Source organism: Antedon bifida, chromosome 6 (assembly GCF_963402885.1).
Source record: "Antedon bifida chromosome 6, ecAntBifi1.1, whole genome shotgun sequence".
NCBI lineage: Eukaryota > Metazoa > Echinodermata > Crinoidea > Comatulida > Antedonidae > Antedon > Antedon bifida.
This window is the reverse complement of record NC_136231.1, coordinates 2160328-2304506: the sequence shown is the minus strand read 5'-3', so window position 1 is coordinate 2304506 and position 144179 is coordinate 2160328. Positions and strand designations below refer to the sequence as shown.

General features: G+C 33.7%; 9 protein-coding genes and 5 non-coding genes across 18 annotated transcripts in view; 7 read left to right on the top strand and 7 right to left on the bottom strand.

Annotated features, from left to right (window-relative positions):
* Positions 1-1618: 1618 nt before the first annotated feature.
* Positions 1619-2966, top strand: LOC144845352 (peptidyl-prolyl cis-trans isomerase B-like). The gene is made up of 4 exons (XM_078702621.1): positions 1619-1669; positions 1801-1894; positions 2036-2220; positions 2739-2966. The coding sequence occupies exons 2-4, from the start codon at positions 1807-1809 to the stop codon at positions 2910-2912; spliced, it is 447 nt and encodes a 148-aa protein (XP_078558747.1). The 5' UTR covers positions 1619-1669; positions 1801-1806; the 3' UTR covers positions 2913-2966.
* A 1640-nt stretch (positions 2967-4606) lies between these two features.
* LOC144845351 (peptidyl-prolyl cis-trans isomerase B-like) lies at positions 4607-10726 on the top strand. 3 transcript variants are annotated; one of them, XM_078702619.1, is made up of 6 exons: positions 4607-4905; positions 7477-7598; positions 8135-8410; positions 8875-8968; positions 9256-9440; positions 9853-10726. In XM_078702619.1, exons 3-6 carry the CDS (start codon positions 8138-8140, stop codon positions 10015-10017), a joined length of 717 nt encoding a protein of 238 aa, XP_078558745.1. In that variant the 5' UTR covers positions 4607-4905; positions 7477-7598; positions 8135-8137; the 3' UTR covers positions 10018-10726. The 3 variants fall into 3 exon arrangements, with proteins under 3 accessions (XP_078558745.1, XP_078558744.1, XP_078558746.1); XM_078702618.1 differs by lacking the exon at positions 4607-4905 and having other exon boundaries at positions 7216-7598; XM_078702620.1 differs by lacking the exons at positions 4607-4905; positions 7477-7598 and having other exon boundaries at positions 8129-8410.
* Positions 10727-23914: 13188 nt separating this feature from the next.
* On the top strand, positions 23915-48941 carry LOC144845973 (A disintegrin and metalloproteinase with thrombospondin motifs 6-like). The gene is made up of 22 exons (XM_078703506.1): positions 23915-24107; positions 24799-25163; positions 33674-33854; positions 35286-35434; positions 36935-37018; positions 37379-37503; positions 38200-38349; positions 38741-38887; positions 39207-39345; positions 39812-39904; positions 40099-40244; positions 40744-40807; positions 40910-41018; positions 41348-41487; positions 41781-41898; positions 42888-43129; positions 43263-43401; positions 43574-43700; positions 44187-44409; positions 44896-45423; positions 45697-45853; positions 46558-48941. The coding sequence occupies exons 1-22, from the start codon at positions 24014-24016 to the stop codon at positions 46680-46682; spliced, it is 3645 nt and encodes a 1214-aa protein (XP_078559632.1). The 5' UTR covers positions 23915-24013; the 3' UTR covers positions 46683-48941.
* A 53-nt stretch (positions 48942-48994) lies between these two features.
* Trnan-guu (transfer RNA asparagine (anticodon GUU)) lies at positions 48995-49068 on the bottom strand. The gene has a single exon. It is a non-coding gene; the product is annotated as a tRNA-Asn (tRNA).
* A 79-nt stretch (positions 49069-49147) lies between these two features.
* On the bottom strand, positions 49148-49221 carry Trnan-guu (transfer RNA asparagine (anticodon GUU)). The gene has a single exon. It is a non-coding gene; the product is annotated as a tRNA-Asn (tRNA).
* Positions 49222-49299: 78 nt separating this feature from the next.
* Positions 49300-49373, bottom strand: Trnan-guu (transfer RNA asparagine (anticodon GUU)). The gene has a single exon. It is a non-coding gene; the product is annotated as a tRNA-Asn (tRNA).
* Positions 49374-49452: 79 nt separating this feature from the next.
* Positions 49453-49526, bottom strand: Trnan-guu (transfer RNA asparagine (anticodon GUU)). Its single transcript has one exon. It is a non-coding gene; the product is annotated as a tRNA-Asn (tRNA).
* Positions 49527-49605: 79 nt separating this feature from the next.
* Positions 49606-49679, bottom strand: Trnan-guu (transfer RNA asparagine (anticodon GUU)). The gene has a single exon. It is a non-coding gene; the product is annotated as a tRNA-Asn (tRNA).
* Positions 49680-52768: 3089 nt separating this feature from the next.
* On the top strand, positions 52769-54892 carry LOC144844546 (neuromedin-U receptor 2-like). The gene has a single exon (XM_078701501.1). It carries the CDS (start codon positions 53110-53112, stop codon positions 54259-54261), a length of 1152 nt encoding a protein of 383 aa, XP_078557627.1. The 5' UTR covers positions 52769-53109; the 3' UTR covers positions 54262-54892.
* Positions 54893-56493: 1601 nt separating this feature from the next.
* On the top strand, positions 56494-94030 carry LOC144844517 (transient receptor potential cation channel subfamily M member 3-like). The gene is made up of 24 exons (XM_078701457.1): positions 56494-56658; positions 57828-57907; positions 58310-58463; positions 62961-63174; positions 65944-66068; positions 66239-66410; positions 66891-67056; positions 67160-67283; positions 67634-67804; positions 72128-72262; positions 73094-73144; positions 74198-74329; positions 74705-74967; positions 75491-75719; positions 76218-76406; positions 76813-76962; positions 77497-77625; positions 78468-78716; positions 79140-79314; positions 79829-79952; positions 80398-80591; positions 81020-81152; positions 81747-83344; positions 93859-94030. The coding sequence occupies exons 1-23, from the start codon at positions 56656-56658 to the stop codon at positions 82918-82920; spliced, it is 4536 nt and encodes a 1511-aa protein (XP_078557583.1). The 5' UTR covers positions 56494-56655; the 3' UTR covers positions 82921-83344; positions 93859-94030.
* A 1837-nt stretch (positions 94031-95867) lies between these two features.
* On the top strand, positions 95868-96967 carry LOC144844399 (uncharacterized). The gene is made up of 3 exons (XM_078701293.1): positions 95868-95930; positions 96349-96490; positions 96810-96967. The coding sequence occupies exons 1-3, from the start codon at positions 95877-95879 to the stop codon at positions 96935-96937; spliced, it is 324 nt and encodes a 107-aa protein (XP_078557419.1). The 5' UTR covers positions 95868-95876; the 3' UTR covers positions 96938-96967.
* A 2497-nt stretch (positions 96968-99464) lies between these two features.
* LOC144844518 (DNA polymerase kappa-like) lies at positions 99465-108386 on the bottom strand. The gene is made up of 12 exons (XM_078701458.1): positions 108216-108386; positions 107534-107768; positions 107059-107170; positions 106591-106743; positions 105800-106280; positions 105167-105291; positions 104380-104546; positions 103505-103634; positions 102784-102955; positions 101283-101741; positions 101051-101099; positions 99465-99874 (listed from the first exon to the last, which is right to left on the bottom strand). The coding sequence occupies exons 1-12, from the start codon at positions 108301-108303 to the stop codon at positions 99763-99765; spliced, it is 2283 nt and encodes a 760-aa protein (XP_078557584.1). The 5' UTR covers positions 108304-108386; the 3' UTR covers positions 99465-99762.
* Positions 108387-108513: 127 nt separating this feature from the next.
* LOC144844352 (ceramide transfer protein-like) lies at positions 108514-120231 on the top strand. The gene is made up of 14 exons (XM_078701221.1): positions 108514-108877; positions 109436-109552; positions 110263-110352; positions 110710-110869; positions 111706-111804; positions 112207-112358; positions 112669-112761; positions 112950-113039; positions 113558-113635; positions 114071-114160; positions 114989-115121; positions 115640-115839; positions 116185-116317; positions 117010-120231. Exons 1-14 carry the CDS (start codon positions 108611-108613, stop codon positions 117135-117137), a joined length of 1830 nt encoding a protein of 609 aa, XP_078557347.1. The 5' UTR covers positions 108514-108610; the 3' UTR covers positions 117138-120231.
* Positions 120232-137159: 16928 nt separating this feature from the next.
* LOC144844124 (dual oxidase maturation factor 1-like) overlaps positions 137160-144179 on the bottom strand; it is an 8562-nt gene continuing 1542 nt past the window's right edge. The window contains exons 2-11 of one of the 3 annotated variants that reach the window (XM_078700861.1): positions 143243-143300; positions 142072-142212; positions 141679-141798; positions 140858-141011; positions 140173-140402; positions 139779-139948; positions 139359-139406; positions 138907-138953; positions 137962-138107; positions 137160-137691 (exon numbers count right to left, since the gene is read on the bottom strand). In XM_078700861.1, the coding sequence (XP_078556987.1) occupies positions 138005-138107; positions 138907-138953; positions 139359-139406; positions 139779-139948; positions 140173-140402; positions 140858-141011; positions 141679-141798; positions 142072-142212; positions 143243-143300 (1071 nt within the window). In that variant the 3' untranslated portion in view covers positions 137160-137691; positions 137962-138004. The remainder of the gene's footprint in view (positions 137692-137961; positions 138108-138906; positions 138954-139358; positions 139407-139778; positions 139949-140172; positions 140403-140857; positions 141012-141678; positions 141799-142071; positions 142213-143242; positions 143301-144179) is intronic. The other 2 variants (XM_078700859.1, XM_078700860.1) reach the window with 2 other exon arrangements.

Here is a 144179-nt window from a genome sequence, read left to right as displayed (position 1 = left end):
CATATTCATAATTGTATTCATGAGGAAACGTAAAAAGTAACGGTAGACGGAATTAGGAGACGGTAATTGATACAAACGATTTAATCTGTTTCATCCATCCGTTAATTCGAGACTGTATTTGGCCGATTTAACGTTCGTCATTACCTTCCCTAAACGAAATCCAACAATCATTATTGCAAGAAGGCATTCACGTTTTGCTGTATTAAGAAAAAATAAATGTCCACTTTAGGCCTCTTCAATAAAAGAAAATGGTAAATTCATGTAATATAATGAATATTAAATTTAACTACTCTAAACAACTACTTTTCTTATTGTGGTTTTCGCAACAAAAATACACATTTCGTCATGGTACATACGTTTTTCGAGCAACAGATCTGTATCTGTTCTGTTCAAATTATTAAATTATTTTTTATTCGTTATTAAGAAGTGCTGAAGAAGGTTTGTTTCTCAAAACATATAAAGAAAATAAAGTGTGTTTTTTAGTCTATCGTACAATTACGAAATTTACAACTACGAATTCATTACTATACATTTTTCATATACATAAATATATCTTCTTAAATGAAAAGAAGTAATATGACTAGGTCTAGTTACAACGTTCAATCTACAATTTCACCTTCAAACAATAACCTTTAAGTATAACAAAAGGGATTCATTATCCCGTTTGTAATTATAGAATTTGTTACAAAGGTTTGCTTATACATGACACAAATCCCCACGGTGTGTACACATCTAGGCCTTACACTACGTGTAGTGTGTCGTGTTGGCAAATGCGACAGCTTTTAGAGCCGTCGTTGGACGGCATGTCACGATCTCCTACATAAATACCGGCTATGAAATGGTATTGGCATCACATTTTGAATCAGAACTGATTGAAGTAACATTTCGTAAGTATACTAAAGCGAATTTATTTCTTGTTGTTATGTAGACTAACCATTATTTTCAGATACTACATTTCAGTTTGGAATAAACTTCTTTTGCAGTCTTTATACTATAGGCCTAGTTTTACTATTATTTGGCCTAGCGCCGTAGTTGTAATTTGTATAAACACTTCTAGTTTGGTCAGATTTCTTGTCCTACACTGTAAAACTTTCTCGGATGGAACTCGAACCCACGAGCTAGCCTAACGTCCATACCTCTAGACCCCCGCGCTTGCATTGATGGCTAGGGTTAGATTCGAGCCCAAGGAAGCAGTGAGTAGGCTACTACTGCACCAACAGGATGAAAATTGTGGATAAGCTTGCGTCAGGAAGCTTCTTGCTACTTCTTTAAATTATTATTTCTAGTTTGCATAACTTTTCGACACTAAATGTTAGAATGTTTAAAACATGTTTGCAATTAAAACCACAAAGTCGAAGACCATGTTGACATCGTTAACATTATTTTTCCATAGATCATGAAGTTAACACTTTACATTTGCGTAATTCTCTGCCTGGTGGCATCATTCCTTTCTGTGGATGCTAAGAAACGTAAAGCAAGAAAACCAAAACCATGGGAAGATACGGACCGTGACAGAACCAACGATTTACTTGTAACCAAGAAAGTGTTCTTTGATATTGAGATTGATGACGAGCCAATTGGCCGATTCGTTATTGCACTGTTCGGTGAGACATGCCCAGTTACAGTACATAACTTTGCTGCCCTGGCAAGAGGAGGATGGAGAAATGATGTGAGTATTAATTTCAGCTGCTGTCTTACTAAAGCCTTGATCGCTTGTAATCTTCGATGTCTTTGACTCGATTCTACCACGTTAATTTATATACATCTTGGTAATTAAATTTATAAAATTTTTAATTTCAGAAAAGTATGAGCTACAAAAACACAATCATCCACCGTGTCGTACCGGACTTCGTACTCCAGATGGGTGACATCACAAGCGGAGACGGCACAGGAGGTAATTTTTATTTGTTCAACTATGACTTAATGTTAATCCAATACGCTCATCAGAAAGATGTCTTTAATCACATGGTCGCATGATATTTTAAACTTAATGATCAATATATTGAATATAATCATTTGAATCTATTATTTACAGGACGAAGCATCTATGGAGAATATTTCTCCGACGAGAACTTCAACTTGAGGCATTGGGGACCAGGATGGGTATCAATGGCTAACGCTGGAACAGACACAAACAACTCACAATTCTTCATCTTATTGAACAGTGCTAAATGGCTTGATGGCAAACACGTTGTATTTGGAAAAGTTATTGAAGGAATGGTATGTTTGAGTTTTCATAATTGTTTTGATGTGCCTACAATTTACTTCAATTGATTCCTACATGCTATTATACAGTTTATTTAAACGTTGAGAAAAATTAAGAGTTTAACATTGGATTTGAAAGTCCACCGTAAACGAACGTAAACATAGAACCAATTAAATAATGTAAGTAAATATCTTTGCAAGATCTGTGATGAATACTCTTTTGTTTAAAAAAACACATTTTTTTAATAACTTTGTATTGCTCATATTGTAAGAAAATTGGTAATAAAGTAGAAATAAATAGTTACACATAATAACAACAATAAATAATCAATAAAATAGATTAAGATTGGGTTAATATCAGCTTTCAAACCGGTAAGCTTAACCCATATATTCATATTTTCAAGTTTCCCGGATCCGTCAATGTTGCATCTAATACCTGTTACTTGGAAATCTTGTACAGTTTCTAAACTTGGAATTCATAATTTCATGTTAGCCATGTTGTTAATTATTGTTTCTTTAATTGTTCTCCCCAGGATGTTATTGATGAGATCGTTGATGAAGAAACTAATGAATATGCCTACCCAGATAGAATCATCCGAGTTTCAGATTGCGGTGTCATCTCCGTTAAGGAACCATACCACTTGCCTCACCCAGAAGGCCTAGACTTGACCAACAACTCAACCATGGAGAATACAGAAAGCCCTTAGATTAATACTATTATTTCTTTTCACACATTGTTAATTCATCTTCATATTGATTGATGCCGCGTATTTTATTCTAAAGGCTCGTTTATACAAGGCGATCAACGGTAAACAGATAGATATATATTTTGCCTACAGAAAACATAATAGAAACGTTTTCATCCTAGAACTTAGGAAAACCATTTATACTTTCTTCGATGAAAATAATAGTTTCACTTTTCTGATTTTCGGTTTTTCTGTGGGAAAAATCTGTGTATGTATTTATTTATCGTCGTTTGTTATTGTCCTAAACAGGTCCTATATAGGCTGAGGAGTTTGATGCATATATTTCTATTGTCATTTCTTTTGATGTTTCGTGTGTATAGACATTTGTGTTCCGTGTGTATAGACCAGGGAGTTGTTAATAACACCTCCCTGTATAGACCATTGATGTTTCGTGTGAATAGATAATGTATGTGTAATTTAAAATATTTATTATGTAAACTGATGTATTTTATTAACCTCAACAGGGTTCATCAGTATTTTTTTAAATGTATTTATTGATAATTACATATTTTTAATTTGTGTCGTAAGGTTCTTTTGGATTGAGGTAAACGTGCTTTATTGTCCCGTTGTATTGATATTAAGCTCTGTCTACACTATCAAACTTTATGTGACAACAAAAATGTGATGTGCCCACATATGGACATGATGATGTCATATCACTACCATATTTGGGCACTTTTTTTGTGTCAAACTAGTTTGATAGTGTAAACAGAGCTTTAGTGTATTAGTAGATGTCGTATGTATGGTAGAAATAGGTTGTCTCGTTTTGGTTTGGTGAAATTTAGCCCGTCAATAATTTCGTTTGATTTTTTTTTAAATGGGCCGTAAAGTTTGTTTTGCTTTAGAATCGAAGTTGATTTCTCTAATTTCAACTTTATATTATTTATCATTTTGAATATCTTAATGTTAGTAGAATTAGATTGAAGTATGTTTTGTGAAATATGTGTATATTGTGATTGTTAATTATAATAGTTGTTTTTGGAAATAAATGAATAAATACAAATGTACACGAATATTAAAACAAATTGTCTTCGTTTTATAGTTGGTTTGGTCATAGTACGCTTACAGATCTTTCTAAAAAAATATTGGTTGGTACCGTATGCCTGCCTCTCTCTGTACTAAATATGCATATTTAACGTGACCCGCTTAGTGGAGAAGCATGTATACGATCGACATTGTGGAATGTGGTATACAATATTAACATTTATTAATAATAGTCTATCTTTACTATTTCAATTGGTTCAAAGAAATCTTTCTTCTTACAAGTTGAATAGTTGCTTGATCTTTATGTTATAAATAAGAATATTATATAGGAGCAACAAACAATCTTAAAAGCATTATAAAACATTCCCTCTTTTCGATGGTGGCTGGTAAAGATTGGCATTACTAGAATGTGACTATCTTTCCTTTCAGTGATGGAGAATTATAATATGGTACTCGAAGCTCACTCGACAACAACAATATAAAATGTTCTATCAAATATTCTTTCAAGAAGTATGTGAGGAAACATTGCAGTTGTATTGTATAGATAATAGTTAAGTTAACGTGCATTCAAGTCGAGCGCGCGTGAGGCACCCTTTCTCTATAATATGCAAATTATGTAGACTAAGACAGTGTACACTGTATGCAGCAATATAGTCGTGGACTGACTGAACGAACTGTGTTGGTATGCTCCATCCACCACTTGTGTTGTTGCAAAAGGGGACATATTTGCCTTTATTATTGCATTTTCAGTGCTTGCACTGTGAATTTCATTTTGGGTTTCTTGTTAAAATGATATGATACACTGTATATTAAGCCGTCGTACGCTCAAAATTACTCACTGTGTTGTTACAACATTAAGTCGCTTGATATGGCTGGTAGAAGCGCGAATTTCAAAGCAATTCTGGGCCAGCTGAACTCTCTGTTGAAGAACCAACAATTCATACTTGTAAGGATATATTAGCAGAAACAGGTAAATGGTAAACATTTTACTTAAACGATTTACATACTGAAATATAAGATTGATAATAATTCAATGTGTACTGTATTTAAATTTATTATTAGGTGAATTATTTGAATTTTTCTTGTCATAAGATATTCATTATCAACCTAATGATGTATGCTCTTCCTATGCCTACCGTATATACTAGCGCACATCGTTGACCACCGTTCACGGCAGCCTTCATTCAAAATAGAACCTGTTCAGGCTTAGTTATTTACCCGGTTATTGGCTTAATGGAGCCGATTATCGCTAAAACTCGGTTCCCACTTGATTGGACGCAACGTGACGACGTAGTCGTAAAGTAACGGCGTAGGTAGGCGCAACGTAACGACGTAGGCGTAAATAAAATTATGAGTTGACCAATCAGCGTCGTTGATTAGTAAGATTGCTTGCTTGTAACTCACCCGTATATATATATCAAAGCCTGAACGGATCCATAGGATCGAATTGAATAACCTAAAATGGTCCCCAGTAGTAGGCTGTATGCATAATGGAAAAATTAAGTATCAAACAAATGAATGCTTGTGTATAAACGTATTTAATTTCTTGAAATAATTTTATATATAATATTATAGGAGAGAATTTTTCTTTTTTTGCTGATCCAATAGATCGTCGTTGTAAGTACCATTTTTAATACTTTTCGATCTGTTGGATCAACAAAAAGGAAATATTCTCTCGTATAATATTAATTTTATTTCGTAAAGAAAGGAGCAAGTTTGGAAACTCTCAAGAACTACCTTAATTAGCGAATAACTACAAAAGTAGATGCTTTTAAATATGCGCCACCAAAAATCGACTTTCTTTGATAATCATACAGCTGTTGTCATGTATTATTCGTTTTGGCTTAGACACGTGTGAAATTCAACTTTCAACATGTTATATACATTCAATTTCATAATCACCATCAAATCAAATCCCATTTATTTATCTTCTATTTTTTAATTTAAAGATACTGGGATACTGCACGTTTTAAATTGTTGCAATATTGTTGTTTTTAATCTACCAAGCAAAGTGAATTTCCATTTTTATGGACAAATAAAATTTCTTGAATCTTGAATCTTGAATCTTGAATCTTGTATGTGGAATCCCTTACTTATAAAATAAAATGTATCTATATTTTGGATTGTTTTTACTGATATTTTGGATTGAGGAACACATTACTCTCGATAAATTAATGAGTAATGATTGTTATATTCTATGTATTTCTACAAAAAGACATGAAACAACACTGTCTTTCAATATAATATTATAGGCCTTAATGCAATATAGAAAAAAAGCCCCAAAAAAGCCCAATAAAACCAATAAATAATGGCCCCTCAAAACTGGATTAGAAGAAAATGTTCGTACTGATGTTTTTACTTTCGTATACTTGTTTTTCCATTTTCATATTGAAGATAATGTCCCCTGAAAAAAAAATCTTTTATACAATTGTTTGTTGAATTTGCCATTTTAATGTCATATAAAACATTAAATAAAAAAAAAGATAGCCTGATGGCCGATTTGCTTTTGGTTAACCTTTATTTTGTCTATTTATAAGTAGGCCTAAAGTCATTTTTTATTCAGTTTTCTGCGGAAGTGAATAACTTATATAATATTATTATACGATTATTATGGCATGCAATATATCTTTAAACATGTGATAAAAAATGTTGATACGGCTGTGATCTGAAATGTGTTACCTGCCACGTTATGGGGATTTGAAAACAATCGTTTGGTAGACAATAGGTATGAAAGTCAGGGATACCCCTTGTTGAAAACAAAGACGAGTGGGAAATGAGTCTGTTGTCGCCGAATATAGTAAGAATCAAATTCTGTACTGTACATAGAGGCCTACACTGTATATGCTTATTTTTAAAGCATTACATAATTCGTTATTATGGAATATATATTTCGAAATTATGGATTATATAATTCGAGATTATGTATTATAATTATAATTTGAGATTATGGAGTATATAAGTAGAAATGATAGAATAAGATGACATTACGAATTATGAAAATGGATAAAAAAATGTTTTTTATTCAGTTTATTTGAAATTTTGTAATTGTATTCAAATAATGATAATAAAATTAATATTCACTTAAATAAGAAATATAAGTCGAGAATCTAATTAGGTCTAACTCATTAACTCAGTCATTGGGAGAAAAAAGTAAATTAAAAACTGGTTATATAGTATTATAAACGTTAAAAACATTATAGTTATAAGCATTTTCCAAATATTTCTCAGGAAATTTAGAACTAATTATGTTTACGTCATCCAAAAAGTATGAGACATAAGATGAAAAAATATCGTATACAAACAAACAGAAAGGAGGAGGGTAGACAACCTAACAAATCTTGGCTGCACTTTGATATGACATAATTATAATAAGATTATGAATATGGCAAAATATATATTTTGATCAACACTAATACACAATGTGAACAAAGAAGCGACTCATTATCTCACTACTAATTATATCTTTTGTTACAAATGTAAATACAAAATCTTCACAAAAATCCGTACACGTCTACGTGTGTCGTGTTGGCAAATGCAACAGCTTTTAGACCCCTCGTTGGCCGAGTAAGCTCCGATCTCCTACATAAATACCGGCTATGAAATGGTATTGGCATCACATGTTAATTCAGACGATTGAAGAAGCAAGACATCGGAAAAAATATTGTAAGTATGCCTGGAGTTTCGTTATTTTCTTGTTGTTTGTAAGCTAACTGTACTTATTTTTCAGTCAAATGTGTGGAACACTGATATAGTACGGTATGTTTAAAAAAATACACCAGAAAATCTGTGTATAGGCCTAAAATAGTATTAACCTCTCTCGATTAAATAAGTGTTCTAAAACATTTTGCATCTAGATTATACATTCACCTTAGGCCTAACTTTTTTTAATTTAGGCCTACACTAAATTCATTAGAAAGATGTATCAACTCCACAGTGTAGGCGAACCTTTATCTAGCTATTAGACCAGTTATTTACTAATACTATTTGCTTGCCTAATACTTTCTTGGTGTTAATGGGTCGGTTAAAAAGCCAGATAGCTTATATGACCCTTCTTTTTCTTTCTATGATACAAAACTATAATTAGGCCTACTGTTAGACATAGACGTTTGAGGAATCCGGATACAACTTACAACTTAACATTTACAGTTGAACCGATCAAAAGTAGAATTGCTAGAATTTGTATAATTCTTTTTCCTCAGATCATGAAGTTAACACTTTACATTTGCGTAATTCTCTGCCTGGTGGCATCATTCCTTTCTGTGGATGCTAAGAAACGTAAAGCAAGAAAACCAAAACCATGGGAAGATACGGACCGTGACAGAACCAACGATTTACTTGTAACCAAGAAAGTGTTCTTTGATATTGAGATTGATGACGAGCCAGCTGGCCGATTCGTTATTGGACTTTTCGGTGAGACATGCCCAGTTACAGTACAGAACTTTGCTGCCCTGGCAAGAGGAGGATGGAGAAAAGATGTAAGTAGTAACAGAATAATAATCGCTCTTGTATGATTACTGAATTTCTTTGTAAATGTTTTTATTTCAAATGTATCTTTCATACTGTCATTGTATGTGTTTCGTTAATAGTCTGGTTTCGTTGTCCAACAAATGTTAATATGATCTTTGTTGTATGGCAGAAATTACAAACTGAGAAAATGCAGTTCGTTGCAGTATATATTTAGTTAACAGTCCACGTACTTTCATCACTATAGGATCATAAGATTATAGGATATACTTCAATTTGAAAAATTTAAAGCTTCTAGTTTATGAAAAAAAAAAATTACGGTCTTCACATTTTACTTTACAACTGAATTGCTCTTCTGATCTTTGTGTATAAAATGTATAGTTCCTGTCTGTTACTTCAACATGAATTTATAAATGTATAATTCTTTAAAAATCATTTTTTTTACTTTTGTTGCTTTTTGTTGTTTTCCTTTTAGAAAAATATGAGCTACAACAACACAATTGTCCACCGTGTGGTACCCGATTTCGTAATCCAAATGGGTGACATCTCAAACGGAGATGGTACAGGAGGTAATAAGTTCTTTCATTTGTTTGTTGAATCTAATCCCATACAACTGCCTTATTCTACAATAAAGGAAGCCATAATTAATCAACTTGTACGCATGCGTGTAGGCCTAATTGTCTGTAAGTCAAGATTCGATTTAATTGGGTCTTAAAATAATACGAAACTTATTGAATAGCAAAACGATTGCTCTCGATGGTAATGAGAATTAACGAAGGAGGACTGCTAGGTCGAGGGATAAATCAATCATGTTTTGAATATGATGAGCTAAGCGCTTAATTTCTACATTTTACAGGACGAAGCATCTATGGAGAATATTTCGCCGACGAGAACTTCAACTTGAGGCATTGGGGACCAGGATGGGTATCAATGGCTAACGCTGGAACAGACACAAACAACTCACAATTCTTCATCTTATTGAACAGTGCTAAATGGCTTGATGGCAAACACGTTGTATTTGGAAAAGTTATTGAAGGAATGGTAGGTTTGCCATATTATTAATTTAATTGATTTATTTAATGCCCTTTTGCAGTATTAATTATTTTTCTTCTACCACCCCCATTGACGGTTGCTTAATAAAGTGCTTTGACTTACCATTTATCAATAACATCCTGTCTACCGCCATCGCGATGCATAGTCTGATCCAAGCAAGATTTTAGACCAACTATAGGTGGCTCTTCATATTAATGAATAACATATAGCTTTAAGCTTTCGAGATTAATGAATAACATATAGCTTTAAGCTTTCGAGATTATGTCATTTATGTGGTTGCAATACTTGGTTTGACCACATTCCAAAATTATTCTCTTGAGATACATTTCGTTAATATTAATACGCACAATCATTAATATCTTAATAATTTACTAATAATACCCATCAATTTATTCTACAGGATATTATTGATCTGATCGTTGATGAAGATACCAATGATTATGCTTTCCCAGATAGAATCATCCGAGTTTCAGATTGCGGTGTCATCCCCGTTAAAGAGCCTTACCACTTGCCTCACCCAGAAGGCCTAGACTTGACCAACAACTCAGACACCGAAACCCCTTAAACTAGTTATTCCATTTATGCTTACCGACAATTTTCCATTCTTTTAGATTGAATGATGCCGAATAATTTAACGGCAGTCTTTCTCAGGCAAACTTCAGTTACATTCCAATGTGATTCAGGCATAATAGACTGAAACGTTCTAGGCCTATACATTTGTTCACATTAACATTATTACTAGGCGGCTTACTGTTAAATGTTGATAGGATTTTTTTTAGACATACAGTAATTGATTACAATTATATCTAGATAGCCGATTGATGTATTTTATTAATCTTAACTGATTTATCAAAAGGCCTACTACTTAATTTTAAGTCTTCCAAAATGTTTACACATATATATCTTTGTTTAAATTAAGATATTTTAAAACTAAAACCGCGACTTGACATCTTTGTTTAGTATGTGTTTGGTTTTTTTTTGTTGAAGAAGTTTCCTTTTATGGCTAATGGATGATTCATTGGTACTAAAAACCAAAAATTTGATTTTCATGCTCGTTCTTGTAAACATTTCTTTAAAATCTCGATTGTTTGATAATCTTTCAATGAGCCATAATTGTGTAAACATTCAACTAATATGCTTTATGACCTTGTTTTTCACATGTTTTTCAATAGAAATTATATAAAGTAAGTTATGAATATAGCCTAAGCCTTATACAATTTAATTGATTTAATTTGATGACATTTTTCATTGAGTTGGAAGAGTATAATTGAATTATAGTTTGAATTGTTTATAATGTACTTGATTATAATTGTTTTGGAAATAAAAATTGTTGACTATAAAAACAAATTTATATTGCGTTTTGTGTTAGAGTAGCATATTACGTGAAAGCAATGGAACGAAATATGAAAACATACGAACAGTGTATGCGAAATATGAAATTGGAAAAGTAATTACAAGATGTGAGTGAGTACCAGAAAAAGAGACAACTTTCCACGGTATCCAAAGACGACACTAGATAAAGTTAGTTCCTCAATTTAAAGACTTAAAAAAAAATATTGTTATAACGATGACCAATACAAACCTTGGCAGGCGTTTTGAAGAATAAGACGTTATAGCCTACAGATTAAGGGGAAAAATTAAATTTCGGCAAAATCATTCATATGCAGTGAATGGGGGTAGAGAAAATATCCCTTTAGGCTTATTAAAAGGGTCACCAATTAGAATGACGACATAGATTACGTATGACTGATAGATTTGCCAAAATTCTATCAGTAGTAGTTGGAATTATACACTGAATTATTGAGTTGAAGTAATATTTGTATGATGACGTAATAATGCTGTGTGAAGAAACCATCCCTACCATTGTATGGTACAGGAGGAGAGTTGTATAAGGGGAGAGAGATTATTATTTATGTATTCGAGTTGATATCTTAGTTTATTAATATAGGCTTAAACATCATACGAAGATTTCATTATGTCCACGGTCATTAAGTAGGTCAATATTTAGTAAGCCACACTTGTATTTAAGATTAAGTATTTATTTAGTATTTCGTCATAAACTGGTATTTGCTGATGTCCATGTTTTAAAGTATTTTATTTGGTATTTCATCATTGATTGCAATACAAGTTGCCAAAGATGAGTAATAGTCGAGTCGATGCGGGGTGCAAAACATCTCTAGTCTTGTATATTATATTCGAGAGTTTGTTTATTTTACTTTTGAAGGATGCATCACACAAGCATAACTAGTAGATAACAGAATTGTCGTGTCATAATGCAGGCATTGCAGGTACTCCTGGGTCATACCTGTAGGGTGAATATACACATGAGTATGGTTTCTTTGGATAAGCCGATAACGTTTAGGTGTAGGCAATACTTTACACGTTTGTCACGTAAGGTATTACGAAATCGTCTACTACATCATTGTCAGCCAAGTCTAACCTGTATTTGTCCATAAGTATTTCCGTTAACACATAATTTGTTTAGTAAATTGCTTATCTGTCAAATTGTTTGATAAAATACTAACAATGCTGCTTTTTAATAGAGGTGAAATAAAAACATCAAATGACAGTAGGTGTGCTTCATCAATTTTGAGAGTCAATAATTGATAACAGTATCTAAATTCTTCTGAAAGCAAAATCGAAAGACACCGTAAAAAGTATGTTATACGTTAAATGAAAGTGGAATTGTCTATAAGTGTTGTTACCCCCATTTCCTTTCATTGTTTTCATGTATCTTATTGGTACAGACGAAGTTGTGTTGTGTTGTGAGTAAGTTGTGTGTGCAATCCATCGGGAAACAAGAAAACCAATGACTAAAGTTCCCGACTCTACAGACACGGACCGGGTTCTCTCAGAGTCAAATTACTCCCATTCCAGTCTGCAGCTAACAGCTAACTTTTTAGATATAAATGTGATTAATTGGCCTGATATTTTTCCAAAAGTATTCTCGAAATACTCGATGAAAGTGGGACGATTTCTCTGTTTGTCATAATGTTTTGTAGTATCATTGTCTGTTTGCCTGTAGCAAAAAAACACCAGTCGATTTATGTTTCAAACGTTTTAGACTCAACAACATTGCTTCTATAGTATGGGGCCTACGACGATGAAATAAATAAATAAAATATTAAATAGCTGCAGTCGCGTGCGCAAATTTGAGTTAGTGTTTACCGAGCGACCGAGCGACCAACCGACCGACATAGTGAGCTATAGAGTCGAGTTGCACGCGACTAAAAATAATAACCTTTTTATTGTTATTTACATGTAAGTTTAAATTATATCTTTAACTAAATTTCTAATTTCAATGTTAATTTCTCTGTCCTTCTATGTTTTATTCTTTTTTTTTCTTGTTTTATAAAACGTTAAAACGTTTGTAAACCCTGTTTACACTATCAAACTTTGTCATATCACTACCATATTTGAGCATATCACTACCATATTTGAGCATATCACTACCATATTTGAGCATATCACTACTATATTTGGGCACAAAAACGGTGTCTTTTGTAGAATTTCTTTCGTTTATAACAACTATGTCAATAATTTTTCAGTTTTTGTACATTCGTAACGTACAAAACGTGTGCATATTTAAAATCATGTTCTATTCTATGTATAAATTTATATTTGATGGTGTATACACTTTGCATATAAATGAAAACAAGTAATTTACTCTGTAGGTTCACATCATAATTTAGCAATGCATCAGAGATATTTGATTCGACTTTTTCTACTGACAGTAGATAAAGCAGATAAAGTGAGTCGACAGCTGCCTAATTCTCCTCATCAATATATGTTTTTCAGGTCCACAAATAACATCAGCAAAGTAGGCCTACAGGAATTTCCAAACAATGTATGCTGCACTGGTCTCAGTAAGCATACTTTTAAATTATGTTGTGTTTAGTCTCAATGGTAGCTTTTTTTAAAACTTGCCACTTGCAATAAATGAAATATTTTATTAGAAGGTGATAAAAGCAACCGGGTTAATTAAAGACCGATATTAATTAAGGTAAAAGGAATCAATATTTAACTACGTCATGCTGACGCAAAGATGGCCATTTTAGAAGCTTTAATCACGAATGCAGTGAAGTTCTCGTTAATTGATTGAATTATTTTTAGTCCATTTTATGTAATATGCAATACTGTTAATTAAATGAGTGAATAAACGAAAGAACGATTGAATGAATGAACGAACGAATGAATGAACGAAGGAACGAATGAATGAATGAACGAAGGAACGAATGAACGGACGGACGGACGAACGAAGGAACGAACGAACGAAGGAGCGAACGAACGAACGAAGGAAAGAACAAAGGAACGAACGAACCAAGGAACGAAGGAACTGACGAAGGAAAGAACGAAGGAACGAACGAATGAACGAACGAAGGAACGAACGAAGGAAGGATGGAGTGTGAGAGTGAGTAAACGAACGAACAAAGGGTGGAGTGAGTGAGTGAATGAATAAATGAAAGCAAGAGAGAAGAATTTTTAAAATTATTTTTAAAATATAAAGCAAATCCATCCAGTTTCCTGGGTATAGGTATACAACCTGTGAGAATAGATGATGAACACGATCTGTCCAGGTGCTCAAACGTAAACACAAAATGTTACCGTATAAGGTATGTGAACAGAAATATCGATGTCCGTGGGTGGATTTAAGTAATTGGAAATGTATTAATAATGTCTATAACAAGAGGCCATATTCTGGTCATCTAATATATTTAACAACCAATTTGAATATCAAATATGGGTCTATTATACCAACCTGTTTGCTTACACCAAGAGGACTGTCATTCCAGCCTACGGCGCATTCGTTTACGTGTGCTACCGGTAGTTTAGTTTTGTTTTAACCTGTCTAACGAGATTTGACACTAGATACCATGTTGTTTTATTTGTTTCATGTACGTCGTTTCCTATTGAGTTTTGTTTGCATTGTGATTCTGTGGTTTGAATTTACAAAATGGAATTATGAAAGCATGCAGTAACATGACTTCCTGTCATTGCATACAAAAAAGAGACTGGTCATCATTTTCGTCACTTTCATCATCTTTAACCTATTACGTCATCACATCAGCCAGTACCGGTAGTATAGAGAAGGAATAGTAACGAGTTCGTGCTCGGCAATCAGCTGGTACATAGGCCTACCGTAATAAGGCGGCCTAACCAGTGAACCTACGTGTACTTTATTCACAATGTACATTTTACCGTAGGCCCCTAATGCATATATTTTTTGCAACATATACAAGAAATGTAATATAGTCTTTCTTTTTATAGATAAAGTTTTAAACCCCTTAAAATGGAAATAGAAACAGGCAAGATCAGTGTGCGTGTCACATCACCTTACTACACCTTTGAATATTGTTTGAAATTGGCGCGTTCTAAATTTTAATTATTGTCTCAGGAGTACTGTGTAGTACTGTAATTAAATAAATTTTAATTTAAGTGTACAATAATCGATGGATGAGTTGAACTTCATGTACGTTGTACTATTTAGCTTACGGTGAACGATTGATAGACAACCATTATTCACTGCATATTATGTGTGAGAAAGTGTGATAATGTGGTAAAAACATTAAAATGTGCTGACTGGTTTTACAGCAACATCCCCGGGCTACTGTGTCAATCATGTAACCAGCACAATTTCCTTATACGTACTTGACCTTTCGATAGTATGACCCGGTTTCAGCGTACCTATAACACCCTGTCCCCTTCGACTTTCTAGGCCCCCTCATGAACACGCCTAATGCTTCGGATTCGGTATTTGCCGGGAGATTCATGGCTTTCGCAAAGAGGGTTAGTGGTGGTTGTTAGCTTCCGCACGTTTCTAACACTGTCTTCGTTCAGACTAAACCATTATAATCACTTGGGAATTAAAAGAGGGTAAGTGTAATTACTAGCATGGTCCTAATTTGGCGGGCAATTTAATCTACATACGCTTATGACGTTGCATGACGTTAACATACCTAAGATACAATTAGATCGAACTATTTATCTAACAAAATATTAATTCACTTAAATACTCAGCTTAAATATAAACATGAATGCTCAAGAGAAAATGAATTTTGTTGTACTTTCCACGATACTATTTTGGTACTCCACCTTATTTTGACACTTGGATCGATTGACCTGATTTTCACAGACAACATACTGGATCTTGCAAAGTGACAACATCAATTCAATTATTGCTTTTTTTTTTGCAAATAAGGATTCGTTTCTGAACAAATATAAAATGTGAATGTAAAAAAGGGGGAAATTCGGATTAGATCCCTTACGGTAGCGCCTACCATTATCAGTATAGTCTGACCATGCACATTATTATATATGTACACAGGACCAACAACATTGCGTCCCATCTGAAGGCGAGGCAATACAAGTAAGACATCTTGCTTAAGGGTGAGTACCATATGTTATAGCCAATAGGCTGCATCGGGGAGCAGGTTTACCGTGATCCTGGGATCCTTTTACCATGAAAGTAGAAAATACTCCTCGTCCACGGTTTTACAGAGTGTTTCCAATAGATTTAACTCATGAACTATCACCTCAGAAACGTCGCCTCGGAGACAGATTTACCACAAGTGTGAGATCAATTCAATAAGATCGTAATAAATTCCAATTTAGAAATGAATGTATATTTAAGTTAGTAGCTCAAAATATTTGGTACATAAGTGAGACGAATTCGCTTCCCATTGTCTGATGTACGGTCGTATATTGTGCGAGGTTAGGACTGGTGTAATTTATTAAGCCGATGGCGGTGTGAATAGTTCAAACTAACGGAATAAAGGTTTAATGTTAACTACACATTCATTAATCAATTTGACATTATTTGATAATAAAACAATAATTAACATCATTTATTCTGATGCATATCAGTCGATTCTCAGATCTACAATTATCCCGGTATTCGCAAAAATATATGATACAGAATAACATAACGCCTATATCATTGACTCATTTTTTGGATGGTAAAGTTTTGCTCTTCTTATAAGCATAACTTTACAACACTGCATCTGCAAGGAATACATTTATTAACACCATCGTCAGGACGACATGTGCCTGAAGAGGTGGCGGCAAATATTGTATCTCCATTGCGCTCACTATAGTCAGCGATGGCTGACAATATTATAATTAACTTTTATTTAGTTGTTGTCATTTATAAATCTATATATTTCGTGTCATTGTCTGCAACAGCTGTCAAAACCTTACTAACTTTGGATGCAGCATGCATCATCTCTGTTCATATAACAAGGCCATATAGATGGCTGCAGTCGTGTGCTCAAGTTAGTGTTTACCGACCGACCGACCGACCAACCGACCGACATAGTGAGCTGTAGACTTTTTTCATCTTCGTGATAGTGATTTTTTATGTCATCAAGAATCTTATTTGCAACTGCGATGGTAGACTTGCTCCAAGTCTGTATTTATTGTCTTTTTTATGTCATTCCACACGTCGTCGTTTTGATTTTTGTCTGAAAACTCAAGTAATACACGTATGAAACGCCATATGTGCAAAAATACTTATCTTTTTACCAATATTAAGACAAAACTCCGTCTGGAGCCCAGACTACTGCGACGGCTGCTTTTAATTCTTATCATTGATTTTAAATAAACGTAAAACAAAGCCAAACAAGAAAAGTTCAAATAAATAAGGTGTGTAGTAAACATAATCCTGCCCTGGGTAGACTGAGTAGACCCACTTTAGACTTTGCTATGCTACATGTCAATTAAATTCGAATGAACCACAAAAATGTGTACGTATACATAGGTAAATTATTGTAGTTGTCACAAGAGAATTGCGTATGTGGTTTTCAATCACGAACAGAACATGTTGGGAGCCTCGTTATAAAAAAGTGTGGTTGATCTACGTAAATAAGCCTAGAACCACTAAACAAAACCACCCGAATCAATATTTCACGCTAAATTTAGAAACGTAAGAGTTGTGTAATAAAATTCAGCAGAATATCTTGTAATCCGTATTTTTTCGAACAGTATTTTTAAAGATGTATTGTCCCCCAAAAACATGAAAAAAAGATTAATTAAATCAGACTTTGAATATGTTATTTTGCAGTTTTAATAAAGTTAATCACTTCCATAGAAAAAAAAGAAAAAAAAGAATGTTTTCTTTTATAAAATGACAAAATAAATGGTTAAATTCAACCAAAAATCCATTGGCTGGCTGCCAATTTGACTATTTTTTGCTTTTTTAAATTACATTTTTTCAGGTAAATACATTTTTTTCGATCCAATTTTTGGTCAAGTGAATAACTATTATGTTACATTAAAATGGAATATTCAACATAAAAATGAATTATTTTTTTTCAGGGGGACAATACATCTTTAAATAGTTTTATCTTAACAAATAACAACATTGCCATAGTAGAACATAGCTTTGAAACAAATAACGTTGTGTAATTTAAACAGAATATTCATTGGTACGACAGGGGATTTTAAAAATTAGAATATCAATAACATTCAACATACATAAATAGCGTTTTACTGGATTAATTTTCAGCTAGAGAAGTGTTTGTGAGAAAGCAATTGGGTCCGGATGGGACAAAAATATTAAACAGTAGGCCTAGGTTTAGAGGTGACAGCATTTGTGAGTGCTGTGTTATGATTACTGGATTATTTTTCAGCTATAGAGAAGTGTTTGTTAGAAAGCAAGAGTCCGGATGGGACAAAAATATGAAACAGTACGTTTAGAGGTGACAACATTTGTGAATGTTGTGTTGTAATTAGATGGATGTCTTTAAAATACGTTTTATGCTGGGCAGAATTCTTTAAAGGTGGTGTTCCTGCTCACATCTCCTCATCGCATTCCTATTTTTATTTGTATTAATTTGTGTAGCATTTTGCTACCCTGGAATAACAAGAAATGTTTCCCCTACGTATGAACGAAATATATTTTAGAATAGAAAAAAGGATCATCGTTGATGATGTTCAACTGTTAAAGATTGATTGTTAAAGAAGGCAGAGTAACTCCTTATGTTATCATACCTAACGGAATTCGTTGATGTTTCAATCCTTACCTCTTAATAAAATAAACCAGAAGATAATGTCGGTTAAATTGTCTTTCAAATACATGATTTAAAACACCTTCTTAATGCATTTCTTTTAAACTTTTGTGATTTATAGCGAGATATCTTTTGGGCAGAGTTCCAGAGTGAGTGAGTGTGTATATCTAATATAAGAGACATCAGACATACCTAAACAGTACCTGGAACACCTGTCATACAGGTAAATTGCTCCACAGAAACAATCAAACAAGCTAAAATAAGAAATAAGATGTATGTATTGTTCTGACATTTCTCCTGCACGCCATAAATCAAATCAATAATTATTTAACATCATATATAGTCTGCTGTAAATGACAAATATATGGTAATTGATTTGTTTATGTTGTGAAGTAACATAAAAATTGAACTTGACCAAAGAAATAAGTTTATTTAAGATAATCGCTAGTCACTCATTGCCAACAAAACCAAGCACGCAACAATTCTTGTGTTCACTTATCGCAATACATTTGCCTGTATTTCGAACATACATTAATTAATTATTATATTGCATCGTATGTTATTATTAAACAATTTTCATCGGCTTTTTTTGGTAGTATAACTTAACTGATAACACTTGATTTGTTTAATCCGAACCTGTGTCTTTGCACTTTCTCATCCTTTCAGTATGTAAAGAGGAATACCAGGGAAGATTGAAAATACAAATTGTACTTTAAATGTAATTTCACTCTTCCCTGGAAATACCATTATCGGTTATCCTCGGATAACCTTTATTATTGTCAAGAATCTTTGTTATACGTTTAAATTGATGATAGAATGGATAATTAAAGATGTGACTCACCCACTAAATAGTATTGTAATTTTTAATAGATCTGGTAGAATTCGGCAATGCAAAGTTAAAATCAACCGTTTTAGAGACTCTTTTTCCCATAAGCTTGTCATCTATATAATGTACATTTTGCAAGAGATAATTAGTTAAGGTGTTATGTTTTTATATTGTGTATTAAATTGTATTGTATCTATGTTTCTAAGCTCAAGAAAACAAATTTCATGTATGTAATATTATGTGACAATAAATTGAATCTTGAATAGATAAGCCCTTCTTTGTTACACCCTTCAGGGACATCTTTATAAGGTGAAACGGGGAGATATGTTTTAACCCCAATTCAGAGACACACCTGTTAAAGAGAAACTTTGATGGGTCCCGAAGGAGTAAATTTAATAGGGATTTTAGGGGTATTTAGCATTACTTAGAATATGTTTACGAAATTTTAATTTATGAATAACTAACAATTACGGAGAAACATTTTGTTACATACCCCAGTTTCTCTAAGGTAATGTAAGAGTGTTCAGGAACATGTATGCTATCACATCATTCGAGACCGCTATCAGACACAATTCCCTAATCTGATATTACAAGAAATGTTTGTTTTGGTTCAAATACTAAATTCTTTTCTCTGGTGAATTAAACTGTAAAATAACACGAACAAAGTGTAAGGTGATTTATAGGTAATAGTTGAACCCACCGAAAACAATTTTAGGAGTGACCATCGGGGAGTGGCTCATTGAATCAAGATTCTAAGAAATTGTTCTTAACTGAGACAGTTTTTAAATTAGTTTAGTTGATCTTTTGACAAATGTCGGCGTTTTATGACTCTGTTGTAGAGCGTATAAAAGTTCGCTAGCCTAAATACAAAGTTCATTTGCCCAATTACCTTTTTCGATTAAGGATTTTACTGTTTATTGCCAGCAGACGAAATAACGGATGAGTGGTACGAACGATGTTGGCATGTTCACAGCTCGATCATACTTCACAACCGTTCACCCAAAGTGACCACGACCCGTATTCTCAAAAGAGAACTGATTTTGTCTATTGATAGTTATAATCCCTCTTTGAGAACTGTACTAAATTAGTCTAGACTATTTTATGTTTAGTAATTGCGAATTGGCAATAGCCCTAATCTTTAGTAGCCTACCTGTTGAACCTACATACCAACGGGTTGTAGTTACCTGGGCGAGAAAGACGTGCCATGCAATTTGACCAATCACAACGCGATGGACCGTCCGAATTGTCGCTCGTGATTGGTCAACTCACTTCCTCTGTGTTAATGTAGTTGCGTTGCATCAAAGTGGAACGCAGCAGAAAGACGTAGATGTCTACGTATAACGCATTAAGTTAACCAATCACAAGCGTCAGTTCGGATGATGATGGCAAATTTGATAGAGCAATAACTAAGAGCTGATTCATTTTACTGAAAATCATTACAAGCCTATAAGACAACACAAACTCGGTGTTATGCCGTTAAATATAGGTAACTGTGTGAGGTAAATAACACGGTGTTTTTTTTCTATCAGGTGTGTGTCGCTTTCTGATGTTGTGGTCGTTACCGATTTAATATGTATATTCTTGTTACGAGAAAATGATCAATAAAACGTTTACGGTATGACATATAATGCCTTGTTACATGCTTTTGGTTGGTAAGCATTGTCACAACGACTTTCACCTTAAATAACTTTCACCTCATTCGAAGTACAAGACGCAACAAAATAGAGATAACAACTAATATAGTTATAAGAATTTTTCAAATCGCCAAGGATGTCGAATACATTATGTGTAGGGTAAAGCAGGCGTATTTATGAACAAAACACTGTATTTTCTGTATCTTCTTTAAATCTTCTCCAAACTGACGTCACTATCTCCATAAAAAATGATCTAAAATAAAAGCTTTATAGCTTTCATTATCAGCATGCAAACATAAATGTCGTTATTATACATTTACATTAATTAAATTGGAGCCACTCTTTAGGACTTCACCATTCAATAGAAATCTCTATTAGGGGAAACTCTCTCGTGAGAAACTAATGAGGAAAATAATTATATATTTTAACACTTTCATCATCATCATCATCATCAAGCGGACGCCGCTCCGAGATGAATTTCACAATGCCAGAATTATATAGTCTAGTCTATTGCTTAGCACTCAACCCCTATCCAGTGGACCCCATCTTAATTGAACACTCTTTCTTTTTAATAATAGGTTCTACTGTATTACAAATTACTGAAATATAATGACATTTCAATTTATGAACAGGCCTAATACGTTAAAAAATTTTCAGATACAACCCTCTCTAAAGTATTGTAGGTCTGTTCAAGAACTTGTATGTTGTTGAAGAACTATGGGCGTACCTTAAAAAATGAATTAAGAATCAATATAGATAATGACAGAAACATTGGACACAAACTGTTTCCACTATGAAGACATAAAGTTGTAATAAAACACACTATTGCTCAGTAAAGTAACCTTTTTTCTTACCTGACAATTTATAACGACAATTATATATATCAATTCATAATGTAAGTCAGATGATAGAAGAAAAGAAAGAAACATTGAGCACAAAATGTTCCCACCCAACTGAAAATGGAGCTGAAACAGAACAATATTGCTCAATACCCAAACATTTTTCCGTTCCCAAAAATTTATAACCACAATTACTCACTAATGTGTCATACTGTAAATGTTCATTTGAGGTGTAAAATATTATCAGTACCATATGGTTTCTAATAGGATTTTTAGGGAAGATTTCAAAATCGTTGAAGATTACAATTTCAACTTGAGTCAAGAGAGGTCAAGTGAATCCTGTAATAAAATGTCTTGCGAATTATGACTCACTTATACAGTATGGGACTATCCCTATGTTTACCAAATTCGATGGATTTCATTTTAGATAAGGTTTTGTTGACTAACCGATGTTGCAAGTAGTTGGCAATAATTCCACTCTCCCATGGTTGTTTCATCATGTTTGTAACCCTATTAACTTTGCAGATAACTGAAATAAAAAACCGGACATCAATCGATCAATCAATATAAGATTGTATTTTTTTAGATTGGATAAAACCCACGTATAACGTGCATTGCGTCATACCAGCAATTTGAGGTGATCTGATCACCAACCAACACCGATCGTCATCTTAATCTCAGTGTCAACATGTCCATCGTTAGTGTCGCTATCCGTACCGTAATCATCATAATTACATCAAAGTTATCGTCAAATAGCTTTTCTTTTGAAGTATCCGTAATTTTCGTCGGCATTATCCGGAAAATTGTGACAATAACATTTTTTAATACTGCCACCTATTGACAGTATGACATTCCTTTATTTGTTTTTTTATTATCAAGCAATGATCTAGGCTATAATTGTGTCATATGATTTAAATGGTCAATAAAACAATAGCTCGAAAGGGAGCTCGAACTAACAAAATTAGATAAAGTTAAATGTCGTTTTAGTGGGCCACTTTACCTAAATCCTTTAATAATAATTAGGGAAGACTGTTTTGCAATTGGGATTGATAGTCTATTAAATGTTTAAGTATTATCGTATGCAGTCTTTTATTTCCTAAACAGAGATCTGTAAGTAGTTTCATTAATATCAGAATTGTTTCCATATGCTACACTTACACAAGGTGTGTAAACGACATCAACTTGTTACGATAACCGTATCTACAATTTTGCTTATGTTACCGTGCTACAGGCGAAAAGTCAAGAAAAACAATATGTATATAAAGGTAGAAAATGTTTAGAAATTATGTAATGAAACATTGAATGAATAAAGGTGGTGGTGAACCACAAAAGATTAAAGAAAAGAATATAAAATTGTGAGCATCATACAATCTACCTTCTAAGTAAATTGTATGAATTCGCCCAGCAAATGCTATAGTAAACACTACGAAACATGTCATGTCGACCGTTCGATTCGCAATAAAAATCAATCGGTCTATCTGTAAAGAAAGGAAATACGTATATGGATCCAGCCTGTTCTGTGTCCGAAGCTCCGGCATAACCAGGTGGTAAAATTTGCGCTAACGTTTTTTACGCACAAAATTTGCTCATGTTCAGGCTGATCGGTGCCGCTGATAGTTAACAAAATCGAATGTCATGATAATGAATACCAACAATTTGGCCTAAAACGCACCTTTGTACCACTCTCTGATTTACAACTGATTGAGGTTTAGGCATAGGCCTACTTAAAATTTGATTTTAAGATAAAGACCGGAACTAATTATGTACATTTACGGTATGTAATCATTTGTGTGGTTACACGTAGGCCTAGGCTATCATTTATTTATGCGATGTTATTATAAACAGCTAAAATACAAATCATGCCTGAGACGCTTTCTTTTACTACCATACTTCTTCCTTAAATAGTGCACCTGTAATGTATAAAATGTAATGTTATCTATAATAATGCCAGCTCCAGAGTTTACTTTGGAATATCTAACACGCATGAATGGCCACGCCCCACCCTACTGTCTGGAATATCGTCTTATTTAACCAATCGTCGTCGTCGTCTTAAACAAACATCTACCTCCCGAAGAATCACGGTAGGCACTGAACGTCTGCAAAAGGAAGTCTACCAAACGATATAAAGAGCTTGAACTTATTCAGCTGCTAACTTTTAACAATTATCTGTCACCGAGTGAGACGGGTTATAAACACTCTACAAGACTGCAACCACGATTAGATATAACAATCGAATTTACAACAGATTGTAATAACTATGTTGAGATATACAGTAATAATAATGTGTGTTGTAGTAGTTGGGTCGCGCTTTGTAAAGGAGCCCAGACCAAGTTTCACCGATTCAAAGCAAGGTAAATTATTTTATTCATTATTATTAATGGGAGCAATACTCCACGGTAATATACATAAAATTATAAATAATTGTTGATATACATGGTGGTATAAAGTGGGTTATTCACGGTTGAGATGGATTTTATAAATTGTTGATTTACCGGTAGATAATTAAGTTCTCGTTTGTAAACGATCTGCTAAACAAAATCGTATTATAAGTTAGTTTTTGAATTATATTATTAAAATATTATATTACCTTTAAAAGCCATTCGTAATATTTGTTCTCTTTAAGAAAGAACGTTCCTTTTTACTAACTTATTCACGTGCACAACAGATTTTGAATGTCAAAATGAATGGTTAATTTCTCCTACTCTTCATCATTGTCTGCGTCACCATAATTTGGCCTACTTTAGAAGTGCGCGGGAGGATGCAAATTCACCTTTTACGGTGCAAGGTTCAAATAGTGAACCATGTTGCCATCAGGCCAATTCCCATTCGTTTGACGTTAAGTCGTCTTTTGCACTATTATCTGGAAAGATTCTTGTGTAACTGTTGTAATGTGCTGTCTTATCGTGTGAAAGCATATGATACATTTTCAGTGTCGATGTTGCGTTTCGGTACAGTAAAAAAATACTATATCCATATTGCCAGTTTCTGTCGAAATCAGAATATTTAAATGGTTATTTGATACACATTTCTGATTATTTCCAGCTTCTTTCGTTCAAGAGCTAGATTCGTATGACGTCATAGTCCCAAGAGTCACGGACGAAGATGGGCAGTTTGTGTCACATGATTTAAAAGATGGTCATCACCACAGAGTTCGTAAAAGTAACAGTCCCAATATTGAAAACCTTTACTTTAAAGTTCAAATAAACAATACCGACGTGCATCTGAATGTCACTCGTAATGACAAGTTTCTTTCCCCTGGGCTTGTTTTCGAGACAAGGGGAAATTCGAGTGACGTTCGAACACACACGTTTGATCAAAGAAGAAGGGACCATCATCACTGTCACTACCTCGGAAGTATAGTGTCACAGCCGGGTTCTCACGTTGCAATCAGTAATTGTAACGGACTTGTAAGTTATCAATTCTTATTTTCATTTTTAACAAATCATTGTAATGTAATATCATTTGTTTTTATTTATAAAAATGGAATGATGTTAGTGGCGCTATGAGAAACACTAAAATAGCGTTTCGTGAAACGTAGAGATCTTCACAAAGCACGTTGATGATTATACATTGTAACGTGAAGATGCATGTTCAATATAGTGCATATTTCTTGTAAATCTTGCTATTATATATTAACAGTTGTAGTATAATTGTAATCTTGTAAATTAATCAACAGTAAAATAAAGCTACATTCAACATAATAGTGTTCCACTGACGATATTTAAAGACACATTTTTCAGCCTACTTCGATAATCATGATCATGATTATAACGAATTTAGTTAATGTTATAAACTGTATGTACTGCAATATAATGTAAAAAGATTCAGTGTTCGTCGAACCTTCTGCCCATGCTCAAACTGATAACTTTGATTTGTTGGTCTACTTCGTTCTTACAACCTGGATATTCTTGGTAGCAGTGGATGTGTAAACATAAAACCCAATATCTATTATATATCAGTAGTTGTATGTGTGGTTTCATTTTAAAACCGATAACATTCCAGCATTAATGTTTTACTGCCTTTTGTTTGACTTTTAATCTCTTTATTACTGACCCTGTAGCATTATATTCAACCCTAAAATCATTATTTCTGTGCATTGCAGTGATAAGCTGACAGGATAGTTTTATTCTGTAAACGTTTATAAACATTGAGATACCGTACAATTCATATGGAGCAAAATAATTGGTAAAATTACAGGTACTTGGAACATTAGTAGAAGTGTTTAAGATAGTGGGTGGGCTTTTTATGGAGCTGTTATTTATATCAATAGATAGAACTGTGGTTTATAATATTATTGTGGGTTCCACGGGCGCGGTTTCATTATTACTCAATCAAACCTCAAGTCATTCGATATGATCGGATGATCAGATCATCTTCTTTTGAATGATCATTAAACATTATGATGACAGGTCGATGTCGGTCATGACAGAAATGCTTTTTTATAATCCTTTTTGACATCACGAACATACAACAGTAAATATCCCCTAAAACTATTATTACTATTATTAGCAGCTTCATGAGTGAACAAAATGCTGGTAATCAACTTTGTTTAAATTTGGTCTGTCTGTTTTGAATGTATTTTTCGTTTTGCGCAAACCATTTGACATTGGCAATTTGGCATACTGTTTTAGACCAATAAAATAGAGTAAAAGTTTAGTTGTAAAGTAGTTCACAGACTTCGTTTTAGTGATATTTTGAACAACGTTGACAGCTTGGACAAACAGAAAATATATAGGCCTACATTTAGACTAATTATATGCTAAAAATAGAATGGTTCCATCCAGAATGATAATGATGAAATTCCAGATTGTCAGACGGCTAAGCTTGCTGGAACTTATTAAAGATGTTTAAAAGATGTAGGTCTGAGTTCTAGAAAAGTGATGTGAAGATTGTTCACTACCACGTAGGTCTATCCGAATAGGGCCAAGGTTATATAGGGCGGTCTAATGAGATACTAAGTCGAATCATTCGTCGTACATGGCTAGGCTAAGTGGGACCCAAGTTTAAGTTATGTGGAGGTACTTTGATTGGTCTATTTTGCATTCTCATAATGAATTGTATACGTCACATACAGCATTCACACATTTTTCAGTTTTATTAGCTTTAAAAAAAAAACACAACCTAGTCTCACATAAATCCAAAAGAAGTAATTAGATCTGTATTAAAGAAAAACATAAGTTCAAATATTTCAACAAAAACCAGAGCAAAGGATAAAAAAAAACTATTAATACAAATTCTTAGGATGACTGCATGCAAGCATGCATATATGTGGCGGATTCTGGGTTGTCTGCTCCCACCAAATAAGGCGGGAGCAGGTCCTAAACAATGATAAAAGTTCTGATCTTCACCAAAAGTGTCTATATTTTGCATTTCCTCACCTCTTCTCCGCAATCACCACTTGATTCTGCCTATGACATCATTGATTGGCAACGATTTATCTGATCGACATTTTATTTTCTTACGTAACATGTGCGTATTTAGGTTAACATAATATTTCTAAAACGTTTGTGCCCTGTATCGCTTGTCTTGGGATGTAAAGAAGACTGTTAATGTGTGTTTAATAATTATTTTAAATATTAATTGTATTTGCAAAACTTTCGTATCGGTATCGTAAGAGTTTCTGTTCAACTGTTTCTGTTTGATTTTATTTATTTAGATACCATACAAGTACAAATACAAATAAAAACGAACACAAAACGCAATAATTTGTATGGTATCTTAGATCCACCCCTCTAAATCCCCAAAAGGGATATACATCCCGAGGGGTCCCTAAATGTAACGGTAAGTCACCGCATCGTCCTCAATTGTGTATACTGAAAGGTGTTAATTGACATATAGAGTAAATATATAATTAATAATGGGTTCACACAATTCATCTCTCATCATAATGTCATAAAATGGTCGTTAGTAATACGACTAGCTGGATGGCACGACACCGTACACCTGCGGCACGTGACCTATTAGTGGCATTTTAGTCCAATTTGTTCTCAACAAGGGGTCAAATTATATGCAATGACGACAAACATTCCATATGCAAACACGTTATGGGATCTCATCCAATACCGAATCAAATAATTAGTGTATTCTTACTTAGTTTAAATAGGACTTGAAGAGAGTGTTAACCATATACAATACAAAACAAACTTCCGAATACGCTTAACCAAACATTCACCAAACTGTACGTATCAAGTTTTCATCACAAATCCTTCTAGAATAACCAGGCGATCCACTGTCAAGTGCTCCGGATTCTAGGAATGTAGACTAGGCCATAATCTTCACAGAGTAGACCTAACCACTACTACACATTGACTATAGTTAATTTCTTCACCTTCCATCTCCTCCCTCCTCAGTAATTTTCACCTTTTATTATAGGCCTATGTCCCAAAACCGTAAATTATATAAGCCTTTGCCTGCGTCAAATTGGCAATTTCTAAAATACCTTGATCGATTTAATGAAATCTTTAAGTGGTCAGTTGAACTCTACTTAGCCTACGTTTGTGATCTATATGGTTTTGACACAGTGTGGCTTACATTAGACCAAATTACAAATCAAATTGTGCATGTAGTGTTAACACTTTGATACTCATAACTTGAACACATTGAGAGATAACATCATACTGAGGTTTTATTAGACACATTGTGTGATTGAAATTAGGAAGATAAATGGTGTGACGCTAAACCAACATCCACGAACATAGAACGATAGGAGATGTTTCTCTTGCTGTACTTAGGCTATATACTATAAACTTATTATATTGTATTGTTTAATTTATACTAAAGTTCCGATATATTTTAGTACATGCGCCTAATAAATATTGAGATAAGATTGGTAAAATATGCTTAGGAAAAAAATAATCTTAAGTTTTTAAATAAATGATGTTGCTGATGTTTTAAAAATAACCCAAGCAAATTGTACGTATTTTTGTTTTCTTAAATTTTAGTTGTCTATGTCTATTACATAAAAAAAACTATTTAAAAAAACTGGTTTGATGAAAACAGTTTTTATTTAAGCCTTTAACCTTTGATCAATCAGCTTTAAGTATCTCTCCAATTTATTGTATTTTAAAGTTTATGTCTAGGTCTAAATTTAGCTCTAAGAAGAAATTAAACAGAGGGTTTCACTAGATTTCACCCAACGGCTCAAATCCACATTAGGTGACTTTCTTAGAGTCGTGATAGCGAGTCTCATTAAGAGTACAAAGGAAATAATTGTTATGATAATTAGAGATTAATCGTTTGTCTCGCCATCGTTAAGATGTGTACTTTACATGTCTATTTGTCAGTACATCAACAGTCTCACAAGTTCACTGACATTTTATACTTTCTACATTATGTACTAAAGGTCACAATGAGGTCATGCCTTAGGCAAAAAAATACAACCCTGACAAATGGTAACCCTTATGGTACTGATGTTTTATTGGCTGATCTTAAATATGAAAAATTAACACAGTATTAGTGTGTTAGTTTAGTAGATTGGTATATCTAATTTAGATTAATATTATGAAGTAAACTTAAAGAACCATGTCAAAATTATTCTTTTTACTGCAGTTACTGCAGCAACTAAATTTTCAAATCTTCCTATAGAACCATTGTAATTTAATGAATCATTATATCAATGATGGTTTTTAAAACCATCAATAGAATATATACATTTTATGTCATTTTTAGACCTAAAAACAGAAAAAAGAAAAACTACAGCACTATATTTAATATTGAATTATATATAGCACGGAAAAAAATACCATGGTTTCCCCATTCCATCTGGTATTTGAAACGTCGTTCGAACGAAGATTGTATCAAATTTAATAATGTGATAAATTATTATATAGTAGTAGTATTTTGTAAAATATGACTTATTTTCGATCAAAATATTTAATTGAGATGTGTAAACATAATAATATATTATTTCTCCAGCGTTCAAACAACAACCCAGTGTAAAATATCTTTCCAGTGATTTTCATTAGATTCTTCGGGGTATAAATTTCATTGATTTAAAATCTAGACAATATCAAATAAATTCCTTCACGTTCTACATACATTTTATTGGATAAAATTAGGTCACGAAATCTTAGGTATAGACTGGATTGTAAATTTTTCTTATGAGAACAAATCAAATGTCGCAAGGTGCTAAAGGAAGTACTGTTTTATTTGTTACAAATTTCTAATTATGAAATGTGATAGCGCCCGAGTGTTCCGTAAACAGAATCTAAATTTGTAATTAATTCATTTACAGTTTTCTACATTTTATATAGGTAAGTTACAAGTATGTTGGTTACGTCATATAAGCAGGTGATATAGCATTATGCAACGTCTGAAGACATTTTAGTAAGCAATCGAAAAATCGTTGAAAAAAAAAAACTCGGACAGCTTAAGGTCTGGGAAACAATATTTTATTTATTAATTTAAATAAACTGTTTCTTATATAATTAATATTACCAAATGAAGATATGGATTTGTGAGGTGCAAGCCGACAGGGGAGTAGAATAACATCGCGTACCTGGTGTGATTGTGGCCTTCACTCTTTGACTTAAACAACTCATGAGTACACATTATTGTAACTGGAGTCAGTAGACTAAAAACGAATGTCAATTGCACCGCAATTCATGATCATGACCCGTCAAATGACATAAGTACAAGTGTACCGTATCCTGTTAACGTAAATATTGCCTTAGGTCATTTTAAATAAATCTACAATTACTTTAGTATTTATCAAATATTGTTGTTAGTTGTTATCAACTTGTATCTAGGTGTGGTGTATTACGTCTGACATTCACCAAATAGGCCTACTGAGTATCAGCAGCGTCGATCTACGCCCGTGGTTATGTCATTGGTGACGTATACGTGAGGACGTGAGTGCGCAGCCCAGGTATTTTGACCAATGGTGACGCGATGTACCTTCTAACGGATCTGTGATTCTAGTCTAACCGTTCGTATAGAGTAATGCGCCAGGATTTGGTTGGCTTTATCCAATCTATTTCTGTCATCCATTTGTCGGAACCTAATACTAATAGCTTCAAACCCCTTACTTTATAGTGGCCTTCCTACCTTGTTTGGGGGTGTTTGATATTAATAGTCTAGACAGTTTATACCTGATCTGTTTTGAACAGAATCTTAATCGCCCTTTACTCAAGACATCGCAGCAACTTTTCAAGCAGAAATAATCTCTGAATGTATATTGTTAACATATGATATTCATATCATCACTTGTTTATCACGAACGACTGTCTGATGTAGTTTGGAATATAGCAATTGTAACCTTCTTGGTACTATGACGTAAAACTGGTTTTCCACTAGGCGAATTTATTCGCACGAATCGATAGCGTCAGCTAAAAACGCATGCGTATTCATGTTTGCATCTTCCAAATACCTCTCTACGCATGCGTGTAAGCTGACGTTTTCGATTCGCGCGAACAAATTCGCCTATTGAAAAATCGGCTTAACGCAAAATGTACACGCAGTATAACAGTATAACCCATGTTTTGTGGTATTCTGGTCTGATGTTTGATGATATTCCACGTCGAACGCTTATCACCTTTGACCTCAAAGTATGTCTGAACTGGGGACATCATGTACTTTGCAGATGCTTTATTGAAAAGATAAATGTGTTTCATGAATCCCATCAATAATGTTTGTTATGGGCTTCTTTTTTTACCAGACACCTGTTGGTTATTGTGGTCTCACTTCTAAATTGTCTACACCTGTATACGTTTCGTTATATTTTAAAGGTGTTTGAGTTTCCAAGAAAGTATTTTTTTTTAACCTGAAAATAATATAATTTAATCTTGAAGACGTTTAGTGGTATAAACATCTTTAAAAGTCACAGTAACACATTTTCAATCTCTACTCAGAAAGGTACAAAGCGCGTGCGCAAACATCTATTGAATAATGATTCTAGTCTGCCAATGTTTGATTGATAATTTATTGAACCTTAAAAATATGATATATTTGGATCGTGAAGATGAAGAAACATGCTCATGGCTAGAGGTTATGATAGGCGGCGCCTAATATAACTCTGGATTAGTATTAAGGTCTTTCCATGTGGATGATCCTGTCTCTGTAATGATGTATAGCTCCCGATATAGCACCGGGACGTGTAATAGACAGTGTTGTTTAAAATCGACACGGTTTTAATTTAAAAGATGATTTACATGGCATAAATAACTTTCATATGTAATTGTGGTCTAGGCCGACAGATTTGAAATCTCTGGATTTTAATTACGTGGAAGTAATGCTCAAATACCAATCGTTCTTTTAGACGCTAAGTTAATAATAATAAACGCACATTAAATTATTGAATTATATTATATAATAATAATAATTTTGTTTTATGCTTATCAATCCTTATTTATAGCCCCGGCTTAGCCAATTGAACGACCAGTCAGTCAGTCAGTCAGTCGATGGCACCAATAGCCTATTTGTCAAATTAGGAATAAGATGACCAGTGCATGAATTATCATAGTGCATTTATTATTTTTTATATCCAGTAATTTGTTAAATATAATTGATACATGATCTTGCATAAGAAAATTAACTCTTGATAAGCCATTGGAATCTAATTACGTGCTTTTAAAGATCGTTGCAATTTAAATGACGTCATAGTTTCTCGCCTGCCCGTCAAGAAGTTATTTGGTTTGCTTACTTTGGCAGACCATCAGTATATTTTACGAGGAATTATAGTTTATTGTCCATCAATAGAGTGATCTATTCTATCGGTTGTCAATCATTGATGCGATTTTATAAATGGACTGGTGGTTAAATTTAATGATGAAATTCCTTCTATGTAGTAATTTTTAGATTAATATACAGTAGATGTACTAGTTTGTGTACCTTTGTTGTTGTTGTTCATTATGCATTCTTCAGTGTTCTTCTTTCACGTTCCAAACACATCGGTGTGCATGCGGATCCTCCAAGTAGAATAGGAGGTGGGGTGGTTGTTAATTAGGAACCCGGATAACAACCTTAACCCTACCGCCACAATGCTAAAGATAGAACACACTTTATTTCACATGTTTAGGCCCGGATGGTTGCGTATTGATTTTAAATATCAGCATGAATGGCCGGAAATAAGGCCTAAATAGTTTTAGAAAATGATGACTGATATATTTTTCACTTATTCAGTCATAAAACACACGTAAATCATAACAACCCCATCTTGTTTTACTTTAAGTGATGCCAGGTCGAAAAATAGATAAACACGACTTAGGTTGAAGCCTACGGATATTTAGCAACTGGAAGTGTCTGCGTTTTGATGTCTTTATTATCATCTATCATGGTTTAATTTAAAGAAATGTTTATGGAAGCAGAAATGATAGGTGTTTACATTTATATTTTTTTTATGTTAACAGTAGATAACCTTGATGATTAAATAGTACATAGCATGTTAGGCAATATTAAGATTTGGTTGAGAGAGAAATAGAAAACTTGTAGGAGATTAACCCGCGTTTCTTAGCTTTGAGGCTCAATTTCACGTGGTGGTGAACATTTTCATTAAACATTGTCTTCTGTCCTAAGGGTTCTCTCGTGTGGAACACCCGGACCAATGTCTGTTAATTTGTTTACAGGGAAAGTGCACTTGAACAAGGATGGACTCTCGTCTATATGTAAGATGTTTTGACTGAAGAATTGTGGAGTAGGCCTAATGTTCAATTTCAATTTTATTTTATTTCCAAAATATAATAACATACATACAGGATAATAAATGCAATGAAGTAATCATGTGGGGAGAATCATATAAGTCAGAAAGACTTTAAGTTTGACCCACTCCAAGATATAACATTAAAAACGAATGTATATTCAAAATATTTAATGTTTTTCACGGTAGACTCTCGTGAATCAATATTCACTGCGTCTCTAAATGGTTAGTTAAAAACACATTTTTTGGCTTGGATATTTATATATTAATAATTTATATTTGTAGAGGGGTTATATTAATACCCCTAATGGACAATATCTCATCGAACCGGTCTATGGTCATGACGTCACAGCTGATGCTCGCCATCCTCACATCGTATACAAGCGGCCTATGCAACAGGGTGAGATTGACGAAAGTCATCACCCTATGTCGACACGAGCTGAACAGATTTACCGTCAAATTAAAGGTATGGAGATCCAAATTTAGCTACAAATTATTCTTTTTTAATATGTAATATTTTGTTTACATAAACTATCGTCATCATTTCTTAAACCCAAAGGTACAAACAATGAATCTTTTAAGATCCATTGGCCACCAGTTGGGATGATGAAGTGATGACAGAAATGTTAACTGAATGTTTACAGGGAAGACCTAATTGGTGTAATAAAGTGTTCCCTGGATCTATCATTAAATCAATAACAGTCGGGTAGCACACTGGTATATGCCAGCCACACATTAAGGGGCATGATTATTTATCAACAGGATTCTGCACACATTGTTGACGAGGGGCTTCAAGGGATTCGCATGAAACGTCAGTGTTTATTTTGACTTTCCCGATCTAACTGACAACCGGTGGATAGCCAGCTTTATTCTAACAATCGTATAGAATCATTAACCCTGGGTCGTGCTACTGAAAAATAGAATAAACATATAGAATTTGAACGATATAAATCGTTTGTCACTCACTTTCGAGTTAAGGACCTGTAGAATCCTATATAAACACTCTGCCACTTAACAGAACACACAATAACATCTAGGAAAACATCTTTAATCAGTTGCTGTCTTGTTTGTAGTTCATCTTTATTAACAGTAAATATGGATTATTATGTAAGGATGCCATTTTGTTTATGTACCTAATTCTGTTGTCATGACTACCATACGCCTTATGTTTAAAGAATTTGACCTTAAGCAGACTGTCACCCGATTTCAAAAACTATTTTTATTTCACTTTTCAAATTTAACATTCTCGCGTTTGTTATTATTGTAAGTATTCCCTGTATAATTTAACCCATTGTAGTAACCATTCTTCTTTATGTTTGTACAAGTCAGGGGAATCTAACAATGTAGATATATTTACACATTCTCCTGGTCAATATTTTTCTACAACTGTTTAAATTATTGTTGGGAATAAAAAATATATAACTGCTAGCTATTTTACCTGCTAATCCATGACGAGAACTATATCCAATACCACTAAATTTAGGCATTTATGTATTTTGTACTATAATATCTCCTGAAATGAAAACAAAATAAAGAATCTAATTAAAGCCAGCAAATCAATACATATGTGTTGAGGTAACTTCCACACCAACATTAAATTTCACAGATAATTTTAGATGCACAATTTGTTTTCATACACTACATAATGTTCTTAGGCCAAATCAAATCATTTTTTACGTCTCAGCCTCATTCATCAAATTTTGAAGCATTTTCTTCTATACAAATTTAAAAAAAAATGGTTGTGTAGTAAAAAAAAGTAGCTAATACTAGTAAAGCAGCTCATCAAAATAATTTTTTAATTCTAGACGTGAAACTAAGAATTACATGGCTATAACTTTACTTTAGTTAATACTTCAGAAAGAACTGTTATCCTAACAGTTGAAAACGATATTTTCAGGTAGCCCGAATGACTCTCGTAAGCGTCATAAGCGTTCAACCAGCTTGGAGAGGAATATCGAAGTATTGGTGGTTGCTGATCCATTGATGGTAACATATTACCACGACAGGGGCGACATTGAGCTCTACATTCTTACTGTTATGAACATGGTAGGCTTATTTTGATGTAATTGTATAAGAATAGTTCGTATGTCCTTATTTTACTTAACTGCATTTATGGACACAATTTCGCGCCACTCCTTTAGACAGTTATATTCAAGAGAACGGAACGATTAGAAAACAGTTACCATGCGGTAGCTTATAGTTTTACTACGGCTGAAAAAAAAGAGTATTTGGAAACTCGGACTGGGCATGCGCACACCCAAAGCACGTCTGGGAAAAGAGAGTTTATGAAAACATTTGTTGATAAATATTGAGATGCATGTAAACGGTAGATATCGTCAAATGAGTGGAGTTTTTTGTAAGAAATATTTCTTGTTAATCTTACTACCAATCCTAAATCACAGTAACCATTACAACATCACCCTATGGAAAATGTTACTTATGAATTCCATCACTCGTTTAAATTAAATTTAGTACATGAAACATTAATGTTTTGTTTAATATGTACGAGTATTCATGTTATTTTAAATGTTTGTAGCATCGTGAGACATTTTGTCGCCGTTAGCAATTATTATAGCGTTAGATTCACATCGGGATAGGTCAAATAACCTACAAAGAGGCTAATCATATGTCTACTCATACACAGCCTATAAAAGACGGCTAATCACCATGGCTTACTCGGTTTTACACCTGACCCACATTTAACTTTTCTGTAATCTTCAATTTAGAGGGTATTCAAGATATTCCATATTATTTACATATCTTCAAACCTTTTGGCATTAGATGTCTCGAGCCATAAGTGATTAATTTCTGGAATTTTATACCATTTTTTGTTAATTGTTCCATTTTCCAGCCATTTATACAGTTTGGTTCGCACTAGAGAAACAACCCTTCCGTACGCAACGTGCTAAATACTCTTCTGTCAATTTCACATCCTCCTCTTATGAGAAGTTGACTCATCACTGTAGGCCTTCGTAACAGAAAACGTTGTTTTATTACGCGACACCGTGCTTACTCGACTCCGATTGGTGCCTACCCAAAGTCTTGTGTAGAACTTTGCGTCGATACGTGCGTCTCCACCCGCGTATTCTACTAGTGGGATCCAAGCTAAACGTTTCAATTGCCATTAGGCTTACAATAATTTCCCAAAATTTCCGAAATAAGTTCATGCATTTAAAAAGTCATTACACTAACAAAAGGCCCTGAACCTCACCTACATAATCTTTAGATCCGCTACATAAATACGAGTTAAGATTTTGTTCAGAGAACAAGTGTACTACTTCTGAAAATTACAGTACTGTAGATGTAATTTCTTAAAACTTAAAAATTCTTAATTATATATTAAAAATGAGCCTATTTAATGTAATACAGCTTCACTGAACAAACGCTTACATTTTTACTTGATCTTAGCCTTTATAAGGAGCCTAAATCGCCAAGCTTCAGAAACTATAAGTAAAAGATATTTATTGTACTTGTAAAAAAACATGGAAATTTGGGCAACACAGAAAAGAAACCCACCATAACTGAAGTATCTAATGTATTTTATAGGTAACTGGAATGTATCGAGACGCTAGCATAGGAAATGATATAAATATAATACTTGTTCGAGTGATTCTTCTTAAGAGTGATCAGGTATTGTATTCTTTTATATTCTTTTATAAGTCTCTGTTTAGTATTAGTTATCTAGTGAAAACAAGCATATAAACCAGGCTTGTTGTAGGCCTATAGTTCGCTAACCCACAACCCCGATTTAGTGGATTAACACTGTGACGGATTTTTCTCACTGAATCTTGGAAAGTTGTCAAGCAGGACCTTCATATGCACACGTTCACAAAGCAACATCTCCTGGCTATAGCATTTTCTTCTTGAGGGCAGTAGGACAGATTTCGCCTAGTTACTATAAGCAATTACTATTTCATCCTCTCCTAAAACCCCCAAATAACTAAATAGTGAATGCATACATCTATTAACCAGTGTACACTCTTCTTCTAGGAAAATTTAACGATTCAGCATAACGCTATACCTACATTGAGAAGCTTTTCAAATTGGCAACAAAGTATCAATATGAAAGGTGATGAACACCCCAACCATCATGACGTTGCTGTTTTAATTACAAGGTACGTATAGAAACCTTCTCTTCCAGCCCCATATTACGTCATGGAATACTCTAGTCTATGTTCTGACGGCGTTTTGGCTTAATATTGGTAACACGATTAATATTTGTGCACGCATGGCGTGTCATACGTATACCAAACAAAATATCGAAACGTCGACGTGTGGCTCTCTTATAAAAGCAATACAACAGCATAACAAGGCCAACAGCCATAAGTCGCGTGCTCTCAGAAAAAAATGAACTTTCAAAAAGTAATGTACTTTAAAACGTTTCTGTACATCAAAACAGTTCAAAAAGTACAGAATATGCATTTAAAATGGGGCGCCCTCTTTTGTATTTGGTAAAAATGTTTACTACTCAGCCGCCAATTTCAAACCCAGTAAGCGACATACAAAGCAAACGATGTGCATTTCGGCTACATAGATGGCTCTATTAAAACAAATTCTTACGTGTCATGCATATTCAGTTGAGAAATATAAATAATAAATCATTATTTTCTTCAGTAGGCCTACCTAAAATTCTACCCGGCTCAGGCCACACCAACCGGACTTCCTTAGTCTAATTATAGGCAGCAGCCAAATTATCACCTACAGTAAGCCTACCTAACATTCTACCCGGCCCAGGCCACACACTTCCTTAGTCTAATTTGGGAAATAGGCTACAGTAGATCTAAAGTTCTAATGCTATTTGTGTTTTACAGAAAGGATATTTGTGCAGGGAGCAATCGGCCATGTTTAACTTTAGGTCTGGCCAACATTGCTGCTATGTGCGATCCGAACAAAAGCAGTAACATAAATGACGATACAGGGTTGAATGTGGCCTTTACAATCGCTCATGAAATTGGACATAAGTGAGTATACAGACGCCCACCATTTATGATTAATATTTATTGATCATGTTTTTTTTTATAGAATATTGTTTCAAATTATTATTTCAAATTTATGATAGACACATATAAACAAATACAACACAATATATTCAGGCAGGACGACACAATGTAAAATGTGATTGGTGTAACTTGTCTAAGGTGGTGCCCTTCTGATGGTGAATTGGTCAGTAGACCGGAAGTGTTTCTATTTTAAATCTACAGTAGATCCCCTATTAAAGGGTCACTTTCCGGACCCAAAACAGTAATAGTGACGTTCCCTGAATAGTGGTCGTGTCACAAAGAAGGGGTTCTATTGTAGATAAATGTCAGTTCTTTAATGTATTACTAAATGATTTTTTTCTCTACGACGTAGTCTCGGAATGAAACATGATGGTGATAACAATGATTGCACACAATCTCCAACGAACGCCCTCTATATAATGAGTGGTACTATGCCAAGTTCGGTGGCTCCTTTGATTTGGTCTCCGTGTAGTCGAGAATACATCACATTTTTTCTTGAGTGAGTTTTTTATACAGTTATTTTACTTTTTAAGTAACAAATCCGTTTAATGTCATTAGCTAAGGCCTATATGTGTTCTCGAAATCTGCATTTTTTTTTTACATCACATTTTTTCTTGAGTGAGTTTTTTATACAGTTAGTTTACTTTTTAAGTAACAAATCCGTTTAATGTCATTAGCTAAGGCTTATATGTGTTCTCGAAATCTGCATTTAAATACCACTTTTGAATCTGATAATATGGCATGTGCAGAGAATAAAACGACGGTTATCCAAGGCTAATGATGTTATAACCCTAATATTCATTTGTGATGTTGTTTAGTCGAGGCTGGGGCAATTGTTTGCTAGATACACCAAGCAAGCACGACTTTGACTACCCAGACGTACCGCCAGGCGTCATGTACGATGCTGAACATCAGTGCAGACTAAGATACGGATCATCGGTGTCCGTTTGTTTTCCGGTAGGTAGACACCACTACTAACTCAATAGTTGATCATTTGTTAGCATAACGTCCAAAATTTTTATAACAATATTAGGTCTAAATTAATAGTGTGATGCGTATAGCTTGGTTTTCATGGCAACGACTAAGCGCGCCGAAAGTTTAATTTGACCAATCACGAACTGTCACTTGTGATTGGTCAACTCACTTCCGTTGTGCCTACGTCGTTGCGTCCACGTGGGAACCAAGCTCAATACTGTACGAACAATATATCTGTCCAACAGTGAGTGAAATGATCACTGACTGACTAATCGAGTTATTGGCGTTGATTGATCAATTGACTGATGATAAGTTTGATTGACCGATCGATCATTATTCAGTCGATTTATTAATCTAACCGCTCAACTACGCTTCGTTGGGGGTATGGAGGTATTATGTCATGCTTTACTATAGATATAAAAAACGAAAGAAAATATTGATCTTTTAGGAGGACTTATGCAGAACCCTATGGTGTTTTAATGGTACCTGTCATACAAAGATGGGAGGTGCAGCGCCTGGAACAAAATGTGGTAAAAACAAGGTATTGTACAGTAGGCCTATATATTTTCTACCCGGACTACAGTAACCTCTACACTAGTCAAATTAAAACTAGTTATTGAGAAACTATTTAGAAAAACAAATCGCAAGACATTTAATGAAACTAGTAGAAAGACGTCATGCCATTTCTTTAAACTATGATATAAATATAGGATTATTGTTATGCTAAATTTACAGTGGTGTATGAACGGCGCATGTGTGCCTATGACAGAGAGGGCAGTAGCTATCGATGGTGACTGGGGCACTTGGTCAGAATGGTCAAGTTGCTCTCGGACTTGTGGTGGTGGGGTATCAGTTATGAGCAGAGAATGCGACAACCCAAGGTATGATTAAATCAGATTTACCTTTACCTGTTAGTATGGCATTCAGTATTCTGACGTACCAGCCACAAAGTATCGACAAGAAGTTCATTCATACTTTAACAACGATTTCATGTTACAAGGGCATCACACACTGATTTTGTATGAATAATACATAATGGATACATGCTTACACCGTATACCGTTATGTGTATTACGTAATAATTTCTATACATCATTCATGTATAACAAATAGTCGAATCAGCGCCACAACAGTTATACGATTCATTTCATTTCATTTCTTTATTCGACAACAAGCGGTCCAGGGGTTGCGACAGCAACAGAGCGCCATAACACATTTGTGTCCGCAACCCCTGTAACATACAACATAATACAAGGTAAAAATGTAAACAACAGAATATTTAAAACATTTAATTAATTTGTATTACTGTGTTACATTCCATGATCGAGAATTGTTTTAGTATGTATCGTTTGAACTAATACATTTGTTTATTATTTTCAGACCAGCAAATGGTGGTGAATACTGTTTAGGTAAACGAGAAAAGTATGCTTTGTGCAATACACAGGTATGACAATTTTATTCATCAGTTTTGGTTTTATATAAAGTTGTATCGTATCGTATAATTAGCTCCACCATCAAATATTCATTATATCGTTTTCACTATCAGCCCTGTCGACCAGGATCCAAAGATTTCCGTGAATTGCAGTGCAGTTCGTTCAACAGTAAACAGTTTCGTGGCAATTATTACCAATGGGTACCGTACCGCGAACTAAAAGGTATGTTTTTGCTCCTTTTTTAGCTATGTTTTGTTTTTTTTAGAATTTGCTTTTCCCTAAAGTAGGTTCATTGTCTTCATAACATGAATGCTTTCCTTATGTAAATGTAAATAGGGGAATAACCTGCGACTTGCAGCCTACTGGAACAGGTGTTTACGACACATTTCACAACTTGTTCTCCCCTAAGAGTCCCTTCTTGTCGAGTGCTGTCACCAAACGACAGGAGCTACATTGACCAGTAAACTGGGGTAACCCTCCTACTCTTTCGAAAGATACCGAGTTCTTTATTCAACTATTGACTATCAAAAATATAACTTTGAATATTGCAGGTAAAGAATGTTCGTTGGTATGTAGACGAAAGAAGAGACAGAGGCACATAGAAACACTAAAAGATAAAGTAATTGATGGAACATCTTGTGAGGTTTTAGAGATGAATATGAATGGCATATGTATCAGTGGAATTTGTCAGGTAAGTAATAATAACAAGCCTAATATTTGTGAAAACCGTATGCAATCGTATTATCACTAAGCACATTATAAAGATCTGCAACACAAATTAAGTACATTTTGCTTACGAGTGCACATGTATGCGTTCAGACCAGGTAAAGGTATCACGGGCTATTTAGGCTACTGTTACTAAAACGTTTATGTCTTTCACTCTATAAACCCGTACAGGTCATACAGTAGCAGTATAGTAGTTGTTATTATATTATAAATTATAATAAAATCTAATTTTTCGTAATTTCTCATTGCATGTTTTAGAAAGTAGGATGCGATAACAAAATAGATTCCACTGCAATTGAGGACCAATGTGGAGTATGTCATGGTGATGGATCCACGTGCGAGACTATCAAAAGTAACATCACACAACATGGTGTCGGTAAGTTATGTTTTGTTTAATTCGTTATTGTTTCTAACATTCACTTGGATGTCTTTAATGTCGGGTTAAGTAAAACCCCGTTTCTCACGATAGTGCCCTTCCATTTTCTCAATACAACGGCGTTCAAACGACGACAAGTTACCTTCACACAGAATGTAATCACAACACTGCTAAAATGACATAACATATATTGATCCACTGGTACCAATAATGAACAATCTGTCTCAACCCTTGTCGTTGTGGCCACTGTAATAGGAACAGTTGAGGACATGCAGTTATGAACGACTTTATGTATCTGTCTTATGTCTGAACAGTCGAGACCCTGTCGGTGTGGACAGAGTCGTCGAGTCCATTTTGTTGTGGACAGACTCGAATCCATGTCGTTGTAAAAAGTCGAGACCATGTGGTTGTGAACAGTCGAAACCCTGTCGGTGTGGACAGAGTCGTCGAGTCCATTTCGTTGTGGACAGAGTCGAATCCATGTCGTTGTAGACAGTCGAGTCCATTTCGCTGTGGGAGAGTCGAGTACCTGTCGTTGTAAAAAGTCGAGACCATGTGGTTGTGAACAGTCGAGACCCTGTCGTTGTGGAGAGTCGAGACAGTCGAGTCCATTTTGTTGTGGAGAGCCGAGTCCCTGTCGTTGTGGAGAGTCGAGACAGTCGAGTCCATTTTGTTGTGGAGAGCCGAGTCCCTGTCGTTGTGGAGAGTCGAGACAATGTCGTTGTAAATAGTCGAGACTTTGTTGATGTGGACAATCGAGTCCCTGTCGTTCGTTGTGGACAGTCGAGTCCAGTCGTTGTGGACAGTCGAGTCCATGTCGTTGTGGACAGTCGAGTTCGTGTCGTTGTGAACAGTCGAGTCCTTGTCGTAGTGGACAGTCAGACCCTGTCGTGCCATCGTATAAAGCATATAGGTTGTGGGTTGTCCCTGCTCATGGATAGGTATGTTTGGGTAAATTACACAATTATTCATTGTTTCGTTGTTATTAGGATACAGAGAAGTGGTAGTGATTCCAATAGGAGCAAGAAACATTCGTGTGTACGAAGTTGCAGCGTCCGTCAACTTTCTGGCATTACGAGGGGAAAATGGCGATTATTACTTGAATGGAAATTGGTTTATTAGACATGCCGGTGAATACCAAGCAGCTGGTACGACTATAGTTTATAAAAGACGAAATAACCTGGAAAAGGTCGCGGCAGCAGGACCACTAACAGAACCCCTCACAATTGAGGTACGGTATGCTAATGTTGGTTGAAAATCAGTGAGCTTTGATTGTATCTTGTGAACTCTGTGTTCCAAAAAGTTTAAATTCATAATCATTTGTGTAAATATTGTCTGCTAAATCTGTCTGTCATATATTGTAGGTGCTGATGCAACAGAAAAATGCAGATCTTTCAGTCGAATACACAATACCGAAGAACAGCAACGAGAGCCTAGAAAAAACATCACAGTTTAGCTGGATACACGAAGACTGGTCTCCATGCTCAGCAACATGTGGAGGCGGTAAGTCTATGGAATTGCGATAAAGATGTGGTTCGCTAACTAAGATTGACAATGATCTATTATTCATTTATATTTACCAAATTTTGCCAAATACATTCTCTGTATTCACTTTAGCACTGACCTCCCTGTATAGTGGACAAAGTGATTAATTATAACATTGTATACCTCTTAGGAGAGCAAATTGCGGAAGTTTTGTGTGAAGAGAAGTCGAGTGGAATAGTGGAAAACTTTTACTGTAATCAAACAACAAAACCCAACAGAAAACAGCGGGAGTGTAACACAGATAATTGTCCAGCAATGTGAGTAAAACGTTACAATTTATATTCTTAAGTCGAATAGTAATAAGTAGTGAACCTGGTAGCATCAGCAGATTTCGTTTCGAAAACTATTTTCTGTACCTTGTAAAATAATTTATATAATTATGTGGTAGGATGGCCACTTCCTTTCTATGTCGCCTTATCCTCTCTAGTATTTTCAACCAGGTCATTTTACAGCTGAGGAGCCGGGTCTCTCTATATGACAGTCAAGTGTCCTAACTACTCGGCTACCCAACTCCATACCACTAGGCCACCCAACTACACGTGTTGAATTATCAGAACTCCAAATGGATCTCTTAGAAAATAACTGATCACACTTTCACCCTCTGAAATACCTGAATTAACCTTACAAAAGACAGCAAAATGTTCCTGTCTGTATACACAAAAGAGAAAACGTATATACAGTACAGGGATGTGTAAAGTATAAATAACAATTTTTAAATAATCGTGTTATCACCATTACTTTAGGTGGTGGATTGGAAATTGGCAATCATGTAGTGCTACATGTGGTAAAAACGGCAAGCGGATAAGATCGGTTTTCTGCATTCGAAGTTTTGGATACGATGAACAAATGGTCATAGAAGATGAGGAGTGCATAAAACGGGGAATTTTCAAGCCAAGATATATTGAACCATGTAATTTGGTGGAGTGTCCAATTGAACCCGTGTGGATCACTGGTAACTGGTCTGAGGTAAATACAATTTTGTGTTGGTCTTACCAAGTATGCACTAGCAAACTTTACTTTGCAAGTTGCAAACTTGATTGTTTAGTTTGGTAAGAACAATTTTCGAAAGTTTGCGTGTGCAAACTCAGCAGAAAAATAGTTTGCTGAAGTTAGGCATTTTGTAATGAGAAATAAAACTTTCAGTTGTTTGTAGTCATGAGAGTCTACATGAGGAAACAAAGACTGCAGTTTTGACGAACTTTTTCAATGGGTGGTAATGTTAGTGTGTCTAGGTATTTACAATTGCGAGCTTTTCCTTTCAAGATAGTAGACGAAAACCAAACGTTAACAATTTGCCTGATAACGAACGGAAGTTAACGGTGTAATGGGTTATTCGCATGCGCATGTTGTATTAAATGCCGTCTTCTTTGTCTACCGTCCTGAAGTGAAAGCTTAATACCGTAAACTTCAGGATAAAACTAACGTATATTTTTTTAAAATTCGTATGCACAGTGTTCTGTAGATTGCGGAGTAGGAACTGAAACTCGAATTGTCATCTGCAATACCAGAAGGTTCTGTGACGACACAGAGCAACCAGACAGTATCCGCAAATGCCAGGTTGACTGTGATAGGGCATCAGATTCTAGTGATACCAATGGTTTTTATAATGACGAAATCATAGAAGACGAAAGCGAATTGGAATTTTCTAATCAACAGCAATCGGACATACCTGTGACGTTTGGAGAATGGGAGAAACTTGACAGAAAGTCAGGTAAAAGACAACAACAGTATTTACATACATTAGTAGAACGCAACGAGAAACATCCAGAGCGAAAAACTGAGGAAGACATTGTGCTGGTTATTGATAACGCTGCTTTAAAAGCTCCGGTTGATTCAGATCAAAGAATGGAAAAACATATGCTATCAAGCAGAAAAGAAGAAGTGGAAAAAATGTTTAAGGTAGTTGAGCATGATAAACACACTAAACAGCAAAATGGTAGCCACGCGGAAGCTGTATGGCGGATGGGTGAGTGGAAACAGGTACGTGCAAAGTTTACAATTTTGTCAAATCATTAGTCACTTTGTGTGCATAACTCCCGCACACACGATGTTAATGCAAGAACTATTCAGAATATCTATAGGTAACAATGTTAAACTATTCAGAATATCTAGGCATAAGGTAACAATGTTAACAATAAATGAATGAATATGCTATATGTCTTAATTTTCACGAAAATTGACTGTGATATTATGATGTGAAATGTAGACATGAATTTCCATTTAGTATATTTTTAAAATTATATAATTTTTCAGTGCTCTGTTTCCTGCGGTGAAGGCATGATAGAAAGAACGGTAGTATGCGTTAACTTTGCAACGAACGAAACAGATGATAGTTGTTCAGAACACGACAAACCAGAATTAACTAAAACATGTACAGGTCCGCCATGCCCAACAGCATCCGAGCCAACAGGTAATTTAACATGTATTATTCTTTTACTACATGGCGCCGCAAAGTATAATACTTGCTTGTTTGTTAGCACGAAAGCGCCTACCATTTTCAAAGTTAACATTCTGAATTTTTGATGTACATAGATATACCCTTACAGAACATGACTATTGAAATTCAAGAAAATCGGTTTATCAATAACTTCATAAACTAGAACGCTTGGCGGAGGAAAATAAAAAGAAATAAAAAAGTGTATTCTTTTAACATGGGCCATGCCAAAAACTCAATATGCGCCCTCTGAGGCAATATTTTGCCAAGTACTTCACTCAGTTTCTGAGTGCTTTCTTTTAATATGTTTGTTAAACGCTCTGCTCTCACGGCCGAAATCCATCGAGATCATCTACTGTATCATGTCAACATTTTGTATACATTATTAATGTTTTCATGTATTAAAGGTGAAATGAAAAACACAATATATATATATATTTGTGTTGAGTATGCGACGACCTAACTAGGTCAGGTTGGTCGTCGCCTTGACATAGAAACCATCAAACCTGTGTCGAGGTGGAGCGCGAGGAAAAAATCCCCACATGCGCACAATGAATTAACATAACGTAGTTTGATCGTCAATCGTCGAAAATCGAAAGCTCCCTAATGATGTATTCAGTGTCCCGTATGTAGGAAATGTTCTCTACATACGTCATCGTTCTTTTAATTTTACTCATTAGATCCTCTGGAAACATGCACAGAAGATAAATTGCCACCGACACAATGCAAGTTATTGAAATCGAGAGGAAATTGTCATTACTTACAATATCAATCAAAATGTTGCGTTACGTGTGGACAAAGATGATGCAAAGAGAAGATTCAAAATACTGCTTCAACCCGTCTGAACACGTCGTTCATCTAATTATTTGTAACAATGGTTACCTTATATGGAACTGTACCATAAAAGCTTTCAAAATGTATGATAACATTATGTACAAATACTAATTCACGACCAATTGTTGATTTATGGTTTTTATTTATTATAACATTATATCCAGTGACATTTGGAAAATCGATATGATACAACGAATTATTGTTAGATTTGAAAACAATGTATCTAAAAGCTACTAAAATATTTATTTACGAATTTGATTCTTTTCATTGTTGTATTATGATATGTCTTTGACGATTGCGCAAATGCGATACTTGATAAATGCATTACCTTCTAATTTAAAACTGTAATTTAATTAAAGACGAAATACAATCATTCGTAGGCATTGTGGTTTAGGCTGTATTAGTAAAATGAAGCGTGCCAGGTACCTTGTCAACGCACCCGATATTCGTATGGTACCGGTATTATGTCTAGAGACAGTAAACAGACGTGCAGTTGTCTGCTTCAACCTTGTTTAGGTATCGTAATGTTTTCATCAGTATTCGACAGCCATTGTGTTCTTATAGAATGATGAATTCAATAACTAGTCACTTTATATAATAATTAATATTTCTTGTTACCACAATATATGCGCAACATATAAACTCGCTGTAAACAAAATAATTATTTAATTAAATAATAATATTATACGAAATGTAAATAAATATAGTAAAATCCAATTGTAACTAGAGAGATTTAGACGACTCAGAACAATCTTACTGCATCTCTCGTTAAGGCTGCTCCAGATATATTACTAATGTATATAATAATGGTTATTATTGCTATAAACTATTTCGATGATGATATATTGATAAATTAAACGAAGTTGAGTATCAAATCAATAAGGTCGTGGCGTATAGGTAGGACGTGACTAAATTGACAATTTAGTTCCCGTTTTCTTTATTAAAAGGCATAGGCCTATATTTTTATTTTAAGGGTTTTTTTGTGTTGAGGATGTTATGAATTTATCCATATTCGTGATTCTTTCCTTTTAACTTTGAATATATTATTTTAAAAAGAACCGCAAAAGGAAATTCGAAGCAACGGAAGAACAGCCGTCGCTGTCGTCCACTTGTATTCCATTCGAGGAATGTATTTGCCCTCGCCTCCGCGGTCGAGTCTATTTTTCCGCGGTTGCGTCTTATTTCCTCTCCGCGATTGCCTCTATTTCCTGTGATAGCGTCTGGCATAAAATAACTGCAGCTAAAAATCTGGTATGAATGTACCTTTTTATAATGTATTTTAAGAGTGGCTTCCATTTCTGTGACTCTAACGGCGCTAAATTTGAAACATCGATAGCTATGCAGCTAACTGCATTGCTCTGACGGCGCTAAATTTGAATCATTTGATGTACACGTGACTCAATCTTACCGTTAGAACTAACTAGTCTATAAATAACAACAATTGTTCTGGTGATATAATTAACGACAAGAGCTTTATCTATGTAAATATTATGAATGTATAGATAGTGTTATAATTACGGAACAGTGAAACTGTTGATCAAAATGATAGTATTTAGGTAGAAGGTCATATCAATGTGGCATAGGATCACAACAAAAACAGGTATGAAGTAGGTGAGGTTTTTATCCTAAATTTTATGTAAATCGTTTTTAGGTTCAATGGAACATAACAAAGGGTTATTTTAGAATGAATTGTAAATATCAATCGCCTGTTTAAAATTAAGCAGATTTTCTATCATTAAAATAATATGTTTATAGTGACAGAAAGTTAGTACACCGTTATTGTATTCCACGAAACATCGATACAATATCAAGAAGTTATTTAAGGTATAAAGTAATCTTGATTTTGCTTCTAAGTAATATACTCAGATGCTGTAATAAACTATTACACACATATCACCTGATTTAGCTATAGCTGTCACTAGGTAAATCTTAATTGACTATTGACAGTCATCTAAATTCGCGTCTAGGTTTCTTAAGTACTTTAAATTATTCCTGTCATGTTTTTTTTAGATTATTTCCGATTAAAGTATTATATCATAAATTGCTGTTTAAATAAAGACCCTGGTGTCAAAGATTGTAATAATATAATGGGCATTTAGTGGATATTTTAAAGTTTTATAAATGCGAAATATTTAAAATGTATACATGTTAGTGTTAGATGAAGTATTTAAGGAAAGATTAAACATTTATAAATAAATTGGTCGTCTGCACTAAATGCTTAACTATTTTAGATATTCTATTGTTTTTTAAAAGTATATTTCGTTAGTGAACTAAACAAAAAAACGTCCCTGGGTGGGCTTGAACCACCAACCTTTCGGTTAACAGCCGAACGCGCTAACCGATTGCGCCACAGAGACATATTGGTTAGAATGTTTTATTGTTTGAAATTTGTGAAATTTATATAAAAAATAAAATAGAAATTGAGTAAAACAATATCGTCCCTAGGTGGGCTTGGACCACCAACCTTTCGATTAACAGCCGAACGCGCTAACCGATTGCGCCACAGAGACATATTGGATAGAATGTTTTATTGTTTGGAATTTGTGAATTTATATAAAAAATAAAATAGAAATTGAGTAAAACAATATCGTCCCTGGGTGGGCTTGAACCACCAACCTTTCGGTTAACAGCCGAACGCGCTAACCGATTGCGCCACAGAGACATATTGGATAGAATGTTTTATTGTTTGGAATTTGTGAAATTTATATAAAAAATAAAATAGAAATTGAGTAAAACAATATCGTCCCTGGGTGGGCTTGAACCACCAACCTTTCGGTTAACAGCCGAACGCGCTAACCGATTGCGCCACAGAGACATATTGGTTAGAATGTTTTATTGTTTGGAATTTGTGAAATTTATATAAAAAATAAAATAGAAATTGAGTAAAACAATATCGTCCCTGGGTGGGCTTGAACCACCAACCTTTCGGTTAACAGCCGAACGGGCTAACCGATTGCGCCACAGAGACACGTCTATTCATGGAAACGTAAATATATATATATCCAATGATTGGTATAATGAGAGTGGCGACAACCAATGAAGCGGGAATGATCCAAGTACCACTTTCTTCCAGATGTGATTGAAAAAATGAAGACGGATTCTATCTTAAAGTAGTCGAATATTCTACCTAAGAATCATCACAAAATAACAAAAACTAAGTACTAAGTAAGTATAATGTAATTTTAATATAAACTAGACATTAACGTGTGCAGCCGTATAAAGTGTGTACACTTATACACTTGACCGCATTCAACGACACTTACATACGTAGGATTTGTGTTATGACAACCGGCACAAAATTGAAAGCAATGATGGAGTTTCAAGATTGAAGTTGTTCATTACAATGATCACCATCTCATGTAATTAAACACAGACATAATTTACAGCTGTAACTAGACGTTCACGTCACGTAGGAAGTCGTAAACAATAACGTTGTAAATAAAGAAAATTCAGAGAAGTGAAGAGATAAATGATTTTAAAATAAACGTTAACACAGATTAAAAGTCTGCACTGTTGAAAATGTCATTATCCCTTTCTCCCGACATGTTAAGGCAGACATCAAGATTAATGCATGAACATTGCCCTACTCATTTTATATTACAAGACAGCTTACCTACATAAACATATTACCGCTCATATAATATTGAACACTGTTGTACCGAATATTACAAATAACTATAACCTATATATTATGTAAGCCCAATTGGTTTCAGTATGTTTGTGTACGGTATAGTAACTAACTCCCAATTATAGAAATTTAACCAATAACTTGAATCTGGACTGAATGTTATTAATCTTGAATGTTTACCGGTAACTATAAAACGTGATTGATCTCATATGCAGATACAATGCCTTCTTCATAAAATGTATACTTCGATCCCAATGTGTATGTTTCAACCCCAAATCCGTATGGTAGGCTATAATCATGGAGTACTTGATAATTGATCATTACTGATCGATTGATCCACGTATCGATCAGAGGCTGTATGTTTCCAAATATTTTTATTTTGTTACATTTTTGTGTGAAGTTCCATTTACTATTTTATATATGTAGAATGTTGTTGATACTGCCCACTGTCTTTTAAATATTTACGTTAGTTTATTTTTCTTTCCATTTGTATCAGTTCAGTTTATCTTCTGTTGATTTTGGTAAAGTAGTACTTGAGTTAAGTGCTAATATGGAAGGCATGTGGGCGCTTTCTGTAGGTGCTAATTCTTGATAAACTTTATTTAATTCATTTAATTAGTCAATTAGCAAATGATACAGTAGAATTTGATTAATCTATGATATGATAACGATACGGTTTATAGACGTATTAGTTCTATCAGTACCGCGACGAAGATAAAACCTTTTTACACGTACAATATTCTATGGCGTTCCATACACATCTAATTGATCGATAAATGAATCATTGAGTGAGGTATACCGTACCTGATCTATTCTACAATGTCAATATTGTCACAGAATATAGGGCAATGACTGCGATCTTTGGAATACTATAAAAGTTTTACCGGTTTGTCTCACAGTCACCAAAATGGACAAACAAAACAAAGTACAGCGTAGTTTATTAAATAATCATGTTCTCAGTTCGGCTCCGAGATTTGTTTGCAGTTCTCAATTGAATCAAAGTGCGTGATGTTGCCGTGAGCGTTATACATGTATTTCCCATCATGCAAACTATTCTACAATCAAAGTTACTGTGGTAAGAGAATAAAGTACTTTGTTAGTAAAAAATTTGAACTGAAGCTGACTTAGCTACTGGCAATGTTAGCCATTTGAGCCAGGTGTGTACAAATTAACTATTGTTTACATATATGAGTTAATTATTAATTACCAGTTCGTTCAAAGTGGACACTTAAAGCTCCTAATACAAACAAATTTGACAAAAAAATATTGTTTTTTCTCTATCTAATATTTGTGTCTAGCGTTGACCCGAAACCCAACAGGACTATATTTTTTATTGTTGCATTGTTGTAAACATTGTAACTTTCTGAATTGTTAAAAATAAATATAAGTAATATAATTATACATCATTTAAAGACGGTTTTTAAGATTCTGTATTTCTGAGAAAAGTCAAAAGTCATCAAACTGACAAATGGTGGAAAATGAGATATGAATTAAGGAGAAAGAAGGAAACGAATTAGAAAATATTTAGATAAATAAAAGAAGTGAACAAATAATACGCATCATCCTTTTATGTTACCATCCTAGAGCATCTTCCAGTTCTTCTTCTCTGAAACTATTGGTGAGTTCGAAGTTCTCAGATATCTCTTGATGTCATCTCCTCATCTTATCTTTTTTGTCGTCCTCGCCTTCTTCTTCCAGGTTATTTTACCATTCTTGTTTGTTGCCCATCTCAGTTCATTGTTTTTAACTTTAAAGTGTTGGTATGTTGGATGCGCATGAGTAATTAAGAAAACAGAATAGATCCAATAACATTATTGGTAGGCAAATTTAGGTTGGTACAAATTTATTAAGATATAGAAAAGACGTAAAGACCAACAAAGGGAGAAAGGAATTTTTAGAAGATGGGTTATGTATGAAAGAAAAAGGTAGATTAATTGACAAATTATAACATTTTCGAATTTATAATTTATCATCTTGTTTGACGCTTTTGTATATATCTATTTCGCACTGTGTTGGAAGGTGTTTCTTTATTGGAGATGGAATTGCAATAACAAAAAACAACAAAATAAAATATATAACGTTTATTATTTTTCTTTTGTTATGCATTATTAGACCGACAATAAAAAGTAATGTTGACCTAAACACACAGTTAATATCTATAATTAGAATTAAGCATTTATTATAAGATGGAAAAGCATTTTATTATTTTATAATATTTATTATTACTATTATGTTTCATGTTATAAGTGCCGTGTGCTGATAATGCCCTACAATAAAACCATCATCAGACTTAACCAGAAAAAACCCTCAACAAACAAATTACTTAGAATAATATTTCATTCAGATGGTTGTATTGTGTCACAACCGTACCAGCCGTGGCATGTAATGACCAAATTAAATTACGATTTTCAAATGATAAATACTTGTCATTCAACGGTAAAACTCTAATAGATGTAGACAACGTATAATTATAATTCACTACCAGCTATATCCGTATCGAAGTATTAGTACAGTAAACATGTTCTTAAACACCAATAGAACTAAAGGTTATGGGAAAGTAAATAACACGTGACTTTATTGCATGTTGTCGTCATACAGGCTATCAGAAACGGATAAGAGCAGGGGTGAGAAACACAACAAGTTAAAATTGAAACGATTCTCCCTTGTTGGACACTTATTTTTAGACCCAGCTGTTCGTCTGTTCGTATGGAATTCTCCTTCATTTTCCCATTCAAGCTATGTGTGGACTATTTAGAGCAACAATGGTAAGATGAATGACAGAGTTAACAGCAGTTTGCCGAATGTTATGGAGTGTGATTCTAATATAACTTTGAACGTTTCAGAAGCAGACGATTACATTTCAACTAATTCATATGCTGACGTTGATGAACTCTTCATCACAAAGATATTTCCCATCATTCTCGTATTTGGAGTTTTAAACAATGGAATATTTTTATTTGTTTTGTATAGAGTACACAGAATGCAAACAACTTTGAACGCTCTTCTTGCGAGTTTGGCAATCTCTGATATACTGTTTCTAATTTTGGCTGTTGGTGAAAAAACGCTTCGTTTTGGTTCGTCAACATTTGCTAACGATGTTTTCCCATTTAGTGCAAAATCATATACGATTCTACAGAGCTTTATCGAGTTGACGTTCCAAGCCTCGTTGATCGCAATAACAACAGTGGCCTACGAGAGATACAATGTGGTTTGCCATCCAACATTACAAAGAGAAAGCCTTGCACGTAAAGTAGGCCTAAATATACAAACTAGATGTATTAAACAGAGTCACCTTGTTAAACTGCTATGTTTCATCTGGGGTACGGGATTATTTTTCTCCATTTTATTTTTACCCCCTAACATTCGTTATTGTCATATCTGCATAGAATGGCCTCCCGCAGGAAATTACACGGATTATCCCACAACTATTTTGGAACAGAATATTAAAGCTGGATTTCATGTTTATTATAACATTAGCCAGGGAATCCCGTTTATTGTTGCGTTCTTTTTAAATTCTTATTTCTACTTTAAGTTAATCAGAGTACTTAAACTACACACACAGAGTGTATGTAAGGAGCACACGGACATCGCCACAAAGCGTCGACAAAGAAAACAGCGTATAACACACATGCTATTGATAAACAGCGCGGTGTATTTTGTTTGTCTAGCCCCTTATATGTTAACGTGTTTTCTAGGGGGAATCGTTGGTATGTGGAGCTCTGAAACAGCTAGTAAGATATTGCTTGAAAACAACACAATATTTACGAATCTATCTCGAACTTTTCTGTACCTTAACTCTGCTGTTAATTCATTATTGTATACCACGTTTAGCGTTGTTTATAGAACAGCCTATGTTGAAGCACTATGCTTCAAAAAGGCTGTAAATCATGAAAATAGAATCAGTGAGTTAAGATCTATTTAGAGAAAAACAAAACTTGAGATCCCTTTTCCCATACCCAAAATAATGCGAATCAGAGTCCTTTTATTAAGGAGTCCTGATAATTCTGTAAGAAATCCGTTAGAACATGGCAAACGGTATGGCAATCGTATATTTAAGATGTTTTTTTTTGTAGAGGACTAATTTCTGTTGGCAAAAAATATCGTTATTACAAAATACGGTTTTAAAAATCATTGGTCTATAGAAACGTAAATAGGTCTATAGAAACGTAAATAGGCCATTATTACTGTGCATTCTCTATTTGTGTAGTGTAATATTTATTGCTATCCATATAAACAAAGTATATGGGACCAAACAACATGTACAGTAAACAATAATATGGAAAAATCTATTTCACAAGGTTCTTGTAGATTGTTTCCGTAATAATATGGAAAAATCTATTTCACAAGGTTCTTGTAGATTGTTTCCGTTTTTTCGGATTGTACATCTCATATTACGAAATGGGTCGGCAGATAGTGAGATTAATCACAATATAAATATATGTATATGAAAAATAAACGTACAAAAAAAATATTTATCATTTATATATTTGAATATGATTTATGAAGATGATATGATATTATCATCAATATTAATAAACTACAGTATAGCATTACGCTGTGAGTTTTGTTGTTATCTATATTATTTTGAACCATGTCATGAAAGTCTCAGTATGGTCTACTGGTAGGATGTCTGCATATCAAGCAGAAAATTTGTGTTCGAATCTCGGTTAGGGCGGCGACCTTTTTTCTTATTTCACAGATCGCTATGTCAGTAAATCATGAATATAAACATGGAGGAATTAGAGGGTGGACAAGGAAACATTTTCAAGATTGAGAGATAATAACACATCGTAAGCTCTGTCTACACTATCAATCTAGTTTGACAACAAAAGTGTGATGTGTCCAAATATGGTAGTGATAGGCTCAAATATGGTAGTGGTATGACATCATAATGTTCATATATGGGCCGCATCACTTTATTTTTGTCACATAAAGTTTGATAGTGTAGACAAGGCTTTATATTATTAACGATCCTAATTTAATGAGATCTATCTGCATAGGTTGTTGTTCTTTGGCCGAGGTGTGGCACCAGCTGAGTTGTACAATCAACGTAGGCCTATTGAAATGCTCGCGGAATACCAGTATATTGACTTCTTAGTATGGTCAAATAAATCAATTTGCTTATTAGTTCCAATATCAACAAGCTATCTATAAATAAAACGAAGATAAACATATGGATAATTGTGTCATCAGGCTCTGTTTGTTTCATTTATTTTGTATGTTGTGTAATAGGAAGATTAGATTGATATTCTGCTATTACTAATAATATAAGCAAAGAACACACTCCATGAATAGTATTAATAATAATTTTGTATCAGGCCTACACCATAATTGTGTTATATCAGGCATATAGTTAATGATACATCACATTGGGCAAGGCTAGACGATCACAACATGCAAACACAAACACAGGAAAGGTTCATATAGGCGCTATATGCCTACATATTATAGGGCCTTTATATTATATTATTATTATTACTGCCTTTCCGCTGAAAAGTCTGCCGACATTTCCGCTTAGGCTGCTCCGTAAATCTCTTTTACCAGTTTCTTCCAGTCTGATCTTTCATTGGCTTTAAGTTGTTTCATGTCTTTCTTGGTTTTCAATTGTCCGGGATACTTAATGTCTGTGTTATGCTTATAAAGGGTGAGTAGGTCGTTGCTTAGAGTTATTGGTAGGGTGGTTCTCGGTCTTCCTCGAAATTTTATATTGGAAGTGTTGCTGAAATAATAGCTTATTGCTGTGTTGGCTGGTGTACATGGGTGTCTAAGTATGTGACCCAATAGTCTCCATCTTGCGTCGACTATTTCTAATGAAATCGGTTTTGTTCCTGTCCTTCTGTATAAATTTATGTTCGATATCCTGTCTGGGAACCTGATACCTGATAGGGCCTTTACTATTGGAAAATGATTGATCAAAAAGTAATGGATGGAGATGGATGGATGGGACGGGACGGATGGATAAATGGATGAATAGGCCTAAGGCAACAAGAGGAAATAATTTTCTAACTAAATATCCAACATCAATCAATGTAAAATAATTAATTATTTGCTTGATCATTATTAAGTAGCCAACAATGGTGTGAAAAATAAAATGACTAAGTATGGTAGTTTATAAAAAAACAGAAGTAAGAAGTTAGTTAGAGAGGGCGCACTATGAGATTTTCATTTTTACTGATTTCTTTCTCGGATTTCAGTTTTCGATCGAAAATGGAATCATTACAACACAATAATGGTTAATTATTGTACAGGACAGTGAAGAAATAAATGCTCAAGTTCGTTATTTACAGACTTATAGATAGCATTCATTCAATGCATCATGGTAAGTAGATTAGATGAATAAGTCAGTTTAGAACCATAAATGCTAGGCCGACCGTCAACTCAAATGATAGGCAGGTTCGCATGCTTGAGGTGCAGAAAAGTTTCTTTTCGACCGGCATGGGACACCGGTATGGTACCAAACGTGAGATAACTGGAGCCTAGCAACAGGTGGCAAAGATCAATACTCACTGTAATTAACTGTACTCTGATATACTACCTACCGTCATCAAAATAACATTATCAATCAATGCCTTTACAGAATATAAAATTTGGTTTTAGTTTTTAGTTCACATACGATTTTCATGGCCCATGTATTGATGGCATGGATGGGAAGGCTGAAATGTTGTGAAGAAGGCCTAAATAGCCTCTAGACCTACTCTAGGTATAATAAATAGGCTTCATAGGATACCTAGGTGCGAATCTCCCTAGGCCTACAACTAGTACTACTACTACTACTCTAGACCGAGACGTACTTTATATTTTAGGCTATTATAATATCCCCATTGACTTTTATTATTAATATGCAACCCTTTTGAATTTGTTGTGGAACTCTTTAATTGTGGGATTTGTTTTTATATATTTCACAATTTTTAGTTTATAAAATTTTTTTAATGTGATATACTCATTTTGTCTTGCTTTTCAGTTACGGGCTGCCATACATTTTTAAATTAAACCCTAGATATCAATTTATTTGCAAACACATGGATACATTACTGTACTTCCACTTTCTGGTATCATTGTATTCTCTCTGAAAAACAATATTATTTCCTAAAAAGAGTGCACTGTGATCTTAGTGTACAGTTATCACATGACCTACTGTATTAGTAATTGATATCACTATACCAATTACTAATCCTATTCTATTTCCCAATTAGATCCTTCGTATAGATTACAGTATATTAGATTAGATGTCAAGGGATAACCCAAGGACTTTATCTGAATAGAGTATTTCTTGAGGACCTGTAGCTCAACATTGCAATCATGAATTTGGTGCAATACATAGTGTGAAATGATAGAATGTGACTTAACAGGTACAGGCCAACATGCTATCATCTTCCATATGATGGTATAACTACCAATGAATATAATGCATTCATTATATCTTGTAGTGCCAGTGGATGATACTGTATGTGATTATCCTATTCATTTTGCTTACTTTTTACATTTTAGGCTCAAAGTCCTTGGATCGAGACTTCTTTTTTCAAGAAGGAATGCAAACTGTTTTCTCCGAGTGGAAGAGATTCTTACAGGTATTAATATAAATATTTAAGATTATGAATTTAATTAATAATCAAGTCAAATTGCTAAAGTCTTGAAACATCAAATAAAAGTTATATAAATTATATACAGTAGCAATGTTTAAAATCAACATTTATTCTAATCGCCACCGTATTAAATTAATAATTATTTAGTTTGATTGTTTACAGTTCATCAATCATCATCATCATTGTCAATATCATCAACATTAACATTATCATCATCAACATTATCATCATCATCATCAGTTACGCCTATCATCTTTCCACTATTTTATTCCATTTCCTCTGTCATGGGCAGGATGAATTTCTGTTTTGTTCACAATAATTACTTTGTTTAAAGTCATAATATTAAAATAAATAAATAATCATTTCCAAATATGGTTCTTCCCTTAGATGTGGTTGTGGACGATCGCAAGCTCTACACAGAATGAGTAAACAACATAAAACCAAGGAACCGTGGTCACCCAAAGCCAACACGATCCAGCTTCCAACAGATGCATATGGACGAATTGAGTTTCAGGGAGGTGGCCATGGCAACAAAGCACAGGTTTGACCATAAATCTTAGATTTTATAATTATTATAAATCTTAGATTCTAACTTAATTGACAATATGGCTTTTAAGATTGTGAACATGTTATGAACATAGAACCCCTCCTTTATGACATCCCTATTCACAGGACAAGGTCCTTATTCACAGGACACCCTTATTCACAGGACACCCATATCCACAGGACATCCTTATTCACAGGACACCCTTATTCACATGACATCCTTACAGGACACCCTTATTCACAGGACACCCTTATTCAAAGACACCCTTATTCAATGGACACCCCCACTGTATAGAGGGAACACTATCCTCTGAAACCACCAATGAGAGGAAATAAATGTTTAAACTCCTATTAAAAGGGACACTTTGTTCAAGTACTCAAAACCTTAATAATATTCTATTCTGTAATTTGCAACTTTTCAGTTTAAATAAATAGAATAACAATGTACTGCACATACAATGAATGTGAGTTAAGGTGCAGTTGTTCAAATAGTTCATTTACTTCCTTATTTACCATTTTGCAGGATACAAATTGCTTTTTTTTATTCCGGTTTATGCCCTTTTGGAATCAATTCATTCAATATTGGTGGATAGCTAATGTTTTGCATATCTTCTGCTAAGGCCTGGTAAATATAAAGACTAAGAGCCTTATCTTACTTCAGCCTGACTGTAAAACGTGTATACCCTAACTGGGTTCATGTTCTATTAAACATGATGTTTCTAGTTAAAATTGCTGTTTTTACCCTCACTGAATTGGTTCAACATTGATGGGTAGCTAATGAATGTTTTTCCACCCAGCATATCTTATTAAAGGCCTGGTACTACTCTGTTTAATTTAAAGAGCTCTACCTATCAACCTACTGTAAAATATTTATACCCTTAACTTTACTTACTGTACAGTACTCTCAATTTTTATTTCCAATTCTTTTATCTTTATACTTCCTTCTAATCTACCAGTACCACCATGCATTTCTAAAAGCATAAAGATATAATACCTCTATGCTAAAAGGAACTGAATCTCTTATGATTATTTTATAACTATTATTTAGTATTGAAGGGCATCATTAATTTATCACAGATTGTGATACAGAAGTACTGTAAAATACTCATTATCAGTACCCTTTATCATTGCAATTCTTTTTGTTATAATTGAGAATATAAATTAACAAAGAAGAAATATTAATTCTCTTTAGTTTGTACAGTATTAATACTATTTTTAATTCATAATTATTAAATCCTTACCATTTGTTTGAATGATGACACAACATTTTTATACTGTACATCTAAACAGAGAAACGCACTTCCAGACAATTAAGATGCGACATTACCTAATCTCTGACTGTTGGGTAATTTATACAAAAACAGTGAAATATATCAAGAAAATGACAAAGTGTATACCCTGAGCTCTATTTTCACTGTGTTTAATTTTTTTAATAGTTAGGCCCAGCCTTACATTTTAAAAATAAATAAATCTTCATCTGTAGGATTTCTTACCTGTGTAAAGTTACTTTTATTTGAATCGATTCAAGAAAATATAATTTTCAGTTGTCATGAATAATTTCAAATATAAAAATATATTAAGGAGGTAATTCAAAACAAATGAAACCCATTAATAATTTAAGTATTTTATTTTAATTCAATATTCTGGTTGATTACATTTTTTTTTTTATAAAAAAGGCATTTATTTATGAGAATATTTTAAGCTAGTATATTTTCACATCTCTTCATGTTTATTATAAATAGGCCTTTTATTTAAAATTAATAAGTTTAAATTAATTAAATTAAAGAATACTTGATATAATAAAACTGCAAAGATAAAATATAATAATATTAAAACTTTAAAATTACTATAGTTTTCCAATGATTGGAATTTTGCAACATCTAATTTTCACATTTTTGCCCTTTTTTATTTAAAGCATTTTTGCAATATAATTGATTTAATGGTATTATTTTCATTTAGTAGATTTATTTAGGAATTTATTTTTGCCAAGAATTGCATACAGCATACTTTTAAGGCTTTCCAGAAAATAAATGATATTGCAATTTTACCCTTAAACCACATACACTTGCATAATACTTAATAGTTGAGTTACTATAATGTGTATATCCAACAGTTTAAGTTGTCATAATAGTTAATTCTCTATGGTTTAAAGCTTCAAGACATTGAAAACTATTATCATAGCAGGTGCGAATCATCCAGAAATTGTGCATGGGAGTTGGGGGAAAGGTTTGGGGGAACATGTAGAAGATTTAGCCTTTAAACAATCATAACATTTTAATGCAGATTTAGATATTATATTATTATTATTATATCAGAATATTGTATTATCAGTGTTAAAAATTGTAATGATATTATAAAAATGATAAATATTGGTAAATATGTATTGTACTGTACACTCAATGTACTGAAACTGGTTAATAATCTGTAAAATGTAAAAGGTGGTAAAACAAAATCACTTGGCTCCAAATAAGACACATTGAGAATTCAAAGTTTCGCACTATTTCAACGTTTTCACGATTGAGAGGTGTGGAAATGTAAAATTTTAACACCTGCCCGTATTTTTCCCCGGAGATTTAGTTTGTGAGATGCGAGTGTGAAATGTGTTACCATGCCAACACGTAGAGCTATAAAAGCAATACAGAAAAGCTTCACTACATTCCCGAGGGAATTCATATATTATTATTATTCATTTGTTATAATAACAATTTTTAATCAACAATTTAACAATTCTGCCAGTAATGCTGCAGTTTATACTAATATTAATAATATCTATAAAATGTTAATATTTCTAAATATCAGTATCATCTATTCTTACTTTTTATACATTATATCATCACTCCATGTTTTTACTCTAACTTTCTTTGGCATTCTTGTTTCCATCTCATCCAATTGTTTGTCTTGTTAAAAAGGAAGAATATGTATACTGTACCTTCCAAGATTTTTAAAGCCTTTCAACCAAGAATAACTGTTCTACCTACTGTAATCTATTTGTACCTAGCTTACCTGGATAAACCAACAATAGCCCTTCCTCTCCCAGGTGAGACCAAAAAAAAAAGTCAACATTTCCTAAAGCACCCCTCTACCTTAATGTACTCATATGTCAACTGTGCCCTTGCTTGGGCACACCTCAACATAGCACCATCATCATTTCTTTTCATAACATGATTGAAGGATTAGTCCACTTTTCGTATCATATTGTATGTATCCCCGTGGAGAGATGGGGCTATTTTAAATTTATCCAGATAAGTGGCACTCAAACTGTTGACTACCAACTGTTCTTAGTGTTTTTTAAATAACGTTTTAACATCATTTATTTCAATAATGTTATTATATTTTTTTTAAATAGGATTATTGGTGTTTATTATATTTTGTTGATTCACAAAACATCATTAATGATTATAAGGAAGGAATATAAGTACTACTATAGTGCATACCTTTGTTATGCTCAGTTGAACCTCTATAATCTTTGTGTTTAGTATTATTCTTCCTTTAATATAGCAATAGCAACAAATAATATGATAATGGTTAATGAGTTCAAATTGATAATGAGCTTTCTAGAGTGACAACCAGTATAGAGCATTGCATTAAAACATGTTGATTAGCTGTAACCGTCCTCAATCTGAATTTGGACTAGGAAATATATAAATTTGCATTACGTTTTTGGCTATCATTTGATGATGCATCAACAAGGTGGTATTGTGTGCCATTTAGCTATGCTACACTGGTGAAAATGTTCCCTACAGTATTAAATAGACTACATGATGATGTTACGTATTTAGGATCCCCTTATGTGTAGTTGACACAACACTGCTTAATCATCTTTCCACAAATAAGCAACAAACTTCTGGAAAAGGGGAAACGTTATGCTGTATTGGAAAGACAACAATATTTTTACACTACAGTAAACCTACAGTTTAGTCCTTATCTTAGAAGACTTTTATTCACTCATAGTCATACAAATCCATGCAAAGACAAACCCATGCTTATTATAACAGGGCACTTCCTTTGAGACATCCCTATTATTGGACACTTCTAATAATGGGACAAACCTCTATTCAGAGGAAACTCTAAAGCTCTGTCTACACTATCAAACTAGTTTGACAACAAAAGTGTGATGTGCCCAAATATGGTAGTGATATGCTTAAATGTTGTAGTGATATGCTTAAATATGGTAGTGATATGCTTAAATATGGTAGTGATATACTTAAATATGGTAGTGATATGCTTAAATATGGTAGTGATATGACATCATCATGTCCATATATTGGCACATAAAATTTGATAGTGTATACAGAGCCATGTCCACATATAGTATGGGCACATTTTTTGTTTGTTAAAGTTTGATAGTGTAGACAGAGCTTTACTATATTAAAGAACATTTTGTTGCGTCTCAAAGGTGTCCCCTTAATAGAGGTTATACTGTATTACAATATACCATGCCATAAATCACAGACAACAAAATACAGTAAATCAATTTAATTTTTTTTTCCAGTTTTTACGTCTATCGGATGAAACACCAAATGAAATGATATACAAACTATTATCAAAAACGTACAAACTTGATATTCCAAATTTGGTCATTTCTATACGTGGAGGCTTTCGCAACTTTGATTTGCAACCAAAGTTGAAACTTGTACTATGCAGAGGACTTAAAAAGGCAGCTAAAACAACTGGGGCGTGGGTCATCACGACTGGTATCAATTCAGGTAATTAGCATTTTTTTATTTTAACTTTTTAATTTATAAATGTTTTCTCCCAATATAGAAATCAAGTTTGGCAAATGAAGTAAAGTACCAAATTATTTATATACTATATATTAAATATAACTATATCTACTAATATAAAGAATTCAATTATAAATTTTAAGTCAGTTTTGGTGATAACCTGAGATTCTGTAAATCACAAACATGGGCATTCCGACATTTTCTGTGAGAGAGCTAACTCTTGGATGGAGTATAAATTGTATGAATATTTGCCCTGTAATGAAGATAGTCAAACGTGTTTAGCACGCAAAACATACTTTAAAACAACCAAAAAAGAGAATGTAAAGCCAAAAAAACAGACTGAATGAATTACTGTAAGAAAAGTGTGAGAGAGCTAACTCTTGGATTGAGTATAAAATGTATGAATATTTGCCCTGTAATGAAGATAGTCAAACGTGTTTAGCACGCAAACATACTACATACAACATAATAAAACCTTAATGCAAAGCACGGCAATCGAAAATCAATCATGTTAATTGGCAAGCTATACTGCCATTTAATTAAATTTTTAATTGGATTTGTTCAAATAATTATAGTAATTAATTAGCTTCAGAATTAATCGGATAAGTATCAATTATTTAGTTGTATAATATCAATTATTAATGATTTGAAATATTGTATTGTTGAAAATGTCATTATGTTCCTATTAAGTTTAATCGTCTTCATTGATAGTAATGCATAAAATTATCTTTTAATGCCGTACTATTATAAAAAAGATTCAGTTGTGATCAATATTTTTTTTCAAGATTTATTATTTAAGGTCTTAGAACTTTTGCTATACTTTTTATTCTGATTCCAAATCCATTTTCAGTTTTAGGAGATTCTGTCAAAATCTATTATTAGCTCCGAAAAGCTAGTTTTAACATTTCTATTGTTATACCAACATAAACCATTAATTGTGGTCTGGAAATAGGCTAAGGTGGAGTGGAGGTTTAAAAAGGTGGTGTTACAAGACTTTTTCATGATGTCATAATTTTTAGGAATTTTTCTTAAAGAAAAAAGTATATGTAGAATGTTTATTGCCATCATAAGAACCCCATTACCATTTACCCAAAATTTGGATTTTAGTTTGTGAATACAGAAAACATCTAACCGAAAAAAATTTTCAAATTACAAGGTAAACATAAATAAGATTGACATTTTAAAAATATATTTTGTTTATACAATTTTCACTTTAAATGCACTACGTCAATTAATCAAATTGAAGTTAAATTAGAAACATGATAGTGTAGTAAGTTTGTAAGTATGAATTTAACGATGTTTTAATTCTGAAAAATGAAAACCGTGAGGTCATAATTGAATCGTACACAAACATTTTTATTAAGTAAAAACATTGATTAACGACTACAGAGTCATTTTCACACATTATTGTTTTAAAGGTACAGGTAATTTATTTATTATTATTAACTGGAAACTGAGGAAATTTGGATTAGGTCCTCTACGGATGCACGGCAGCCAGCAGTCTGGGAGATCTTTTCGAATAGTGTACCAAGTTTTTTTTTTTTTTTTAATATTGACTATGTCTTCATTGAGTTCTGAAACTCTGCAAAAGAGACTCCTACCTTCAGATCATAAAGTGAAACTTTGCCCAGCTTTACAAATAGTGAACCAAGTATGTACAAATGACCAACGACTTTACAAGAATACGCTCATTATGCTGCAATGCAGGTCGTGTGATGCGTGAGTTTGTAGTAAAAGCGACTTCAAACTTTCGCGTCTCATTGACCGATTGAGGATGCAGCCATCTTCGATGGTGCCTCTTCATGGTAGATCGCTTGTTGAGCTGTGATTGTGTTGACTCTCTAGTTGTCTAATAGCTCTATGGTACAATCTCTAAATGTATTGATTCAAGTTGTGTTTAACATGGCCTCAGTCTATCACATAGATGATGGTTTAAATGAATCTATTAGCTAGAAGCAAGGTGTGATTTGTCTTCACATTAGTAACCATGTACATATAAATTATATGGATCTAAAATAAATGAATGAAATGAATTCTGATTCAAAGCATATTGCAACTAACAAGCATGAAGATTGCAATCAATCAGTTAATTATAAAATAGATATTATTTACCGTAATCACAATATTTTGATTGATAATTATAATCAATTTGAAGAAATACATATTAAAATCATATTCTATTTAAAAAGTAGTTTACCGTTGTTTGTATTACATACAGTACCAATTGCCATGATGTCTTGTTTTAAAAATGTACATGTTTTTGTAATGCATACTAATACTGTACACAGATAGTATATTAATTATTGTGTCATGTGTATTACATTTATTTTATACTGTAGGTGTTTGTAGCTATGTTTAGACGCTCTTTTCTCTATCTATATATTTAAACTGCAGTCTCTCAAAGTTACTGTACATTGGTGGTTCTGCGTTTATATGCAAAAATATAGACTGGTTTAAAACATCTGTTGTACCATCTATGATCTGTGTTAGGTCCTGTACACACAATAATAAATAAACTATCAGAGTTATATCAGAAGTACATACACATTAGTTGACAACACAGAGGTATGAAAGGGTTTACTGATCAGTCTATTTCGTGCCATGAATGTCCTCAGATTTGATTGGATCAGCATGCATAGAACGAAGTTAACTCTAGTACGAATAAACACAGTTTTTATTGCGTACCATTTCCTGTTTTGAAAAATATTCAGGTGCCTTATCCTGATTGTCTTGTGTTATTTAAATTAACAGGTGTCACGTTACATTGCGGAGATGCTCTTGATAATCATTCAGTCAAATTGAGAGGTCGTGTCGTTACGATTGGTATTGCTCCTTGGGGTGTTCTCAATAAGAAGGAATCCCTTATTGGAAAAGGCGTAAGTATTAATATTGACTATGTCTTCATAGAGTTCTTAAACTCTGCAAAAAAGACTTCTACCTTCAGTTTTCAGATCATGAAGTGAAGAGCATCCCAAATCCTAGTTCGTTGTCGTAATTGAAGCAAAACAATGATTGATAGCTGATAATATACCATTTATTTTTTCAGGTTTCAACACCTTACCACACAGTGTCATGTCCTCCAAGCAAAGGGGTAAAATTAAACAGTCACCATACTCACTTTCTCTTGGTTGACAATGGCACCATAGGTCAATTTGGAACTGAAATAGCATTACGATGTCAATTTGAGCAATACATGTCAAAGCAGAAACTGCCTTCAGGTAAACTTATGATTTATTTTTCAACTTTTTAAGAAAGTCTAAAGCCTCAAACACACTGGACTTAATTTGGTCATATTAACCGAGCCGCCGGCTAAAGAAAAGTCCAATCCGAACACTGGCTACAATTCTCACAGTCCAATGGTTACTTTTACCGACCACTGCCTGCCCAGTAAAACTTACCATGGTCTCGGTAAAACTAACCACACGGCTAAAAAGTCCAATCCAAACATGTGACTCGTTTTTTTACGGTTAAATGTTGGTAAACTTACGGTAAAACTAACTGCATATCCAAGTGCAACGATGGTCAAATCTTCCGATGACATTGGGTAAAGCTACAGTACCTTGGTTAAGTTTATCATTTTTCAAATCCAGTGCGAACAAGGCTTTTGTGTCTTTTAAACCTCTTATCAATGCCAAATACTTGTGTGCTAGCATCAGTACTCACATTATTTCTTCAACATCATTTTCTATGTGTTTTAGGTCGAATGTTACCTGTCATTGCAGTGGTAATAGAAGGAGGTGTTAATACTATACACACCATTAGGAAACATGTGACTAGTAATCCACCAATCCCAGTGGTTGTATTTGATGGCACAGGACGTGCAGCAGATTTACTTGCATTTGCTTATAAATATACTTCTGAAGGGTAAGTAAATGGTTTAGCCTCTATTCTACTTTTAACATATTATTTGACTTATGGTAATTGAAATAGGAACATTTTTTTTAATATTGTGAACTGTATGTTTTAGATCGATAGACAGCACTATAGCAAATCAATTGATTGACACTTTGGTGCACACATTCCATTTGGCGACAGAGGAAGCCCATAGTCTTCTGAAAGAGATAATCGAATGTGTTAAGAATAAAGAACTGGTAAGCAGTTTGTTGTCATTGTCATTACTCAATTTCTTTTTAGATATTTTATTACAGTCAACTTCCCCAAGCCAAACATTTAAAAAAAAAAGACAAAAGCTTAAAAAAATGTTGATTTCCGAATGCGTTCAGTTAACAGCGTCGTGGGGCAAAAATTCTTAAAATGTTTACAAAAAGCTGAACATGCTTTCGAGCACGTTAATTATCACCATTAGATATCAATTTTTCATTCCAGATGACACATGATGCGTAATTGACCAATTAAATTGCATGAATACAATCAGGTATATGTTATAATGTTTAGTGTTCATCTCTGTGTGTAAATAGTAAATATTTCATGTTTCATTTAGGTAACTGTATTTTGTTTAAGTGAAGGAGAAGAAGAACTAGATCTTGCCATTCTGACAGCATTATTAAAGGCACAGCAACATGCATTCACGGACCAACTTAGCCTTGCTATGGCCTGGGATCGTGTCGATATTGCAAAAACTCAGGTTTTTGTATATGGACGAGAATGGCCGGTAAGATTGGACTTTATTAATTCAATTCGACTATTGTAACATTGCAAAAGTCTTGTTAGTATTTAAGCAATAATTTACATTATTATTATTATATTTTATATTATTATTATATTTAATAATAATGTTGTTTTATGGGAATATAAAATATATATTATTATTATGTATATATCCAATCTGCAGACAGTACTGTTCCAATATTGATTGCCTGAAAGCTCTGCTAATTTTTCTGGCTGTTTTACTTTAATACTGTTTTTGATTTAGCTTTTTGCTTATTTTATTTTGTATCTCCATTGAGATCCAGCCTCTGATACCCACAGCATTGTCATTTTTTCAATCATCTGTCTGGATTTATATATCAAGCTTATTTGTGGAACCTCTAATTTTGGTAAAAATGTTGTTCTAGAACTAAACAACACAATACCAAAATGAAATACCAAGATTTTAATTTTAAACAATTGATAAGAATGTTAGAAATGAAAACAAAGAGACATAAATTTAATTTTAATAAATTAATAATACATATTTAATAGAAGCTATAACCAGAAGAACAAACACATATTTTAGATAAAATGTACTGTATAACATATAGTAGCTTAAAATATTTTTTTCCAAAGATATCACATTTTTTCTACATTGCCTATATCATTAATATTATTAGTCAGAATATATCAAGACTGTTAAAATATTTTGATAGATTCTTGATGCTTGTATATTAATAAAACTAAATCAATCTTAAATTTAATGCAAACTATAAATAATATTGACAACATTCCAAAAAAAAATGAAACTAGTTTGGTAATAAAAAAGAAGTGTCTACTCAGCTGTTTTTGTAATAATTTAAAGAATCATGAATTATTTATTTATTAATTTTAGATACTAGGAATATTGTGTGCTATCTTGTTGAATTTATTTGAAATGTTGTAATACAGTAGAACCAAGGGAGACCAAAGTTCCCCTTAATCCCTATTAAGGGGACACCTTCAGGAGCCAACACAGTACCCCTTAATAGGGTTATCCCCCTTATTGCCTTCCAATCCCCAAGGTCTAGGGTTCAATCCTGACCTAGTACCTAGTTTGAACTCACAGCTGTTTGTACTCCACTCCCATAGTCTTAAAGGAGATTTAGCTTAAAAGCAGCGGATTACTTGCTGTTGGATGATATATTACCTGTTTCAGAAGAGATTTCCCTCTTAAAGATGTATTGTCCCCCTGAAAAAAATAATTTTTTTAAATTTTTGTTGTTGAATAATGCCATTTTAATGTCACATAATAGTTATCCAATTTGAACAAAAATTGAATCGAAAAAAATGTATTCACCTGAAAAACTGTAATTTTAAAGCAAAAAATAGTCAAATTGGCTGCTAGTCAATGTGTTTTTGGTTGAATTTTATTTTGTCATTTTATACAGTAAAAAAAAATGTTTTTTTTTTTTTTTACGGAAGTGATTAACTTAACCTAACTGATAAAACTACAATATAACCATTTAAAGTCTGATTTAATTTTAATTTTTCATGTTTTTTGGGGGACAATACATCTTTAATAGGGGTGTCTATTTAACCTCAAAGGTCACTATAAATAGTCCAGTGAACTAGTTACCAAAACAACTGTTTGAATGAGACTTGAATACTACAGTGCGATGTTTGAATTATTCTGTCAATGCACTTTAAAAAATAATCATAAAACAACTAATGGCGATTGAAACACACTATTTATCACTACTTGTGCTAGTGATCGATTCTGACAGCAATGCCAACATTTGACATCGTGTCAAAAAATTTAGTCTATTGAAATTATACATGAAATTCATGGCAAAATAAATATAATTTTATTTACTATAATATTGTATATATTTACTGCCATGTGAATAAACAAATAATTTCAATTCATTAATATTTATTAAATATTGCATAATAAATATATATTTGACAAATTTGGTACAATTTTGCAAGAAGTAAGCAATAGGCATAGTAATAATACTTTATTACAAATTAATTAACATATTTGAACTAAATTAATTAATACAAAATAATTGAAATACTAATTAATTCAAAAAGACATAATTATCAACAAACAGTTATCAGTAATTTGAGTTTTGAACATTTGTAATTTAAATGTTTAATAAATAGAATTTTAGTTTCATTTAAAAATGGCTCTGATACTGAAATATACAAGGGTAAGAAAAAATGTATTTATTCTGCTTTTTGTATGCAGACAACCTTTCATTAATAACACATGGGCTTTTACGGTATGTTCAAATCCAATTGGTTAGTGACTCTTTAAACAGCAAAATGACGAAAAAAAGGTGAGAATTAGAACAAATTTTCCCCAACCATGACTTCATTTTGGAATATTCTGCTTTATATGCAGACATGAGCTTTAATGGTATGTATAAATCCAATTGGTTAGTGACTTTTTAAACAGCAAAACGACTAATAATTAGAACAAATATGTCCCAAACATGACTTGAATTTGGAATATTCTGCTTTATATGCAGACATCCTTCCATTATAAGCCACATGGGTTTTTATGGTATCAGATTAGATAGTGACTCTTTAACACCATCAATGATAAAATGTTATTTTACAGAAATAATTCATTGACATTTCACTAATATTCATTCATTATAGTGTGAACTTGTTCTGCTTGTTCAGTGAAATTCACTCAAATTATAATATATATTAACTGACGCCAGAGTCAAACAAATATTCACTTGAATAAATACGAAAACTCAATAAGTAAAAAATGGTTGAAACGAGTTATGTTAATTATATTAAAGGTGTATTTTCCCCCTGAAAATAATTTTAAACTTTTTTGTTGTTGAATATGCCATTTTAATGTCACAAAATAGTTATCCACTTTTGGATAAAATTGGATCTAAAAAAACTGTAATTTTAAGCAAAAAATGGTCAAATTTTTGGTTGAATTTAACCATGGAGCTATATGCTCCATGATTTAACCATTTATTATGTTTTTTTTTATAAGTAAAACATTATTTTTGTTTCAGTATTTTTTCTACGGAAGTGATTAGCAATATTAAAACTACAAAATAACCTATTCAAAGTATGATTTAATTAATTATTTGGATGTTGGTAAACATGTGAACATTTTACATTTTATGTTATTAACATTTTTGAAATTTTGTAAAGGAGAATAAATTAAAATTTAATATATAATAAATATCATAATCTAAATTTGATAAAGTAAAAGTGTTTCTGTTTCAGTTTTATTTCACACAACATATTACACTATATATACATTGGTACTTATAAGTAATAATAAAACATTTGATTGTGTGTGGAGATTACAATAAGCCATAATGGCTTTAAGTCTGAACCTCCAGATAAAACAAACAATAAATATGGTGATAACTGAAATAAACAAATAGAAAAACAATGCAAGAAATGCACTTTAAACAAGTTCCTAACTGCAAAAAAAAAACCAAAACAAACAAACAAAATATAATGTATAACTATGAATTCTTAGTGGTTGCTATAGTACTATTTTCTTTCATTTTATTTACATAAAATTTTAAAATTAATTTGATGTGACATGTTTATATAGCAAAGTGGCTTGATTCAACGGTTGTTAAACATTCAGTACACAGGAATTTCCTATCTACCAAAATTCTATATGACATTGTTAAACAGCAGTAATAGTAAATTTATAACTGATAACTGATAAAACTGATAAAATACTTTTATTGCAACTTTTGGGTTGAATTATACAAAAATATATACTTATACTAAAATGAAAAAATATATCAAATCCATCAACAATAAAAATCAAATAACACAAAAACATCGAAGAACAGACAAACAGAAGTCAGAGGAAGATACGACTGTGCAGGGATATGTATGCCTACCACTTGTGAAAGAGACCAAAGTTTACAATAACATTTTTTGATCGTTCCGTTTTTACTTTTGGAATGCAAAATTATTTAACTTGTCTTAAATTGTATCTAGATTTAGGCACTTTTGGAAGAAGGTGATGTAGTCTATGGGAAGGGTTTTTAAGTTTCTGATAGTAATCTTTGCACAGTCTAGTTCGACGTTCACATAGCACAGGCACATTACATTGATCCATTGCTTTGTTGTAACTGAGCTCTGGGAACGTGATTCATTTATCTGTATATAATTCTTTACGTTAAATCATTCATGAACATGTATGTGTGCGACGTTCAACAAGTCTTCAACTGGCAATGATATACTGTAGATGTTAGTAGTTGCTAGGAGTACTTTGCTAGTTGTAGAGCAGCGCCCCTATTCGTAACCATTGCCGAAGTACTTCACTCAGTTTCTGTGTGTTTTAATTTTGTCATTCCAGGAGTCAGCCTTGGAACAGGCAATGCAGGATGCATTGATGGCTGACCGTGTTGAGTTTGTTAGGCTGCTTAAAGACAATGGAGTCAATATGCACAAGTTTTTAACTGTTAGAAGGCTAGAAGACCTATACAATCTTGTAAGTAATTATGTGAGTAAAGACAGATAAATGTCAGGTCTCACCACAAAGGGGTAGTCATCGTTTGTGAACTGAAATTGAGAAATCATCAGTGGACAATTAATTCCATTTATTTGCATATACATATACATAGAAATTATGTTTGCTCTGAGATATACAAAAGCAATTAAATAAAAAAATAAGAAAAACAATTACAAAGTATCACATCAGTCTTGTACGGTATTCTGATCAGCATTCCGATAAAAGCTGGATAAAAGATGTTACGAAACCTATTTGTATGAGAGATGATGGACTGATAACGTCTACCGCTACGTAACACCTCAAATACATTATGCATGGGATGAATAGAATCTTGCAATATAGAATGTGTTTTCTTAATTAATCGATTTTCAATAATGGATTCAATAGAACTCTTCTCAATTCCAATGATACGTGATGCATACTTAACAACACATTGTAGATCTGACTTATTTTTACTTTTATTGAATTATTTAACCCTTTAAAGACGTGAGGTTTCTACCCCAAGTAACTGAGGCTAAATAAGGTATTTTTAATGTTAGTTAAAAATGCAAAATACATTTTCATGACTGTAACTTTCTGCAATTGTTGGTTTTATTGTTATGTGATTGCATTTTTTTTTTTATCTAAGTCAAAGGTCAAATGCTCAAAATGTGCAATCCAGTGACCGCAAAAAGTCAACCCATACATATACGGGCCTCGCATCCTGGGACAGTAAATTACCCTATGGGATATGGGCCATGTCTTCAAAGGGTTAAATATCTAAACATTTACAGTATCCTTAAATTAAAAACAAAACAATTTTTCTTTTAGAAACAGCGACAATCAAGTAGTCTGCGTTATCTTTTGAAGGAAATTAGAAAGGTTAGTACAGGCCTTTGCCCTTGACATTATAAGTAGTTATAGTGATTATGATGTAGCAGTTTAAATAATGCAATTACTTACAAAACCACAAGTGCAGTAAGGTTTTTTTAATCGCGTCTCCTATAAATGAACTTGAAACTATGGTACATAAGGAAAATAGCTATTTCCTGGCTTTGGAGGAAGATGCATCCAAGAACACCTGCCAAAATTGAATTGGGTAGTTCATCCAACTAATTATGACTAAAGTTATGTACAATTTCTGCCAACCAGTTTTGCACACTTTCAGATCAAAGATTTAACATCAGTACACTGCGTTTTTACTATTGTTTAATACTGCTACAGTAGAACACTTCATTTGGAAAATCGTATTCAGTGCACCTCTTTTAAGGGGACACCTCTATTAAGGGGGAACACCTCTATTAAGAAGCGACACCTCTATTAAGGGGACACCTCTTTTAAGGGGACACCTCTATTAAGAAGCGACACCTCTTTTAAGGGGACACCTCTATTAAGGGGTAACACCTCTATTAAGAAGCGACACCTCTATGAAGGGGACACCTCTTTTAAGGGGGCACCTCTATTAAGGGGGAACACCTATATTAAGAAGCGACACCTCTATTAAGAAGCGACACCTCTGTGAAGGGGACACCTCTATTAAGGAGGGACACCTCTTTTAAGGGGACACCTCTATTAAGAAGCGACACCTCTTTTAAGGGGACACCTCTATTAAGAAGCGACACCTCTATTAAGAAGCGACACCTCTATGAAGGGGACACCTCTATGAAGGGGGGACACCTCTATTAAGAAGCGACACCTCTATTAGAAGCAACACCTCTATTAAGGGGGGAAACCTCTATTAGGATTCCATCAAAATAAAGAAATGTAAAATTGAACATTATAATTATCAGCACAGAATTGCCAATACTACATATCGTGTCTTCTGCCATTTGGCAGGTCCATGTCAGTCTTCTTTCTCGAATACTAGGTGGCAATAAAAACATATTATAGTAACTTGTGTTTTATCAATGAATGCTAAACATTTGTGTGTTACAGATTGACATTGGTTTGAATCGTTGTACACTTCATGACATTGGTGTCGTCGTCGAGAAACTTATGGGAGGGAGTTACAGGTCAGCATACACAAAGAAGAAATTCCGTAATTTGTATCATCCAAACATGAAGAAGGTAAGATAAGATACCAAAATGGAAGGTTTGTGGTGATATGTTTATCCAGGGTCTTCAGTTCAAATCCTTTGCAAGTCCTGTGTCTAAGCTGCCTTGAATTTTTACAATTTTGCACAACAAAATATTTTGTGGCTGTTATTGTTTTGTGGTAACATTTTATTATCTATAGTGAGAGGAGATATGGTTTATGCCTGTGTATCGTATAATGATGAGTACAACTACTAATTCCCCTATGCACTGTATCTCATCTGCTATTCCCCTACGATCCTCTAGGTCATAGAACTGTATTGAGAATCTTACCGGCTTTTAAAATTATTTTGATCGTTAAATATATCTTTAAATTTACATATTTTGTTTTGTTTTTTGTTTCAACAGGGGTTTTCCTTTGGGAATGATTTAGACAAAGAAGGCGAATCATCAGTAAAATATTCAGAAACGTTCAATTACCCATTCAACGAACTGTTAGCGTGGGCGGTGTTAATGAAGCGTCACAAGATGGCGATCTTCATGTGGCAGCAGGACGAAGAAGGAATGGCGAAAGCGTTAGTTGCGAGCAAGTTGTACAAAGGAATGGCTAGGATAGCAAATGATGTTCACCTTGATACTGAAATAGGAGAAGAACTTAGGAAGTATTCTACGTAAGTTTTATTTGCTTACTATTTAATGACGATGTTCACAGTAGAACCCTTATTAAGAGACACTATTCATTTTCAAAGGTGTCGCCAATAGGGATTAGTTATAGTGTTAAATCATATTTTGGCACTTGTTCAATTCTGCCCGAGTTATTGACCAATAAATGACTTATAAATCCTGACCAAAGTAGAAACCCTTTTAGGAGACACCTTCAGGACCTAGTAATGTGTCCCCTTGGTAGAGGTGTTCCTTGAATAGGAGTTGCCTTTAGTGTTAAAACATCTCTCTGTTCATTTCAGTGTCCACTAAATAGGGGTGTCCAAAAGGAGGGGTTCTACTGTACAAAGAGCACTTGTTAACTGACTACAGGACATTATTAAAGGAGCATGTTATTGAACGTACACTTGTTGCTTGTTATTCCAACCCAGTACAGTGTGTACTGTGCTTGTTAAATCATTGATATTTTTATTTCTCATATTTCAGCAAAACAGCATTTTAACATTTTCAACTGTAATTTTTTTTTTTTAGAGAATTCCAGAATTTAGCATTTGATCTACTAGACCAGTGTTACCGTCAAGATGACGATTTTACTATGCAGTTATTGACAGTACAGTTAAAAAACTGGAGTAATCAAACATGTCTAAGCATTGCAGCAATTGGGAATCACAGGGAGTTCACAGCACATATATGCTGCCAGCTACTGCTAAATGACCTGTGGCTAGGTGGCTTGCAGCTTAGGAAATATATGAATTTCAAAGTAAGCCTAATAAACTAGGAGACCTACTAGATAGTGATTAGGTTCGCTTTTTAGGAATCTTGTCTCTGCACTCTTCTCTCTTGTTTGTCCATTTTTTTTTGATATTGTATTTTTATGAGACAAAATAAATGAAATGAAATGAAAATGAAATATAAAGACTATTTCATTTGTTAATATCAATTTATATTTCTATTGTAAATACTTACTTGAATCATTTAGGAATTATTTATCCCAAATGATTCCTCTATGTTATAATACAATATCCTCTTAATTTCAAACACAAAATATCTGTTTTAGTTGGCGATATTTTTTGTATTGTTACTGCAAAATTGAACAATGGACAATCAGGCCAAACCTAACTAACTTGTTGTATTTTGTGTATTGTATCTGTCCCAAATGATCAGCAATTGCTGGATGGATCACCCTCATTAAATATGGTTCAAATAAAACTAAAAATAAATAAACCGTATACAGTACTTATCTACTTTTCCTTTTTAGGTATTATGTGCAATATTTATACCACCAACTTTATTAGCTTTAACTTTCAAAACAAAAGAAGAACTTCAGCTTCAACCTCAGACACTGGAGGAATTTATTCAGGAACAAAAAGATGAAACAACCTCAGCAACCTCTAGAAATAATGTGAATGAAGAGGAAGATGAACAAGATTTTAATCACATCCCTCTGGTTAGTTACATTCATATTATTACATTCAGTTTTTGAATTGAATTGAAATATTTTATTTATACCGAATGACCTCTTCAGTCAAATACTGGTCTCCCAGAGGGCCCAGTTATGATCAGTGGCTGTGATGTACTAGTACGCCGGGGTAACCCCTACTCATCTTGAAAGATGTACTAGGTTCTTTAACGTGCACATGAGCTAGATGTGTACACTGGACCTACGGTTTATAGTCCTTATATGAGAAGAATCGTTCTACCACCAGAACCATGGAGCGAGTGAGCCTTGGACCCTTGCTGATGTTATGGCTATGTAATTACGGTTCCACTGGCCGAACCGCTTGGCCACTCACTTGCTCTATATACAGTCTGGTTTTGTCAAGAGTTAACTACTGTATTTTGTATTTCTGTAGAGAAGTCAAAGGAATGAGTTGTCGTCTAGCCGTTTTAAACCGTTGGTGGCAAGTGCAAGCCACAATTTATCACAACACAGATCACTGAGACTTGGCAAGAAGGTATATGAGTTCTACAATGCACCGATAACCAAGTTTTGGACTCAAACTGTAAGTGGCTAATACTATTATACAGTAAAATCCCTATTAAATGGAAACCCTGGACACAACAAACTCTTCCCTTAATATAGAGGTGGTTCCCTCAATAGTGGTTGTCCATTACCCCTCGTTCATTTCATGAAATCTCTTAATGGGGCTGTATCATCCCCTTAATAGGATTGTCTCCTGAATATAGGTGTTTCAAAGTAGTGATTTTTCCCAAGGAGGGGTTCTCAACACTTAAGCTCTGTCTACACTATTAAACTTTATGCGACACAAAATCATGTGCCCATATATGAACATGATGATGTCATATCACTACCATATTTGGGCATATCACGACCATATTTGGACACATCACACTTTTTTTGTCAAACTAAAAATAGCCCTTGTATCAGGGGGATTACCACCTATCTGATAGGACAGTGATTAATTTACTATTGGTAATCCTTGGCCACATAGCCTAAAGATATAAAATAAAAATAAAATAAAACTAGTGTATGTATTTGTGAGCTTAACATATTTTTATTTTTTGTTTTTCCTCAGCTTACGTTCATTCTGTTTATGGGGTTGTATAGTTACATTGTATTGATACCAACACCAGTCAAGCCTTCATTATATGAATGGATTGTGGTCCTCTATATTGTTACATTCGCTGCTGAACAAATCAGAGAGGTAAGCTATTAGCAGTTAATTCTCCTTGTCGCATATTTAAAAAACAAATGACCACAAATAATCATATTTGAAAACAAACTTCAACTGCACCAATTTTAAATACAAATACACAAACTAACAGTGGTGTTGGCTGTCTATGCATGAGATACCTGTATAGACTACAATTGCAATTATTCCCAAATCTTGGGTGTCCATATTTAAGAATAATGACATATGTAGAGTCAATACAAGTAAAGCTTTGTCTACACTATTAAACTTTATGTGACAAAAAAATGTGATGATGTCACAATTATTCTACTACTCTATTTTTAACTCCTTAACATTTTTTTGGATAATCTGATAAACTGTGAAAAAACTAAACTTTTACATTGAAATCAACTTGTTGAACAAAATTGTTCAGTAGTGCAGTAAACAAAATGCAGTTACTGCAGGAACTGAATAGAATAGTTTTGTCAATATCCCTTAAACGAAATAAATTTTTTTCAAAATATTTTTTCCAAATAAATCAATCATGAGATTCTTAAGCTCTGTCTACACTATAAAACTAGTTTGACAAAAAAAGTGTGATATGCCCAAATATGGTAGTGATATTCCCCAAATAAGTATGGTAGTGATATGACATCATCACATTTTTTTGTCACATAAAGTTTAATAGTGTAGACAAAGCTTTACTTGTATTGACTCTACATATGTCATTATTCTTAAATATGGACACCCAAGATTTGGGAATAATTGCAATTGTAGTCTATACAGGTATCTCATGCATAGACAGCCAACACCACTGTTAGTTTGTGTATTTGTATTTAAAATACTAAATAATGAATTGTTTTTTATCTGATTAGTTTGTTACATCTGAGCCTAGTAAAGTAATCCAGAAGGTTGAGGTTTGGTATGAAGACTATTGGAACATCCACGATTCTGTAGCTATACTGCTATTCTTATTGGGCTTTGGATTTCGTATGAATGAGCCAACGCTCCAAGTTGGTCGAGTCATCTACTCTGCTGATGTCGTCTTCTGGTATCTCAAGTTTTTAGATATTCTAAGTATTAATATCTATCTTGGGCCCTTTGTAACAATGATGGGTAAAATGGTAAGCAAGAGTTTTAAAAATCAGTACAACCCCTTCTTCAGGACACATTTTTTAAGGGGACACTTTCTTGTTACATGAAATAGGTGAAACTTTTATGAACACTATAGCCAACACCTATTCAAGGGAAACCTCTATTAAGGGGACACTTTCTTGTGAAAGGAAATAAGCCAAACTATTCAGAAGACACCCCTAATAAAGGGAAACTTCCTTGTGAAATGAAATAGGGGAAACATATTTTAACACAGCCAACACCTATTCAGGGGACACCCTTATTAAGGGAGACACTTTATTGAGTCCCGAAAGTGTCTAATAAGAGTTCTACTTTAGTTAAGGCAACATAGACAGCTTAAAATTCTCAATATTTCTTTGTCTGACTTCAATTCAATAAAATTAATCTTCTGTTTTGTGTACTCTATATTTCAGATGCGTGATATGGCTTACTTCATTGTCCTTTTACTGTTGATTATGCTGAGTTTTGGAGTAGTTCGACAGTCCATCACACATCAAAACATGGAACCAAGTTGGGCAATGCTACGTAATATCTTCCATGAACCCTATTGGATGATTTATGGAGAAGTTTATGCACCTGATATTAATCGTAAGTTCTAATTGGTTAAAAAAAAATAGTAATAAGAATGGGGGCTTCTATAGTGCATTATGCAAAGCGCTTTGGTAAATTCTAATATAGTACTTCACTCAGTTTCTGTAAAAATAAAAGCACTCAGAAACTGAGTGAAGTACTTGGCAAAATATATCAAGGAAAACTATATTGGAATTTCCCTGAGATAAAGAAGATCATGTCTTCCACCATATTCATGTGAAAATCATGTTAAATTCTGAATGGAAAATTTCTATGCATTTTAACCAGCCAAAGGGTGTTGATTTTGGGAGAGTAGACTTGACTATATTATGATTTAAATGTCTTAAAATCTTTTTTTAGACCACATAAAATAACTGCTCATGTACAGTAAATATATTATACTGATACTGGGGTCATGACTTAGAGTTCAATTAACTTACTGTGAAATCCTTCCATATTATACACTGTATGTGTATGTTTGCTTTTTAATGAATGGAAAAGAAACGAAACGAATTACTTGTTATTTGTACAGCTTGTGGAGATGAACCAGATCCATCCAAGTGTGTACCTGGTCATTGGGTTGTTCCTTCTGCTATGGCATTGTACTGTATTGTAGCTAATATTCTACTTATTAATCTTCTTATTGCAACTTTTAAGTAAGTTTTGTTTTTTGCAAATTTGTTAAACTAGATATTATACATATATGTATTGTCAGGCCTTCATGAGACTTTACTTCGCGGACCCAGTTATTATTGTTATAGACGAGTAAATGTACAGTAGGTTTGAATGAATTTACGCCTAGTAAATTAATCCAGTTATAAATAAGCAGTTAGTGTTTCTAATTTAAAACTCTAAAACCGTTTTTTTATAGTTTGTTTGAAGACCGTGTTGCAGGTTATTACAAAATATAATGATTTCTCATTTGGTGATCATTGATAATATAGCAAAAAAAATTGTGTTGGGTCCAAAAAGAAAAAAAAAGCATGTTTGAACTCCCTAAGATGTTCCAATACATATCTGTATGACTACCTAAGTTATTCATTTTAACTGATCAAACAGGTACAAGATTTAATTTATACTACTACTAATTATTTCATTCAGTAACACTTATGCAAGAATTCGAAACATATCTGATGTAGTGTGGAAGTTTCAACGGTATCGTCTTATCATGGAGTATGAACAAAAGTCAATCTTAGTGCCACCATTTGTAATTCTTCAACATGTGTTCCTGTTTTTGAGAACTTTACTTCGCTGCTGTTGTAGAGACACACGTCCAAGTCGGGACAAAGGACTAAGTAAGGTTATTATATTTACTATATATTCCACTGTGTTAATACAACACGCTTGTGCAAACCATGCTTTTATTTCTGAACCATCAGGGAGCTGATGTAGGATAGGAGTACTAACATATAATATTAATAGTCATCCAATAGTGAGCAACAATTATAGGATAGATAAAATATATCATGCTTGTAAACTAAGTCCCATTTGAGTTGAAAGAGTCATAAAATACAACCCTGGCACTAGGTCAAGATTGAACCCTGGCACTAGGTCAGGATTGAATACTGGACTTTTGAATAGGAAGGCAAGGATGTTAACAACTAAGCTACAACTAGACTACATATCCTATATCAAAAAGTAGTTCATATTCACCCCTGACTATTGTAGATATCTATGTAAAATATTGTTGAAATAAATAATTTAATTTGTCTCCTACCCCTAGAGCTGTTTTTACCGGATGAAGACATACAGCTTTTAAATGATTTTGAAGAAGAATGTATGGAACTATATTTTCGCAGTAAAGAAGCAAGAATAAAATCGTCAAATGAACAAAGATTAAATGCTACTTACGAAAGGTAAGTAGTGTTTTTTAAAATGTTTTTATGTTTATTCTTTTAAAATAAAATAGACAAAAGTTTGAAATTACAAAAATAAATACTAGATATTAAAAATTTGTTGTCTTTTCAACAAATTATTAAATCATATAGACTGTAAAATGGTGTACATGCATGAGAATTAACTCGGTTTTAATTCACAATTTTAACAGTGTGTACACACACATAGTAAATGTTAGGACAAGACAAGATGCTGATATATACTCCACATGAAGGATGGCTTCAAAATCCAATGAAAAAACACTATTGATCCCTTCCAGGTTTCTACACCAATGCTGTGTGACCCCTGAGCAGCCTATTTGCGTTTTCTTTCCTCCTTCCATTGACAATTTATCTTTGTTTTATGTAGAATTGATATATATTCCACTTTGTAGCAAACTTTCATATTCGAGCAGCAAATTCTTTTCCTTCTGCCTAACTATGCACAAGGTTATTTGACCTGAATTTTCTCACACAAACGCTTACTATACTATACTACTATAACTTTACAATAAAAATGTTGATGCTATTACATTTTATTGTAAACATGTTTATTTATTTCTTTTTTTTCTGTAGGGTTGAAAATGTAGAACTAAAATTAGATGAAATAATTGCAAAAGAGAATTTGATTAAAGTGAACTTGAATTCTTTAGACACACGTTTGAACCTTCTGGAGAGTGTATGTTTTCAAACTGTTCACAGTGTGCGTTATCTGCAACATCTCCTTACAGCTATGTCCATGTCCGAGAGCCGTGACTCGATAAGCGAGACAGAAAAGAGATCTAATGACGACTCGCCAACTAAACCGACGATACAAAGAAGGATGACTCTTTCGGACACGATCCTTACACCACCGTCTACTGCATCCTCCAAGGAAGCGTTGGCATACCTCTGGGAACCTTCTGGTGGTTTTTTACCATTAAAGGGAAACATGGATAGCAAGCAGGAATCGTTAGGAAGCAGTTCTACAAGAAAAACATCTGTTGATAAAGACAAGTTAGAATTACCAATCAGTGAAGTGAATGAGTTTGAAGGTGAGCGTGCTCTTAAGCCATTGGTAGAAGCAACTCCAGTCTCGTCTGTAAGAGACGATATCTCACCAATGAGCAGCATATGGACAAAAGCAAAGAAGAAGGTTAAATCAAGTCAGCAACGCTTAAGTACTTTTGAAAAGTATGCCACAATGATTGCACCCACGATATCTATGGCAATAAGTCCAGACACGGAAGCAGGACCTATTAAACGACAAATGGGTTTTGAAGAACCAATCCAGTTGAAAGTTCCTTCTAAACTTGGCGCTCTTTCGCGTATAGAATCCGAGTCTAACCTATCTATGTATAGTGAGTCGGGGTTAACTAAGACCTCTATACGACAACCGACACCATACAGGGCAGCTCCAGCTTACAGTACTATTACGGACCACATCGACACAAGAGAGGTAGACATTCAGGAAAGACTGGACCAATCACGCGCTCTTGCATTTGAATACTGGACAATGACAGACGGCGCAACAAACAACCAGGTTCACTCATCATTAAGCCCAGCCATCAATCATACAAACATGTACAATGTGAACCTTCCGGAAAGGAGTCCGACGCCATTGAACATACCGACCCCAAGTAGCGAGACAAATAGTGACTTTGATCCTGTCAAAGTTGACGCAAAAGAAGATGACACAGATGACGGGATCACATTTTTAGCAACTTCACAAAACGATGAACAGTGTGATGAAGCAGAAACGAGATGCTGAGATTGTACAAAATATGAGTACAGTATTATTGTATGTCTGTAAGATATGTTGTAATAATAACTTAAATAACTCTGGTCTCTGGTGCTAAACAACTAATTTACTAAGTAGTAGTAAATAGTGTATTTATTGTTTGAATAAAATCAAGTATGAATCTGTTATTATAATAATAATAATGATATTTTATGCAATAATGTACAGATATCAATGTATAATATTATACTATATATATATGTACGAGTAGTTCGTGGGAGACTTAGAGGTGCTGATAACAATGTGACAGTGTATCTCTTCCTAGTGTGTGAGTATACCAAACCTAGTGTCAAAGTAAACCAAATATCCTCTTGTGAATGGAGCCTGTCTTATGTGGTCCTGGTGGTGTTATTGCAAACAATGTACCTGGGTAAAATCAGAGTTTTTGAATAGTGTACACTAATTCCCTTTGTGAAAAAAATGGGTAGTAAAATGATTACATAATGTTTTAACAAAATGTGTACAATATGGTACAAGATCTGTTGTACAGTTCAGAGAAAGGAAAGTATGATTTTGGTTTTTTTAATACCTTTTTTTTTATTTTAATACCAAATAAAAAAATATATATATATATACAAAAATCCCAATGAAATAGTTTGAATTTTAAAATAAATAGCTATTTTTGTGAAGTTTTATACCTAACCAAATAGTGCTCTATGTTCGTATTTGTGATTCATGATTGCTATAGAATCCTGTGTATACTGTATTTTATTATAATAATAATAATAATAATAATAAATACTTTATTTTAACACGGAAAAGCTTGTGTCACCATAAAGGTGTTCTTCTACAAGGCCGTGATCAACTAACAGTAGTACATTACACATATAAAAATAACAAATTTTAAAAATAACAAATTTTAAAAATAACAAATTAGAGAACAAAAATATATGAACAGAAACCTTAATTACATTTGTGATAAGAGTACAAAATAAATAATAAATCACACCAATAATTTTTTGAAAGTATTTAAATTTGTGGCATTTTGCATTGGTTTTTTTAAAGTATTCCATAAACTAGCACCATGATATGAAAAACTTTTTTTTTTATATTCTGTTTTGGGTTTATTCAATTTTAATACATCCTTTGATCTTGTATTGTATGTGTCTAGTTTGGGTGTAAATAGTTCGTTTAGATATGGTGGTGCTTGATTATGGAATATTTTATATAACATTTTGGCTTCATTATTATGTAGTTGAGTATTAAGATTTATCCAGTTTAAGTTTTGCAGGGCTTGTGTACTTGAGTCGTATTTCCTTGTTTTTGTAATAATTTTGGCTGCTCTGTTTTGTAGCATTTGTAGTTTATTAGTATTTTTTTTATTTGATCTGCCCCACACAATATTACAATAGTTAAACTGTGGAGAGATAATACTATTATACATTAAGCAAGATACATGTTTTGGGACGAGATTTGAAGATTTTTTTAAGTAGTACAAGCCTGGCAATACTTTACTTTTAACATTATCTATTTGTTTATCCCACAGTAAATATTCATCAATAACAACACCTAGATGTTTACAGCTTTTTACTCTTTGTAGCCGAACATTGTCTATGTTTAAATTTAGATCAATGTTTGCTAATTTTGCAAGCCTTTGTTGTGTTCCTATAAACATACACTGAGTTTTATATACATTTAGACTAAGCTTGTTACTTGCTAGCCATGATTTGATTTTTTTTAAATCTTCATTAATTTTTGCAAGTACTTCATTTATATCAGAAGATGCAAAGTAAAGAGCTGTATCATCTGCATACATACTAATCTGTACACTATTTACATGCTTTGGTAGATCATTTACATAAAGTATAAATAAGAGTGGTCCCAAAATTGATCCTTGGGGGATTCCACAATTACTATAGCATTTATCTGATCGGACACCATTTACTTGTGTTAAGTTTATTGCCAGCATTTAATAATTAATTGGTTTAGTAAAGCTGTTTTAATTACTACACTGTTTTATTTAATTAAGTTAAGATTAGAAAATGTCTTGAGTCTGGGGTTTGAAAGCCGAGCATGGAATTATTTTATTTCAGGGTTTTCCTATGCAAAACTTGTAGTGCTAAGGTATAAAACAGTTTGTGAGTCCGGAGCTTCAAAACTAAAGGGTACATCCTACTAAGGCAGTTGTTAGATGGTTAGGCTTAAATAAGATATCAACCGATCCAATTCTTACAAACAAATAACCTTTGTCATTCCAGCGTAAATGAGTTTTGGAGAGGAGAGTGGAAGAAATACGATGATTATGAGTGTGGAGGGTGTTGGAGTGACTGAGAGTGTTGTTCCGCATAAATGTTCAAAATCGTTGCCAAATTCTGTAATAAAGTGTCACATATGTATCACATGACGCATTTATTATATTAAGTATCATATGCTTATGGCCTGACTACAGTGTCACGTGTTATACATATGTGACACAAAGTCCTTTTAACAGTTTGAGTTTGGAAAGAATGGATTATTGGATGAATAGGAGCAAGTGTGATGGTGGGCGTATGTTGTGTGATGATGGACGTATGTTGTGTGATGGTGAGTGTATGTTGTGTGATGGTGGGCGTATGTTGTGTGATGGTGAGTGTATGTTGTGTGATAGTGAGTGTATGTTGTGTGATGGTGGGCGTATGTTGTGTGATGGTGAGTGTATGTTGTGTGATGGTGGGCGTATGTTGTGTGATGGTGGGTGTATGTTGTGTGATGGTGAGTGTATGTTGTGTGATGGTGGGCGTATGTTGTGTGATGGTGAGTGTATGTTGTGTGATGGTGGGCGTATGTTGTGTGATGATGGACGTATGTTGTGTGATGGTGGGCGTATGTTGTGTGATGGTGAGTGTATGTTGTGTGATGGTGGGCGTATGTTGTGTGATGATGGGCGTATGTTGTGTGATGATGGGCGTATGTTGTGTGATGGTGAGTGTATGTTGTGTGATGGTGGGTGTATGTTGTGTGATGGTGGGTGTATGTTGTGTGATGGTGGGCGTATGTTGTGTGATGGTGAGTGTATGTTGTGTGATGGTGGGCGTATGTTGTGTGATGATGGGCGTATGTTGTGTGATGGTGAGTGTATGTTGTGTGATGGTGGGTGTATGTTGTGTGATGGTGGGTGTAGTGTCTGGATTGGGAGACTAAGGGGTTAAGGGAGATCGATATAACCACATGGTTGGTAATCTGTATGTATACGTTGTACACAATGAAAGATGCAATAAATATACACATAAGATATAACATTGGCGACGAGGAAAGGAGAATATCGAACCACAAGTGATTAGAAGTTTCAATACTGTTATTTTTGGCGATATATTTGTTTTAATACTGTTGTAACGATGACCGCTGTAAACGTTGAAATCACGGGAATCGCTGCGTATGATCCACACGATGTGCACGCTTCGGCTGAACGGTGGAAGAAATGGCTTCGCAGTTTTGAATTATATGCTACTGGTAAAGGAGTAGTGGACAAAAACCAAAAGAAAGCTTTGTTATTGCATTGCGCCGGAATGGCTGTACAGGACATATATGACTGTTTAACGGAGGAGAACGGAACAGATGAGTATGATGTTGTTGTAAACACATTAAATAAACAATTTGCTATGAAAACCAACGTACCGTATGAGCGTTATTGTTTTAGAAAACTGACGCAAGGTGATGATGAAACTATTCACCAATTTATAAACAGATTGAGGCAGCAGGCTGCAAAATGTGAATTTGATGATGCGAATGTTGATGAGTTAATTAGAGACCATGTTATTGAAAAATGCAAATCAAATAGACTGAGACTAAAATTGCTAGAAAAAGGAAATACTTTGAAATTAACTAATTTAAAAGCAATAGCTAGCACATTTGAAATGAGTGAGAAGCAAGCAAAGGAGATGTCACAAGAAGTTAATGGAGTGGAAACAACAACGAACATGAATGCAGTGAGGAATGAGAGATGGTCAAGATCAAGCACGACGAGCAGAAACAGGTACCAAGCTGGAAATTCAAGTGGTAGGCCTAACACTAACAGAACAAGTAAGTCAAAGTTCAATGATAGACAAGATAACCGGAAATGCTTTCGCTGTGGAAGAGAAGGACATTTGGCTAAGGATAAATGTTGTCCTGCAAGAGACAAGAAATGTAATAAATGTAAAATGTTGGGACATTTTGCTGTTTGTTGCAAAACTAAATTAGGTAAAGACAAAAAGAGTAGTGATATTAGTAATGTTCAAAATGGAAGTGAAGACGATGACTATGCTTTTGGTATACAAAATAATAATTCTAAAACTACAAAGATAAATGTTTGTATGGATGTACATAAGGTAGAAATGATTGTTGATAGTGGTGCTACAGTTAATATCATAGATCAGTATTTATGGCAACAGTTAAAATCCAAGAAAATTAAATGCAAATCTGAGTTGACAAACAGAAAGTTATATGCATATGGGTCAGAAAAACCATTAGAGTTGTTAGGAAAATTTACTACGAACATGTCAATTTTTCAAGGTACAGGTAATAATACTGAGCCTAAAATAACAGCAGATGTATATGTGTTAAAAGGGAAAGGTCCTGCTTTGTTGGGAGGTGATACTGCAATGAAGCTTGGAGTGTTAAATATTGTAATACCACAAGTGATAAATAGTGTACAAGATAAGTATACACAGGTATTTGAAGGTATTGGTAAATTAAAAGATTATAAGTTACATTTATTTATTGATAAACAGGTAACACCAGTTGTTCAGAGCATGTATAGAATACCGTTTAGTCTCAAAGATAAAGTGAGTGACAAATTAGATGAGTTAGAATCTCTTGACATAATTGAAAGGGTAGATGAACCAAGTGATTGGGTAAGTCCAGTCATAGTAGTGCCAAAACCAAATGGGGATATACGCCTCTGCGTAGATATGAGGCAGGCCAACCGAGCAGTTAAAAGGGAGAGGCATCCAATCCCAACAGTTGACGAAGTGTTGTATGAAATGAATCAAAGTACAGTGTTCTCTAAATTAGACATGAATTACGGCTATCACCAAATTGAATTAGATGAGCAATCACGAAACATCACAACTTTCATAACTAACAAAGGTCTTTATCGCTACAAAAGGTTGATGTTCGGGATAAATGCTGCCCCTGAAAAGTACCAAAGAGTAATCAGTCAGACGCTGAGTGGATGCGAAGGTGTAGCTAACATATCAGATGACATTGTTGTACACGGGAGAACACAGACTGAACATGATGATAGACTTCGTGTAGTGCTTGAGAAATTTAAAGAGAAGAATTTGACTCTCAACAAGGATAAGTGTCAATTTTCTGTATCACAGATAACATTCATGGGTCACATATTGTCAGCAAATGGAATCAAACCTACAATTGGGCGAGTCAGAGCATTGGCAGAATCAAAGAGACCAAAAACAGCTGCAGAAGTAAAAAGTTTCTTAGGTCTAGTTAACTTCTCAGCACGATACATTCCAAATTTAGCTACAGTTGCGGAACCCTTAAGACGACTAGTGCGAAAAGATTGTAATTTCTATTGGGGGTCTGAACAAGAAAATAGTTATGTAAAACTTACGAAATGCTTAACTAATGAAACATGTTTAGGCTATTTCAGATTAGATGCAGAAAGTACTCAGTTGGTGACAGATGCAAGCAATGTAGGCATTGGTGGAGTTTTAATTCAGAAATACAATGGTGAAACCAGAGTTATAAGTTATGCAAGTCGAACATTATCAGCTACTGAAAAAAAATATTCAACAACGGAGAAAGAGGCATTGGCAGTGGTATGGGCTATGGAAAGGTTTCATGTTTACTTATATGGACTACAGTTTGAATTGATAACTGACCATAAACCACTCGAAGGCCTGTATGGACCAAAGTCTAAACCAAATGCACGGATTGAAAGGTGGGTGATGAGACTTATGTCCTATTCTTATACAGTAAAGTATGTACCCGGTAAGAATAACATTGCTGATATATTATCAAGGTTACCAATAGAAACTGATGGCAAACAGAATAATGACAGTGATGACACAGAGATGTATATTCGATTAGTAGCATCAAATGCAACCCCATGTGCACTATCATCACGTGAAGTTGAAGAGGCATCAAAGGAAGATCCTGAATTGAGTAAAGTGAGAAATAGTATACGGACAGATAAATGGGACAGAGACTTGATTCAGTATAATGCAATACAACAAGAACTTGCATGTTTTGGATATTTAATTCTTAGAAACAGAAGGATTGTAATTCCAGAAAAATATAGATTACAGTGTATTGAATTAGCACACCAAGGACACTTGGGGATAGTCAAAACCAAGCAACGGCTTAGAACCAAGGTATGGTGGCCTGGGATGGAGAAGAATGTGGAAGACTATGTTAAAACATGTCATGAGTGTCAGATAACAAGTTCGATGCCAGCACCAGAACCATTGAAGCCAACACAACTACCAACAGGACCATGGCAAGATATTTCGATTGACTTGCTGGGACCGTTTCCATCGAAGGATAATGTACTAGTGGTGGTAGACTATTATAGTCGTTATTATGAAATTAGTTTAATGAAGACAATCACAAGTGAGAAAATTATAGACACACTTGAAAATATGTTTGTTCAACATGGCATACCAAAATCAATTACCTCAGATAATGGTGCCCAGTTTGTGTCCAATGAGTTTGAAACCTACCTGAAGGAAAATGGAATCAGACATAGACGTGTAACACCATTACATCCAGCTGCGAACGGAGAGGTTGAACGACAAAATAGATCACTAATGAAAAGAATTCGCATTGCGCAAGCTGAAGGAAAAGACTGGAAAAAAGAATTACGAGTGTACCTATTCGCATATCGTACAACCCCACATAGTGTTACCGGAGTGACACCAGCAGAAATGATGTGGAATAGAAAGTTGCGTACAAAATTGCCAGAATTAGATGATAATACAATAATGGACGAAGAGATTTCTGATCGTGATGCCGTGTCTAAATTAAAGAACAAACTGTACATTGATGAGAAGAGAGGTGCGAAGGAAAGTGATGTGTGTAAAGGAGATAAGGTTTTAGTGAAAGTGACACAGAGGGACAAGATGAGTACGCCATATCACACAGAACCATATGTAGTAATAGAGAAAAAAGGGAATAGTGTAGTGGTTGAATCACCACAGGGTGTAAGATACAAAAGGAATTCGACACATGTTCGATCCTATAATGAAAGAGTAAATGAAGCAAATGTTAAAACACCAAATGATAATTTAAAACAAATTGATACTAGTAAAGTTAATGGTAACAGTAAGATTGATGACGCTGAACAGAATAAGCCAGTTGATACTGAGCAAAGTGACAAAATAACAAAGAGTAATGAAAATATGATAGTTAAAAGCAGACCAGTAAGAGAGAAGAAAAAACCCAAGAGGTTTGATGATTTTTAAAGTGTAAAATTAAGAAGTCATATTTATGAGTTATGTAAATTTTTAAAGTTCACCAGAAGTTGAGATTTTGTTAAAATGTTGAAAGTTTTAAGTGTTATGATATGCTAAGTTGTTCATTGATATTATAGGAATCTTGGAAATAATAAGAAAATGATATGTGATCAAAGAAAACATTTATAATATGCATGTATGATGATATTTGATTTAAAGTTCAAAGTTAAATTGTTGTATTATTGTTAAAGTTAAAAAAAAAACAAAATGAATATCATATTGTATGGAGTTAATTGGGTTGTGAGTTTTAGCTAAAGAAGGGGGAAGATGTAGTGTCTGGATTGGGAGACTAAGGGGTTAAGGGAGATCGATATAACCACATGGTTGGTAATCTGTATGTATACGTTGTACACAATGAAAGATGCAATAAATATACACATAAGATATAACAGTGGGTGTATGTTGTGTGATGGTGGGTGTATGTTGTGTGATGATGGGCGTATGTTGTGTGATGGTGAGTGTATGTTGTGTGATGGTGGGTGTATGTTGTGTGATGGTGGGTGTATGTTGTGTGATGGTGGGCGTATGTTGTGTGATGATGGGCGTATGTTGTGTGATGGTGAGTGTATGTTGTGTGATGGTGGGTGTATGTTGTGTGATGGTGGGCGTATGTTGTGTGATGATGGGCGTATGTTGTGTGATGGTGAGTGTATGTTGTGTGATGGTGGGTGTATGTTGTGTGATGGTGAGTGTATGTTGTGTGATGGTGAGTGTATGTTGTGTGATGTAGGTGTATGTTGTGTGATGGTGGGTGTATGTTGTGTGATGGTGGGCGTATGTTGTGTGATGGTGAGTGTATGTTGTGTGATGTAGGTGTATGTTGTGTGATGGTGGGCGTATGTTGTGTGATGGTGGGCGTATGTTGTGTGATGGTGGGTGTATGTTGTGTGATGGTGGGTGTATCCTATTCAATTAGCAATATCATGTGATCAAGTGATTCAAATTCAGTAGTGTAATATTAATCCATGTTGCCAAAGTTGATAAAACCTGCTACCGTACTACATTAGAGCTTCCTGTTTACCCTCGTAAAAATAAGCCCCAACCTCAGCAGCCGACTCTCAGCCGAATCTTAAATAGTTTTTACCTTCATCACCAATACAACACTACATGTTTAAACTGTATATATTACTATCCTGTTTGTAACCTCTATCTACACTATCAAACTTTATGTCATATATCACTACCATATTTTAGCATATCACTACCATATTTGAGCATATCACTACCATATTTGGGCATATCACTACCATATTTGGGCATATCACTGCCATATTTGGGGCAGCACACATTATTTTGACAGAGCTTTACCTATCACAGTAGAACCCCTATTCAAGGGGAATGTTTCTGTGAAAGGAGCAGGGGAAATGTGTGTATTTTTATACTGTTTTTTTAAATTGAATTTTAAATTTCAATTTGTGTATAATATGGATTGCAAACAATCTTGTCTATCCATCCATTTATCTATCTATGTTTTACGGCCAACTCCCAGAGACACCTCTATTAAGTATATACTTTGTTTCGAGTCCCAAAGATGTCCCCTTAATATTGGTTCTACTGTATAACTGGATTGTATTACATATTTTTTGTAAGAGGATTGTTATTTAATATTATCCACTAAGCTATATGAGTTGGATATCTAAAATGAACTTACCGAATACGTGTTATAGTGGGCGAACATTACTCGTGAATCCTGAGGTATGGGTTATGAATATATACGTCTATGTATTTTATGTAGTATAGGTGTTTGTTAACTAACCCCAGGGTTCGGGGCTTGGGTTCGTAGCTTGGGTTCGGGGCTTGGGTTCGGAGCTTGGGTTCGGGGCTTGGGTTCGGAGCTTGGGTTCGGGGCTTCGATCCGTAATGTATGCTAATATACTCAGGAATGGAATGGCGTGCAATAAGGGAAACATTTAAAACTATATCATTATTAATTATTTTAGAATTATACGGTATATGTTGATTATTGATTATTTTTCTATGTTTATTATTATATTTTAATAGTATCATTTGTACCATGTTTATATCATTGTTGTTTAGTTCTCTAAATTGTTAAACAATTATTTTCTTAGAACAACAGCCATTAATAGGTATGAGATTTAACTTTCAGTTTCTGTGTTATTATGGGCGTTTGTTAGGATACTTTTTGGTGAGGAAGTTTAACATTATCACTGCATTTCCGTTGACATTGTCGTTGTTACCTTTGTAACCCACTACGGGACATTTTCATTTAACATCGATCACACTGACGTAAAAAGGAAGATTAAAGGCCAATTTACACAGACGAGCGGTAACGGTAATAATAATAGAATATATGTTATTCCTAAGTATGACCATTTACACACAACGCGGAACGGACGGGCGGTTCCCGCACAGGATAGATACAGATTCTCCGTTACCTCTCGTCTGTGTAAATTGGCCGTAATACATTACAAGAGACTCGTCCTCGTGCCAAGTTTACCAATGACCATGTTCAGTACCGTACTTTCATTAACAAATGATCATACTATATTATATTATTAACTAAACCATTAGGCCTATCAAGGTATGTCATTGTACATTGATGACAATGACGAAAAGGAAGATTAATACATTACATTACAGGACAAAAAAAAACATTCATCCGTATTTCATTACATCAATCACAGTTTCAACAACAAACAACTAGAGACATATGGCAAGTTTACTAAATTTGCATCCGTTCCGTAACTTGAAAAACATATTACATTAACTAAAATTATCATCTGGACATTCTAATTTTGAAACAATCGCAATTTGATCAATTAAAATTAAGTTTAAACAATTAAAAACGTATGGTAAGTTTATTATTGACGGTACCGTAACTTCATAGTTAGAAAACATATTACATTATTGACTAAAATAATCATCTGGACATTTAAATGTTACGTCAAGCGCAATTTGATAAATTAAAAAGTACAACGTACGTATGGTAAGTGTATTTTTGATGACGCGGATTACGATCAATGGTTGTTTTGACAGTTAAAAGTTAAATCAACAAGGTCGTGTTAACGTCGCCGCCGCTCACAAGTTCACCATTCTTCTAACCTATCGCGTTCGGTGTTTTTTCGACAAATACAAAATACAAAGCATTACAATCATTTAGTAGCCTACTAGGCAACAATGCGTTTCACAAAAAAAGTTGTTCTACTTGGATTTGGACTTGCTTTTGTTTTTGCAACAAATTACCAATATTTTGAGTGGTTAATCTATCAAAATGCCAAAGAGGACATTGTGCAGAACGAAATAAGACACATTTGTTATGTAAGTATATCTTTTAATCATTGAAATTACGTTATAATAATAATAATTATAATTGTTTCAATTTTTTTTTAATACGGTTAATTATTAAAGCTTGACCCTTACTGTGCAGTATTTTAGATGTTTCTCGCAATTTTAAGCATTTGCCAAACAATGTGATCCGAAATTTGGGGCATTTGGGGATCGAGTATCCCTTAAGCTTGGTTCCCACTAGAACGTAACGCAAGGACGTAAACGCAACGCAAGCGTTTTAACCAATGACAAGCGAAGTTATAGACAGTTAGCAATCACAAGCGAATAAGCCATCGCTTGTGATTGGTCAATTCACTTGTGTTGCGTTACGTCCTTGCGTTGCGTCGCTAGTGGGAACCACGCTTCACCTTGAGACCGTGCGGGAAAAGAATGTTCCCTTGAGCACATTTTGAGGCGTGTTTAATGAAATTAATTAAGATACAGATTATTATGCCTACTAGTAAAAATAATATTATCATGCATATTATATTTTAAACTGTGACTACAATATTAATATCAATATTTAACTATATTTGTGGACTAGAAAGCTTTTAAACTATATATTCACACTTGTTCCGTTTCACGGAACGGAAGACGGCACCGTTCAATTATGCATACCAATCAATAATCAATCAATCAATCAATCAGACTTATATAGCGCCGGTATCCATAAAAATAATGTTCAAAGGCGCTTGACAAAGTTAAACATATGTGTTATAGTGATGTTTCTTATTTATTTAACGAAACGGCGCCGTTTTCCGTTCAAGTGTGACATGAAGCATAGGAATCCTTTGTAGTGTGCTTGTTGATAGAAATATTTGAGTTTCAAATCAACACGCATTTCACCAGCATTTATACTTTTATGAACTTCAAACCTTTTAAAAGGGAGATGGGGACAATACTTCCAGAGAGAATTATCAACCAAATTTATTATCCACAAACATCCTTTGTTTCTCTGGTCTGTGGCTACGTGGTATGCAAACTTACAATACGACTATTTTATGAATATCTATAATATAATAGCACTAAGCCAAAATGTGTTCCTCTATCTCGTACGATAATACCAGCGCCGTTCGAGGAGCTGGGGCACCTTTTAATTCTCTTTTATCAATTATCGGAAAATTGTACCTGCTAGTTTTATTTTCCTATTAGCAGCTTTTGCATTAACATAAATATATATTCTTCCTTTTCTTTTTAAATTTAGAATCAATCCACGTCTCAAACGAAATCTTCTATAATCCAACGTTCGCATTCGCCACAAATTGAAGTATCGAAAACTAATGCTATAAAACCTAGATATATTTATCCTTTTTTCGCTGGAAATCAAGGACCGAATAACCAATTACAAGCCCTAACTGCAGCCATTGCTTTTGCCCATCTTACAAACCGAACTCTTGTTCCAAGTCCATTCTTTGATCATCCAACTGGAACTGTGAATAAAGTATATGCCATGAATGAAACGATAGATTTAGAGGAACTTAGTAAGTTTATTAAAATTTCTACCGAACACCAGTTTGTAGCCGACTGTGGACATGTTGTCACAGCCATGGTGAATGGCGTGGCTGGTCGCTGGAAAGAAGACTTTGCAGCCCAACTACACACGTACATGTGGTTCATACAGAAGTTCAGTGGCGTAACTGTACCACCTATTGGAGATAATTTATTCATTTTAGAAAATATCTTATCCGTAATTAAGATTGTTGGCAGGGATGTTTTTGATAGATGTTTAGGTTATATCTACCCTTATGGAGATGCTTCCGTCGTATTCCATGGAAGGCGTGATCTGCATAACGAGCTATTTAAACATTTACGGAGACCTGTTTGGATACAAGATCATCAGAAATTATTATCTAAACAGTTATGGAATGCTGATGGACTTCTTGCCGTTCACTGGAGACTCAATGACGAGTATCAGAGTGTTTGGTAAGTTTTATTTCTAATAAATGACGTCACTGGAGTTTTCTTATTTTAAAACGCCGACAGTTCCCATAATTAGTGTCAGCTTTTGAAAACTCTTTGTCAATGACTTTCTGCTTTGTTTTAAATTAATTTTAACCGATACATTTGTAATCATATGTGTTATATTATTCATAGTATATTATATGTTTCTTTAGGTGCAGAGCTAATGACTCGTATAGTACCAAGGATCATTGTAAACTAGCTCGTCTTGATCGACAATTAGTCGCCAAGGTGTTGGTGGATCAAATGAAGATGCTCAATTTGACGAAAATTTACCTGGCTTTCACACACGACTCGGCGGTAAGAATTTTATCAATCATATGCCAAATTATGATTAGAGCTAAATGTTATCCCCGGTGTATACAAATTATTATAGGTATCTTTCCATAGTTACGTCATGGCATTCTATTGTGCGCATGCGGGGCATTAGGACGTTTCAGCTGATTCCTTGGCACACTTTTGGTTCTTTCTAGGTCCTCTTAAAATTAAAATGAAATGCGATAAAGTGATATGAAATTATGCACCGAAAAAAATCGCTTCTGGACATCTTTTCGTGCGAGTCATTTATTGTTATCACGTGATCAACGTTTATTGTAGAAATGATTGTGTAAAGCACGATAACCGTACGGACGTTGATGAAATATTATTGTCAATTAATATATATATTAATATATACTTTGTTTTTATAGATAATATTATATACATGTTAATTTTTTAGATCGATTTGTTCAACTATGTGAAACAGATGGTTCCTGCAACATTCTCAGCAAAAGACATATCGAAATTGCAATCACCAAGCAGTAAACGTTTCGATAACGATAATTACCTTCTGTCTCTCTTGGAGCAAGAAATATGCTTTAGTATGTAAAAACACGAACTAATTAAACAAATGAAGTATTAATATCTCCCTTGATCAGCATTATCATCTGTATCATCATATCATTATTAGTATTTAGATCACTTAAATCAAGTGTTAGACATACTCCTCCCAATATGTTCACAACCTAACACAGGGTCGCACTATTTTAGCCATATCGACCATTGTGTTCCGGTGGTTAAACAATTCCTGCACAGTGACTGCCAATGGTCGAGAGTGCCTAGTCTTTAGTTTCTCGGTGGAAGTTCCCAAACGTTTTTAAAAGATGTAGTATTAACTCAATATTCTTGTTTACATTACAGAATCGAATCATTTCATTGGAAGTCCATTGTCATCTTGGTCAAGTATTGTGATTGAGCAACGAGATCATCATGAAACGAATCTAGTTTCGAATCTACTGTTGCCATTCATAAAAACACCCTCACACTAGGTCGAGTATATTTAATGTACTAACAGATTGAAAATATAATTCAGAGATTTTCTCACAAATAAATTAACTCTATATTCACTGCCACTTAAAGTAATATACTTTGTAAGATATTCACTACTTGCACTTGCACATGCACATACATAATATATGGGTTGAAAAATATGGTTAAAATAATGTGAGCAGTATATTGTCTAGAACATGATGTTATATATAACGAAAAAAAATCTGTCTGTATGGTTTTTTCTCAAAAGAAGAAACATGGTGAAGTGGTATCAAATATTATGCTAAATAATGATATATTATCTTACGTCAATGAAGTGACTTACCTAGGACATATTTTACGTAATAATTTAGATGATTTTAATATTAACCGCCAGTATCGAGCTCTTGAATTCGAGGTAATACTCTTAGTAGACGTTTTAGTAGATGTAATGAGAATGTTAAATGTAATTTGTTCAGGTCGTTTTGTACTAATCTGTACTGTTGTATGTTATGGTGTAACCACACTATAAAAACTATTAAATCTCTGGAGGTGTGCTACAACAACTCATTGAGAATGTTGCTAGGCTTACCTAAGCACTGTAGTGCTAGTAACATTTGTCACGAGGAGAATTCCCTCTTTCTACGAGCATGTACGCAAGTGCGTCTATGTTTTTAGATTAAGAGTTGTGAATAGTGAAAATGTAGGTGTACTACGAACTATTTGTTACGAATCTCTACACTATGTGGGAAAAAATCCTTTTTTAGTTTGATTTTCCGGTTGTATTATTTTTTGTTGTACAGTATATGGAATATTTTTTCTGAAATAAAGTGATCAAATCAAAAATATATTGGTGACGTCACAAATCTCGAATAATTAAATCATTAATAATTCAATTTCTTTAGTATAAAAATTCACTGTTTATATTTTATTACATTTAGGGGCTATTGTAATCGTGTTTGGAATTTACGGTGCTTTTAGGAAAGTTAATTAGAAAATGAAAGTGATCTTGTATCATCTTTAAGTAAAGTAATCTAAACCTCAGCCTGGTGTAGTTCTTGCAAAATGTAGACTCTTTTTGTAATCAGGTTTTAAATAGAGTACACATCCTGGTTTTGGGGTGAAGGAGAGAGTGGGTAGGGGAATGGGTAATAAAGTGATTACATAGTGTTTTAACAAATGTACAATTTCGACCTTTATCAAATCTACTTAATATGCATTAATATTGCTATATGTGCACGTATAGTGCCATATCATCATCTTATGGGACCACTTTATGTCGAAAAATAAACATTTTGTCATTTTTCGAGAAAATTCCTGTTTTCAAAATCCTTTTTCAAATCTACTTAATATGCACTAATATTGATATATGCGGACGTGTAGTACCATATCATCATCTTATAGAGTCATGGGACCACTTTATGTCGAAAAAGAAAAATGTCAAAATTTGGTCATTTTCCGAGAAAATCCTGTACTATAATAGTACAGGGATTTTTTTCAAAATCACTCAAATTCGATCTTTTTCAAATCTAGTTAACATGCATCAATATTACTATATGTGCACGTATAGTGCCATGTCATCTTATAGTGTAATGGGACCACTTTGTTTCGAAAAATAAAAAGGTCAAAATGTTGTCATTTTTAGAGAAAATCCCTGAACTATAGTACAGGGATTATTTTCAAAATCACCAAATTTCGACCTTTTTTAAATCCAATTAATATGCACTAATATTGCTATATGTGGACGTATAGTGCCATATCCTCATCTTGTGGTGTCATGGGACCATTTTATGTCGAAAAAGAAAAATGTCAAAATTTGATCATTTTCCGAGAGAATCCTGTACTATAGTACAGGGATTTTTTTCAAAATCACCCAAATTCGATCTTTTTCAAATCTAGTTAACATGCATCAATATTACTATGTGGACGTATAGTGCCATATTATCATCTTATAGTGTCATGGGACCACTTTATGTCGAAAAATAAAAATGTCAAAATTTGATCATTTTCCGAGAAAATCCTGTACTATAGTACAGGGATTTTTGTCAAAATCACCAAAAATTCGACCTTTTAAAATCCAATTAATATGCACTAATATTGCTATATGTGCACGTATAGTGCCATATCATCATCTTATAGTGTCATGGGACCACTTTATGTCGAAAAATAAAAAGGTCGAAATTTGTTCATTTTTTGAGAAAATCCCTGTACTATAGTACATACAGGGATTTTTGTCAAAATCACCAAAAATTCGACCTTTTAAAATCCAATTAATATGCACTAATATTGCTATATGTGCACGTATAGTACCATATCATCATCTTATAGTGTCATGGGACAACTTTATGTCGACAAATAAAAAGGTTTTGCAAAATCACCCAAATTTCGACCTTTTCAAATTTAGTTAATATGCACTAATATTGCTATATGTGTACTTATAGTGCTATTTATATATATATCACTACCATATTTGAGCACATCACACTTTTTTTGTCAAACTAGTTTGATAGTGTAGACAGAGCTTAAGCCATTAAAACAATTGATGTATGCAATGTAATAGAACTTTAATGCAATTAAAATATTGTAATCCATTTCAATTTGTAATTCATTGTGATTCATCATTGTGATCATCAAGAAACAAATCTAATTTCCAATCTACTGTTGCCATTCTTAAAAATACCTGCATAGCAATTAAGACAACATAGCATTAATAAGTTTGTTGTTCAGTGTTGGATAACAAAGAATACTAGAACAATTAATTATTATAGCAAAGTGTATGTGGGTTGGCTTCGGGTCAAATGGGGTCCCCTTAAATGTGTGTATTGAAAATAATAATGTAAATTAACTATTTGTGTGGCGGAAAAGTTCCATAATTATTGTTTTGAAAAAAATATTTAATTGTTCCTTTATCATCATTTTTTCTACGTTTTGCTGATGACGTTTCTGACCCGCAGTTTCTGAAATATAAATAAAAATAGAAAAGATTAATCGCTTAATCCTAATTTCTCTGGGTCAAAACCATGAATTGGAAAAAAAAAATCAAATACAATGGATAAGTTAATAGGCTTAATAGCAGCATCAATATTAGTGCCAAGCCAATAGTCACTATGTCAAATATTAAACAAACATCTGACGTTTAAATCAATAACAGTCATATTCATACAGTATCCCACAATGCATAGTAATGTTGATGAAGCTAAATCAGTAAATAACATCAGTGTCTATATAAACACTATTAAAATCAATAGTTATACTGTTGATTAGATACATATTAAATGATTTGATTAGGTTTGACCATTAGGTAATCAGGCATAGGAGCCCCCCACTCGAATACATTATCACTACCATGGGATAATCTCCACTTGTGCCGGAAGGGTGCTTTTTGTTTATATGTTTAGTAAAGCATGAGTGGTTAATTTGGGCTAATTATCACCTATTGGGAACCCTACAAGGGGTATACTTTCTTACAAAAATGTCACTTTTTACAGCACATGTTTTTTCCTCATAAATAGCACATATCTATCATTGTGAAAAGCAGAAAGCTGGAGTGTCGAGATCCAGTGGGCTGGCCAAGACCATCCTACAGGTTACCATACCAGGAGGGAGAAGAGGTGGGAAGACAACATCAAGGAATGGACAGTTTTGACCTTTGTTGACTCACAACGAGCTACAGAGGATAGAGACCGATGGAGGAGGATTGTCTAAAAGTCAGCAGTGGTGCCTCAACAACCCTATCAGGGGTTAGGAGACTGAACTGAATGAACTGATCTATATCAATGGCCCAAAATTCATATCCGTATATACAAGTTTCCATGCCTGAGTGTGAGAGAGCACACAAATTTTGTTTGAGTATGGTAAATGTACCAAATACAAACATCTACTGTATATTTAAAATTGTGTTTACTTAAAGTGTAATAGTGAGTTAATGGCAATATTATAATAATCCCAATAATTTGTATTATAATTTATTAATTTAATAATATAAATTTATAATATATAATTTTATATTAGACTTTATGGAAGGGAACTATAAAGTTCCAAACTTGGTTGGGTTGATTATTTCTCTCACCGTACTTTCTATTTTTTAATATTATTCATTTTTATTTTAATACCAGATTCTTTATAGAACTTACCGTTTAGATGATTGAACTGGAGATATTGGTTGTTCATTCACTTTCTGATCTGTAGGGAATATAAATTATTATATATACTATTATTATATAAAAATATTGCAAGTATATATATAAAAAAATTAATAATATAATAATTACAAGTACAATGGGCAGCACACCTGCCTTTTCAGAGATTTACTGAAATACACAAATAAATATGATTTTGTAAAATACAACAATAAATAAATCCTACCTTGTTCTGATAATATTGACTTTATTTCTTTATCATTCAAACACAGATCAACATGCTTATTAAATTCATTCAAGTCATTATGCGTTTGAACATTGTTACAAATGGGACACACAAATTTTAAAAGTCTGCCCTCTATAGTAGCTGCTTCCGGAATGGAGTCCTTATTGTCCGGAATGTCTGAAAAATGGTTATTCATTTCTCGGGATTCTTTTACATCTTTTGACATAGTTCTGTTTTTATCTTGAGCAATGTTAGACATATTGCTATTCAAATTCATATTATTGCTCATATCATTTGAATTGGCAGTGTTACTGCTTTTGACAGTCTCTTTATGATCATGCATCTCAGGTCCGTTAACTAACTTTGACGAGGTTGTTTTTGGCTTTTGAAAGAAATTCATTAGAGTTCCTTGTTTACTATGAACAACATTGGCAGAAATCAGTGAAGACATTCTCACACCTTTGAAAGAGAAAAGAAAACATACGATTTATTCTAAAATACAGTAAACTCACCTTCAGGACCAAACAAAATTCCCCCTTGACCTTAAAGCTAAAACATATAATTCCCCTTGTTTATTTCATGAGAAAGTGTCCTCTTAGTAGAAGTATATCCCTGAATAAGGGTGCTACTGTCTCAATGGAAGCGTTCTACTGTATTTTCAAACGCCTTGTATTGCTTATGTTCTTATGTACATCTTTTAAAAGATAATCATTGCTCTGTGGACTTAGTATTATGTTACACATCATGGTTCTTCTCTAAAGCTGATTCCCACTAGCGACGCAACGTAAGTGATTTGATCAATCAGAAGCGATGGTAGGAACCACACTTAAGGGTCAGTGCTACTAGATTCAAGACGCCCTCTTTTGTCCACAACAGTGGCTGTATGTTAACTGGTGGTACACTGTTGTAACCCCCTACTCATCTCGAAAGACAAACTAGGTTCTTTAAAGTGCACACAAACATTTTATATACAGTAGACCTTATCCGAGAAGAACAGAATAAATGGAGAAATGAGTTTTGAACCCTCGCCAATATTATTGGATTACGGTTCCACTGTCTTAACCACTTGGCTACTCACTCAAGAAGTCTGCACTAGACCATATTCAAGAACAGTCTAATTGAACCCTTGCCAACATTATTGAATTACGGTTCCACTGTCTTAACCACTTGGCTACTCACTCAATAAGTCTGCACTAGACCATATTCAAGAACAGTCTAATTGAACCCTTGCCAACATTATTGAATTACGGTTCCACTGTCTTAACCACTTGGCTACTCACTCAAGAAGTCTGCACTAGACCATATTCAAGAACAGTCTAATTGAACCCTTGCCAACATTATTGGATTACGGTTCCACTGTCTTAACCACTTGGCTACTCACTCAAGAAGTCTGCACTAGACCTTATTCAAGAACAGTCTTGAACCCTGGCAAATATTATGGCTATGGATTATGGTTCCACTTGACCACTCATTAAAGAAGTCTGCACTATTTTACACTTACCCATTAACCTTAATTTTAAAGGGTCAGGGTGACAGGCCATGATTTCAAGTCTAAGCAGTTCACTAGCAGAGGCGTAGATTGCTTCCAATGAGTCAATTGCATGTGGCACCGAACTAGATCTTGTTTTCACTTGAAACTTGTCATTTTTTAGTTTAATACTAACTGTTTTTCCCTGTAGAAGAAATGGAGTAACTATAAATATTAACTTTGAAAGATTTGAAACAGCATATGAAAGAATAATAACATGCTACCACCTCAATGTCATTCCACCTTGTCTACTAAGCTCTGACATCACGTCACTTTTGCATTCAATGCCTTCCCAAGCCATAGCCAGATTTGTATTGGTTTCGCTAACGTAACTGTTGAAAACTTAAATCATAATACTTATTTGTGCTTATAAGCCTGGACTGAAGATTGAATGAGCATAATGTGTAAGTTGTGTGCATTTGTAAACTATTTCATTTATAGTTTTTATTTCAGCAGTTATCAAAACCAATCTGGCTATATGGCTCGAGAAGTTATTGAAGGCAAATCTGTTTTGTATAGCATAAAATGCATGTGGTACCGTGACGTCAGTTGCATTATACTCTATCTATACTACATCTGATGGCAATCAGGCAATATAATTAGTAAATATCCATAGTACATGTTAAATATAGCCTACTAGACATGTATGTTATGTTATATTATTATTATTTATCAATATTGTTTGTATGTTTACCATCATTTCTTCCTCTTTTAAATCTTTTGAAAGTGATTGACAAAGTTCATTCAACTTTAAGTAGAGGTCAGAAGGTGTTGACAATTCTCTGAACGTTCTTTCTACACTAATACTTTTCCTTTCGGAGGATCTACAGTAGAAAAATAAAATACTATGTTAGATGTGTATCACCATTACTATTGTATTATAGTAATATTGTACTTGCAAATTAGTGCAAATACCAGAGGATCTGTAATATAGTCGTAAAATTTAAAGGATAGATCCTGCTTTAAACGTTCCATAGTTCCATTGTTCTAAGCCTTTGCAACAACACTGATAATAACCCCACTTATTTTTAGACATACATTCCAAGTAATTGTAGTGTAAGTGCCATAAAAATGCCAGAACCATACAATTAAAGTACATTAAAAGTGTGCTGGTCCACACACACAGCCACTGTCACACACCGCAGACTAAAACCGGTACCACAACCAACTCCTTTCGGAGCATGGTGTGAAGGGTGGTTGGACACCCAGTTGGTACTAAAAACAAAAAAACAACTACAAGGGCAACGGCCATCCAACAAAACCCCACCAGCCCGGAGAGAAGATACTGTAGGCACCACTGGGAGATATGGCATATGCCTGTGTATCGTATTATTATAAGTAAAACTACTATATCTTATCTGCTACATCCCTACGATCATCTAGGTCATGGGACAACTAGAACTAGAGAAAAGAAACATCAGAAACTCACAATCTTGTTCAGGTGAAAAAAAAAGTTCTTTCCTTTATACATTAAATTAAACTCAAGTTCGTAATCTAAAAAGGATTAGAAGAAAATATCAAGCTATGCTAAACTTAAAAAAATTTAAAATAATGTTAAAATGAATTCACCTTTCAACTCTAGTCGAACCCAAGCCCAACGAAGTCTGTAAAAAGTGATGCGATGATATCTCTGAGAACAAAAGATGAAGAATTCCACGGTGGACAAACATATCTCTGCATGTCTCAATGTTTAATGATTTCAACATCTTTTCTGTCACCTTTCCAATACCACCAACCTATAGGTTGTATAATGATCATATTAATATACATACTGTACTTAGGCCTAGTACATACAGTAACAGAACAAGATAAATATAGTTTATACAAGATAAATAGGATGGAAGAGTTGATTGGTCGAGTGGTTAAAGCAGAGGAAGTAAAACCTCCATAGCAACACAATGACTGGTTCCTGAGACTCTACTCGTCCATAGTTCTGGTGAAACAAGTCTTCTTGGATAAAACAATTCACAAAATGGAGGTCCAGTGTAATAGCTTATGTGTACACTTTAAAAGAACCCATCATAGGTGTAGGGGTTACTTCAGTATTCTGGTTCAAATTCAGCTTATGTTGATGATACAGTACAGTCAAATGGCCAATTTACACAGATGAGCGGTAACAGTAAAAAATAAATACTGTAGAATCTATGTTATTTACAAAACGAGGAACAGACAGGTGGTTTCCACTTAAGAAAAATGCAGATTCTATGTGGGATAAGCTACACGGTACAGCTCGTCTGTGTAAATTGGCCTTTTGGCCTTAAGGGCTTGCTGGATTCATCAACATTTAATACCAGTTTGAGCTGCAAAGGAATTATAATTAACTATATGTTTAGTGTATAGAGAATATTGTACATACTTTTCTTATTGGTAATGTTCTAACAAAGTCCATGACTGCCTCTCTTGTTGGTTGAATCTTGTATTGTCCATTTGGTTTATTTTTATCAGAACACACCTTTGCCAGCATTGTGTTTGGAGCAATACCTTGAAAAAGAAGAATAAAATACAAGATTAAATACCACCAAGTGATATACTAGAAATAATTAATTTACATTCAGTGAAAATGTGGAAGTCTGTTAAAAAGAAAAAGTCGTTACAACCGATATTTGAGATAACCTACTGTTAGACCATACTGTACAAATGTTCATGGTATGGTTCAAATTCGATAAAAAAAAACCTTCTTAAATCGCAATTACGTTTTGTCAACTTCCTAAATGAAGTATGGTACATTGAAAAAGACTAATTATTATCAGAGCTGTTTAGACCACTAAAGGTCTGGAACTGTTTGCCTTCTTTTTAAGGGTCTTTCACACCTGTTCTGGCACGGTTTCGGCCCAGCACCGGCAAATCAAATCGAACATCAATGTTTCATTTTCACGACACTTCATGTGGCTATGCAATAATTGATATGCGCATAGCCGTGTGAAAATGAAACATTGACTTTCAATTTGATTTTCAACGCCGGACCCGTTGAGAAAGACCTTTTATTCACCTGCACTGGCTGTCAGCTGTGTCTTAGCCTGGATTCTGAATCGAATCTCATTCACTGCATCTTCATCAGTAAAACCAAATGTCACACATTTGGAATTGTCTTCCTCTTCAATATTCCTTTCATCATCCAGTCTTTCAACACCTTTGCTATTTACATCTCTACAATTCATCCCCTTTAACTCATCTTTAATTTTACATTCTATCTTTGCACAGTGATATGGATTATAAAACGTCCTTTGTTTATCAGTTAATGACTTTCTTTTAACAAGATGTTCGGTGAGATCAAAGTAAGCCTCGTCCAAACTCATTGGACAAAAGTTGGGATCATATTCTTTCAAAATTTCTCGAACTTGTTTACTTGCTTCTCTGTATTTATCAAAATTTGTTGGAATTAAAATTAGATCAGGGCACAATTTTTTAGCAATAAAGCCAGGCATCGCAGCTCGCACACCAAATCTACGGGCAAGGTAGTTAGAAGTACACTGAAAAAAAGAAAAACATGATTACATGATAATGTATTATGACTGGATTATTCCATTTTCCTTTTAAGGGGTTTCTATTATGGGCATACAAGAATATTAGATTACGTACAATCTAAAAAATATAGTACACAGTGGAGGATGGGTTGAATCTTAAATCAATATTGAAAGTATTCTTAAGCTCTGTCTACACTATCAAACTTTATGTGACAAAAAATGTGATGTGCCCATATCATATCACTACCATATTTGGGCATATCACTACCATATTTGGGCACATCAAACTAGTTTGATAGTGTAGACAGAGCTTTACCAGCATTGACATGCAGCCAACTGCCATTGGTTTGTCTTTTAGTGATGGATTGTCTCTCATTTCAACCGCTGCATAAAATGCATCCATATCTAGGTGAACTATAGTACGACTTAAATCTCTTGCAACCTCTAGTTGTTGTGCGAGTGCATCCATCTAAAAATGAAATGAATGTTATCACATTGTATGTATTTTTTATTACTGATTTTTCAAATAAATGCAAATCAAATCTTTCTTTTCGTAAAATATACAAAAAATAAATAAACAATATTATTTCACTTAAAATCTGGAAGTTTTTACTGTCAGGGACGAATTTAGGATTTTTTTAGGGGAGCAGTAACACATATAACATCGATAGTCTGTCTGTCAAAATAGATATCAACAAGTAGTTCATAATTCCATTTTAGCTGTCAAGCCAGGGAGCATGCACACCTAGCTCTACCCCCTGGATCAGCCCTTGACTGTACCTACCACTTTCACTGCTTTTTGTTTATCTTTCTCAGTTATCAAATCCAGTTGTTGTTTCATTGTTGCCACACGCTGGTCTGTTTCTAATTCTTTCTTTTGTTCATTTTCATAGAATCTATAATTGTGAAAAATATACAAATGTCAGACATGGTGGTTGGTGGTAATTGATTTGTGTTTATTATTTAGGCAGCTATTACCAGGGCATAACAATAAGTAAAATCAGTACATATCAGATCTCCTCATTCATAGTGGTGGTCTTCTAGGATGAGAACTTAAAACTGGAGATCTAGTGTATAGATTAAGCATGTGTGCACTTAGAACAAAGTTCAACCTAGTCCATTTCACTCTCTGTGTTTGTGGACAGTGTTACTTGTCAAATACACGCATAGCTGTAGCTACCAGTACGGTTGTTAAGGTTTCAATCTGACCACATTTTCACAGAGGTCTTTGACAACCCAGTGGCTTGAACAGAGATTACCTGGATCCCTTGGATGCTTCAAGAATGATCTGGTTTATCCTGTCTTTATCTAATCCCTCCATTCCAGCTTTGTTCGTATTCAAGGCCATCCTCGACATGACAGCCATTTCATTTTTGTTGTCAGTTCCAGCACCTTGGTTCATTATTCTGCTGTTCTCTACATCAATCTTGCTCACGTCTTTATTCTCTCCACTACCAAAACTCTGTGATCTATCTGCAACATTCTCTGCAACATCTGAAAACATGAAACCATTGTGACTTTATTTGAAAGAAAATACCTATAAAGATTAAAGTGGTTGTACCTGCAAGTTAAGGTTTATGTGACACCATAACATAACAACATACTGTCTGCTCTTGGCCACACCATAATTTAGGTGAGCTGGAATTAATTATCTCTCACGACACGATCAACCATGCCTATAATCTATATAGAAAACTTTATTAAACCACTTCACTCTGTGCTGATAATACATAATAGTTTTTTTAGTCGAAACACTCACAGTATATTCAATATATTAGTGTTTAAAAACCTTATTTTATTGTATTGAACCATTACATCATCAGCAATTTAGCCTAGCTTCTTACAGTCAAGACTACTAGCAGATACTAACAGTTTAACACAGTTAAAGAAGAAGGCCTGCCTGGGCTGGGGCCGGGAAAAATTCAAATTATGTTTACTAACTTGATGCATGGCAATGTGTCAGCGGGCTTTTCCAATCTTCACTTTCAGAATCAGAATCTTGAAGTGTAGTATTATATGTACTAGCCATTTAAATTATTTTTGATGACGGAAATCTGGAATTCTAACACTTTATTTTAAAGATAAATTTGATTCGTTTACATCTCTAATGTAAACACGGCAAAAGGGGAAGTACCCTTTCATATGCGCGCGCCGATCCAAACTAAAATGACGTAATCATCACATGACCATTCGTCGTCGTGTGGTGGCGTGTGTACCGTAATCGTGTTTTGGAGTGTGTTGGAAGGGAGTGTTCATTCACTAAATAAATTTGTTTTTTAAATTTTGAGTTAAAACTTCAACGCTTTACATAACACATTTTAAAAAATTGTCAAAAGATGCATGAAAAATCAAGGTACCAACATGAACCTAAGGTAATCGATGAAATAAGTCTTAACAGCGACGAGGATGACGACGAATTCGACAGCGAGTCGGATAGCCTACCGGAGCTCGAAGAAACCCTCAGCAAGTGGACTAACTACCTGCACGGATGGCAGGATCGGTGGGTAGTTTTGAGAGATGGTACGCTTAGCTACTATCGTTCACAAAATGGCATGAATGTGGGTTGTAGAGGATCAATTAGCTTAGCTAGTGCAGATGTTGAGGTATGTATTCATTTCAATAATCCAAATTCAAAACAATCAGTATAAAATGACGAATATCAATAAATAAATAAATAAAAAAAGTTGTTTAAAATAGCCTAAAATCAGGCCCTAATAAATAGGCCTGGCCCCTATAGTTATAACATAGTAAATTATAGGCCTACCCTAGGCCTATAGTAATAATAATAATAGAGTAGTATATGTATAGGACTAGAGAGAGGTCTAGTAGTACAGTGAATAACACTTTGTACAGTAAAAAAAATATTTTACAAGGTTTTCAAAAATATGCAGAGGCTACCCCATTAATTAAAAAGGACTTGGCCTGCAGGTTACGAAAAATGCTCAGTGCAAAAATGAATATTATTAAAAGATTAATAGTAACAATATACTAAAAATATGAAAATACTAAAAATATGAAAATACCACAAATCATTAAATGAAATAGTTTTGTGAAAGGCGAATAAAGTGACAGCTACTGTAGATTATTTTGAACGATATCCATCAGCGTTTAATATGTTGTATATAGTATTTTGATTGTTTAAAGTTGCTTCTTTTTTTCAGCCCCATGAATTTGATGAGTGTAGATTCGATATTGGAATAAATGACAATATTTGGTATATCAAGGCTAAATCAGTAGACATACGGCAGAAATGGTTAGATGCAATAGAGGCACACAAGGTACATAGAATGATAAGTCATCTTGCTATGTTTAATCATCTTTAATTATGTACTAATTATTATGTAATAATACTTTCTTGATGGTAATGGGTCGGTTAACAAGCTAAATATTATCATATATAATCTGGATGATCACATAATTAATGACAAAATATTAATCTTGTGACACAATGGCCAATTTATTTGGGTTACAGTGTGTAGTATACCCAGGGAAGAGTGAATACAATAATACTTCAACAATAATTTCACTCTTCCCTGACTGTTGTATTTGATACTGGTGTACTGTATTAAATTGCCTTCCACTTTTTTAATATTAAGATTACACATATTTGAATTAAATGATTAAAACGGAATGGTGCCCTGCAAAAATACTAATCTCTTAGGAATAATTTAATTTGTTTAATCTCATAAGAATAATTTACCTATATGTGGCTTGACATCATACAAACCTGAAAATACAATATTGACCTACAGTATCCAATATCATTTTTAATATTATGTGAATTGAATGTAGGAACACGTATCTCATTTTGTATTTCGTGACCAAAACCCAGTCTCAAAAAAAGAGGTATTATTTTTGAAAGACAACTGTACTAAACGTCTTGTACGCAATAATATTCATGCAGGCAAACAACTTCTGCTGGTACATTTTGTGTAGACAGACTTTACCATATTTTAATGTTTTTTTTTTTTTGTGTGTTTTTTTATAGGCTCAAGCAAGCAAAGAAGACAAACTAAATCGTCATGGTTCAATGATGTCATTGAACTCTGGAAGCCTAATCTCAACATCTTCATTTAAGGTATTCAAAGTTCTTTGTATAGTTGTGATGCCATATATAAATATACAGATACATACAGTACTTAAATTTCATGTTATATCAGTAAGCCTACTGGGCTGAATTGCGGACAGGTGTGGATGACACATACCACTTGAACCTGTGCCGGTTGTATCGCTATTGTTTGCGGCGGCACCCTTGTCTTAACTGCTCGGCCACTCGACTTGACATCTCCCCCACCCTCCTATGATAATTTAGGACTACTGTGTACTGTAGGCTTCATCGCTAAATTGCTAAACATTCTTATTTTAATACATATAATATAACAAATTCAATCTTTAATAATCTAATCTAATATTTCCAATAATTTCTCTCATTTAGAAAGGCAGGAATTTGCGTGAAAAACTCGCAGAGATGGAGACATTCCGAGATATTTTGTGTCGTCAGGTTGATACCCTTCAAGGTTACTTTGATAACTGTGCTGAAGCAGCGACAGCTAACATCCCTGAGGATTTGTCCAAAAAGTGGTTGGAGGACCCTCGTAAGTTCAAGTTGTCTTTCAAATGATGTCACCATTTATACCTAGTTAATGTTTTAAATTTGTATAGCGCAAAATACAAATAGTCTCTATGCGCTGTTTAACACAAGTGTAAAAAGAAAGAAAGTGTTATTTTTAAATAAACCAGGAAAAGGGCTAATAAACAGAAGAAAGAAAAGAAAACAGAAAAAAGTTTCACATCACCACACTGTTTCACTAACTTGTCAAGACAAGCTAGCTATTTATTGTCATAATGATTTGAGCATGTGACTACAGTATCCTGCCTAACAAACAATAAAATGCAATGTTATTTTCTTACAATAAGAGGGTTTGCAAAGATGGAAATTAAGCGTAATAATGGGTGTCATATTTAATTTCTAAAGCAGTATTGTTAATATTTGTAGATACTGCGCATAACAGCGCATTACAGCCCATTAATACCAGCACTTTTTAATCTATATTTTTTAATGGTGATATGGTCATCACTCTATTAAACTTGGTATTTGCAAATAATATTAAGGTTAAACTAGAGTTACAGTTACAAGAATGTTGAAAGTTAAAAATAAAGATATTTAATACTGGCTCTCATAGATCATTTGATATCTCATTTGGTATTAATAGCTCTGCCTATTTTCTCTCTTCATACTTCGTTCAAACAGCTTGCCAAGGAAGTGATCGTTTTAGTTTTTTTCTTCTGTTAACTTACTTATTTTGAGTTTATTTTTTATAATTAAGGTGATTGTTATACAGTATTACACAATTATTTATTTATACAGTATATTTTTAATAGATGTTTTACAATATTTTATTTTAATGTACTGACATTTTCTTTTAATTAGTGGATGAAGATATTCTTGAAGATGACGAATTAATTGACAATGAAAATGTTAGCAAAACTACAGTCAATGATCACCAACACACAAATGGTCCCTCAAAAGGTGAGTTTTGTCATGTAGGGATGTATAGCTAGAAAATGTAAGAGTGCATTGCATTGGGAAATCAATATCTAGAGGTTCCTTTATGGCTGGATAAAAAAAAATCTCTTGGTAGATAAAGTTTCAAACTGCTGGCTCCAGTTCCACAAGTCTATACCATTCAGCCAAAAACTGGCATGCAGAAAACCTGTTTGATCTGTGTCCATCTCTTCATTATGCGTATTCATTTTTATAAGATGTTCTTTGGAAAAACATGTGCGTCGCTACACACTGCCACCCAGCGCAATTACATGTTTTCCATTTTACTATAAATGTTAACTTTAAAAACATATAACAAATACTGTTTTATCTCCACAAGGACCAGGGTTCTTTGAATAAATTATACAACATTGCCTTTTCTTCCAGATAAATTCCAGAAGCCTAGCTCAATGGGAATAGACTTCCGAGGTGAAGCGTTCACTTTTAAGGCAACAACTGGTGGTATCTTGGCAACGTTATCTCATTGTATTGATCTTATGCGTCAACGTGAAGAGCAGTGGCAAAAACGGTTAGAAAAGGTAATTCAAAATATGATGAAAATAGCAAAGTACAGTCAACTGTCCCAATACCAACCACCTTTGGGCTAGCCTAATATATCTGGTTTTCTGGAAAGTCTGGTATTTGGAATGCATTTATAATGGTAAAAATTAATTTGGGACCCTTTGGACCTCAAGAAAAGTCTGGTATTGGGAGATTTTGCAGTTTTCAGAGAGTCTGGTATTGAGAGAGTTGACTGTATTGTGTGTTTTCAGAAGAATATTAATAGGATTAAATACATACAATTTTAAATGATATTCGAGGTAAAACTATTGTTTGTTGAATATCTAGGAACAAGACCGAAGAAAACGGGCCGTTGAGGAGTATAAGAAAATGTTTGAAAAGATGAAGGGCATGAACATTAAAGGGGGACCAGATTTTGAGGTAAGTAATTTGAAATTTTGTGGACATCCAGTAGTCTATTTCATGCCTTGCTTACCTAGATAAACCCCTCGCGGGGACAACATAATTAAAAATAAACAAACAAGACCAAAATAAATCAGCTTGGCCTTATGTAAAATGCATTAATTAGACATATTATTTTAAGTTGAACAATTTGTTTTTATTTACAGGAAGGACCGTATAGCAAGTTGAAAGAAGAGGAATTTTTTGATGCCATCGAATCAGCGTTAGACTTGAACGACCAATTAGAGGACCAGAAGGTAAATTATTTCCACACTTAAATGAACATAAATACTTTATTAATAATACTATATGTAACTTAAAAGTAGAAATATGTACATGCATATTTCACTGTGTTCAGCAACATATTGTCATTGTTTTATCATAATACTATTGTTTGTCATAAGCAATTTCACAACAATATTTTTTACATTATGTAATTAATTTAACTGGCAGTCAATTCAGGGATTGAACACAAATTTCAAGTATTTGTCTTACATCAATTGTTTTAATTTATTTCTCAATAATGCTTCTAAATGTCTGTCTACGCTATCAAACTTTATGTGACAAAAAATGTGATGTGCCCATATATGGACATGATGACAATATATCACTACCATATTTGGGGATATCAGTACCATATTTCAGTACATCACACTTTTTGATAGTGTAGACAGAGCTTTAATATGTATCTTTGTATATAAATAATATATTACTGAAATAATGAAAACATTTTTTCTCTATTAAAAATATACAAAAAATATGAATTATTTTGCAGGTAACTTCGAAAGAATCACTGCCACCAATGTCAATTCATGATGACCGTCCTCCACATCCTCACAGACTTCTAGATACGGTGAGACGTGTGCTTTATGTAATATATACAGTACAACACCTATTAAGGGGACACTTACATGACCACTGTCACTTATCAAGAGTGCCCCTTGATTGTCAGCATACGCTGTTTTGGGTCACCCTCTATAAAATAAGGTGTAATAAAAAATATTTAAAAAAATAATGTATATAGTGTTAATCACTTAAGGCCAAATTACACAACAGATGAGCGGTAACTTTATTAAAAATATAGAATCTATGTTATTTCTTATGACCATTTACACAAAATGCGGAACAGACGTGCGGTTTCTGCTCAGGATAGATACAGATTCTGCGTGGGAAAAGCTACGCGGTTTTCCACTTAACCGTTACCGCTCGTCTGTGTAAATTGACATTTAGTGTATAAAGAAAAAAAATGTACATATGCATAATTGTATAATAAACTTGTTGTTTACAGTGTAATGAAAAGGTTGAAGAAAATTTGAAGTATGCGTTTGAAAATATTGAGAGTACTTGGGATTTGTTTCATTCTGAACCAGAGATGAAGGTAATCTGAAATTAGTTCATAACTTTATGGTTCAATAAACACCAATAAAACACTTATAAATACTCAATTTCTTGCATTCTGATTGGCTTAATACCTCAAGTAGATTGTGCTGTTAAATCTCTATCATTACAGTTGCTTTTTTTATGTTAATCTATTATGATTGGATATATAATCCGCTGAAATTGCATCATTTTTTGTTCAAACTATTCAAGAAATTTAAATCTGAATTTCAAACAGATACAAAGGTCATAAAAAAGAAAAGCCACAAAAATCACTATGACTCAAAGAGTTTGTAACTCCAAGCAGGAAAAAACAAAGTTATTAAGTAATACAGAAGGAATATACAAATTGATATTTAAGATACAAAGTAAAATACACTATCAATAACATTTAGGAAAGATTGAAAACTGTGGCCTTGTTTACTTATTCTCACTAAGATGTACATTCAAAGAAATATAAATACAGGTAACATTAGTGAAGTATGGGACCAACAGGTGGTAAACACCTTTAAAATGGCCCAGTCCCAATTGCATAATGAGCCCAGTTTAGATCAGTTGCTGCGCGTGACAGTGGCTCTGATGTGCATATAAAGGACTTTGCTAATAAAAAATATCATGGGATCTTATATAATAGTAGGTTCTGTAACTTAACTGCCGTGGGGCTTGAGGGGGCTTAATTTTAATTTCCTTGGTTTAGTTTCTGCTGTCATGTTATTCTGATTACCTATACAGTACTTAATATTATTTTGCCTAATAAAATCTGGTGACATTATTTGCCAGTTAAACAAGTCGTTTTGTCTAGTTTAGTTTATGAATTTCATTTTTTTAGATTTACAAATGCGAAGTTGAGAAAGATGGTGTAGTATGCGACCCTCTCAAAGCCATCCATACTGTACGCAACATTACAGCTTATGAACTCTGTTTTTATTTCTGGGATGTTGGAGTAAGAATGGATTGGGACAGTAAGTATTCTGAACTTCTTATTCTTTTTATACCCATTTTACAAAATTGTTACATTGATACAAACATGTGACTTGATACAATTATTTAAATAAGTTTCCATTTTACATGGATATCAATCGATCAATCAATCAATATTGTGTTTCAGAATTAATTCCATATAAATCTTGCAATAATTTATACTGTACAAACCGTATATCAGGTATAATCCCACTTTGGGCTTAATCCCACCTCCTACTTTATGTCTGATTTCATAAACAGGCATATCTATATACTATCTATATACTTTTGGTCTGGTTGTGGCCTCTCTCTAGCCAGTTCAGATGAGTTTTTAGAAGAAATGCTGACCATTAATCAGCCCAATTTTGTGTTCTTTGGGGGCTGGGATTATACCAGAGAAAATCATAGCCCGGCACAAGGGTGTCTGGTAGTTTAATATTTGACTGTGTAATATCTATATTTAATGCATCATTTTAATTAATTTCAAATATTCTAATAATTCTATGTATTCTTTTTTTAGCAACTTTAGATTCAAGTAAAACGCTTGAGGTTTTGTCACCCGACACGGTCATTTCGCACCAATTTATGAGGCGTGTTTGGCCGGCAACGCAACGTGATACTTGTTTTGCTTCACATATTCGTAAAGTTAATCTTACCAGCCAATCACCGGATGAAAAGGGATCGTACATTGTTGTTAATTATTCCATTGATCATCCAGAGGTAAGCATTTGAGCAATTGGACTAAATGAGATCCTGGGCTATCAGTCTATCAGTTTTTTTTTCATATGAATTCATTATCACCTATAAAGCTCTGTCTACACTATCAAACTTTATGTGACAAAAAAATGTGATGTGTCCATATATGGACATGATGATGTCATATCACTACCATATTTGGGTATATCACTACCATATTTGGGAATATCAAACTAGTTTGATTATTTAGATGGAGCTTTAAGACAGTGATTAAATTTGCTATTGCCAATCATTGACATCCTAATAAAAAATAGTGACCCATTAATAGATAATGAACTATGGCTTATTCCTCTCTATTTTTATGGACAGGCTCACAGTCGATGTATTCGAGCTACGATCAACGTTAGTATGCTCTGTCAGACATTTGTAGACCCTCCAAGTGATGACCTTTCAACTGTTACCAGGGATCAATTAAAATGCAAAATCATCTATGTTGCTCATTGTAAGTTTTACATTGTCATTACTACAGTCGACTCTCCCAATCAATACTGAACTCTCTGAAAACAAGAAACTCTCCCAATGCCAGACTTTTCTCAAGGTCCAAAAGGTCCTAAATTCGTTTTCACCATAAAAAACACATTCTTAATACCAGACTTTCCGGAAGATCTTTGGCCAGACCAAAGGTGGGTATTGGGAGAGTTGACTATTATATTATTAAAGTACCCTAAAACTACATAGGAACTTTTTTCTTTCTGTAAACGCTGCTTCAATTATTAATCAATGACAAGGCTACTATAGACTGTAGGACATTTAAAAAGGCAGTTCTCAGATTTTAGCCGCAGTATAAAAACAGCACACACCACAGTTTGGTATGCTGTTTAGTCATCAATCTTGCATGGAACAAAATTCTCAACAAGCAGAAAGTGCAATAGTATCTTTAATTAACACCATTCATTATCAGTTTTACGTACTGAATACCACATGCCATATGAAATTAACCAATCAGATACCAAGGATACACACAGGTGTTTTATTATTTTGTCAAGCACTCAGGCTCGAAAATTGTCTTGCTTGTACATAACACAATAAAATGGGTAAAATACAGACAGTACAGCACAAAAAAAGTTCCAAATGGAACAAATACAAACATTTCATAAAAAGGTTAAAACATATAATATAATATTATCTTTGCAGCAAATCCTGGTGGATGGGTTCCTGCCTCGGTCCTTAGAACTGTTTATAAGCGTGAGTATCCAAAATTCCTTAGACGATTCTCAGCTTTTGTACAAGAAATCACAAAAGATAAAGAAATCAAATGGTGAGGTACAAAAACAAATGAAATACATGAATGTGACGAGATTAAAATCAACTCTAAAATGTGAATAAGATATTAAATAATTAATTAAGGTATTGCATAAATAATAACTTTGTATTAATATGAAATGAACTAAACAATGTAATATGCAATTTGAAATATTAATATTCATAAAAACTAAATGAGCTTTGTTTTTTCCCAGTCCAGTTGGTTTGGTATTAAGAATTAATGATTTAGTTAACAAAACAGTAAATTGTGATGACAGTTTGATTTCCACACTGAACTTATTCTTATATCTTTAGATTATAATTTGTTATTAAAATATTGTGATTTTGTTTAGTTGTCAATGAAAGCAGTTCCATTATTACCACGTTCACATGCCTTAAGTCGCTCTCAATCCGTTAATCGGGCGGTTCATTATGAGAACAAGAATAAGTACGGATTCTATCGAGAGTGACCTATGACAGGCCACTCGATCGCGAGAGGTTTGACATGTGAACAAGACTTATAGGTTATCAGTTTCAGAGTTTGAATTAGGGAGGAAATTGGATTAGGATTATGTAATGTTGGGATTAGTTGAAGTTGGTTTAATTCATTAAGATTGTGATGAGGTGAAGCCTAGATTAGTAGGTTTTCTTTGGAAAGAATAGGATTTGCAATGGTGGGCATTGATAAGATTAGATTAGGTTTGGATTCCATCGGGTTCAAAGACAGGATTAATTGGGTAATTTGAGATTAATTTTAATGGGATTAATTCAAATTAAGGAAGGTCAGTATCAGATTATATATTTTTTTATCAGGGAATTTTAGTATTATTTGATAATTGTAGTAACTTGATTTTTCTTTATACTTCTGTTTGTACTTTATTCCAGCCTTTAAGACTTTCATAAGTTCTGTCCAATCACAATTAATTGTCTGGTTTTGTTTACAAATGTAATCAAAACAGTTATTAAATTGTTATCAATTATTACTTTTGATTACAGTAATGTATTTCCTTTGTTTCCAGTCGGAACCGAATTCCTACTTCTGGTTTTTTATAGGATTTTAGTCTATCAATTATTATATTTAATGAGTTCAGTTCAGTTCTTTTATTATTAATTTTCTCTGCATTGTCTGGTTTCTATGTTAATCTCTTGCTAGATCAAATTTTATATCAACTATTAAAATTAATTTGTTTATTTTCGATCCACAGAACACTCTCAGGTCTTGTGGTTTCGTATAAGATTAATATAAGTTAAGTAATATCTTTTCAATTTGCTGACAATTATTATTATTCTGATGTGTTTCTGTGATTCTCTTTCCACATGTTTTGTAATTGAAAATTGGACTGAAACTGTGCCACAATCATAGTAAATATAGACCTATTGCTGTTTTACAAGAATCATAATAATAATAATAGTTCATTCTTATATAGAGCATATAAGCAAGTTGTCAATGCGCTGCACATTATTACCCTGGTAATTTGGATCATAAATGTATGGAAACATAGTCCCATAATGCAGCTAGTAATCAGCGCAAAGTTGTGTCTTGATCTAACTGGTATCCATTTAATACACCTGGGTGGAGAGAGGCAAATGTAAGTAAAGTATCTTGCCTAAGGACACAAGCAATGCGGCGAGAGTTGGATTCGAACCACGATCTCACAATCAGTAATCCAACGTCCAACACACTGCGCCACACACATAATATCCTTCTGACAAAAAAATTCTATGATTTTATTTTCACATAACAAACCCAAAAAATAGTAAATAGTTAATAATAATAGAATTAATTATTTTAGGTGGTCCTAAAGTCCAAAGAAGGATATTGGTCTAATAATCCGTGCTGCTATCTTAAACGATCTTAAAAGATTTTATTATAATTAACATTATAATGTTAGTTAGTGATAACGAGATGCCGCATGTTATTATGTGATCATGAAGCGTGTTATTTTGTGATCACTTGATCACATTTCAGATACTGTGTAAACATTTGAAGAGTTTAGTTATGTATAATAATATGTAAATATTATATAATACTAATTTTTAAAACTATTTGTTATAATTTTTACCAAAAAAGGTTAAAAGACATATTTCTATAACCAAACTCAATACATTTAAAATTTAATTGTATTCATGTTCTTATACATTTTTCAAAATAATGATTTTGAATAGACAATCATTTAAAAGAAATTTTATTTTTTTATGTTTTATTAATTTGTTGCTGCCATACAAGACTTAATTTGAAATGTTTCGATTTTCATTAATATTGTTTTATGTACATTTAAATAAAAATTTAAAGTTTAATTTAATCAGTATGAAAAGGGCATGACCTGTAAAATATATCCTATATTATGATAGGGTACAATAGTGAATTCTTTTAAATACTGATTTTATTCTGATATAATAATGTTTACATTGTGAACAAAATTAATGAGCGGTCAGTAAAATTTATTTTTCCCCCTCAAATTTAAGAAAAAGGGAACAAAATGTATGGTTTCTGGAAAATCTAATTGAATTATAATTATAAAAAAAATTTGGGCCGTTAGAATACTCCAGATAATGTTTATTTGTTTCTTGTAAATAATTATTCTCAATATATTTGTTATTTGATACAGTTACTCTTTGAATTCTTTTACTGAAATATATATTATATACTGTACCTAAAAAGCATATCTGATAAACACCAAAGATCTACATGGATGGGTATTATACTAATACATTTTTGCTTGGCATTTGGTTGATACGTTTAATACAGTGTAGAAAATTATTTTCTCTATGATAATACTGTGCATTTGATGGGGAGTGTGGGGAAGGGTGTAAGTTTAAGAGGGTGGGAGTGGTAATTTGTTTTTCTTTTTCATATAATATTTATTAAATGTGTTTTTATTGTTATGATTGAAATATTAATTGGGAGGGTTGGAGAATGGAGTATTTGTTTGACAAACACATTTGATAGTTGTATTCCAATGGACATTATTTATGTCATGTTTTCGAAACAAGTCTTTTATCTTTCTACAAGGGAGGGAGCGGTGTGAAAAACAACTCTAAACAAGAAAACAGATCAATACTGACTGTTAAACAATTCAAGAAATGATTTGATTGTAAAGTCAATGCATATGTACAGGATAATAACTAAATAAAATATTGAAAAAAAATGTCTTGTTTTTTTTTTATTGATTTTAGCAGGAAATATAAATTGAACACCTTACAGCATGTCTACTGCCCTCTTTGGTATATCTTGCAATTTAAGGTGTGGCATGTATCTGGTTATATATTGATTAGTTACAGATTTCAAAATAATACTTTGTTTCATGAAGATAAAATTCAACTGCTACCAACAAAAGTACTTTTGTTCACTTCCAAAAAAGTAATAGAGACCAGGGGTTATATCCAGGCATGATCCTGGATGACAGAAGAGGTCATATGATATGTAATACACATTAATAGTCAAAACTAGATATCAGAAAGTTTATAATTTCACACTCCCCAACCCTTCCTGTATCTTTCCCCCCCCCCCCCCCAACCCTTCCTGGATCTTCCCCCACGGAGGACATGTACACTGGTTCTGTGACCTGCCAGAAATATCTGCGTTCAATCGTGATTAATATACCAGGATGAAAAGGTTATTAAAGGTAGTAAATTATAATAAACATTATATTTTACATACCGCTAAATCATTCCCTTCCAGACAATGTGTCTTTTATCGTAAGGTATCGCACCAGTTTTCATGCAAAAATATTTTCTAGAATGTTAGCTAACTATGTCCGTATGTGTGCCGAATACTTGCTTCGTATTTTAATCAATAACTTTTTTTGCATGGTTTAGTTGATCGATCCATCCATAGCCTAGCAGAAGCCACATTGCGGTCATGAGCTGGGGCACCAAAATCTTTCACAAAACCAAAAGTTTTCTACCCAGCCTAATTTCAACCCACTCGGATATCTGCAAGCAGAATTTGTTTTAACCCTATTCCTATATAACTAAATCTCTGTTCTCTTAATTTTATACTTTTCACATATTAAATGTTCGAAGAAAAGTATTCTCGTGCTGCATTTCACTTTCAGTTTGTAACTTTATTGTTTATTTAAATGCAAAACCACATAACTTATAGTACCTATATTATTTTATGACTAGGCTAACCTCAATAGAATTACTGTAGCCAACTTTTGTGTGCATGCATGCAATTAATTGAGCTTGAATAGTATTATTACAAGTTGTGTAATAATAATAATAATTCTTCATTGTTATTATTATCATAATATTGATTACTCCACAGTTAGCTAGTATGGTTATAAATTCCACTGAAAACATTGGTGGAATGAGAGAAATTCATTAAAATAATATTTCGTTTCTGTAAAATTAACTTGTGTATGTCCACGATTCACCTCTGGTGTCCTACTATTAACATCACACTATGTGTAATAGTACCACAGGCGCCTAACCCTAGATACTAATACATGTTAGTACACTTACCAACATAACCCTAATCAACCTCACTGCTAAATATAACTGAACCCTTGTATATACACCATTCTAGAGTACTAAATTGTATTAGCATCATAACCTACGTTCATGTGGTACTATTGGGTATCGTGTGGTGTTTACTAGAACCGCTTCAGTTTACACCTAAAAACCCTGCTCTTTTTTTGTACATTTTATAAGGATAGCCGTGATTGTACTGTAATACCATGTGTTGGTGAACTTTCATCTTCTATGCACAAAATACTGTATGTCACATGTTTACGACTTGTTGCGACTTGTTCATGAATAGGCAACTTTCGAGAATATTTTTCAGGGTAGGTTATATGTATACAGGGTTAGTTGTCCTAGAGGGTAGTTGTCCAGGGGGTAATTGTCCAGGGGTAGTTGTCCGGGGGGTAATTGTCCAGGGGGTTGTTGTCCGGAAACGCATTTCTACCAATTTTACCATTTTTACCAATGCGTTGGTAAACATTTTCATTGTAAAATTGATTTTCCCAATTACATAGTTTAAGACTTATTTCTCAAATGTCGTTGTTCCATTGTGTTATAGTAGAATTGTTTAAATATAGGCCTACTCAGAAAATAATCATACGCCTACCATAACAACTATACAAAAAAATAAACTAATAAAAAAAATTGTATAAAAGCTGTTTGTTAGAGTTAAAAACACTTGCATTGTCACCAATATAAGCTTATTTACTTCCTTGTACCAGGGGGTTTTTGACAAATGTATATTTTTAAAAGGAAATAACATTCTATAAATAAATATACATTTATTGTATAACCATTATTTTCATAATAGATGAGTTGAATGGCAGAGATAGGGCACTGCAAACCGTAGCAGTAATGTTTGAGGCTCCTATTGACAATAGTTCTGGTGGTAGAACAAGTCTTCTCAGATAAGAACTTAAAACTGGAGGTCCATTGTCCTTTAAAGAACCCAGTTTATCTTTTGAAACAGTCCATCTTAGTCTGTCATTGATGGTAGGCACTGCGTGCACTGTGGCTGCCGTGGGTCTGTAATCCGAATTTTCCAATTTAGGACGATTATATTTTCATACAAAATGCAAACAATGGTATGACATATTTATATGATCAAAGAGTAATTTCAGTCTTGGTTAGGGCTTTGTTTCACCCATCATGACTTTTAGTCGCGTGCAATGCCACTGTACAGCTCACTATGTCGGTCGGTTGGTCGGTAAACACTAACTTGAGCATGTGACTGAAGCCATGTTTTGCCTTGTTACATTAATACATCATCTAATGCATCATATTAACTAACTCTAATCATAACTGCAGTATTTGGTTTGCAGATCTACAAAGCATAACTAACCCATTTACAGTGTAGAACTGTAGAAACATTTATGTGTTAAAACATCTATACATACACACACCCATTTACATATTCCTATACAACATGATTTTTAATTTATATAGTATTAAACATATGTATGTATATCAGTGAGCTGTAAGCTGAACGCTAGAGGGCGTACTCCAGACTGAAAAGTGATTCCAACAAGATGGCGGCCGTAAATTATTATTATTATAAAAAATAATAATCTAATATAATACATTAAGACCACATAAATTTCAACACATATTCTTGCCAAAGCACAGTTAAGTTTTTATAAAATTAAATATATTGTTAATCGCAATGGAATGAATAATTTCTTGGGAATAGCATTTTTCGTATAACGAGGATCATATAGAATGCGTTCGCGCTTATACGCTTAACACACTGCGTTGCGTATCGTTCTCACGCAGATAGGCTCAACACAGGCGTAGCAGTGCGTACTGCGTAGGGCATATCTGATTGGTCGATTGCAGCTGCCATCTTGTTGGTTCCCTCTCCATGGAGGAGTCACTTTTGAACTGCGATAACATTAAAAGATTGCCATCCAGCCTTCGGCTATTACATCCATGATGTATATACATAAAAGTATTGCAATGCATCATTTTGTATCACATCACTGTAACACTTTAACTGAAATTAAATATTTGCCAACAGTTGCTTCATTCAAAGCTGGTGGAGGAACAAGTCTTCTTGAATAAGGACTATAAACCATAGGTCGAGTGTACACAGTTATAACCTGTGTGCATTTTAAAGAACCCAGTTCATTATTCAAGAAGAGTAGGGGGATACCTGGTGAACTGGTTCACAAAATAGCCCCTGTATCAGGGGGACTACCACCTATCTGATAGGAGAGTGATAAATTTACTATTGGTAATCCATGGCCAAATTGCCTAAAGACATAAAATAAAATAAATAGAAATAATATAATATATAAATACAAATAAAATAACAGATGTGATGAAGATCTGTTTTACACTATCAGTTCATTTAAGAGTTTCTATTTATACTAAAATAGCATTTATATATTTATTATTTATAGTTTTTTAATAACTGTGACTTAAATTAAGTTTACTGCATGCCAACTTCCTTAGTCTTAAAATCTGATGTCATTGTAGTGATTTCCAAACTAACAAAAAGTGTTTTGTTTTTCAGTTGAGTTTGCTTTATTTCCGTGTACTATTCAATCATTTCTTAACATCCTTTTTAAAGTCATTGTTGGAGGATTAAGGCCTTGATTGTGCACTGAAAGTGACTACTTCACACACTAATCTGGATTAAGTTACTTATTCTGACTACATTTTGGTTTTAGTCTATCAACACTTCAGGTTTAGGCTTAAAATAAAAAATTTACGTTTTATAATCATTATTTTTAGTACGTCCTACTTTGTAGCATATTTGTATTTTTTAAAATATTATTTACATAGTTACTTTATTTAATATCTCTTTTATTACCAAAATAATATAGATAGATCCTCTTTTAAGACACCGCTATTATATTGCTGTGAAACAAACAAATATATGTTTTTTAACCGCAGAGGATACTTCATTGGGTACCCAATGTGTCCCCATAATAGGGGTTCTACATGTATCTGTATATATCTATATTTTTTAATCTGTTATTGTTAATGGAAGTCACACTGAATTTATTTAATCAGTTTAATATAGTTGTCAACAACGAAGTAAATCAACGAACAAGATACTACACAAAATAAACATGACCAATAAAACAACAATGAAAACATGAACAGTAACAAAAAAAATGATTATACAATCAAAACTATATTTTTCTTGAAGTTCAAAAACGGTACCAACTTTGTTTTTACCATTACAAACACATTCTGAATACCACGGATATGGATATTGTCATTCATCCAATAGTATTAAGTTTTAAAAGGATAAATATATACAACTGGACTTGCTTGTTTAACTAAACTTTCCAGAAAAACCAGACATATGCAAGGCCAAAGAGTGTCCACAATATTCCTTTATATTTATAATAATGTAGACACAGTCTCTGAGATCTAGATCTGAGTCTCTTCTTGCCCATATATTTCATCCTTCCACTAAGTTTTATGGAAATCGTTCATTTTCTTCGGCATCCGTTTCTCTATGGAATGCGTTGCCTATTGAAATCCGTCAGGCTACTTCCACCAGTGTCTTCAAATCTCTCCTCAAAACCCACCTTTTTAATTTGTAATTTTTCTAAATTTTTCTGTCTTTGTAAAGCGCATTGAGGCTTTCAGCATAATGCGCTATATCAAGTACCAGTTATTATTGTTATTATTAGACACTAATTTTGTTCTTGAGCTATGGAGAATTTTTTTTTTTTTCCGAAATAAAAGATGAATAAATGAATGCTATTAAAACAGGATAGGGTTATCAGGAGCTGACTTTTCATTAGGGCTTGTCATACCATCCTTTAAACTGTATCACCATTGTTGTTTAGTACCTTAACCCTATAGATACAATCTGGTGATTGTAGTTATTCCAAGTATTCCAAGCCTCTTTTACAAACAATAGAGATATTATGTCTTTGGCATCAGTTTTTAAAAATTAATATAAGTACTACTATAAATATAAAGTATTGTAGAAAGAAACAAGCAGAAATATTTCAGTTATTTATTTATTTATTTTGGTGAAGTTTTATAATGTAAACATAACACTTTCATTTCCTTTTAACCTAAATATTTTACTTTCTGATAATGATAATTTTTATTGATTTGAGATTTGATTTGTTTTGCTTTTTTCTCACAAAATCAAAATGCAATTTAAGATGATTATATTTTCATACAAATACAAAATGCAAACAATGGTATGACATATTTATATGATCACAAAATAATTTGACTCTTGGTTAGGGCTTTGTTTCATTCATTATGGTTTTTACATTAATACATCATCTAATGCATCATATTTATTTTATTATTTATTTATTTATTTTGGTGAAGTTTTATAATGTAAACATAACACTTTCATTTCCTTTTAACCTAAATATTTTACTTTCTGATAATGATAATTTTTATTGATTTGAGATTTGATTTGTTTTGCTTTTTTCTCACAAAATCAAAATGCAATTTAAGATGATTATATTTTCATACAAATACAAAATGCAAACAATGGTATGACATATTTATATGATCACAAAATAATTTGACTCTTGGTTAGGGCTTTGTTTCATTCATTATGGTTTTTACATTAATACATCATCTAATGCATCATATTTATTTTATTATTTATTTATTTATTTTGGTGAAGTTTTATAATGTAAACATAACACTTTCATTTCCTTTTAACCTAAATATTTTACTTTCTGATAATGATAATTTTTATTGATTTGAGATTTGATTTGTTTTGCTTTTTTCTCACAAAATCAAAATGCAATTTAAGATGATTATATTTTCATACAAATACAAAATGCAAACAATGGTATGACATATTTATATGATCACAAAATAATTTGACTCTTGGTTAGGGCTTTGTTTCATTCATTATGGTTTTTACATTAATACATCATCTAATGCATCATATTTATTTTATTATTTATTTATTTATTTTGGTGAAGTTTTATAATGTAAACATAACACTTTCATTTCCTTTTAACCTAAATATTTTACTTTCTGATAATGATAATTTTTATTGATTTGAGATTTGATTTGTTTTGCTTTTTTCTTACAAAATCAAAATCCAATTTAGGATGATTATATTTTCATACAAATACAAAATGCAAGCAATGGTATGACATATTTATATGATCACAAAATAATTTGACTCTTGGTTAGGGCTTTGTTTCATCCATTATGGTTTTTACATTAATACATCATCTATTGCATCATATTTATTTTATTATTTATTTATTTATTTATTTATATTTTGGTGAAGTTTTATAATATAACATAACCGACTTTCATTTCTCTTTAACCTAAATATTTCACTTTCTGATAAAGATAATTTGTTTTGATTTGAGCAGAGATTTGATTTGTTTTGCATTTTTCTCACAAAATCTTTTGTGGAACACTGCCCAAGTTAAACCTTCACCATTACAGTTAAAATCAGCATTTAAAATAAACAATATCTATACAATTCACTTTAAATATAAAACCTTAAAAACAAACTGTATAGTTGGCGATACAGTACTAGGTTTTTTTTAAATCTATTTTAAGTTACAGATAATGTATGCCCACACAAGCAGTTTTTTAATATTGGTAAAAATAGTATGACTACATCAAATGTATACTACTTGTATTTTGTTGGAAGTTTTATGGCCTTGAATTTGTTCGTTAGCAACCTTTGGTATTTAATTTAATATCTCAGTTCTGTCAGGAATTTATTGGATCCTGAATTTACTGTATTGTGAAGAGGCATGGATGACGTCTCTGTAAAAGATTTTAAGCTTATTTACCGAGAATAATATACATCATTGTCACTGAACGGCATTCAATCTGTATCCTTTTGATTAAGGATTTACTGGTTGACTCGTTTCAGCCAAAACAGTTAAAAAGCGTGTCTATTTACGCATTGAGTAAAAACCTAGTATATTACGCTCTGTCATCACATTTTAGCAGAATCACTGCTGGATTTTTATTGTTCATTTTCAAAAAGTTTCAAATGAATTATTTAGTTTGTATTGATACTCTTGAAGTGGCATTACCCTTTCATTCTTTTAGAATATACAAATTTATATAATATTTTCCGCAGATTATTCCTTACATTAGATTATTGTATCCTCTCTCTCACTAGCATTCATAACATAGCTATTCATGTAGTATAGCTAAAGGTAGACTTGCCCCAATTCTGTAGTTTTGTCTTTTTTATATTAGTCCACCAGTCGGCTTTTCAGTTATGAGCTCAAGTAGTATACGTATGAAATGCCATATGTGCCAAATTATTTATCTTTTTAACTAATAAGACTAAGCTAAAGTGTATAGGTATCAATGTCAGATAGTGTTAGGTAACAGCTTCAAAATGGTTGTTAAAATTCCCTATGACTGCATGGTTATCATACTGCCAATGTAGTTGCAATGAAAATTGGAGGTTATCTTTCTAAAAATATAAACTCAACGAAATAAAACTCATACCTTTTGGAGTCAGCATAGATAAAGTATACCTATATACTTTCTCCAAAGAACTATGCTCGACGCAATTATGAGATCATGTGCCGAATATGAGCACTGTTTCTATAATTTTACAGTATGATTTATATATACTTATAGGCTGTTTGCCAGTGTTTGTGTCAAGTAGATAACATTTTACAAGTATTGAATTTAAACTGACACTTTTGATTCTACTACTTGTCCATCTTTTTGGATTAATATTTATTATTATTTTGAAGAATTAATCATTTTAGTAATAGTCCCTTTTTCTTTCACTTATAATGAACTTCAACCTAGTATATGCACTAAACATGTTTGCTAGGGTGTCAAACTGTCAGGAGTTTTTAAGTTTTAGTGGAAACTAAAATATATTAAATGCAAAACAGTAATGACTTTGCTAAATCTTTATGGTAATTTAAATGTTCTATTTTGTTATGACATGTGGCTACTTTGTATATATTCTTAACAATAGCCTTATTGTAAAGTATTAATGATGATGTTATTATTAATATTTAATGATAATGACTTTGCTTTGTTGATATGTGAGTTTGCATTGTTTAATTAATTATATGTCAATGATGACATCAGTATTGTGATGTGATGACTATCTAAACTATATGTTTTTGGTAGAAGTGACTAATCGCAGCTTCTGGTATGGTCACTGGTCACATATTACATAATTGTTGTCCAATATAGTAAAATATACATCGTCCATTATTAGAGGAGGTGAAACAAAGCTTTAAGTTCTATCTAAACTATCAATCAAGTGGATGAGCCCAAATATTGTAGTGATATGCCCAGATATGGTAATCCTATGAAATCATCATGTCCATATATGGGCACATCACATTTTTTGTCACATAAAGTTTGATAGTGTGAATCAACGCTCTATAGTGCATGGTGTTAGATTTGGCCCTCAGGTCCAGTGAATACTATTCAATAGACATAGTTGGTAAATATGGACCATACACAAATCTGAGAACAGGGAATTAGAAATAATTTCTTATTCAATTCAACTTTTGTTTCAGACAAACTGTCAATGATACATACAAACAAAAGAAAAGAAATACATTGGATTCCATAACAACCATCAACAAATGATAAAGGAGAGAGGAACAAGTAATATCCATTGACATATGTACCTCTCTCCTGTTTCTTGGAGGAGGAACTTTTCGCCATCTTTTTTGGAGGGGGAACTTTTCGCCATCTCTTTTGGAGGAAGAACTGTCCTCCATCTCTTTTGGCGGAGGAATCCATCAATTTATATTCAATTTATTTTGTTTTTGCCTTTTGTTATTCTGTGAAAACAGGTCTGTCAGTTAGCCATATGTTGCCCAAGTAATTAAAAACATTTTTTTAGCCCTGGAGTGGAACCCTAGCTTTCCCCGGGCCACCTTTGGTAGACTAAGGCCGGCATTTGTATAAATGAAATAAAAAATATTAAGGAACCACCATATTGATGACTTGCATATTACCTGGTGGTGTGTAAAAGGCAAGAAGCTTTCTAAAAGGAAGTATTTAGCGTTTACTCAGGAAGGTAGTATACTCCCTAACAGGATATTGCGGAACTGTTACTTAAAATTTGTGGTTTCATACCTGGGAGTTTTTTAAGTTGACAGCCCAATGTACATGGTTAATTTCATAATAATAGTAATGCAGCAGTCAACTGTACCAATATTGAACTCTCTGAAAAATGGAAAACACTTTTCAACCCCAGACTTTGCATGAGGTCCAACAGGCCCCACAGTGTTGTTATCGTTAAAAACACATTCAGAGTACCAGACTTTTCAGAAAGCCAGACATAATATGCAATCATAAAAGTTAATTTTAACTAAGCTCTTAATTGTTATAATAATGCTGTTACCACATGCATATTATTTTATATATATGATCACCATACAAATCAACAAACAACAATAATAAAACAAGTTTATAGTCATTCCAGAGTTGTGGTGCAAAATAATGACCTGTTTAAAAAATAGAAGGGAGGTAGGCATAAACTTTTACCCTTATTCAGAATTGAGAGAGGAAAATGAATGAAAATAATGCTGAAAATAACAAAAATGTAAATGCTGTCCGGAGTTAAACAATAGATTAGTTGATTATGCAAAATCTTAAATCACCCCTAAACTTTTTTTTTGGTCCTGACTTTCTGTACTACCCAGCAAAATTGATTCACTCACTGACCATACAAGATTTCAATAATATCTGTTAAGGTGTGTTATACAACGATTTTAAAGAAATGGTGACTCAATAGGCTTGAATAGTTAAAGTACACAAAACTGAATAAGCAACCAAGGTCGGGGGAATGTATAGGACTAGTTGACAACCACAATGGTGAGACACCATGCAGTGAACTATAGATCTATAAATAATCTTGACCACCTCTCCACCACCTCTTGTAGGAATCACTGTTATTATCCACCACTGAATTGTGTTTCTAACCTAGTACCGTTCTCCACCCCTTTAGAAGAGGAACTGTTATCCATCTCTTTTGGAGGAGGAACTGTTCCCCATCTCTTTTGGAGGAGGAATTGCTCTCTACTTCTTTTGTCTTTTGGAGGAGGAACTGTTCTCCATTTCTTTTGGAGGAGGAACTGTTCTCCATCTCTTTTGGAAGAGGAACTGTTCTCCATCTCTTTTGGAGGAGGAACTGTTCTCCATCTCTTTTGGAGGAGGAACTGTTCTCCATCTCTTTTGGAAGAGGAACTGTTCTCCATCTCTTTTGGAGGAGGAACTGTTCTCCATCTCTTTTGGAGGAGGAACTGTTCTCCATTTCTTTTGTCTTTAGGAGGAGGAACTGTTCTCCATTTCTTTTGTCTTTTGGAGGAGAAACTGTTCTCCATCTCTTGTGGAGGAGGAACTGTTCACCATCTCTTTTGGAGGATGGATACCACACCCACAATGTCTAGATTGAAGGAACAAGAACTATACAAAAACAAAATGTTCCAACTTCTGTTCAGGGCAATTGGCCATGGTTTGTTCTTGGGCTGTTTTTCGAATTGTTGATAAATAAATAAACCACAATATAATTATCAAAGAAACTAGTTCACTTCTGCAAAGTAGGACTAATCATTTCAAGGTGATTTCATTTTTCTGCAACAATCATTATGTATCAATTCTAACATTGTTTTTCATTTATCTATAGTTCTTTAAAAATGTATTTTTGGATCCAGTGTGACGAACGTTCTTTAATTCGTTTGATGTATGACGTAAACAGTGGATTGTACACTCATGTGGATGCTATGTTTAGGTCACAAAAGTTATCATTTGTTGTTAGTTACCAACTTAAGTACATGTAAGCCTTTTAGCCTTTAGTTTACCAAATGTATTTAATTGGTTGTACACAAATACCGCAAACTATTTTCTAGCTTAATATTGTATAGTTTCAGCAACTGGTGTAATTATCAAATCGTTAACTTAACACACACACACACACACAAATGTGATATTGGCTTCGAATCAACTCGGTGACAATTGATTGTGACGACAACAAATGCACAAAACCATGTAAAGGTAGTTTTAAAATTTCCATTGTGAAAAAAAAACACGTAATGACAACAAAAGATTGCCTTAATTTGGACATTATTATAAATTACACTGACGTTTGATCAACAAGTAGATGAAGGGTATTAATTACTAAAAACGGGCAATGTTGGTGCACCGGTGGCCCTGGTAGATGAGAACGAACAAAATAACAATTGGTCAAATGTTTTACCTACTCTGACTGTTTTAATTTAAACTCCGTACATTTGAGAACATTTGCGCAACGATTTTTAGCTCCCTAACGCAAAACTAACTTCGCAGTAGATAACAACAATCATCATCATCTTGCTTGGTGCGGTACTTGCTTCTTTGGGCTAACCCTACAGTCATCGCAAGCTCGATATTCTCGAGGTAATGGATGGCAGGCCTAGTGATCTGGATGATGTATGTTCGAGTCCTACTCGATAATTATTTGTTTCGTTGGAAAAATAAAATCTACTTCGCAGTTTATCAAATTATCCAAATCATTAACAATTGGTTTTAATTTTATTGTTATTATTTATTTATTTTATTATTTTATTTTTATTGTTTTTTATTTACAAAAGAAGACATGCCCAGATATGTACAGGATTTGATTCAAATAGTAAACATTATATCAATAATTAGGCTATAAAATGACAAGGCCCGTACGCGCAATTATGCCTTATTATTAATCTCATAAATTATTCATGATTCCTGCCTCAAACGTTCAGAAAAGAAAACGTTGCGGCCTGTACCGGATACGTTTGATGTGTTTGAGGACTTCTACAATACATTTTATGTTTTGGTGAACATTTGAAGTGCGTCTCCTTTGAGTAGAAAACAAATTAGGGATTTTACACAAAAGTTCCCCTTTCGATTTTGTGCTTATTAATAAACGCGACATGCGTGTCAGATCCATAGTTTGTGAACTATGTGACGCAACACACGTGTGTCAAATAATGCACAGTACTTATATAGGCCTACTTCCTTCTCATGTGGTTTTTTTTTCAATGTAGTGTTGGTATTGTATGTCGAAATTAAATAAATAATTCAATATTTATTTACACAACCTCGTAATATTTATTTACACAACCTTTAGAATCTTACACGCGACTCTACAGCTCACTATGTCGGTTGGTCGGTCGGTTGGTCGGTCGGTAAACACTAACTCAAATTTGTGCATGCGACTGCATATATGGCCTTGTTGATCTAGATTTCGATCTAGGACGTCACGGGAGACTGATATTGGCCTACGCCTTCCCAATTAAAATATATTTTTTCTAAATAGGAGTTATCTGGGTGTTCATATTTTTGATTCAACAAAGGACGTAATGTGAAGTTGATGATTTTGGCCTTTATACTCCAGAATCATTCATTCCTAATTAAAATCTTTCAAACGTAAATATTAAAGTCATCTCTATTTTTTCTATTTCCTGATGTACTACTGGTATACACATCGAGGAATGATGGAATTGGTACTAAACTAATTCCTTCATAGCCTATCCCCACGCGGAAATTAATTGGCAGTTTTATTTTCCCGGTTTGACTGTGTAGAAAGTAGTACCGGCTAGCGGTCATTTACTCCTGCATACGTGCATCAGATATCCATCTATGAATGAATATATAAATCGAAGTAGGAAGTATTGTTACACCCCTAGTCTTATCAAACAATCAATTAATATAGGCCTACCGCAATAATCATTTTGGAAAGATAGATGTTTTTTTTTATTATAATTGTCCGTAATGATCAACATTCGATTGTATATGATGTATATTCGTTGGTGGGTCAAAAATAATTATAACTATATAATACTATCTTGTTACTCCTTAATACTCTTGAGTATAATTAAGAATGCTTTCCCAATTAGGATGGGGGCTGCTTATTCGCCAAACGGAGATAATGTTAGTAAAGCCTGCTGCAGCCTCTATAGCCTAGTCCTTCTGATGAGGTGGTGAATTTTCACGCCCCTTATCTACTGAGCTGGGAGTCATCGGCGGGTATTGAATCCGGACGGTTTCTGCTGCATGATGCCCACGAAACATTTGGGTTTAATCAGGGAAGAGTGAATATTGCTTGCTGTGCGCATTATTAAGTAATCGTTGGCAATACAGTGTCGGCGGGTAGCTATGTTTCAGTAACGGCTAATATTATAAATAACTTCCCTGTGAAAAGTTCCGTTCCTAGCTCAAGAAAAGTACTGTTTCAGGAAGCAGATGTTTGTTAATAGATAATGAACATGACTTTGCTAATATGGAATTGCCGGTATCCAACTTCGGGCCACCTATGAGTTCAAGGGACTACACTGGACAGATTCAGTATCGACCACCGTATTTTGCATCTCTAAAAACACCCTACAACATAAATAAACATTAATTATTTTTATATTGGAATGTATCAAACGCTCTTAACATTTTTGCCATATCCACTAAACTAACTATGCTTTTCGGGTTAGCACACATCTTGATCTTGAATTCACCCGACCGGTCGCACCGATGCTGTAATTGAAGCGCGACCATGCTTAAAAGGCAACCTTTGATGGCCATTTCCAATTTTCGATTTCACACTTTGACCACATCACTTGCATACAAGTATCAATGTTTGGTTCTAAGATCCCTCCGTCGTACGTGGAAAGAAACACGTACACATTGACATCGTTTGCGTCACGAGTGCAAACATTGTATTCATTATGAGTGCGCATCTTAGCTTATTATTATATACATGTTTGCAATAGCTGGTATTTCCTTTCCGTTGTCAGTGTTGCAATGTCCAATCGATCGTAATGTTGCGCAACTAATAACAATTAGCACTAATCTATCACTCCGGTACGTTTTCGTTTTATCGATCGCGTTATCGCCCGCAACTTTTGAATACACGTATCATTGTAACTCGCGCAACATTTTATATTGTCACAATACTGTAGGCCTATTATAAGTAAATGAAATTTAATTCTACAGCTACAAAGTAGCTTTTCTTTAGGTGGCTGATTTATTTTGTTTTAACTACACCGGATAGACTATACTCGCAAGTACTTTTATGTTGGGACTCTAGATCACGTTCCTAGCTAGTTCTAGACCACCGAGATTGCGCCTATGACCAATGTTAGATTCGAACCCGAAGTATCCTACTGATACTGATTTCAGTCTAAGAATGTATTGACAATTTAGTTTTTGTAAATAGCAGTTCTTTCTTTCGCTTACAATTGTTTTTGAATAACAAACAAAAGTGAGCCGGACTGTAAAATTGAAATTTAAAGGTGAACATATTAGAGAAGTAGGCATACAATCTTGACGGTAACCTTTTAACGATAGCGTCGTGACATGTATCTTCTCTTCTTCTTCTTCTATTTTAAGGAGCAAACTTCATAGTTAAAGGCTACTGCTCCACTAAGGGTCCCATTGTGACATCGGCAGCCAACTACGGCGTCCCATTGTGACATCGGCAGCCAACTACGGCGCCAATACGTCTGTCCAAGTGTGTGTGTGTGTGTGAATGTACTAGTACACCCCTACTCGTCTCGAAAGATGTACTAGGTTCTTTAAAGTGCACATGAGCCAGATTTACACTGGACCTACGGTTTATAGTCCTTATCCGAGAAGACTTGTTCTACCACCAGAACCATGGAGCGAGTGAGCCTCGAACCCTTGCCAATGATATGGCTATGGATTTCGGTTCCACTGTCTTAACCACTCGGCCACACTCACTCAACGTAGGCCCAAGTGACACGAGACCATTGTTATTATACATAACAATTTATATGTAGACATAATTATACAAGACATTGGTATTCTATTGATAGAATGACCAGACAAGGAAATACTGGTTTTTTTTTCAATCGCCACTACACCAACTATTGTTGTAAGAGGCCTATATAAGGAAGTAGAGTGAAATTTGTTTTGCGTACAATTTATTTGAGGTCCTGGTTTCTAAGACCAGGATGTTCTAATAATTTACACTTAAGATTATTATAAACCGCTTAATGAAACCACAGTAAGAATATCACTATATAGCCTATGTAACTATAGAAAGAATTTTTAAATATTGAGTATAAATACTCCATCACACTAGACTTTTTGGATCCAACTTGACCTAGAAAAAGTCCAGTACGAATGAAGTTTCAAGAAATCTCGCGCAGAATGTTTTGAATGTTATATTATTTAGATTGCTAATTTGGTTACCGTATTTTATGACTTAAATTTGTCGAGTCCAGCGCTTTAGGAAGGGACGCCGCAAACTTGCACAGGTTCAAGGCACTCCTCGACCGTTGTGCTGGTGGTAGAACAAGTCTTCTCGGATAAGGACCTATAACTGGAGGTCCAGTATACATATCTGACTCGTGTGCACTTTAAAGCACTCAGTACGTCTTTCGGAAGAGTAGGGGTTACCCCGGTGCACTGGTCCATGCAGCCCCTGTCGCTGTGGACAGACAGATAGGAAGGGTCCCTTAGGGTGGTGTGTGTCGTCCACACCTGTTCGTAATTCAGTCCAGTAGGCTGCAAGTCGCAGGTTATTCCCCCATTTACAATTTTATATTGTTTTTGTCCTTGAGGACTATTGCAGATTTATTTAGTGTAATTTATTCATTTATAATTTATGCTGGAAGAGTACAGGGTCCCTCAACTACAGACGACCCTTCTAGATCGTTCGATACTCTATCAATGCCCCTATTATTATTACTGCAGCTTCGATCGCTTTCAAATTCCGCAATAATTGCCGACTTTACACCGACCACAGAGAGTCAATTAACAGTCTGTCCCAAATCTGAAAAAACCCAAAGGCGACATCTCTCAGAAAAGAAAATGAAACAATACGATTTGTAGAACGGACGCATGAACAGATTCAACTCTTTATAACAATTTCAAAAACCCCGAAAAATCCCCGATCGACCTTTTATATAACTTATTCTTTGTCTTCTTCTTGTATTACCACTAACCGCCATTGTCAAGCCTGTTTGCATACAGCAGAACGATGAATTGTTTTTTTTTGTAATGCAATAAGAAAAGTAAATTGACAATGTTCTATTTATACAACTGAGGTTACGCTTTGTTGTGCTTGAGGAAACGATTTGAAATGCTTCAATATTCACTGGTTAAACATATTGATATTAATACTATTAAAAAGAACACATTTACAAAAGTCGAAACTCATAGTTTTTTATCGTAAAATATTTATTCATTTACATATAACACTGAAAATAACTTGTTAAAAAAACTCTTAAGCTAGTTTATATCAAAATAAAGTATTATTATTATGCAAAAAAGTTATTACTATTACTAACTGTCGTGAAAGGAAATTGTTTAAGCCGTGGTTACAATTCTGAGCTACGGGTTTATTGAACTAAACCTTGAATGAGTGTTATGGTTAAGGAAGTCAATTTCTTGGAGTTGTGGTAGGATTGAATACTTCTATTGTCATCATCTAGGAAAGACAAGATAAAACAATACATTTTTCTGATAGCCTCAAGGATAATTAAGCCGTAAAGGTAAATCTCAGATTTGGATATAATAATACTTTCAGCCTCGTTGTGGTACATGCATTCGTTGGTGCACAACATTTCACAGAGATCACCCGTTGTATGAATCCTAGTTGACAAGGATTGGCAAGCCTCAAATTTGTCCTAATATTGTACACTCAGCAATGTTAAATCAAGACTCTTCAAACAATAAATCAACACCTATTTACAGACTATTATTAGTATTACATTACTTAACATACAAATAGACCTCTTTTGGAATTCAATGTTGATTTATGTATAATCTTCTCTAAAAATGTTTATAAAAATATGAACCGCCTGAAAGGAGCCTTTTAACAACAATAAAATCTTCAATAATTCTGAATAGCATTAGCCTATTGTCTGGGTTGACTGTAATCTACGGTTCACTACAGTTTACTTGGATAGCGAGAAATTTAAATGGAATGATTTATGGCATGTGGATACAAGAAAAAAAACGCAAACATCATACATTTACATCTTTTGTTTAAAACGGCTAAAATAAAATTATATTATATAAAATCGAAGTTTCTAAAACAGCAACTAGGAAGACTTAAGTAATGTGGGAATTTTTATTCACGCTTCAGTAGTTTCCTTCACTGCTTCCTTGTCTGTCATTTCAATAGATACTCCACCTTCTTCTAAAGCTACTTTTTCCCTGTAATTAAAGATAACAAGACATAATCATCATGATCAGTAGTGATTATTTGATAAACTATTGGCGATAGAAACTGTGCTTTATGTTCATTAAAGTACATGTTTGTTTATGATGTGTTATAAAAAGTTGATGCTCATAAAATGATACGACTTTTACGCGCGCACAATTAACTAGTTGTGGAAACACTCTCGTCGTATAAACTATAGGACTTAGTACGGCCATTTGTTGTGCTCGAAGGCGCCATTGGAAAGGCGATATAGGCCTACTTACGGTGGAGATGTTGGATGACTTGCAGTACCGTTTCCTTGTTCCTCTACTCCGTCTGTTCTAGGTCGACTACCTGCAGAGCTGGTTCGTGGTCTGCGTTTGGATTTTGCAAAGCGGGATTTTCTCTTAGATTCGAAACGCGGGCGGTCCTATTAAAAAAGTGATCAAAATAATAGTTACGAATTTGAAATTAATTATTAATCTGTTTCTCGTTCTTAAAACATTCGAAACAAGCACCATTTGCAAAACAATGTGATTTCGGAATGAAAGCGGATGATGAACATTTTTTCAAAATGGAACTTTTGTGGAATAAGTTGGTTTATAGCCTATGTATGATCATAGCATCATGAAGACAATATTTTCCCATTAAATGAAAGTCGTTTGAAATCATAAATGAAAGCTTTGCTCAATTGTGAAAGTGATTGTGAAAGTCCTATCCATAGAAACTAATTCATCAATGTTATAACATCCGAGGCAAGGCCAGAATGTGTAGAAATGTCCGAAGCCTGTAGAGTACACGATAGTTTACGCCGATTAGGCTATAGACACCATGTATGCAAAACATTAGAATTGTAAATTCGCCATGATGTGCTGCTTTCACGAGTCAGAAAATGTCTAGGCCTAGGCCTAAATCTGAATAAATAGGCCTATAACGAAACAGCAAGGTTTGATTCCAAATACCCATCATCCACATTGCAACCCACCGCAATCACAGAAATTACCAAACAAGTTTACCAATACAGTAGAACGCTATTAAGGAGGGTGGGAATGTCACCATAGTTTCTCGTACGTAGGCCTATATTTCCACTCGTTCGTTTTACTGGAAAATGTCCCCTGAAAGTAGGGCCCATCTTAAAGTAGGAGTTCTACTGTATTATTTTGCATACATAAACTTGAATAAAGCCACAGCACACGACAAATTATACAAATACACAAGTTTGATCTTACGAAAACAAAGGACATCTACGCTGCCACCGACGAAAGATCTGGAATATCTTTAGGACCGCAAAGACATTTATTACTGATTAACCTTGCTCAGTTATTGATATAATATATATAACACTATTTAAAAGATATCAACACCATTCGTACAATTATAGGTCTATATTTAACGAATATTTGACGAATTATGAAAACGTTGATATGACTCGCCCTAACGTTACATGCTCCCTTGTCTAATTCCTGTATTTTACCATTGGGGAACTAAACGTAGTTCGAATTACTGTAACCTAGCCTACTCATTGGTCAAATAGAGGCGCGCGTCGTACAAATAACGTTGCTTGAAACGTGTTGGGGTTGCAGACGGCAGAACCGTCATTTCCTACTAGTCTCCCACCCACGGCGTACAGTTACTAATTATTTTGGTAAAACCCTCCATTATTATTTAAAATCATATTCACCTTTCCGCCATTTTCCAATGCATTAGACATTCCAGATGATTTTAAAGCCTTTTTGTTAGTAAAAATAAAGTAAATCATAAAAATATAAAACATAACAGTTTAAATAATATCATAACGAAACTAAATGTAATCAAAACATAAAGTAAATAATTATGTAACTAAAAGTAACGTATATATTAGTACATTAAACGTTCTGTTGAAAGTGCTATAAAATCATAATAGGTTAAAAGTATATAATATAATAATAATTAATCGAATTATATTTGGCGTAAAATAATACAGGTTAGATACGTTAAATTACATCTTACAGTTTTGAACGAAGTACTAATAATAGACTTGGCTCGTTATTCCAGATTAAGCATAGGTATGACACGCTATGCGTGCCAAAATGTTTTATAGCAGCTGAAATGCAAATCTTACCGGCACATTGGCATGTTCTTGTACGCCATTATTCTCGAACGCTTCTTTATCTTCTGCGTAAGTATCTTCAAAATCTTGGAGAACATCAACGTTGAAAAAGGTTGCAATTTCTTGTGGGAATTTCATATCCATTATCAAAATAATTATTCCGCCAATGAATGATATCAAACCTGTAAATCAATATTGTATAAAATTAACCTGTTAGTTAATCTAGAATTCATGAACATTGATTTTTAAGTATTGGCATGGAATGCTCAATACATTCTAAATAAACTAATGGTTGTGTGCTCTTGTAAGAGTGTTGTAGCCCAAGATATTTACTGTGGTTCCCTTAATATCGCCGTTAATATATCGCCGTTAATATATCGCCGTTAATATATCGTCTACTCCTTACCGGTGAAAAGACACAGCATGAAATGTGGGCCCTTGTGAAATTCAAGTCCATCTGCGGGGTTGTCTTCTGTTACAAAAGGTATTCTGAGTGGTTGACTTCCATACCGAATGCTACTGTATAGGATGTTGCCAGTTAGAAGGCTTCCTCCAGTTAACATCAGGAAATATGCCCCGTATCGCAGAACCATAAAGAACAAGATGTTGGATAGGAGCCACAATGGGAACGCCGTCCTACAAAAAGAAAGTGTAATCAATTTTTCATAATACTGTTAGCCTATCCGTAAAGCATGGAATAGGAGATCTCTGCTTCAAAATAATCGTGTATTCCTCCTGTCGATCCTGTGTATTTTTAAATGTTGTTTTGTGCTGACGTAAGCATTTATATTAGCTATAAATTGGACGCACCTTGAAATTGAAGAGTCCAACTGATACAAAAGTGAGTACCAATACATTATTATTAGGCCTATGGAACCTCTATTAAGGGGAAATCTTGTTGTAACAAAGTGTTCCCTGGTCTTAGGGATGTACTCTAAATATGAGTTAGCCGCTGTGTTAAAATTCGTTTCCCTTCATTCGTTTTACGGGGAAGTGTGTGGGGTTGGGGGTGTGTGTGGGGGGTTGGGTGTATTAACCACTGGTACACAATTTGTATTAGTGTATAATACTGTACCAATAAGTTGTCTTACCATAACATAATATAGGTATAGAAACCAGCATGGCGGTACGATCTTCCCCAACGGATCTTCTCACCATCTAGGACAAAATACTCAGCAATCCACAATATGGGGAAAGGCATGCCGCGCCATTGAGCCGCACGAAATTCACGATTGATACGTCCAGCTGTAGGATTAACATATAACAATAACACTTATTTTAGAATGTAATTGTGGTATACCGCAAAACTAATGAATATGTTTGTGGTGTACGTTAATCTTTTTAGGGAAAGGTGTGACGAGGGTTCAATTGGGTCGTTAGTAGTCTACACAGCTATGCTGAAGAATAGATATATATCTGAGGGGCAATTAGTTCCTCTAGTCTTTCATCTGTTAGAATCTGAATTTAAAATATGAGAGTTTAATGCTGTCTACACTATCAAACTTTATGTGACAACAAAAAATGTGATGTGCATATATATGGACATGATGATGTCATATCACTACTATATTTGGGGAATATCACTATCATATTTGGGCACATCACATTTTGTTGTCAAACTTGTTTGATAGTGTAGACAGAGCTTAAGGTTGGATGATCCATATTGTTTAACATCTACGTTATCGTTATTATTCATTTATAAAAGAACATAATAATGAATATATGTTAATATAGGCCTTCGGTTAGTTATGATTTTATATATCGATATAGAATTTTACGTTATGCAACAAGTTTCATATTACTCATAACGAGGTAACAGTTGGTCATTTACATATTAATCTGCTGGGCATCAGGAATCAAAACAAGTTTTTCTCACAATTTCTACTAAAATATACCACTTTGCTACACTTACCAAAAGGCCCGAATCCATTACGTCTCTGGCTACCGTAGAAATGAAATCGCTCATTATAATTAATGATTTCATTAGGAAATTCTGCGTGTTCATCGTCTATAAACGGTTGGATGGGATTCGCTAAAAATAAGTGTAATATATAATAATAATTATTCACAGACATAGGCCTATTAATATTAATAATTAACTTCTGACTTGTGAGTCATAGAGCCTCGTATATTGTGAAGTAGGCCTATTGGAGTTTATGTCAAATATGAAATCACAATTATGACGTCACCATATATCTCTCGAGTTTGTCAATTTTTGTCTTTTTACCTATAATTACGATATTGTTAGGCCTATATTGTAGTTTTCACTGACTTTCTTAGGCCTATAGTGAAACATAGTTCTTACTTTTAAGCGTGATGTTGACAGCATTAAGACCGACTTTGACTTCTATTTCGGCATCGTGTATTTCCTCCCGGAAGAACGACTTGTAGGCTGTCTCTACTTTGTGTAGGGAAGCAACCTCCCACTCTTGTCCATAGATCGATACTGTAGAAGCATAGTGTTATATTATAGTACAGCATCATCAAATTAATGACTAACTGTCACAGTTGGTAAAGAGACTTGGTAAAGAAACTTGGTAAAGAAGAGGCCCTAAAGAATTTACAGACTAACACGGACACACACACGATTTCGCAGACCAGCTCTTCAAAACAGTAAATTATGCAATAATCCGTTTATCTTACAGGGACTATCAATATCATTTATTTTCTTCAATTTAAAATCCATTTTAAAATACACTACCACCTCTCATTTCTGAGTGATAATGACGTACGGTATTTGTTTATTTAAAAAAAATCATTTTAACGAAGACTCGAGCAGAAATGAGGCAAGATGCGAGGGATTCTAGAAATGAAGTTATTGTTTTAATATAAAAGCAAATTTTCATGATACAGGCATAACATGTGAAACACATGAGGTGCAGTATTACGAAATTGCCTATGAATATGATACTGCACTCGAGAAAAATTGTCATATAGAAAATACAGTATTGAGAATGTACCATGGTGATATCCGGTATCAAAAACCTCATATAGTTCCCCTTCCCATCATTATCTTTCAGAATACCGGTATAGTTAGAATTCGAGCAAGAAGCAAACATTACTTGAAGTATCGTTATCTATATTATGCCTATATGATCTTGAAAATACACATAAACACGCAACATGTATATATAGTTATTAGGCCTTATCAATATAGTGTTGACATTAACATTATCATGAAGAGGTTGTGCCTATCGTAACGTTTACACAGTGGAATATATAGACCTATTAAACTGCACACAAACTAATATTTATCTTTCATCAACTTCCGGTATTGAGTATCATAATTATAATTGTAATAAAAATATATATTTTATATTGAACTTTTTGAGATAATCGGTACACACAAATCTGTACAGAAATACTGTAAATTATAAGAATAAAGGTTTTGTACAATCAGGGTGATCACCTGATGTTACAGTAACAAGGTGGTCGTTATTTTGGCTATATCAAATCACGACTTAAAGTAAACTTACCCATTATAGCCGTACCAATGAAGATGCTGGTTGTGACCCGGATAAAAGACCACAAACGCTATCAAAAACAAAAAAAACAAAAGTGCATTTATTTTCAAGTTTTTGCCAAATCCTTTCAATATAATATGACATTACAATATTCATGTTTTTTTAATCACAGCTCTATGGTTCAATCATGGTTATGCATTTATTTTCAAGTTTTAGCCAAATTCTTTCAATATAATATGACATTACAATAGGCCTATTCACGTTTTTTAAATCACAGCTCTAGGGTCCAATCATAGATAGAAGATTCTTGAAAGACAGCCGTTCATAGTGTATATGAACGTGTGTCAATCCAATAGCATTGAATTTCACTGTTCCCCCTGACATGTCAAATCAGGTAACTACTATATACACCACTTGATGTTTTTTATTAAAATCATTTCCGTGTTCTATAATTCTTGGCTACCTTTAATGTAAACACGACTGGCGAGGTACGGATTATCGTCACATATAATTTTATTTATATAACTTCAAATGTGATCAAACCACAATGCTTTCTTTAACAATGTAATCGCATATCAATACCAAATAAAGAAAGAAGAACTGTAAAATAAACAATATGCCTATACAGCAGTATAAGTATACGTAAACATTTCTAGTTACACAACGAATAGGCCATGTTGTAAAAAAATCCGATTTGCGAGGTACCGTACCGATTAATATGCGTTTGTAATTGACATTAATTAAACTACATTCACATTCAATCATCCAGTAATTATAAATTCATTTATCACACTAATCTATGTTTTTGTACTGTAAACAAACAATATACACGGCTGAATAATTAATTAAATTGGAATATCGTTTTTTTGTTTCGGCCCAATGGTGGTTTCGAATATGAATACACATTTGAGTCGTCTTATGATACTAATTAATATCTGCCACTATCTAT

Excerpts from the sequence above, each read along its gene's own strand:
- LOC144845352 (XM_078702621.1), top strand. The coding sequence starts at position 1,807 with ATGAGCTACAAAAACACAATCATCCACCGTGTCGTACCGGACTTCGTA. Across the intron at positions 1,895-2,035 it reads AAGCGGAGACGGCACAGGAG|GACGAAGCATCTATGGAGAA; the intron begins GTAATTTTTATT and ends TATTATTTACAG. Across the intron at positions 2,221-2,738 it reads GAAAAGTTATTGAAGGAATG|GATGTTATTGATGAGATCGT; the intron begins GTATGTTTGAGT and ends TGTTCTCCCCAG.
- LOC144845351 (XM_078702619.1), top strand. The coding sequence starts at position 8,138 with ATGAAGTTAACACTTTACATTTGCGTAATTCTCTGCCTGGTGGCATCA. Across the intron at positions 8,969-9,255 it reads AAACGGAGATGGTACAGGAG|GACGAAGCATCTATGGAGAA; the intron begins GTAATAAGTTCT and ends TACATTTTACAG. Across the intron at positions 9,441-9,852 it reads GAAAAGTTATTGAAGGAATG|GATATTATTGATCTGATCGT; the intron begins GTAGGTTTGCCA and ends TTTATTCTACAG.
- LOC144845973 (XM_078703506.1), top strand. The coding sequence starts at position 24,014 with ATGTTGAGATATACAGTAATAATAATGTGTGTTGTAGTAGTTGGGTCG. Across the intron at positions 35,435-36,934 it reads TTCTTACTGTTATGAACATG|GTAACTGGAATGTATCGAGA; the intron begins GTAGGCTTATTT and ends TGTATTTTATAG. Across the intron at positions 45,424-45,696 it reads GGATGGGTGAGTGGAAACAG|TGCTCTGTTTCCTGCGGTGA; the intron begins GTACGTGCAAAG and ends ATAATTTTTCAG.
- LOC144844546 (XM_078701501.1), top strand. The coding sequence starts at position 53,110 with ATGAATGACAGAGTTAACAGCAGTTTGCCGAATGTTATGGAGTGTGAT.
- LOC144844517 (XM_078701457.1), top strand. Across the intron at positions 66,411-66,890 it reads AAAGCAGAAACTGCCTTCAG|GTCGAATGTTACCTGTCATT; the intron begins GTAAACTTATGA and ends TATGTGTTTTAG. Across the intron at positions 78,717-79,139 it reads TAACAATGATGGGTAAAATG|ATGCGTGATATGGCTTACTT; the intron begins GTAAGCAAGAGT and ends TCTATATTTCAG.
- LOC144844399 (XM_078701293.1), top strand. The coding sequence starts at position 95,877 with ATGAAGATGCTCAATTTGACGAAAATTTACCTGGCTTTCACACACGAC. Across the intron at positions 95,931-96,348 it reads CTTTCACACACGACTCGGCG|ATCGATTTGTTCAACTATGT; the intron begins GTAAGAATTTTA and ends TTAATTTTTTAG. Across the intron at positions 96,491-96,809 it reads GGAGCAAGAAATATGCTTTA|AATCGAATCATTTCATTGGA; the intron begins GTATGTAAAAAC and ends TTTACATTACAG.
- LOC144844518 (XM_078701458.1), bottom strand. The coding sequence starts at position 108,303 with ATGGCTAGTACATATAATACTACACTTCAAGATTCTGATTCTGAAAGT. Across the intron at positions 106,281-106,590 it reads TTGGCTGCATGTCAATGCTG|TGTACTTCTAACTACCTTGC; the intron begins GTAAAGCTCTGT and ends TCTTTTTTTCAG. Across the intron at positions 104,547-105,166 it reads GAACATTACCAATAAGAAAA|GTTGGTGGTATTGGAAAGGT; the intron begins GTATGTACAATA and ends TACAACCTATAG.
- LOC144844352 (XM_078701221.1), top strand. The coding sequence starts at position 108,611 with ATGCATGAAAAATCAAGGTACCAACATGAACCTAAGGTAATCGATGAA. Across the intron at positions 110,870-111,705 it reads AAAGTGGTTGGAGGACCCTC|TGGATGAAGATATTCTTGAA; the intron begins GTAAGTTCAAGT and ends TCTTTTAATTAG. Across the intron at positions 113,040-113,557 it reads ACCAATTAGAGGACCAGAAG|GTAACTTCGAAAGAATCACT; the intron begins GTAAATTATTTC and ends ATTATTTTGCAG.